A 144,179-nucleotide genomic window follows, 5' to 3' on the forward strand; every position below is an offset into this window, starting at 1 on the left:
GTTGGAGTAGGACGTGCTCCAAGCACCGTTTCGTCGTCGTGGTCCGTGTTAGACGCCTTGCAAGCAGGTGTGACGCGCCGTCAGCGTTGTGCTGTGTCGTACGTGGTTCCAACAGGCTGTAGTGTTGTGCAATCTTGGCATGCGAGCGAAGAAATCGGCGGCTGTCGCCACGTTGCGTGTCCGTCGCTGAGGTGCTTAGATTAATCAGCGATGACGTCCGTTTTGCCTGTTATACTTCGATGGTCAACATCGTCGATGTCTGTCAGCAATCAGCACAGCCGGGCAGCATACCTGTAGCCGGCAGGGATGTTGGGAGTGGCCCACCCATAGCGCGTACGCCTATAATTTATGTACGGCACGCCGGGGGCGTGAACAATGGTTTTGATTGACAGGTGAACTCGGAGCTAAACTCGTGAACGGTGAAGTGCCCCGAATTCATCTCGGGATTGTCATGGCGGCAGCAGCAGCAGCCTGGGCCATCGCTTCCTCTGACGGCAAATGTCAGGCCGGCTGGACCCGTTTACTGCCATGGCCGACGACGAATTCCAGCGACATTTTCGCCTCTCCAAAACATCGGTACGATGGTTGTGTAAAGAGTTAGGCGACGACCCACGCCTGCGGAGAGTGCGTACCGGGCCTCATTCGCTTTCGGTCGAAGAGCAAGTCCTCTGCGCCCTCCGGTTGTTCGCGACCGGGAGCTTCCAGGGAAGCGTCGGCGCAGACCGCTTTATTGGACGCCACCAAAGCACTGTGAGCCGCTGCGTGAGGGACGTCTCCGACGCGCTTATCGACGCGGCTGTGCAGAAGCGGTGGCTCGCTTTCCCCACGACTGCGGCCGAGCGTGCGTATGTTAAGGAGCGTTTCCTTCTGCGCGGCGGCATCACAGACGTCGTGGGATGCGTCGACGGGACCTACATTGGCGTAAAGGCTCCTTCGAAGTCCAGCCCTGACGGGCCGAAGGCCAGCTATTTCACGAGGAAGGCACATTATGTATTGAACACAATTGTTTTAAGAATGCCCTGTTTTTGCTTTCATGCATGTCACGGTTAATGGAATGTTCTCCCATTTATTAGTGATAGTGGTCCGTGTACTGTGCAGTGTCAGTGGATGTTAAGGAACCCCATATGGTTGAAGTTATTGGCAGCCCTTCACCATGGCATGCCTCATCGCTTGAGTTACTTTGGGGCATTAAACCTCAAAAACCGCTTCCGTTTATCAGTAACTGAGCAGTTTTACACACAGTGCAGATATTTTTTTGTTTTACCTCATGTTTGTGCACGTAATAGCTGCATGGATTTTTCCAGCTATTTCATGCATGCATTTTAATGGGTTTTTTTAAACGGTAGCATTTGTGTCACTTGGCAGATTGCATTCTTATGCAATATTCATAATCGCAAGTCGCAATAAATATTTCACTTTGGCTGAAGTGGCAGAGCTTCTGCCGGAAGCACTGGCGCCTGTAAGCCAGGAAAACTGGCAAAACTGTTGTGTTCATGTGGAGAAAGTTGAGGCTGAAGCATGGCAACGCGATATGATTGTTGACGCTGAAATTGAACCGGTTGTCTTCAGCATTTCTGACTCGTGCAACTCCTCCTCTGATGAGTCAAGCATCGATTCCAGTGATGAAGACTTGAGTGGCATCGAGGAACTTGTCTGATTTCGAATTGTTGTGTAATACACATGCTACCGAGGAAAGAGAGAGGACTCATCGGCTTGCTGTGATCACATTTGTGCGTGTGTGGGTGGAAATGTAAAATATGTCTGCATGTGGGTGTGTGTGTTGATCAATCTACCGAGGAAATTGGAAAATTTCCATGAAATCATTGCATCATTGTAATTCGTTGCATCAAATTGTATCGGGCAGTATCTTGTATTGTAGGTGGTCATGTTAATAGTGTCTGTATCAAAGTAGAATTTGTAAGGGAGTGCAAATAGTACTTTTTCCAATTAGAATATGTATACTGGTACATGTCGTCAATGTGTGCAGTTTTTAGAAGATTAATTGCAGAAAAATACGGTGGAGCTTAATGAAGCATTGTGTCAATTATTCGGAAAGTATCTGAAAATTTGAGAGCAAATTGGATTCATTTAAAATAATTTTGAACATATACTGTTTGATTCGAATTATGCTGTCCAAAATGATCAAACATTCACAAACCCCTAGGCATTGGCCTCATTTTGTGTGTGAGGGTTGGGAATGGTATGTATGGGTGTCTGATCTTCATGTCCTGAAAAGGGATTCCTGGTTTGGTGTGTTGTCTTGCATTACTGTCAATCTCTGGTCGTTTTGACATGTTATGCAGTGCCAGTGTTGAGGTAGCCAGTACCGTATGTTTTGTCCTTAATTTTTCGGAGGTGTGAATGATTTCAAGCTGCTCTTGCTCAGTTGAGTGTGAATTTGTTTCGAGTCACGTCTTTGTTTGTACATTGGTCAGGTTTTCGTTTTGTCAAATAGTGTTGTTGGATGGCTCCACATTTTTTTTTCAGTTTTGGAGCACTTTATTGATTGTGTGTTGGTGTACGTCCACTGCACGTGTCCTTTAATTTTTATGCACTGTGATCCATACCACTGGCTGTTTCCAGAATAAACCATTTCTCGCAAATACTGGGGGTCAGCATTCTTTATTGTCCTGTCTCATTTATTGTTTGCTCTTTCGAAATATTTTTTTCTAGCGTTGTACAACTTTTTCTGCATTCTTACTTGACGCTCCCACAGCTTGGAACTCTTTTTTCCTGGCTGCATGAAAATCCTGCCTGAGCAGCTTCTGCTCTTCTAGGAGAGCAAGGAAATCGAGCCAAGCTGACTCTTGAGGCAGTACTATTTTCTGTCACTGTGGGAATCAACACTATGTTCAAAATTTAATACTTAACACGGGAAAACAGGCCATACCGAGGTGGTGTATGAATGGTGCATGGTGTATGCGGTATGCATCAAATCAACAGATGCATGCTGTTCATTTCAAAACACGGCATAATATTCAAGCGATTCTGAACAAAACGAGTTTTCTCATTCAAGTCACGCGAAATTCAACTTGCGATGAAAAATAAATGTGCGAAAAAAAATTTACCATGCGGGATTTGAACCCACGCACTCCCATTGTCTGTTGACTTTCCGGAGCGACGCGTTAGACCACACGGCCACAAAACAGCGCGTAGTGATACACCTCTCTTTAATTTTTTTGACAGACTACTTCCGTAGCCTTCACAGTTGCACATGATGTAGCGTTGGTAGCGTTCCCTCGCGGTTCAAAGCAAAAATTAATAATGCATGAATCACTCTAAAGCGCTTTAAATCCAAATCTTGCACACTATAAAATGCTTATAAAGGTGTACTAAGTGCATTATAAAATTCAACAAACCTCGTTTGTCGAATTGCACAGGCAATGCACTTGGTGGAGCGACAGACAAATGAAAAGTGCACCGGCGGTTGGCTCACGTGACCCGGTCTTTGTAGACCGCCCAAGAAGCCCATGAGGTTGCGCCGATGTGATGATAAAGCACGGAATATATCCAGATAACCCAATGAAGCTGGAGGCGTGACGAGGGTGGGATTTTGTCTTGCTACCATTAGTTCACTCATCTGAGGGCGTCGCCAGAACTCGGGAAGACTCCGAGTTTCAGCAAACTCGGGCCTTCCAGCATAGCGCCCCTGCTCTGTAGTGCACACTGAATTGTATCACTGGTGAACGAACAGCGCTAATTCCTCTCACTGAACAGCGGCGGTCTCCTGACGGCACCGAGCAGTGTCGCAGCTAGCAGACGCAATGGCAGTGCGATCATTGTTGCCGAGCGCGTTTAAATCCGTGCACGTAACAAAGAGAGTTTGCACTTCATTCCTCTTTGAGATGAGAGTTAAGGGCGTTAACGTCAGCACGTGAGCACGACCAAAAACAAAAGATCGAACAGTTAGCGAAAGTACGCCTATTCTTCACCTTCGTGGTAAGCTGCGGCCTGCTGGTGCAGCTCGGTTTAAAAATAGAAACTATGGCGCCGTGGCCAAGTTGCGCACGGACAAGATGTCTTCCCGATCAGGAAAAAAACATGTGATTTCCTCCACACTTTTCTCCCAGGTCGCTGTATGGGCAGAGCCTCTCCTGAGTTTTCCTTCCTCCATGGGTATGCTCGTTGCTTTCAGCGAGAAGATAAAGATTTAAAATTGCGACGTAGGTAGCGTATTCAACGCGAAACATCGGTGCAAATAGTTTGAGTATCGCTGACCCATAAAAGCGAATGTGTGAGATGAGTACCCAGATATTAACAAGCAACTGATTAAATGATTTAAATGTGTTGGGTCACCATCTGCCGCCGAGAGAAGGACATAGATTTGCACTCTGCCAGGTTTGAATTAAGCGATGTCTGCTTTATGCTGACCATTAAGTCACCCCTGAGAAACGGAGCGAGCCGGTGCTGAAACGTGATGACTTTCCTTGCCTTTCCTGCGGCCCCTTAGTTCTCGGATAGAAAGAATGTTTACGAACACGATTGAATTCAGCAACGATGGCCAAAAGTTGGAAGGTCGTTACAAGAAACTAAAAAAGGTCTAAGAGAATCAATTGGTTGTTATTATGTGTATTACGTTTTGTTAAAGAACATTCATGTGAGTGTTACCACAAATGTTTTAAAAAGAGGTTACGCCACTGCACTGCCCACGGGACGTGATTTTACGAGGCGGCAGCATATCGCATGGTGCGCTGTATACCGTCGGCAGTAGCGGTGCATTTTCTATTAGCAAAATGGGGGCTCTCTCCATCGCAGCCAGAGTCAACTCGAGCCTGGTGCGATCACAGTATCACGCGGCGCTAGTGACGCTGGCAGCGACGCGTCATTTCGTGTGAAGCATCTGTTTTAGTGGAAAGAAAAGGCGCAGAAATGTTTCTGTCTAGGCGGAGGCTTGAACTTCGCCTTGAGAGAAGGAAGGAAAGAAGGATAGACCGAAGGCAGGAACAGGCGCTTTTTTGGGGGGGTGGGGCGGGGAGGCGCCGGAGTATTTTCAATCACCTGCAGGTTTTTAACTGACACTGATATCTCGCATCGTACGGGCGTCTTTTGCATTTTCCCTCCTTCGAAATGCTGCTACCGCCGGGGCTCGAGCCCTTGACTTCGTGCTCAACACTCGGACTCATGGCGGGTCGTCGTGTGATAGGACAAGAGTCGTGGGCGTACTGCAGGTGCTGCATAATAGGAAGCGTCCGATTTGAATTGGGCGGCCATTGTAATGTGTGCCTGTAGTGGCGGTTTCGGAACAAAGAGGGCGCCACACGCTCGGTGAAAGAGTGAAACCTTCCGGAGGCCGTTACTTTCAAAACATCAGCGACTGAGCTGAGTAAACTGATGCCGCTCGAATATATGAATCTTCTTGGACGGTATATGACGAATAATTCGACAGTGGTTAGTTGGCGTAATATTTTGTCTCACGTACTTCGACTATGACTTCTATCAAGACTGCACAGTGCTTGAGCGCTCAACAATACGTACAATACATACCTGTAGTAAACCTTTAAGCTTTGGTGTTCTCAAATGAAAAACGCACCGTTTAATAAAGCCTCATGTCCACGGAAGCCACCGAGATGAAAACGAAAACAGCTACAGGAAAGGCAGCTTTGTTCATATTGCCCCCAATTTTCACACTTCCATGCTATTGGTAGTGGTTGGAAACGACATGGCAGATGGTCCGCCAAACAAACCACACACGCCATGTTATGTGCCTGTCCAAATGTTTTTTTATTCGCCGACTGCTTTGTTGGACATGGTAAGTGCCATGTTTTCGGGAGGTATAGAAGGTACAAAGCGGCTAAATACTTAGTCCGCGACACCTCACTCGCGCGGATAGGTGTTTCAGTGAAATAGTGCTTAATTGTGATATGACTGCAGATGTCGCCGCCTCGTCACTGCCTTACGTGAATTACATCAGCGCTTAAATAGGTTAGTTGCTTCGCTCGCTGGATAGTTTATTTGATCATTAAGTCGGCCGCTCGCTCGCTTGCTCGCTGGTTGCCCTCCACACCGTAGTGATGGGCTCAGAGTTGATGTCGATTACCTGAGGTCTTTAAAGGAGCTCTGAATACAACTACACCCAATTCTGGCCCTCAGCAAAAATAATTCTCTGTGTCTCTTTCTTGGTCTGTTGACGTCTGTGCGGCTGCAAAAAGTTTTTGTTTTTGTTTGTGCGTCGCATTTATGGGAGAGAAATTTGGATTGCAAATCTTCCAGTCATTCGATTTAAACTCGTGACGTCTTGATCGAAAAGGACATGTTGCCCCGCTTTAAAGTGAATGAAAATGTAGCGCGTAGCCTTTGGGATTCACATACACACACAAAAAAAAAAAACGGCGTTGACACAAATATTTTACTTGCGAAATCATCGGATGATGGCAAAACCTGTATTTCGTTTCTTGGTCTTTTTTACCTTATAAATGCTCCGTTTTCGGTGTCAGTGGTCACTTGGTGATAAGAACGCGGTACCCTATCGATACAGGCCAAGTTCTATTAAGGCGGAAGCCTTTATGCCTCATCGTTGTAAGCAGGAGCTGTCGACAGAAATGTCACGCTTTTCAATTGGTCGAAACGGTCGTGACGTCACAGTGCGCGAATTTTAAACGGGGCCAATTGCACTTTGGCTACTGACCATGCAACCAATTAAAGGGATCGTATAGTGATGCTCCAAGTAAGTTTGACTGAGTTTAGTTAATTGCTTACTTAACGAATTAGTCTAATTAACCTTTCTACTCAGACCAGATAAATAAATAAAACCGAGTAGGAAATTGGCCGAGCTTGGGAATCGAACCCCGGCCTCCGGAGTGCGAGTCGAGCACGCTACCACTCCGCCATGCCAGCTCGATGGTTTGGAATGAACAAAGGTGGTTCTGGTGAATACGGTGTCTTCATTCACTCCCATCTTCCTCCCTTCCCGTTACGGCGAGGTTTAGGTGTCCAAGATATGAGAGACAGTTACATTTCCTTTCCTCAAAAAACAATTTACCGACGACAAAGGCGTATTTGTCCGCGTTTCAGATTGGTCCAAATTGTCGTGACATCACCGCGCGCGAATTTTGACGGGTGTCCACCGCAATATGTGAGGCAGTTACTGCTATTAGGAACGACGACAACAAGTCTCGCCGGGTGGCCGCCAGCACGCCTGTTTCTACTGTGTATGGCTGCTAGCGACTTGAGGGTGATTGCTTTCGGGCCTGCCGCCATGGACCGCACGCACCGAGAGGACCCAGGTGCCAGCTGACTTCAATTACGGAGTTTGCCCGGTTGGAGTGCAGGAACAAAACCAGACCCCCTTCACAAAGTGCCTGCACGTGTAGAACGCCGCCGCCGCCTCGGGGAGAAGAACGTTATCTTCCCCATTTGCCGTGACCGTGCCAGGGAACAAAGGGCCTCGTCTCCGGTTGCTCTTTGGCGTGCCCAAGCACCGCGACAAGCTGGCGGGCCTCATCTCCGACCCAAGCACGAGGAACCACTTTCGGCGTTTTCGTGACCTCGCGTCTGGCCTCGAGCGGCGGGTGGCATTTGATGATCAACAGATGTCGGTGACCCGCAGAAACCTTCGGCTGGCCGGAGGCCATCACCTACCGCCGTCAACGCTACCTCGACGACAACCTTCTTTCCCTCAGACTCCACATGTGAAGGGGGCGTGACCATGAGTGCAGTGTCGTGTGTGTGCGCACAGGTGAAAGCTCTAGGCCCCTCCCACTCCGGCAAGGGCGTCCTCAACCTAGGGACTTTAGGGAACAAGAAGGATATAAAACTCGACAACGGATGCGGCAGAATCGTCTCGCTTCTAACCACCAATGTAAAATGTAAATAAACCTATTCTCCTTTCGCCATCTACCTCTTCGCTCAGCGGCACTCCTGTCCTGAACCCTCAACTCCAACAACTGGCTGGCAGCGCTTGGGATGGACCGGGTGACATCGCTCTGCGTGTATGGGTGAGCGCTTTGTCTTTGCTCTAAGATTCACCAGGCTTTAAACTCTGGGTTAAAAGTTTGAACTGCTGGTAATCGGGTGTCTGTAGCACAGTGGTAGTTTGCACAGAACCATTAGTGAGCAGACAGGGCCACCATTTAGGGCAGCGATCATGGACCTCAGGAAGGTAGTCAAGGACGAGCTGCTGCTGTTGTGTGAAGAGTTGGGATTGGAAGTGGAGGAAGGAATGAAGAAAGTAGAAATCATAAAAACAATCAAAAATTGTGAGGCGGACGAAGAAGATATCCAAATTGCGTGGGAAATGGTCAAAAAAGAGGTAGAAAGGCAACAAGCAGAAAAAAAGAAATCAGAGGATCAAAAAAAAGAAAAGGAAGCCGCAGAAAAAAAGAAATCAGAGGATGAAAAAAAAGAAAAGGAAGCCGCAGAACAGAGACAGCTGAAAATGATGGAGCTCCAAATCGAAAGCCAGCGTCTGGCAGCTCAAAATGGGGGAGCAGGCATTGTTGATCGATTAAACAGGGTGGAACTTCACCGTACAGACAATTGGATGTATCCCTACAAAATGGGTGAAGACATCGGTCTGTACCTAGTTAACTATGAAAGGGCTTGCCAAAAGAGCAAAATCGCCGAGAACTTGTGGTCACAGCGCCTGCTAGGCCTTTTACCTTGCGAGGCGGCTAATGTGATCGCCAGGCTAAGCGAACAGGATGCGGACAGCTATGAAAAAGTGAAATCGGCTCTACTGAAGAAATACCGCCTTTCAGAGGAGGCGTTTCGGCAGCGCTTTAGGGAAGCAACAAAAAAAGCAGCGAGGATTATGCGGAGTTTGCGTACACATTGAAAAGCTATTTAGTGGAGTGGCTCAAGGGGGCAGGCGTGTACGAAAGTAAGGACAAGGTGGTCGAGTGCGTCTGCTTGGAACAGTTTTTCCGCAGCATCCCGCCATCCGTAAAATTCTGGGTGCAGGACAAGGAAAAGGTAGAGACTGTTGAGCGAGCAGCTCAACTCGCAGACGAATTCTCGATACGGAGAAAGGCGAGTGCGGAGGAAGGGCAGTCGGACAAAGGAAGTACCTCGAGAAAGTATTTTTCCTCAAGAAGGCCGGCTCTAAATGGAAACGCGGGGCAGGGTGCAACGCAGAGAAAGGTTGCCGAAAAGGCCCCAGAGAAGAGCGGTAGTCAAACGAAGGACGATGGGGTAGAAAAGGCGCGGAAAAGGGAGTTTGAGGCCAGGCAACCGTTGCGGTGCTACAACTGCCAAGAACCAGGGCATATCGCCGCGAGATGTAGAAACCCGCGAGTGGTGTTTTCCTACATAAACGGTAGCGATGAAAACCTTGAACTTCTTCGCCCCTACCTTCATGAGTTAGAGGTAAACGGCAAGCCGTGTAAAGTGCTCAGGGATAGCGCGGCTACGATGGATGTAGTGCACCCATCCTATGTTGCGCCTGAAGATTTCACGGGAGAAGTAACGTGGATTAAACAGGTGTTGGAGGAGCACAGTGTTTGCTTGCCTATGGCAAGGGTTGAGATTTCAGGTCCGTTTGGGAAACTGGTGACGGAGGCAGCCGTCTCAAGTACTCTTCCGCTGGAATATCCTTATCTGTTCTCAAATCGGTCTGACCGACTGTTGCGTGAGAGAGGACAGCTCTTTGGAGAAGGAAGGGTACAGGCACTAACGCGCTCGAAAACCCTCCAGCTCGCAGCTCAGTTAACACAGGACCTGGGACAGAGCGAGGGGGAAATCGGAGCACAACCTGAAATCGAGGAGCCAAGGTTAATGGCTGAACAAGTGGACGAGGTTGTCCCTAGATCGGGCAACATAAGCGCAGCTGCAGCGCGAAGGGAACCGCAGGAAACAGAGTCCGCCGGGGCGTCGGTATTGTCTCCTACTTCGCGCGGCTTTGAGCGGCTGTTGGAAGTTGACAGAGAGATGCTAAAGGCAGAGCAAAAGAGCGATCCTAGTTTGGGGCGCCTGCATGCTAACGCGGAAGAGGGCGTGGCTAGGCGTAACATCACGTTACTCGAGAAAGGTGGACTGCTTTACAGGCACTACCGAGATCGCAAAGGCAGGACTTTTGATCAGCTAGTAATTCCCGAAAAATACCGGGCTGACCTTCTGAGTTTGTGTCATGGGAACAGCTGGTCGGGACACTTGGGGATCAAAAAAACGAAAGAGCGACTTTTAATGGAGTGCTACTGGCCAGGGTGCTTCAAAGACGTTGAGAAGTACGTGAAGTCGTGTGACGCATGTCAACGAGTCGGGAAACCAGGGGACAAATGGAAAGCTCCACTGAAATTGGTTCCACTGATCACTGAACCATTTCGGCGGTTAGTAATCGACACGGTAGGGCCCCTACCCCAAACGAAATCAGGATACAAGTATATCCTTACTATGCTGTGTCCAGCAGCAAAATTTCCCGAAGCAGTCCCCCTCAAAGAACAAAGCTCTTCCGAAATAGTGGACGCTTTGCTCAGTACCTTTGCACGAATCGGTTTTCCCGCGGAAATTCAGGCTGACCAGGGAACCGTGTTCACCAGCGCCTTAACGACCACCTTTTTAAAGAGGTGCGGTATCAAGCTTATACACAGTTCGGTATACCATCCCCAGTCGAACAGTGTCGAAAAAATGCACTCCGTGCTCAAAAGGGTCCTGCGCGCGTTGTGCTATGAACGGAAAACAGACTGGGAGAGCTGTTTGCCGGCAACGCTGTTCGCGCTTAGAACAGTTCCCCATGAGGCGACCGGGTTCACACCCGCTGAACTTGTGTATGGGAGAGCCCTACGTTCTCCTCTCCGGATTTTGCGAGAATTCTGGGAGGGAACGAGCGAAAGCCAAACAGTCGTGAGTTACGTGTTGGAATTGCTCGACCGACTTTGTTCTACGCGTGCTCTCGTAGAAGAAAACCTGAAAACGGCGCAGCAGGGGGCAAAGCTATATTATGACCGAAATGCAAGGCAACGAACATTTCAGGCGGGCGATAAGGTCATGATTTTGCGACCATCCAGGAAAAACAAGATGGAAGTGCAGTGGGAGGGGCCGGTGGAAGTTCAGCACAGGCTGTCGGAAACCAACTACGCCCTGAAAAAGCCCGGAAAGAGAAATGAGGTCACCATCTATCACTGTAATTTGATGAAACCTTATGTAGGAAGGGAGGAGGTTGTAAATATGATGTTAAACATGCCCGACGAAGTACATGCTGATCTACCTGAGATAGGGAAAGACAGCGATGCGGAATGTGGCGTCGAGGAGATTCTTGCGCGTTCCGCGAGGACCGATGTGCTAAAAGAGGGGCAGCTAAATGACCTTAAGGGACTTTTAAGTGAATTCAAGGGAATGTTTAGCAGTCGACCAGGAAAAACGGACCTGATAACTCATGAGATCGAGCTTACCTCCACTGAACCAATCAGGTGAAAACCTTATCGAATATCACCACGTCAACGTCAGATCATGGAGGCAGAAATTAAGCGAATGCTTGAGATCGGGGTCATCGAACCAACTGAAAGTGATTACACTTCCCCCATGATCCTCGTTGAAGTACCAGGTAAAGAGCCTCGTCCATGCGTGGACTATAGAAAACTGAATGGAATCACCAGAGACCAGCTCTATCCGATTCCTAATATTGAGGAGAGAGTGGAGCGCGTAAGTGGGGCCCAGTTCATCTCTACGTTGGATCTTGTGAGGGAATATTGGCAGGTCCCTCTCTCAGATGCCTCGAGCCGCTACGCCGCCTTCATTTCGCCGATTGGGACTTTCAGACCTCTCGTTTTAAGTCTTGGCCTCAAGAACGCGCCGTATAGCTTCTCGAAATTGATGGATATTGTGCTTAAAGACATGGAAAGCTTTGCGGTCCCATACTTAGACGATGTAGCGATATTTTCCGACAGCTGGGAGGAGCATATCTCGCACCTGAGGAGCGTGTTGGCCAGGTTGCGGGACGCTGGCCTTACACTGAAGGCTGAGAAATGCAGTTTTTGTTGTTCCCAAGTGACCTACCTTGGACACATTGTAGGACGAGGAACGCGGCAGCCTTCAGAACTAAAAATTAAGCCCATAGCTGACTTTCCAACGCCTCGGACAAAGAAAGACATCCGCTCTTTTCTGGGGCTGGCTGGGTATTATCAGAGGTACATTCCTCGCTATTCTCAACGAGCAAGCGCACTTACAGATGCACTGCGGAAGGGAGAGCCCGAAAAGGTTTTTTGGGATGAGCCGAAAGAGAGCGCCTTTCAGGAGCTAAAAAAGTGCTCATTTCACGGCCCGTACTACGGACGCCTGACTACACTAAAGAGTTTGTAGTTCAGTGCGACGCTAGTGATAGGGGGATGGGTGTTGTATTGAGTCAGGTCGGGAAAGACAATGAAGAGCATCCCATCCTGTACGCAAGCCGGAAACTGACGCTGCGGGAGGAAGCTTACAGCGCCTCAGAAAAGGAATGCGCATGCTTAGTCTGGGCAGCACAAAAATTGTCATGCTACATATACGGGTCGAAATTCGTTTTTGAGACGGATCACTGCACACTCACGTGGCTGCGGCAGATGTCTCAAAAGAACGGACGCTTGCTGCGGTGGAGCCTCATCCTTCAGGAATACAACTTCTCTGTGAGGTATAAGAGAGGAAAAATGAATGGCAATGCCGATGGGTTAAGCAGGCTATTCTGAAGGGCCAAAGTAAAAGAAGGTCCTCCAGTTTTTATAAGTATCTGGGTATTACTAGCGGACCTATGTATGTTTTTTCTATGTATGTTTACTCTTTCCATTTCATGCACGGCTCTGACTTGGTTGTTGCCCAAGGGTCAATGATGCTATCACTTAATGGCGAAATCACTTGGAATCAAAAATTTGTTAGGTTGCCATGTTTGTTGTGATAAGCCTGGTGGGTCATGGGCAGAGTGAGTGCTTGCGCGTCGTGTGGGGCTTTGTTGCTGGGGCCGGAACGGCCGCTGTTTGCCATTGTGAGAGGTTTGGGGGGGATTTATTTGGTGTTCGCAGAAAAGAGCAGGACTTCCCATTCCCAAGTCAAGCCAATCTCGCCTCGGCAAGGGATTGCTACCACTGGCCGATCGAGATTTTCCTGGCCGCGGAGGAGTTATTAGGAACGACGACAACAAGTCTCGCCGGGTGGCCGCCAGCACGCCTGTTTCTACTGTGTATGGCTGCTAGCGACTTGAGGGTGATTGCTTTCGGGCCTGCCGCCATGGACCGCACGCACCGAGAGGACCCAGGTGCCAGCTGACTTCAATTACGGAGTTTGCCCGGTTGGAGTGCAGGAACAAAACCAGACCCCCTTCACAAAGTGCCTGCACGTGTAGAACGCCGCCGCCGCCTCGGGGAGACGAACGTTATCTTCCCCATTTGCCGTGACCGTGCCAGGGAACAAAGGGCCTCGTCTCCGGTTGCTCTTTGGCGTGCCCAAGCACCGCTACAAGCTGGCGGGCCTCATCTCCGACCCAAGCACGAGGAACCACTTTCGGCGTTTTCGTGACCTCGCGTCTGGCCTCGAGCGGCGGGTGGCATTTGATGATCAACAGATGTCGGTGACCCGCAGAAACCTTCGGCTGGCCGGAGGCCATCACCTACCGCCGTCAACGCTACCTCGACGACAACCTTCTTTCCCTCAGACTCCACATGTGAAGGGGGCGTGACCATGAGTGCAGTGTCGTGTGTGTGCGCACAGGTGAAAGCTCTAGGCCCCTCCCACTCCGGCAAGGGCGTCCTCAACCTAGGGACTTTAGGGAACAAGAAGGATATAAAACTCGACAACGGATGCGGCAGAATCGTCTCGCTTCTAACCACCAATGTAAAATGTAAATAAACCTATTCTCCTTTCGCCATCTACCTCTTCGCTCAGCGGCACTCCTGTCCTGAACCCTCAACTCCAACACTGCGCAACTTCCTTTCCTCAAATACAATTTTCATTTTCTTCATTACGGCCCTCTTTCTTCTTTCGCTCACACTTCCTCTCTTCCTGTACGGTGCGGCTCAGGTGTCCACCGAGATGACAGAGAATTACAGCCCCATTTCCTTTCCTCAAAAAACGTTGCGTTCAAAGGGCAACGCATCGCGCCGAACGGGTGGCGGCGTTCCGTGGACTCCCTGGCAGCGCTACAACACGCTGTCGCATTCCAATCCTAAAGGCAAAGATTAAGCGTCATTAATTGGAAGTTAATTAATGCACTAACAGAAAGTGAAGGTAACAATCGCGTAGCAGAACGCAGCACTCAGGCTTTCGCCTTTCACCACTTTAGCCGCTAAAGTTACTCGTAATTTTTTTTTACATTATTCCGCTTTAACGGTCACGGGCATCTCAAAGGACACGGCCGGTAGTTATGGCGTTTCGTCTTTTCTCAGTACGGCCGCCGGGATGTTGATGCGGAGTAAAATCTTTACAGGTGTGGCCATCGTCACCGTTCGCGGCACTCTTATGATTGCTTCTACGTTAAACTCCTTAAAGGTAAAAGCTTTTGGAAGAAGCAGATTTAGAAATTGTTATGCTCCATGCCGTGGCCTATACATAGTTCCCTAAGTCAAATGATATTAATATGATATTATTATTAAAATGATATGAAACACCGTAAAGTTGCTTTGTCGCTAAATTATACCTCTAAAATTTCTTGAAAATTCCGCGAATGGAACATATTGGAGGCTGAACTGATTACGCATGCTGCCAAGTAGCGTTTACGAGCACTTTCGAAAACGCTGAATGGTGGGGATTTAGCATTTCTGACTGGGGCGTTAGTTGAGCAAGCTTTTACAACCTTTTCTCTTCTTACCTTTTTCTTCATTATAGCGCCGGTGGCTGCACCCACACCAAAGCGGACGCAGCTGGCATGGAAACGCGCAGACTGCTGATAGTCTGCACGGAATGACCTTATGCTAGATGGTATTCAGTGGAGTCCAAACGTTTCGGCGATGAACACCGTCCAACTCGCCCAACAAGCCACCTTACTTGAGCGCCTCTGATGACTGTTGCTGAAATGTCACGCACGAAGCAGGACCTTCAGACCTGAAATCATTCCGGCAAATCAAAATAGGGAGCGAAAACGCCTTGTTCGCCCAGACAATCCTGCCTACGTGCCATGGACTCAGCGGCAAAGCGAAGTAAGCCAGAAGACTGATCGACTTGGCCCGCAGAAACAGAAGCAAATTGACCAAGACGCGAAGACCCCCAGTTCCAGCCGCGGCAATACAGGCGAATCAACATTGACGCCAGACCTCTGCAGTTGGAACCTGTGAGGCAGATTCCAGGGATCAGATACTGCAAGCCAAGGCAGAAATAAAGGCAGAGATTTAAACCAAACCGCTAACCAAACAGCTCCTGGACAACCCGTTCGGGTACAGACGCTCGGTATGCGGTCGGTTGTGGTTCAAAAACAATCTCTCTGCCATAGCTCTGACCAGCAGCCGATAGTCTCGTTGGCTCTTCCCGAGAGCGACCTGTCAATGCTCATGCTATGCTAACGCTAGACTATTGCTGTTAAAAATCGTAATCGTCCTGCGAGTTTTTTTACACCGAGGACTCGTTCCAAGGCAGTACGAGGATATCCTTGAGCTTTCTTTGCATCTGCATTCTGGATCTTGCAGAATGCCGACGGTGTGGCGACATGCCCTTCTTGTAACGATATTCAGAGCGACATATGACTTTGCTGCACCTGGAAGAAGTCATTTTTTTAGACAAGAAATCCGACTGCAGTGACGATCGCGTAGAAAAAATAGGGGGGGGGGGAACAAATGACCTCCCCCTTATGGCTATGGCGTGAGTACGTAATGGGTTGATTCCTATATATGCAGACGGTCAATCTTTACTTTACATTCATAGATCGTTGGGTGTCCTCATACCCCTCCTTGCGCTGTGGTGCAGCGGTTAAGCGATGCGCCACTGCCTTGCGATGGCAGACGCTGCCAGCAGTAGCGTTGTGCGGCCGAGGTTCTCTTCCCGAGCGACCAATAATTATTTCAACCGCCACGTGACACGGTGGGGAGTTTGCTTGCTATGCGGTGGGCAGGTTGTAATGAGGCCGCAAGGTCATGTGACCTAAGTGGTCCACCGGCTTCCTAGGTTCCTCTCCGGGGATCACCTGCCAGAGGCATGCTGGTGATTTTTCGCTCACAACATCCACGCCTACAACGCCGACGCCGGATTACCTGGAGAACGGGGCCTTTAATTCTCTCGCATTAAAATCACATTGATAAAGGCACTCTTGCACGTGGCGCTGCTGCAGGTGCAAGGGATTCGTCCTCATTGCCTTTCTTTTCTTTTAGCGACATTGTTCATTCTGGCTTGAAGTAGCAGTTTACAAATAAAGATACATGCTGGATCTCCGAAGGGAGTGCAGCAAGGTGCGGTTGTGCTCCCCGAGCATCCAGTAGTCTACATCCTGCGGTCGGCCTTGGGGCGGTCCGCACCGAAGCATGTGTTTCTGCCGGAAGGCGCGCAGGGAGGGGCAGGTCCAGGATTTTAAGCGCAAAGGGCACACTGAACGTGCCAGCCGCAAAGGAAAGACAGGTAGGGAGACAAAGCCTCGTAAACGAATGAAGAGGCTTGCGTTGGTGTAATTCAAATCCTCTGTCCCACTGCAAGTGTTAATGTAGTCCCATTTACGGTGCCCCTGAACGTCGAAAGCGTCCGTTGACGATAGAGCTAGGCACCGGCGCAGCAGTATCAGTCAACTCGTGGCGCGAAGCTAAGAATCTTTTCCCCGTGAGAAACTTCAGCCAGCTTGATTCGAAACTGCGCACATAAATTGGAGCTCTAGGGAAACGGAACTGTCTAGCGAAAGGCGTCGGGAACCACAACGACCACACCGCGGAGCTTCCCCTGTACGTTGTGGATGCTACATCACCAGCAATTCTGCGCAGAGAATGGTTTCAAAATATTCGGCTGGATTTAAAGAACACGTTTTTTTAAAAGCAGTTTGGATCTTTTCGAGGCATGCTAAATCACTAGGAACTAAAGTTGGAGCCGTGCTCGAAAGCCACTCCAAGCTCTTCAAGGATGGCTTAGGTACCATCGCCGAATAGCGGACCGTTCTTGTCCTTCATGAAGGGCTGCAGCGGAGGGTTGCAAAGCCAAGAAGCGTTCCATTCGCTCTACAAGGTGGAGAGGGAGCTGAACTTACAAGAATGGAGAAGCTCGGCATCGTAACGCCTATTTCTACAAGTGACTAGGCACGCCCTTGGTACCGGCGGTAAACGGGGATGGAAGTCATCGGCTGTGAGGACTTCACAAAACTACTTTCAATCCCTGTCCAAATAGGCCGCTACACGCTACCTCTGCTAGATGACCTTCTAGCAGCGCTTGCGGGAGACAAGGAATTTATCAAAAGTCGACCTCATTGGGGCCTACTAGCAGGTCGCTATGCAGACAGCTCCCAGTATCACTGACGTTAAACACGCACAAGAACTTGTACAGCATGAACCGTGGCTATCCTCATTTCTACCGCTTGAAGTATATTTCATATTCATGAACTACACGCTGAAATGGTTGGAAGGAGGAAGTTGCTGTCTTGATGAAACTCTGGTCACAGGCGTCACGTCATCGACGCCGATGGAGTTTTCGCATCCTTGGAAAAAGTATCGGCACTGATAAATGCACCTGCTTTCGAAAGGACAAGAAACAGCTGCTGTCTTTCCTTGCACACTGTTCGTATATCGCTCATCTGATACCCGTGCTGGCTTTAAAAGACCGCTTGAACGGGCTCGTCGCGCTGAGTAATGTAACCTGCATGCGACCTTAAAAGTAGGAGAAATACGTTCCTCGATGTGTCGTCTACGCCACCCAATTTCTGGATTCCAAACATGACGGTATGCATTTCATAGATATCCTTGCACGCACCTGCACCGAGGAACAAGTTTCTGTCCTGCAATTTAGACTCGCGATAAAGCAAGCGATTGTGCCTGCCATGATGGCCAGCCGACGGGGGAAAGTCGGTACCGCAAAACAGACCGAGGCAAAACTGGAGCTGCCGGCCACGATATCCGCTCGAGTGGACTCGTTCGGGTGGACCAAGCTTTCATCCAGACAAAGCTAGTGGAAAGCTCATAACAGGCCCAACGTAATGTTCGTAAATTCTTCTGCAGCATCAGTTGCCCCTTTCATTATTTTAGACCAGTTTAATAATCCTTTTGCACAACTTCACATTTCTGCCAAAGCGTCTGCATTTTGACGCAGTTTTGGCGCTCAGGTGAGAAGAATTCATGGTACTATACCCTTTTAATTTAACGCACAATTAGATGGTCAGGTGCTTTTAAAGAATTCAGTGTCGCGTCATTGATTTTTTGTTGGAGGTAAGGGCCTGTATCGATCTCATACATGAAATAAAGAGAGGAAAGAAAGACAAAAATTATGCAGTGAGCTAGAATGCGACTGCAAAAAGTCCACAACTGCTGAGGGCTGGTTATTGTGCACTAATCGAAGCCAGTGCAGGCCAACTCAAACAACATCGCTTGAAAGCACAAAGAAGGACTCCGCCAGCGTTGTTATTGCGGGTCAGATAGCAAGCCTGATAGATTCATTCTTGTCTAAAATGATCGCGATAATAACTAGCAGCTATGCCCCCGTCCCGTTTGCTTGTAGTCGCCGTCTAAACGGGAGGAAGCAGTTTTAAAGCACGAAGTGTGGTTTTGCTATAACCAGCGCTGCGAGTACTATCTATAGTGGGTATGATTCGTTTCATTAAGGTTTGCATCCTAGACACTCGTCGTAACATCTTCATTCTGAGGTAGACTGAGCTGCCCGCGGGAAGTGGCTTTATGGCAAGTAACCATTAAGGCTTCATAAAATCAGAAGTGCATAGATCTTGTCACGACGAGTAGTATGGCTGCTTTCTAGATATAATATTAGGCCAGTGATCTATTTCGCATCAAATGATAAGCAAGTAGAAACTTTGATGCCCAGTAATGGTCGAGAATGTACTTACGGCACAGTTAGACAGTGAAATAGCCAAGCCAGGTTTTGCTGTACATCACCAGCCACCGCCATTTGCCTGCCGCACGTAGCGAACACTGCCTTAGTCGGGATACTTTATTTGAGGCAAAACTACTAAGTGGGGTGAGATGCTGGGAGAATGTATTGATATTTACGGCTTACCCTTCCTACACTATGCAAAGTGCATTGTAGAATGCACCTTGCGCTCTCACCAACCAGTTATGATGGCCATAGAAAATCGGCGGTGCCTACCAAATAATTGAAATTCTCGCCGTAATCCTGGATTTTCATTGTCATGTGGCTCTTCGTGGGAGATGCTCTAACTAAAACCGGTTGTTGAGATTTTCTTGGAATGCTGTCTGCTGGTGCGAAGGCGAAATATAAAAAAGCATTGCGTACAATACCACGTCATAAGGATGTACATTTTATTTCGAGGATAACTAAAAATCATTGTTCGTGCAACCGAATACGCTTGTGCTGAAAGTTTATTTCACATCTTAAATACTTGAGCTACTGTTTGGAAACATGGTGTGTCTATTAACCTGACACATCTATTCTGAATAGCACACTAAATGAAGAATTCGTAGCTAGCCGCAGTGCTTTCAGCTTTTGGCTTATATCGCAACTTCCTCTAGTTACTGTGTCGGAAGCATCCGAAAAGTTGATTTAGGCTTCGCAATCTTTGTCCGTAGCGGACCCGTACTGGTGAATATAGTTCTGTCTCAGAGCACTGCGTAGGTCTTTGCCGTTTTGCGAGTGGGGGATTTCGTCCAGGAACTCCACGCCGCCGTGCAGGTGTTTGTGGTACGCCAAATGGGCTGAAAGGATAGAGACAGACATCGAGTCAAGCACACGGGAGGATGAAATGAGAGTGACGTAAAGCAAGCACGCATTTTCACCCATGATCACCGAGAGATCTAAAGGTGGAACCCATGCGAAGCGAGCTAAACAAAGCGAAACGCTTCAAACCATGAACTGTTGAGAAACCCGGACATGCTGTTTTTCTCTAGAATATTTCAGGCCATACATGCAAGAGTTCTTTATGTTATGAGATCTCGAGATATATGCTGTTCGGCAGCAGAACGTTAGTTGAGGAGTACTTGTATTTGGTAGTTTCTGGAAAGCCTACTTGAGAAATAACACCACCATCAGTCAGTGAACAGTACCTTTAATATAGTGCGAAGAAATAAATGGAAGAAAACATTACATGTATATGTATGCTTATTACGCTTTAATTCATTTTGTACAAGAAGTTCGGTATGAAATCCAGTTTTTAGGAGAAATAACTGGCGACATTAATAAAAGCAGAAGGGGTTTTTAATGTAATGCTGCTTTCGGGCACGTAAATGAAAGCAGAAATGAGTTGTTTGGCATAATTTCGTTTTTGGGGGTCTAACGTCCTAAAGCGACGCAGGCTATGACGGACACCGTAGTGGAGGGCTTCGGACAATTTCGACCAGCTGGGGTTCTGTAATGTGGACTGAGATCGCACATTACATGGGCCTTGAGCATTTCGCCTCTATCAAAATGCGACCGAACCCATGTCTTTCGAGTCAGTGGCCGAGCACCATAACCACTGAGGCTACGCGGAAGGTAAAAATGAGTTCTTATATGATAATGAGAACATGGGGCACTAAGATCTGTATGGATGATAAATATGCATAATGCGGATCCCTGAATTAAACGCTCTTCCTTAATGTTTTTCTGCCACAGCAGGCCTATAAGGACTTGCGCATGCATGTGCTATCAGGAGAACGATAGGCCATGACATTCTTTTTTTACAGCATAGACTTACGTAATGAAATACAGAAAAGAGTTCTTGTCAGCAAATGTCTTATTATATGACTAACACAGTGAAGAGAACTTATCATACACAGTGAACGCTCCCCCTGGCAACTTCAGCCTGCAGGGCAGGTAAGAGTATGCGCATATATTGTTTAGATTCAACAAAAGCTTGGTTAGGGCTAGTTGGTTCGAGCTTCTCGTAAACATGGCGCAAAAAAGACAATGAAAACACAAAAGATGGCACCTGTTTTTGCTCTTCCACGTTAGCAAATCTTCATTGCGCGTTTCATTCTATGCGGATGCTCAGTGACAGATTGCGGTTGCTCCATTTCTATACAGTTCTCATGTGACTTCTTCCGAAATAAAGTTGAAAGCTAGCGCCGGCCCTGTCTGTTTTGTCGTCAGTGTGTTTTCTGCTTTGTACAAGAAGTTGTTTAGGTTGCGTGATACCCCTTTGACTCTTGGGCACGCTGAAATGTGTGTTGATGGCGAAAGATGGTCATAACCGCAGATAACGTCGAGAGAAAATAGAACGTGCGAGTCCAGGTTGTGTGTTTAGGAGGGAAGAGGGTAGGACTCGGGGATAATGCGACAGTTAACCTAGATGGCTTTTTGGCGCACAAAAGCAGTGTAAATTGCGAAATATTTCTGCTATATAAATATTTAAACATATTTACGCCTACAAGAAATGGTCGGCTTCTAGGAAATAAAATGTTTGCTCGCAGTTTCCTTCGCTTCACTGTTGGAGGTTGTGAACGCTCTACGGAAAAAAAGGCGCAGTGGCCTACGGAGGAAGATTATTTGCGGCGATACGTCAAATAAGTATAGCGCAGGAAGCGAGGACATGTATCTGTGCCGTTTCTTTGAGAATGACATGCTGAGCTGGCTGTATTTTCTTGTGAGTCAGGCAAAGCATGCGACGTTTTGATATTTCAATACCAGATGTTCATGCTTCCAATGGCGTTCACGGTGAGCAATACTGATGTAAAGACCTCTCTGCAGAAGTTAGCAAAAAGAAGTGTTTGCATGGAATACAGTGCCAGTAAGGAAAAACAGCATAAAGGCATGGAAACTGATCTGAACAACGTTTATCACGACAGTGAGCGGAGCAGGATGTCAAAGAGCTTGTAAAAAAAAGAAATGTGCACCCTCACGTGGTGATTTCGTAAGTTTGTGTGAACCTCCACTGTGCATGTGAGAGTCATGGGCCAGTAAGGAAATTTTGGTGCTCAGACTTCGCAGGGGCAGACGAAACATTGGATACGCCAAGGTTCCGGACACGAGTTCAGTTTCTATAGCCCATAGTTTTGCGCAGAACTGAAATAGGGGTGAACAGCCTAGCGCAGACGCCACGGTCAGAACAAGACACGACACTGAAGAAGAGCACGGAAAACGTCATATTTCGTTTCAAGGTTTTTCAGCGAACCTGACCATTTGTATAGAATCTCTGAAACAAAACCTCATTTTCCGTTCACGTTTGAACTGTCCCCAAAGTACGTCTCACAGTGGGACCGACAGTGGGTAAGCGTCCTCACCGGCCACGAGTTCCTGCAGCCTGCGGGCCTCCTCCTGCTCTTCGAGGCTTCCCGGCTGGAGGCGTCGCCTGGGCACAACGTACGCCCGGGCGGCCTCCCCGAAGTGCGGGTGCGGTACCCCAACGACGACCGCGTGGCGCACCTCCGGGTCGGGGACCAGCAGCTCCTCCAGTTCGGCGGGCGCCACCTGCTCGTCCATGCACTTGATGAGCTCCTTCTGCCGGCCACACACGAAGATACGGCCGTCGGGAGAGTAGTAGCCGGTGTCGCCTGGGGTGGGAAAGAGTCGCGATAGGGTTGTTCAGAGGGCAAGAAGTGGGACACTTTTTGCCATGCTAGTACGTGGAATGAAGCGCCCATCTAATGGTCGTCCTCACCTTGAGTATTGTGCTGGGGTTAACATACTTTTTGTCGTTGGAACACAGCGCACTCCTTTCAGCTTGTCTTGGCTTTGATATACTGGATGCTTCTGGGACGACTTCAAGTAACTTTCAAAAATAGGCTTTCTGAGGTAAAAGATGGCTTTGGCGGCCTTGTATAAGCAATGCTTGAGGGCGCAGAAAAACTGAATTGTCTTACTAGTAGGCATGGTTCAGTACTTTCTAATAATTAACTTTTAAACGGTTAGAGTTGGTGTCTGACTGGTATTAGAGATTTAAAGACGGGCGTGAGCAATAGACAACAATTTATGGAATTTCGACAACGTGATTAGAGGCGGTGGTGTGTCTCACCAAAGTTGGCCATTTCTGGCGGAATTCTAAAATCGCGCACCTGCAGTGAACGCTGAGCGATGCCTCTCAAGTCGTAGCGCTTGAGCCCCGTCACTTTTCCTGCCCCGCCCACGTAACGGTACTCACCGCTCCTCTCTGCCCCTGTAGTGATGCAAAACTATAGGAAAATTGACCGATAGTATCGATAGTTTTTTTGAACCGATTAATAGTGTAAAAAAACTATCGATAGTGTTGCTATCGATAGTATTACTAGCGACAGTACCGATATCGACAGCAAGACTATCGATAGCGAAACTGCCGATGGTAAGACTGTTGATAGTAGCAATATTGATATTATGCATTTGTTGGAAGGCGATGTAATAAAAACATTTGCGATACCTGATAGGTTTCACGGTCTCATGAGGCTTAACGTCCCAAAGAAACTGAAGCTATGAGGGATGCCGTAGTGGAGGTCTCCGGGTAAATTTTGACCAGCCGTGGTTCTTTAACGTGCACTGGGACAGTTCGAAAAAATGCCTGTAACTGCACCCGATGAAAGAACAAACAGCACATGTTCTGCTCACTTTCACAACACTATCGTGCACTGCAGACGTCGTCTTGCTGATGTAACCGCTGCAGAAATGCTTTTCGCACACATGTTTCGCAAGTAGGACATTCGTACGCTAACATTTTATCCAGAAACTTACGTAGGAAGCGCCTGTAGAGGTCGTTGACGCGTAGGCCGCAAAAACGGGCGAGTCCTATTAGTTAATCATACCGTCACCTCCATACCACACATTCGGGAAACCAAGTTTAGGACGCAGTGGGTACGCGTGGTTGATTTCATACAATCGATAGTACTCTAATAGCAATTAGTGTCGATAAGGTTATGGACAGGACTATCATAGAGCTATCGAAAGTACTACCGATAGTACTATCGATACTACTATCGGAAATACTAGTTATCGAAAGTACTAAAATAGTAGTGCTACGAAAATAGTAGTTATCGCTAGTACTGTCTATAGTCTTTTTTACCATCGATAGTTCGTTAGTGACTGAACTATAGATAGTATCGATAGTATTATCGACAGTTTAGCATCACTATGCCCCAGCCGAGGAATGGCAGAGAATGTCACGTGGTACGTGTGCCACGGAGAGACTCGGCTCGATCGGCATCGCTGTGCGCTCACTGCAGGCGCGCGAATTACGAACTGCGCGAAATATGGCCAAAATATGACATTATCAGAGTCAATACGGCCAACAACACCTTCACGCTATGCACGCCCGATCGTCAACGGGCGACTGCATACGCCAAGATTGAAAAACTGAACCTCCAAGGTCAAACCTACAACGTTACGTCGTACGTGGCGGCGCCCGAAGACTCGGTAAAAGGGGTCATTTACAACGCCTACGCGGGAGACTCGCCCGAAACGGTTCGCCAAGGCTTCGGAAACAGAAACGAAGGAATAGAAGTTGTGGATGCCCGAAGGATCGGACAGTCCAGAACAATACAAATCACGTTTTTTGGAAAGAAGCTACCCAGCCAAGTTATCTATCAGTGCGGCGTCTTTCGGGTCCACCCCTTCAGGGAGCAACATGAAGTATGCTACAACTGCAGGAGGGTAGGACACCGGGCCGACGTCTGCTACAAACCTACAACGAACCTTTGCCGCCGCTGCGGAGAAAATCACTCGCCTCCACCTGAGGGAGAACAGCCAACCTGCCAACCCGTCTGCATCGTCTGCAACGGGGGCCACAACACAGGCAGCCGGAACTGCAAATTCCGGCTGATCAACAAGAACAAACAAGGAACGCCCCATGGCAACCAGGCACCCAAGCAAGGGGACAACGACTCATCACTACACGGACACCAATCCAGGCCCAGGAAGAAGGAACAGGGTGCTACCGGAAAAGGAGGCAGCCACAGCCGGAACAACTCCAGCTCCTTCCCGTCCCTGGGGAACCCTGCAGGGAACGACAAGCGAAGCTCGAGCCGCGGACGCAGCGATAGCCGCTCCAACAAAAAGGTGAGCTGGCCAGCAGAGGCCTCCCAATCTATTGACGCTCGAGAGAAGGAATTTCAGATCCAACTACAATCCCGAGACAGAGAAATTGCCAGCCTTAAAAAAGAGTTGGCTGACATTAAACGCCTGTTACAAGCGCATCAGGTACAGAATGCCACTGCGGCTAGAACGCCACCCACCGCGTCCCAGGCTTCGACCAATAATGCGATGGAAACAGACGCCATTTGCCACACTCCCTCCACCGCGTCCCAGTCTTCGGCCCATAACGCGGCGGACACAGACGCCAGAATAGCAACTAAAAGACCGCTTCCTACAAAAGAAGGCGAGGAATCCAAAAGAAAGGCCGAGGCTTCGGAAGCCGACACCCCGCAGCCGTCGAAAGCGCCTACCAAACTCAGGGCAGACATCAATACTCTGTCAGAGAGAACTAGCGCTATATCAACAGAACAAGCAACCTTCCAAGGCCTCGTTACTACCAAATTTGCAGAGATAGATATTCGCTTTGCAACACTAGAGGGACAGGTATCCCAAATAGCCACGTGCATGCAGCAAATAATGGACAGGCTTACAACTATCGAGGCCCGCCTACCCCCCATCTTGGATCTGTCCACGACGCCACAACCATCTATAACCCAACATGGCACCACGCCAAAAATTTGAAATTTGGCAATGGAACTGCAGAGGCTTCCGCCGCAAGCGGGCCCACTTGCAGCTCCACATCCAACAAGCACCGTCTGTTCCAACCCCAGACGTGATTGCATTGCAAGAAGCTAGCGGCAGGGCTACACTGCCAGGCTATAAAGCATATCTGCCACCTCATTATGATACTAGTAACGCAGCCGGCTCCTTCACAGCCACTCTGGTGCATAGAAATATCACCGCAATTCAACATTTTATAAATGATTCGGAAGAAGATTACACCCTACTTGAAATAGTACCAAGGCAAAAAGGAGACTCAAATCTCTTCATCCTTAATGTATACAACCCGCCCAGAAACAAAGGCAATGGACTCCCACACTTGTTGATAAACACAGTAAAGCTGGCTGCTGGGGCTCAACTAATAATTGTGGGAGACTTCAACGCTCAACACCCAGCATGGGGATATACCAAAGCAACTCCGAAAGGGAACCTGCTCTGGCAAATCATACAGTCACTAGGGCTCACAACGCTAAACAACCCGAGCGACCACACATGCATGGGTAACAGTGTATGTGTAGACACATCTCCAGACTTATCCCTCTCTAAAAACTTCAAGGACGCAAAGTGGGTCAACACCGGGCAAAACCTTGGTAGTGATCACTTCATCCTTAGCATCACCTTCCCCACGCAAAACTTAAAAACAAAGCAAAAGAAATACGAACCACGGATTGGGACAAGTTCAGGCAACTTCGCGACAAAACAGCTCCAAAGGAGATCTCTAACCTTAGCGACTGGGTTATCTCCCTGAATGAGGATGTCAGCTCCACTAGCGTTGTGGTGCCAGTTGAGAAGGAGGAGCAGATTGCAGACTCAAAACTGTTACACCTGTGGCAGGCACAGAAAGGCCTCCAAAAACGCTGGAAGAAGCAAAAACACAACAAGCGACTACGCAAAAAGATCGCTGAAATCGAGAGGCGAATCGAGGAACATACACTTGCTCTCCAAAAACAACAATGGAACCAAATATGTGAAAGCGTCAATGGGCAGCTCGGAAATAAGAAGACATGGCATCTTCTAAGACACTTGCTCGACCCAGAACAAACACGTTCCGTGCAACAAAGTCAACTGTACAGACTCATACATAAATATGAGGGTACAACTGAAGACCTAATCAAAGAGCTAGCAGAACGTTATCTAAACACGGATGATGGTACCACTCAACCAGACTACCGGGGGACTCCTAATCCAAATTTAGACGCAGACATCACAGACGCAGAGGTCTGGTACGCAATTGGAAAACTGCGGACAACATCTGCGGCAGGACCAGACAAAGTAACAAATAAGACTCTCAGGAACTCAGACGCAACGTCGATCGCGGCGGTTACAGACCTTATGAACAAATACTGGCATGCAGGCAACATACCACCAGAGTGGAAACACGCGAAAATCACTTTTATTCCTAAAGCGGGTAAGAAACTCAGCACTGAGAATCTACGCCCAATTTCATTAACATCATGCCTAGGCAAACTCATGGAGCATGTCATCCTCAATAGGCTCCAAAACTATACGGAGGACATGAACCTCCTACCTGAAACAATGTTAGGATTCAGGGCCCAACTATCTACCCAGGACATACTCTTGCAGCTTAACAAGGACATAATTGAAGCTGACGAGGGAACAGGAACGAAAGCAATATTGGGTTTAGACCTTGTTAAAGCTTTCGACAACGTCACCCACAAAGCCATTTTGACAAACTTGTCAGAAATCAACCCCGGAGAAAGGACGTACAACTACATCCGATCCTTCCTCACTAACAGAACAGCAGTGATAACGGTCGGAACAATAGAGTCTGCCCCAATCACACTAGGAAGTAAAGGAACGCCACAGGGCTCCGTCCTGTCCCCTTTCCTTTTTAACCTCTCCCTCATCAAAATTCCCCCCAAACTGGCACAAATACCACACCTACATCACACGTTCTATGCAGATGACATCACACTTTGGGTAACCAAAGGATGCGAAGGCTACATAGAAGACACACTCCAAGCAGCAGTGGACATCATTGAGGCATGCGCATGGGAATCCGGCCTCACTTGTTCTGAGCAAAAATCTGAACCCTTCGTGATCCGTCGTAAACAAAGAGGTAGGCGTACCACGACATCCCCCCCGCAAATAAACGTCTATGTTAATGGACGATCTGTCAAAGAGGTACAGACCATGAGAATACTGGGGTTGTATTTACAAACAAATGGAAAGAATACTGACACACTCACTAAGCTAAAACGCACGGTAGAAGCGACGGCGCGATTAATCCGCCGCATAGCTAATCGCAGACAAGGGGTGAGGGAAAGAGATTTATGCCGACTAGTGCAGGTCTTTGCGCTAAGCAGGATACTCTATGCCACCCCTTATCTCAAATTTTCGAAAGCAGAAAAGGACAAATTGGATAGTATGATACGGCAGGCCTATAAGGCTGCGTTAGGACTCCCACTAAATGCCTCAACTGAAAGGCTTATGAGGTTAGGAATACATAACACCTACAATGAACTGAAAGAAGCCCATTTAATGGCTCAAACAGCGCGATTAGCCAATTCCAGAACTGGCAGGAGTATTCTTACCAGGCTCGGAATTAACTTTCAACCTACGAATAATGATGCTAAAGTAGACTTACCCCGCGACTATAGGACGGCCCTACTAATCAAACCACTCCCCAAAAACATGCACCCCTTACACCATGAGGGCAGAAGACAAGCAAAAGCCAAAGCCTTACATAACAAATACAGACAGTGCGCTGGAACACTTTATGTAGATGCGGCAGAATACAAAAATACCAATGCCTTTGCAATTGTGGTTGTGAACGAGAATGGTGACCACATCGTCTCGGCGACAATCAAAACGAAATCCTCTGAAACGGCAGAAGAGGCGGCTATAGCCCTCGCCCTAGCGCATACCCAAGGGAGCATCATCTTCAGCGATTCCAAAATGGGTATCAATAATTTCGCTAAAGGACGAATTACAAACACCTCCCTTAGAATCCTTAACGCAACCAAATTCTCACCAAATTATTCCGAATTGATATGGGTCCCAGCCCATTCGGGGAATCCGGGGAACGAGGCAGCCCACAATAAAGCCCGAGGTTTCGTCGACCGGGCAGTGGATGAGTCTGGCTCCCTGAATTTCACGAAGGACTCCATGATCACATATCATGATCTCACCAATCATTTTAAACTAGAGAGGAGAATTTTCCCCCCTCCAGACAAAAGACTTACTAAAGAACAAGAGGTTACGTGGCGTCGTCTACAGACGAGATCGATACGCACCCCATCACTCCTCGCGCACATTTATCCAGATCTTTACAACCCAAACTGCAAACACTGTGGCCAACGCGCTACCTACGATCACATCCTGTGGGACTGCAAAATAGAGCCACCTCCGGGTGATCTAGTTACAGCTCCTTCTCTCGAGCGGTGGGAGACCGTGCTGGCTAGCTCTGACCCCAGAACGCAAGTTTTGGCGGTGGAGTGGGCTGACAAAGTCGTCGAGGGCTATGTACTCTCGACCACTTAACGCGACCTCTTGCCAAGCTCTTCCCGGCGAATAAAATGTTTTACAATCAATCAATATGTTGAGCCATGGTACCAACTGTAATCGCATTGTCGATGTTCTATAAACTGATATGGCTATTACTAAAAGCAGCTACAGATCTCCAATCGCAGCCAGGCGCCTAACGCCTTGAGCTAAGAAATTAATGATTGGAAACCAGGACTTATTAACCAGGACTTTAGTCATCTGAATTCCCCGGCTTCCTTGTGTCCACCAACACTTGTATTACTATGCCGTTATACCATTTTTAACGTCAAAAAGTTTATTTCCCAAACAAAAGCGTAATTTCCCAAACACGCGGGCTATTTTTCTATTACATACTGAAGATACGAAGGGTCGCCTGCCCACTCCCACCCTCGTTATCCAGAGTCGGTCGCTGATGAAGGAAATAATGGAGATTGTAGTGATTGGGGATGCGGCTCTCCGACTAAAAGAATGCTACGAAGTGAACGTTTGCAAGAGTCCAGTCTGTCACCAGCTCTCGTTGGTTCTCATCACACATCGTGTTAACTACGGCCAAGACGATAGATACTATGCTATCCTAGATTTGCTACGCTGTAAGTAGTGTGCGCTCCGGTGGCGGCATATCAATGCAGTGTGGTCTAAATCACTTTGGAACTTCCTAAGTGCTTACTACTTCCGGTTCAGAGTTCAGTTTAGGACACTTATTTTGTTTCCAACATAATCAAGTTATGGGGTACCGCTTTAAGGTGGCTGATTTATCCTTAGGTCGACATCACCTTTTTCACTGGTAGAATGGTAGGGGCAGCAGCATACAATTACGCAGTGATAATGCTGTACACGGTAGCGCTGTGCTCAGTTCTGCAGCTTATCCAGTTGTGTGGGCGCCATAGAAAGAATACCTTCGGGCTTCATTCTCGACCTCCTGTTGATAAGCGCACATACGAGCAAGATCAACGCCAAGACCTCGCTTGGACACCGCTGTTTGACACGGACCACACGCCTGCACAGACCACAACTTTCGGCATACAGGACAGTTTGCTTTTCAAAAAGAACTGAAGTGTACACAGATATATTGAACACAAAGGTTATTCCCTTCAAAATCTTGTGCAAAAGTATAGGAAGGTTTCAGAGTGTATGGAATTCCAATTTCGCCTACCGCTCGATATATCGAACGGTCTGACGCGCCCCTGCAAAGTGGCGTTTCTCCTAACGGCGCTCTTCTATCACTTTTCCCAAGCGGAGACAGGTCGGCTGCGAGGCCTTGCGCACCTGCTCAAAGCGCTAGCGCTGCTAAACCGCGTGACGAGGTGAACGTGCTGTGGGCTTGAGGGTTGACTTCGGTCTCTTGTAGTTGTTTTCCTCGCCACATTGCTGTCATGCAGTGAAGCTAATGTATCTAACTAAAACTTTACGGCGGCCTTCCTGTGGCCTGCTTCGCTCGCCTCGCTGCCAAAGGCGTTGCGGAAACCACTTGTACCTGAAGTTTACGCGACATCGAAAGGATGCCATTCTGGGAAAAGCCAGCGTCTGCGTTGCTCTTGTTGTAACAGAATACTCCCGACTGGTCGAAAAGATAGTTACGTCCCGCGTGGAGCGGCGGACTAAAAGTGATTACAGCATTAGGAAACTGGTGATTACAAAGTGGCAACATCACATAAACATTATCAGGACACGTAATTATGCAAAGTAAATGAATTGCGCTGAAATGAAAATTGAGGTAGTCGGGACTCGCGCCTCTGACCCCTGTGTTGCGGGTCAGACAACGCTACCGCAAGGCCATGTAGTCATGTTCCCCTGGCTTGGTGAAAGCGCGGCGTTACATGTATGCCTTGTGGTTTTTGCGCGATAGCGCTAAAGGCCCCGCTCACAATGAGATCAGGTGTCGGCGTAGTCGGCGCTGGCGTTGTGTGCGAAAACTCACATACGTGTCCTTGGCAGGTGGTACCCAGGGAGCAGCCTAGGAGGCAGGTTGGCCACCTAGGTCACGTGACATTGCGGCGTCATCCCAACTTTCCCACCGGATAGTGAGCAAACTGCCCGCCGTGGCAGGTGGCAGTTAAATTAATGATTAGTCGCTCGGGAAGAGCATCCTGGGTCGTACAAGGCCCACAGCTGGCAGCACCTGCCAGCGCAGGGCAGTGCCACTGCCCTATGCTTGCCTATCTGAAAGATAGGCAAGCATTTCATGGTGTATCTGGTCGTGCCCTGGAACAATTTTTTCCGGCAGAGAGTACTCGATTAATTTTTTGGACGGTATTGTGTTTTATTGCATTGTATCTATTATATTTTTCATTTGCACCTCCATTTCTCGGGACCCTTTGTTTTTGACCTATATTTTTGTATTTTAGAAAAGTCTGCGTGCAGTGTGAGAAACTAGGAACTGCAGGGAAGTGTTCCCCTAATATGTCTGCCTGTTCCTAAATCATTTTTGTGTACCGTGTACTGTCAAAAGAGGAATTGTGAGCGGTGAGAAAGTGCCATTTAATTTTAAAAGCTGCTCCCACATTTTTTTCGATGTGACCTGGCCGTTTATAGATGAGATGTAACTTTGCCATGATACTTTCTCGGCGCTACGACGGACATACCGAGCTCTAGCTCTGGCTTTTTTAAAGTTTATGGAATTTTCCTGTGTGGGATACCTTCGAAATATACCCAATGCATTGTTTTGTCGTTTTTTTTTTGCTTCTCTGCAGTCTCGTGTCCACCAAACTTCCTAGGTTTGTCGCACCACTCCGGAAGGCTGAGGAATAGCCAAGTGTGCAGCAGCTAGAATAACATTTGTGAACTTTTCATTTATCTCTTCGATGCTATGGTTATTTAAGATTATTTTTTCTAAAGTAACTTTTGCTGTAAAAAGTTGCCAGCATTCTAAATGAAGCTTCCAATTCTATGGTTTTTTAGGAATGGCTGTTGGCGAGGATGACAGACTTATAATGACCGGGAGATGATGGCTTCGAGGTAGGTTGCCTAGAACACTCCAGTTAAAATCACTAAAAACAGACGGTCAACTAGAAGACAAATCTAAAACACTCATTTCCCCCGAGGTTGTGGAGCACTATGTGGGTTTACCTGAGTTCAGCAAACAGACCTTACTGCATGGAATAAAATCTTTAAGCTGCCCTGTAGCGTCAGTTTTCTCGCTTCCCCAATTCGGGCCCTGAGGGTACAATAAATAAATAAATAAATAAATAAACAAATAAATAAATAAATAAATAAATAAATAAATAAATAAATAAATAAATAAATAAATAAATAAATAAATAAACATGAATGTGCATTAGTCTCCAACTACCAGGTATGGCTGTGGTAGCTGCTCTAAGAACCTCCAAATCATGAAGTGTTACCTTCAGCTGTGGCTCAATATATACAGAGCACACTGCAACGGTTTTATGTGCTATCAGAGGCATGTGCTCCTAAGATGTCTTTTATGTCACTGTAGTTGTTTAGAAGTCCTCTACTGTTCCAGTGTAATATAAAAGCCAGCCATCTTGATTTTAAGTTTATATGAAGCAAAAAATAAAGTTGTTTACGGCCCCGTGACTCGTGGCCTGTCCTTTTTTTTTGAGCGGTCCAATGAGCCGCGCAGTCTGTCTGACGTGGACGGCACGGGGCTGCCTTGGGTGGTATGCATCGCCTCTGCAGAGGCGCTAGACGACCGTGCAGCGGGCATGTTGACTTTCGAGTTAGACCTCGACCTGTGGGAAGAGGTCTTGAGGCCCGCTGACTAAGGGGTCTGCGGAACCTACTTTGGAGTTGGCGGAATAGAGTTAGCTACTCCACCCGGGGGCACGGATGGCCCTGCGACAGGCTCACTGCCTGTGGCCTGGACAAGTGCAGAAGCCTAGTGTGGTGCGCCGCGCCTACGCTACACATCGGCGATGTTTGTTTTTGGAGTGAAGGAGAATCTGTTTGTTTGAGCGGATTGGCTTCTTGTTTCTTTGAAAGAAATGTTCTCAGTAGTTTTCAGAGCAATTATATCTTTTTCTTCCAGGACGGACAAGCCTTGGAATATGCAGCATGGTCTCTTTCACTGTTTGCACAGCGCGGGGCAGCAAGACATTCATCGAACTGGTGCTCCTTCGAAGAGAATTTTGCACAAGTTTTATGGCCGCGACAACTCTGTGAGCCGTGACCGAACTTTTGACAATTGAAACATCTATGTGGGCTGGCTATATTGCCACGTATCGTTGTAGTGCCTGTTCGTTCGCGCAAGGCCGCAGGAAAGGGTTGTTATCATTTTTGTTCGTGACGCGAGAAGCGACCGGACTAATCTCGATTGATCCCAGCCATGAAGAGCTGTATCTACGTACTTCCAGATTACTCTAGATGATCTCGACCTGTTATCTCGAAGTTTCCTTGCCGGCTTTAAATTGAACGATGCCGCGAGCAGCAAGCATTCGTAGTTCGACGACTGACGAGCACGTTTGTTGCTTACGCCGCCGCCGAGTGATTTAGTTCTTTTGCGGGCGCAAGTCAGCCGAAATAAAGAGCTTCGTTTACAAGACTTTTTGGTGTCTTCCTGACCGCTGGACTGCCGTCACTACAACGTGACAACATAGGGCCTCACAATAATTTTAAGGCAGCCGACTTGAATGCTTTCAGGCAATGTGCTGGTGTTAAATGTGAGGATAAGGTGCTTCCTGTTCATTTCCTCGCTATCTTTCCGGATCTTTATGCGCTGAAAGTTTATGACATCTTGGTCAATAAGTCCTTCAAGCATTTCTTTCTCAGTAAGGTGGCCAAAATCTATTTCAGAAATGATGCCTCGGACAGCATTCAGAGATCGGTGTGAAGTGACAGAGACAGGAATCTAATCTCCCATATGGATACAATGTTTGCAGGTTTTGAGTACTGGATGCTGTCGAGCAGTTCGAGAAGTAAGTCGCCGCTGGTCATATTGGATACCTTGTATCCAAGGTCCGAGGTATTGTCAAACTTTTTGCTACCAGGAATGGGGAAATGAGTCTTGCTTGTGTTTCTGCTGCTTCACTGTGAACCACATGAAATTTGGGGAATGATACTTTCTTTTTGGAAAAACGTCTTCAGCTGCGTTCCGCCTCTTTTTGAGAGAGTGATCATCTTTATAAAGGAAGGGAGCCATAAAGCCATAAAATATTAAGTTTTTCAGTCATGGTGCCAGCCCCCCCCCCCCCCCCCCCCCCCCCCCCCCACGGAGCCCAGCTAGGGGACGGGACAGCTACTTGCAAGCAAGTCCTGCCCATGCATGCCAGCTGTACACCCCAACTACACCCAAATATGACGCAACTAAGGGTAGTTGGCCACACAAGGTTAACCCTCACCGCCAGCAATAAAGAAAAGACCAAGAAGTGAAGAGGAGGCAGGAGAGTTGCGAGAAAGAAGACAGGAAAGCGAATGATGAAGGGGAGGATAGGAAAAGACGACTGCCAATTTCTCCGGTCGGGACAGGCCGGAGGTGCCGTCTACACGAAGCTGGGGCCAAAGTGGTGTGTCGCCTCCGCCGTGGGTCCTTGAAGGTCCAAACGCTCGGGATCGGCTCAACCACCAAGATCCCCTTTTCCCCGGACACGGCGATGCCACGCACGGCTAAGTGCGGGTGCTCGGGTCCGTGGTGGCGCACTGCTCACCATCATCCCCCTGCGGGGATGTTCCTGCGGATGCTCAGGAACCCGTGGTGTCGCAACTCACCAATATCTGCACGCTGTAGATGCCCCTGCTGGGAGTTCATGAGAAGTCATGGCAGCGTAAATTGCTTGAAGTTGCATTGCAAGGGGTGGCCCTAATAGCGGTATATGTAGCGGATGAGGATGAAAGGAACTACAGACAATTGTAACAACCTTGCAGGCAGTTTTCTGCAAACAAACTGCCGTGTTGCACATTTCACGCGTGTTCACTTGCACGGTCATTGAAACAGCGGCCGGTCTTTCCTATGTAAATGAGCCCGCAGCTAAATGGGATCTGGTACACAACTCGTGATCTGCATTTAGTGAACTTGTTTTGGTATTTTATGGTGCAAAATGGTCGTTTTTTCTTATTTATTTATGTTTAAAAGTTTCGAAAGATGGGGTGACGCCGTAAGCACACCTTGAATCTGATATTTGCTTGCTACATTTTTGATGCCGTGAGACACTTAACTGATTTAAGGAAGGATCTGCAGTAAGTAGGAAGCTAACATCAAATTAAAGTTGTGTTTTCGTGGCCATCCAATCTTTCGATTTTTCAGCACAAATAAGTCAGAGAAACGACTGGTTTGCGAAATCAAAACAAGTTGACCCTAATGTAGATCACTCATCGTGTGCATATCCCTTCAAACTGCGGTGTCATTTACATAGGGCAAACTGGTCGTTGTTTTAAGGAGCATGCAAGTGAATACACATGCGAAATGTGGGCAACAAACAAGGGAGCTTGCTTGCAGACCAGAAACCTGCGAGGAATGTCGACCGGTATTAGAGAACCGTTTTTTTAAAGGGCGGAAAAGAGAAATAGAGCGAGAAATATTTTGTCTATTTTGTTAAAAAAGCTGCAAACATGTGCGTTATAAGCCCGTGCATAAGCCCGTTGTAAGCCCGTGCGTTATAAGCCCGTGCATAATGCTCAGTGACACGGAGGCTGCATTCTCGTAGGGTTGATACAGGTTTCAAACTTTTTGAATTTCATGTGTACTTTTGCTTGTCATTGACGGGGATTTACCGGCTATTGGCTCTTTTAGAAGCTTATGTTTCTTTTATTTCTTTGATGGTGATACGTTCTCTTTTGAATAATACGTTTTCATGGGGGCCTTTTTTTCATTGTCACATATTTATTAAATTAGCGTGGGTTGGATTGTTTAGCGTGTTGTGTTCCTTCGACAAGTGCGAATCTGTGATTTGTGGATGAAGGCGCGTTCCTGGTGCTGTTGATTTTTTTTCGTTGGTACGCTTGGAAAATTTTTGGAAAAAAATCTTTCTCGAATGGTGTGCTTTTTGTTCGGAATTGGTTTTTTTTCGGCTTGTTGGAAGTGACGCCAAGAAATTTCATGCTGATAGCCTTTGACGGCTATTATTATTTTTTTTTTGAGGAAGGCATCTGTGATATGGCTCGGTTGATCATAAAAATGGACGGGCTTGGGCGAATGAACCACCATTTTATACCCCTGTCACACGGACACTTTCGATCCTCATTGAGTCAATGCTCATCGAACTCAATGCAGATCGACGGTTGTCACACGGCCACTTTCAAGCGTAATCGAGCTCGATCATGCGTTACTCGATGCCGATTCCTCAAGAGTGCTTGAGGTTCCAAGCACAATCGAAAGCACTCTCACTCTCAAGAAGCTATAAAAATAAACACTAGTTAACAAAACAAACCCGCAATTGTTGTTGTAATTTATTAAAAAGCAAGACAGAACATTTTCAGCCACTATGCCTGCTTATATGCAAATATATTTATAAATAATCTCGACCCCACGCTCCAAGCTTCGCCGTCAGTGTAAACAAAGATGGCGTCCTCCTGCTCGTCGACGCGCAAACTGTGGAGCGAGAGCGAGACAGCCGCTCTTATAGACTGCTGGCATGACCGCCTCGATTTGCGGCGCCAGAAGAGGAACGCCACAGTCTACGCGGAAATCGCGGAGGCGTTGCGGACCCTTGGCTTTGATCGAACAGCAGCAGAGGTGCGGCACAAGATTAGAAACTTGACGCAAATGTACCGGTAAGTAAAGTGGCGTTTGCTACGAAGCGCTTATTAGCGGGCCTGTGCATGTTAACGACGCAGCATTTTTAGACGGCCTTCCAGTACGCAGGCCTTGGCTTTTTCACCTGCGCCTGTTCTGTTTCGTTGCTTTGAATTCACGCTTCACGAGATGTCATTGCAAGTCTCCATTCATTTTGGCTGGCGTCTGAATGTAAAATCTGGCAGGCTTGTTTCTGTTTAGGTTGAAGGTTGAAGGTTTATTTCCGCAACTGGGTGTTGCGAGGACAGCCAGGGAAAAAGCTGTATAGACAGCTTGAGAGGTCCTGGCTTCCTCTTACAGTGCAGCATTTACATATAGAAGAAAACATCTCCTTGGAAGAAACATTGCCAACGTATTTCGAAAGCCTGATTACTTCTCCGAAACTTCTTTGAAGCCTGAAACTTCTCTCCACTAGATGGCAAAAGAATATAAGTGTGCCAGAAACAAAATCTGTCTAATAATGTCACGGGTCGTCCAAACGAAGCAGGTCGTCGGGACACAGGGGGACCAGGACCACAGGAGAGCAGGCGCCAGAGACAGTCCAAGGGGTCGCGGCCGGGCTCACGAGCGATTCCCATCGAGCCTCTTCCTCTTTGCCGTCGATCGCCTCCCCGCTAGTCGAGGATGACGTTAAGTGGAAAATCACTAATAACACACATGACACTGCTCCCCTCCCGAAAGACGCATCGTCCCGATGAGATGAGAGGCAAAATCAAGGCTGAAAAGTATGCGTAAAGCGCGAAGAGTTAGGCCACGTGGTCCGTGCGGTCACATTACTCTTTGAGGCGAGCGACGTGAACAACTTCGGAGGCAGGCGGGTGGCGGGGCGCCCGCGTTGCGATCGGCAGCACTTCGTAATTTAACTCGCCTATACGGCGAATCACCTCATACGGGCCAAAGTATCTTTTCAGCAGCTTCTCGCTAAGGCCACGACGTCGAATTGGAGTCCACACCAGCACGCGATCACCAGGATTGAATTTAACATCACGATGGCCTTGGTTGTATTGGCGAGCATCGACTCGCTGGCCGGCTTGGATGCGAAGGCGGGCCAGCTGTCGGGCTCCTTCCGCATGTTGGGCGACGAGTTGAGCATCGGCGTGAGTGTAAACGTCTGGCTGGTGGGGCAGCATAGCGTCGAACGTGGTAGTGACTTCCCTGCCATGCACCAGGCGAAATGGTGAAAATCTGGTAGTTCCTTGAACCGCGGTGTTATACGCAAAAGTGACGTACGGTAACACTTCGTCCTAGGTTCGGTGCTCGATGTCGACATACATTGAGAGCATGTCAGCCAAGGTCTTGTTAAGGCGCTTGGTCAGCCCGTAGGTTTGCGGGTGGTATGCGGTAGTTTTGCGGTGGGCGGTGTGGCTTAAGCTCAATATCTGTGAGAGCAGTTGCGACATAAATGCGGCACCACGATCAGTGATAAGGACCTCTGGGGCACCGTGTCGAAGAACAACTGACTCGACGAAAAACTTTGCCACATCCGAAGCCGTTGATGACGGCAGAGCACGTGATTCGGCATACCGTGTGAGGTAGTCCGTCGCAACAGCGATCCAGCGGTTCCCCGATTGTGACTTAGGAAAAGGTCCTAGTAGGTCCATACCAATCTGCTGGAATGGACTGAGGGGTGGCGTGATGGGGTGAAGAAGTCCCGCAGGCTTCACGGGTGGTGTCTTGCGTCGTTGACACTCGCGGCAGGTTTTGGTGTCAGCATCAGTGTGTCGACGACGAGACTTTAGACGATCGTAACGTCGAATTCTTGCAGTCTTAGAGCCCACCGCGCAAGTCGGCCTGCAGGGTCTCTTAGATTGGTCAACCAACACAGAGAGTGATGGTCTGTGACCACCTGGAATGGGCGTCCGTACAGATAGGGTCGGAACTTTGTGAACGCCCAAATTACTGCGAGGCATTCCTTTTCGGTGATCGAGTAATTGGTTTCCGCCTTCGACAAAACACGACTGGCGTATGCGATGACACGTTCGGCGCCGTTCTGATGCTGGATCAAGACGGCCCCGAGGCCCGTGTTACTAGCGTCAGTGTGTACCTCAGTCGCGGCGTCCTGATCAAAGTGGCCTAGTACAGGGGAAGCCTGCAGGCGCCGTTTTAGGTGGTCAAATGCAATCTGCTCTTCATCAGACCACTGGAAGTGGACGGACTCTTTCGTGAGGCGAGTAAGCGGCGCGGCGATATCCGAAGAGTTTGGAAAAAGTGTTTGTAGTAAGCGCAGAGGCCCAGAAATCTCCGCACGGCGTTCTTGTCCGACGGCGTCGGGAAGGAAGCGACGGCCACTGTTTTATCGGGATCAGGACGGACGCCTTCGTGACTGAAGATGTGACCCAGAAACTTCAGTTCGTCATAGGCAAACTGGCACTTCGTTGGCTTGAGGGTGAGGCCGGCGTTTCTGATAGCCTGCAGGACTGCTTTTGGACGAACCAGATGTTCATGAAACGTGCTTGAAAAAATGACTACATCATGAAGGTAGACAAGGCATGTTTGCCACTTGAGGCCGGTGAGCACGGTGTCCATAACGCGCTGGAAGGTTGCTGGACCTGTATAGATCTAGTCCATACGGGGCGACGAAAGCAATCTTCTTTCTGTCGCGCTCATCCACTTCTATCTGCCAATACCCGCTTTTAAGGTCGATGGACGTAAAGTAACGGGCATGGCGCAGGCGAACAAGAGCGTCATTGATGCGTGGAAGTGAATGTACGTCCTTCCTCGTGACTCTGTTGAAGCACCGGTAGTCAACACAGAAGCGAAGGGTGCTGTCTTTTTTCCTCACCAGCATCACCGGAGCAGCCCACGGGCTTTGAGATGGTTGGATAATGTCATCAGCCAACATTTCGCGCACTTGTTGTTGTATGGTCTCGCGTTCTTTTAACGAAACCCGATAAGGTGACTGAAGAACAGGATGGACAGCGTCGTCGGTAATTATTCTGTGCTTTGCTATTGGCGTCGGGCGAACCCCTGGTGACATAGAAAAGCAGTCGTGGAACTCACCCAGCACAGCGATCAGCGATGAGCTCGTCTCTCTCCTGAGCAGAGAGTTGCGGTCCAATGCTGACACCTAAAGGCGGCGCCGAGTGCTTGGGAGGGGGCAGACAGGAAGGACCCGCAGATGGGGTCTCAGCGACGACAGGGGCATTGAGGCGCTCGATGAGGCCGATTACTGCGCCCTTGGTGAGGTGCTGCGGTGTGCTGCGAAAGTTGGTGACGAGGTCTTCGGCGCAGAAGCAGGAACACGCTCGAGTCAGGCAACAAAGTCACGTGGTCCGCTAAGATGCGCGCCTCGGAGAACGTTGGCTCGGAGCTCGGCGGGTCAAGGCAAGGTGGACGAAGGGTGAGCGACAGTTGGTGAGGTCGATAACAGCGGTGGACTGGGTAAGAAAACCCATACCGAGAATAATATCTCTCGAGGAGCGCTGCAAGACGACGAAGGTAACAGGACACGTGAGACCGTTAATCTCAACACGAGAAGTGCAGCGGCCTACCGGGTGACGAGGTGGCCTCCGGCGGTACGGATTTGTGCTCCATCCCACTGCGTGAGTACCTTGCGAAAGCGGCGGGACAGCTCCCCACTCACAGCGGAGTAGGCGGCGCCGGTGTCGACGAGGGCCGTCGTGGCGTGGCCGTCGATAAGTACACATGAGAATATCACTGCTTCAATTCACAGCTAGTCACTAGAGACATCCTTGTTTCACACACGCAGAAATGATTCCACAATTCTCACCTCTCTATGGACCAAAAACATTAACAGGCAAACATAATAAATTTTTGCTTCTCTGTTCTACATGATGCAGATCATTGTTGACATGGTGGTGGGCGCCAACAACAGTGGCACTGAGGATGCCAACCCAGACCTGGCAACGTCACAAGAGCACACATTGAACGCGGACGACTGCCAGGTCGTTGAACGTGTTGCAGCCGAGTCTGTGACCATTGAGGACGGAGGAGCTGAGGGGCAGGCAGGCATCCACGAGCAGCAAAACCCCAGAAAAAAGATGCGGACTGCTTCGTCTGACTTCAGGCAAGCTTTGCTCACGGAGCAGAGGGTGCTGCGCTAGAGCTTTGAAGCGTGCCGCGCCAGAGAAATGGAGATGAGGCAGCGGCACTTGACAGTGCAAGAAAAATTGGTTAATGCTGTTACGAAGTTTTGTGAATCGACATAAGAATTTTATTTTAAGTGCACAGGGTTGGTCATATGCATTCCGTGCGTATTGATGCATAATTAAGAACTATTTTATTGTCAACTATGCAACACAGCTCATTAGGTTTCATTTTAATCTATTTGCCATTCTCTCAGCGAATGCTTACGGTTTTCTGATTTTTTCAGAGTTGTATGTTTGTATTTTGGCGATTTTTACTTTGCCCACCAGTTTTGTTTTTGTGCTAGCTTTCAGACTCGTCGGTTTTCTTGGTGTTTTACCCCTGCTGTCATCTCAGCAAGTCGCGCCGTGCACTTTTTTATTCTGTGTGACGTTTTCTTCAAGGCTATGTGCAGTATGACATTATTTGATATGACTACAGTTTTATAGATTTTGTTCTTCTACCTTGCTGTTGTGAATTTGTTGCACTTGTTCAGTGCCTGTGCGATGTTGCGCAGCAATTTGTGATATCGAAGGCAGTGTTAACCAGATGCAATATGACATCACCTGATGTGACTCCAGATTTTGTCTTTTTTTTCGTGCGCATTTTTTGCATTTGTTCCAGCACCAGAGCAATGTTGTGCAATGATTTGTGATACTCAAGGCTGTGTTAACTATGTGTAATATTACATTATCTAATGTGACTCCTTCCGATTTTATCTCTTGCTTTGTTTTCTTTTTTGCGGTTGGCATTTGTTGCACTTGTTTCAGTCCCTGTGTGATGTTGCGCAGCAATTTGTGATATTGAAGGAATTGTTAACCACATGCAATATGACATCATCTGATGTGACTTAAGGGAAGGGAGGAAGGTGGGAGTGAAAGAAGAAAAAGAGAGGGGTGCCGTAAATAATTTCGACCACCTGGGGATCTTTAACCTGCACTGACATCGCACAGCACACGTGCGCCTTTTTGTTCCACCTCCATCGAAACGTGGCTGCCACAGTTGGGTTCGAAACCGGGTACTCCGGCTCGGTTGACGAGCGCCTTGACCACTGAGCCACCACGGCGGGTTGATACTCAAAGCTGTGTTACCTATGTGCGATATGACATTATCTAAAGTGACACCTTTCGATTTTATCTATTGTTTTGCATTTCTTGTGCTTTTTCCAGTACCTGAGTGATTTGCAATAATCAGGGCTATGTTAAGCACATGCGGTGCGACGTGTGAGGTTACTCCTTACGATTTTGTTTATTATTTTGTTTTTCGTTCTTGCTGTTTTATGCTTTTTGCGCCTGTTCCAGTACCTGAGCAATATTTCGCAGCAGTTCATGATATTTCTCCTGTGATATATTATATAACAACAAAGCATTGTGGGCATGTTGGTAATTCATAGACAACAGGACCAGCATACAAAGACGAAGGAGAAAATAGAGCTAGCCAGCGCCTTTTTGTCTTGTCCTGAATCTTTTTGCTTTGGTTGCATTGAATGTAATGTATGCATGGTTTTGGAAAGTGTTGGCTGCCAAGCTTATAAAGAGGTATAACCTTTGGAATTTTGTGTGCGTCTCCAGCGTGTTCTGTTATCTTTTCACACAGTTTCTTAGAGAGAATGCATAGCACCAACTAGCCAGCCTGAAAACCCGGTATCGTAAATGGATAGCACTGTTCACCTCAGTTCTGTGCTCGCTGCTTGTAGTGTTCTAGGATTGCAAATTGTACTGCAGTACCAGTTGTGGTTTGAGCATCTGTGACTCTCTGTGGCTGTTCATACAGGGCCTCGGTAACTTCTCCATCAGAGGGCCAGTCTTGCATGACGCGGTCGCCAAACGCTTCACAGATGTTGTTCAGCGTACAGCAGGCGCGAATCACCAGTGCAGCTGTATCTAGATTGCATTCCATCCTCTTCATGCAGAACCTAAATCGTGCCTTCATTCTGCCAAACACGTTCTCCATCACCCTTCTAGCCTTCGACAAGTGGTAATTTAATCTCTTCATGTCGGCATCCAAGTGGGCTTGATTAAGTGAAGGGCTTGATTAAGTGGGCTGTGAGGGGAAACACTTCATCGCAGATGATTAGTGGAGGCACAGCTGTTCCACTGATGACTACTACTGGAGACTGAAATGTTGGCCCATCTATGAACTCGGCCAGCCGGGAGCGTTGGTAGATGTAGGCATCGTGGTAGAATCCTGATGAGCCAACGTTCACGTACCGGAAGCAGTATCGGTGGTCTACCAAGGCGAACAGCACAATGCTGTGCCTGTGAAAAAAAAACAGCATTAAAAGAATTCTTCATTAATTATGGACAAGCACAATGAGTTTTGAACTGAAGACTTTTGCATTAGCAAATTCGTATTGTGCAATGCTGCCTTTATGGCTGCAACATGTAAGCTCTACATAAGCCAAGTATGAGATAACTCACCAGCCTTTGTAGTTGTAATAGTCCGATGCGCTTTCCTTCAGCGGCGACACGGCGAAATGGCACCCGTCGAGTGCCCCCATCGCTTGTGGGAAGTCGCAAACGGCACTAAACTCTCTTATGTGGTCGCCCATTGCGTCTGGAGAGGGCATGCTTCCCCACTTGTCCTCGAGTAGGCACACTACGGTGTCGCAAAACTCCCGGAAGATGCTGTTGACAGTAGGTCACCCCAGGCCGAAAAGAATGGCCACAGACCGATCCTCTGCCGAGGAGCGCAGCTTGTACATCGCCACTGCAACGCGCCTCTCGACAGAGACGGCCAGCCGCATATTTGTATCGACGCGCTGCAGCAGGGGCCGGCAAGCTTCGACTATGTGCCGGAACGTCGAAGGCGTCACACGAAAGCTTTGAAGAACCGCTCACCGAGGTGGGGGAGTGTGTCCTCGAACCAGCGTTCGTTGCGATTGTACATCCACCTTTCCCGGTGGACTGTACCATCGTACGCAACCGCATGCAGCCGCAATACACAACCTGTTCGCAAAAAGCAATTGCCTTTTTGCACTGTCTGTCTTTGCTTTAGCCGCCTCAATATCGACTTCGAGGTCAGCAGCCGCCACCATCATGAGAGCAATCTCGCGCTTGCTTTCTGAACTCATAATAATTCACAGAGCTGTCACAACAAAGCTTCTGGTTTTGGCCCCAACCGCTATCGCGACTGGCTGCGGATTTGGCTGCCGCTGGCCCCGACCCGACTGCACAGCGTTGCCGGACATCACCATCCATGTTAGGGCTTTTGGAGGAACATTTGGAGCCACCTAACGCACATGAGGGAAACTTCTCGATGAGCTTTGAAAATGTCCGTGTAGCACCAGATGCTTCGAGCGTGCTCGAAAATCTCAATGCAGATCGAGTTCAATGAGCATCGAAAGTGCCCATGTGACAGGGGTATTAGATAGTGTCTGCCCCGCCTTTTAAAAGTACCTTCCTTGTTTCTGCCTCAATTGCGCCGTTCTCACAATGAACTTTATGGTGAATCTAACGAGGCACTAATTGATCGCAGATTTACAAGGTTGAAAGGCGCAGCCTTGTTGGGCACTGGGCGGCGCTCGTAAGGACGAGAAAGAGTTAAAGACTAAGCTCCTCGCGTTCTTCCCAGTGCCCCACTCCCCCCCCCCCCAAAAAAAAAAAAAAAAGCTGTTCGTTGGAGGGTTGTGAAAAGGCTTTTTCCGCCTGTGGCCATAAATGTTAACCCCTTTTTCAATATAACATTATGTGATAGTAAAGAAAGCCGAACGTAACTCCATCTGCAGCGCCCTGGATCATTGCTCCTTCAGGAATGACACATTTGAGGAATGAGTAGGGAGCTCGATTGCTGTCTTTGTTTCAGCGATGCCGTAGATTTCGTTTAAAACTTTTCCCGAAAAAATAAACGCTTTTTGTGGTCAAAAGGCTCTTACTGCTGTTTATTCTAAAACGACCCACTGACGTGCAATTGCAACCAGGACTCATGGTTAGTGTCAGTTTGTAGGACGGTTCATGGATGGAATAGCATCGAAAATCGTGCAAGCAGGCTTCTAAATGAGTTCATTTTATAAGGTGCAAAAATCGACAACATGAAACCAGGCGAACTTAAAGAGCATCTGCTCAATTCTTGATACATGTGTGTGAAACCAATCACAGTTCAAGGTAAGATGTGCTTAATCTTTCTGGAAGTTAATTTTTTGTGTTTTTCTTTATTTAGCTTGTGAAAATTACGTGAAACTATTTCGGTGCTGGAGAAAGCTGATAATTTTTGTGTTGCGCTGTATGCCAACAATTTGTCAGGACGCGGGGACACTGTCAAGCTGTCCCCTGACACGCTTTTGGTCCCTGTGTCCTGGATTTCTTTCGATGGAATGCAGAATAAAATATTTTATTTGCTTCGAAGTACACCCCCCTGAGCAGGTGCGGAATCTTTCAGGCTACCTTCTGTGACACTTGGAATTTTAAGGCATGCATAATGGGAGTTTCAGAGGTTGCGGCCACACTTGAAATTGGTGATCAGTGTGCTTTCCGCGGTTAGTTGAAGACAGGCTTTCAATTCTTGTCCGGATTCCGCTATGGTGGTTTCCAATAGAGAGTATTGGCTGGGCGTGGTCATATTCGGGTCGGCCCGAATGAACGTCGTGAACAATTAGGATTTTATTTATTTTAGGCTTTGTACGATCAATTCTGACCTGCAAACGTTTTTAAAATAGCTAGTTTTTCTTGTTCATTCTAACCACAAAACAGCACTAATATGTTTGTTTTCAATGGAACCGTAGCGACCGCCCAAATACGTGCGGCCGCTGCACGAATTTTTTATTGGGAAGGGCAAGACTTTTCAGTGTTCGGCAAACACTGCGCGACTAAAATGAGAGAACAGTTTTTGCTCGGAAGCCAAGGGGGTGTAATGCATGAGGAAATGCGGCTGAGATAATGGAGCGAGCGGTGAAATTGCAAGCTCAGCGCTCTAGATCCCATATTTTCATCAACACTAGTTCAGATAACACCTGCGAGGCTTTGCGCCTTCCCTGGAAGAAATCAAATGAGAGCGACAGTGGTGCCTCGCCTCCTCTCTACTCCCATTTTTCTCCCGTCCCCCTCTCCGCCGTTTCACCTTTTCTCAGGCCCTGTTGGACCCCCAGCTCGTATGTGCCTTACAATCCAAGCCCACCTTAGCAACAATATCTTTTGGGCTGTCTACTCGCTAGCTTTTTTGCCCTTGACGGTGGAGATTACCAATCGGTTTTTGTGCTGTCAGTCAACTTGTATTATTACAAGCACAAAGATCCTTTTGAGCTATTGAAATTGGTTACCACTATATGTTTACTCTTGCTGCAAAGTCAAACAATCAGGCAAAAGAGTTAGACCCTTCGAGTTTGCTTTTCCTCAGCACTTTCACGCTGCTAAGTGCACATCAAAAAGGGAAGAAAGCAAGGCCGACGAACCCGTCCGTATGAAGCCGTCTTCGTAAATATCAGCAGTTGCCTCTGGACGCCTGAGGTATCCTAGGAAAGCAGTGGGGCTTCTGATACAAATCTCCCCTTGGCGGAAAGCTTCCAACGATTGCCTGGTGTGCGTATCGACCACCTGTTGGAAAGAAACAGTGGCTATGTACACTTTAGCGTTGCAAGCTGAACATGGACTACGAGAAACGGCGTGGTGGATGGTGCTGGATTGACTTCAACGACGTGAGCCTCCTTATGCTGTACGGACAAAGCACAAAACACGGGATTTTTTAACCTTGTCTACACAGAAATGCGTCCGCCACGGCGGGGATTACGTCTTGTGACCTTCGGATTATAAGCCTAACGCCATACCCATTAAGCCACTGCGGTAGGTTAAACAAAAGGAATATTCGGAATGCAGGTAGGTGTATGCAGTAGAATTTCCTGTACAACGTCGTCTCAAAATGGTATAAAATGGGTTCAAAACGATATACAATGTGTTTTGTGCCCAAACTGTGCGCATCCGCTAATATACTGATGGTCCAAGGTTGTACGAAATGGTGCTGGTCCAGTTGTTTTATCTGTTTTTATGGGTCTTCATGCCCTGTGGCGCCGTGTCCTCTTCAACGATGAACCAACCAGGCCAGAGAAAAATGCCATTTGTTTAGAATGCGAGTAAGACTTTCAAGTACCTCGCTACGTACTGTAAAATATCAGGCACATAGCCAGGAACTTTTTTCACGAGGGGCTGAAGGCAATTTCTTGAAGCGAGAGGGGGGGGGGGAGGCGGGCCTGGGACCCTTTCGCCCCCCCCCCCCCCCCCCCTCCCCCTACTTGATTGTGTGCTAGTAAACTATACTGTTCTTCTCCCGGACTGCTAGATATTAATTCATTTTCATTGGTATTGATATTTGCCGGCAATTTCTAAGCCGTTGGGGCTTTTTGGTTTCTTTCACAGTGCAAAGCTTTCGCCCCGCGCGTGCATTGAACATCTGCTGCTGTACACTCGCTCCTCAACTCGCTGTCGTTTTGGATGCCTACCACGCTGTTCTGTTCACTCTCGCTTCTCATCCTCCCGGATCACTGAGATGCGGGTTGCTATAGAGCAGAGACATGTTTGCCCCTTTTGGAAGAATACACTTTCCTGTGTGGGGAGTGTGTATGTATGCCGGGGAGTAAGTTGTGGAATGCGTGTAAGCAAAGCACTTTGCTCGGGAGGCAACTAAAATATGTTCCCTGTATCGCTTTGTTTCCAAAAAATACCCACCTTTACTTCAACGAAGGCTGCTGGCTGCCCAACACTCTTGAAGTCATCAGATCGTGGTGTGGAAAGTGTTACGCCTCCAGTCAGTTCTGTCATACCGTACACTGCAGGAGTAAACACAAGAGGAGAAACGGGTCGTGCTGAAAGAGGATTGCAGTAATGCGAACACGTTGCGGCGCACGCACGCACGCACGCACGCACTCACATACACTCACGAAAACACACAAATGTGTGCGTTTGTGTATATGGGTATGCGGGCGTGACATGCAATGTGAGACTAATTTTACATCAACGTGGTACAATTGCCGTTACTGCGCGCATCGAAGCCAACCACGCCATGTGCTGCTTGCTGATAATTCACCATCGGTGCACCGCCCGCAGAGATGGCGCTCCCGCAGGCATCGTCTACGAACTCCTTGGAGCTGGCCAGAGACGCCGAAAACGCTCCATTCACCGACCGTGTAGCAGAACCTCCACAGCGGTAGCGGTGTAATCCTCCAGCGGTAAGCTTGACGAGGGCTAACCTTGCACCGTCTCCGCAATCACGTGTTTGCTCGCGCCACTGTCGACGAACAACAAGCTACAGAAATGTGTGTTCGCGAGTGCGTGTGTGTGTGCGCGTATGTGCGTGCGTGTGTGTGCGCCTGCGCGTGTGTTTGTGTGAGCGAGTGAGTGCACCCGAGGTGGACACTAGAGAGCATGATTGGCTTGGCTTGTTCTTCATGGACAGCGGCGCGTGAGCATGCGTAGGCGATGTAAAATTGGGCCTCGTCATCGGCCCGCTGAAGGATTCTGCTCTATCGCTGTGGAGGTTTTCTTACAAGAGGCGTTCGTAGACGGTGCCTGTGGGAGAGGCATCTGTGCGGGTGGTGCAGCGCCGATGAATTCTCAGCAAGCGATGCATGGCATGGCTGGCTACGACGCACGCAGTCCTGTCAAATGTACCCTGTTGATGTACGCGTTCCTTTCTTGGCATAAGGTCTTTAGTGATTAACAAAACTTTTGGTTAAAGCGAGGTATTTATTTCAGTCTTTGCCCATTCGATCTGCATTTGTGTTGTAGGCTTGAGGGCTGTTCTGCTAGCACAGAATAAGCAGTTGGTTTGACTACTGCAGGTGGGTGTTTCGCTGACTGGACGAGAACACGGCACGGAAAGCCCAAGAAATGAATGGCGTGGCTTCGAGTGCATATGTGCCCACACAAACGCACATAGTGCTTGTTCGGGAACATATTTTGATTGTTTTGGGGGGCTAATACATAAGGCACGTTTTTTCCTTGGATTTGCAATGCATGGTGATGATAATTTTATTTATTGGTAACTTTTTTGATTGGTTATTTACACAATTTTCATAATAGGTTCTGGCTTATATTTTGCTCATGGACATAATTATCCTGCGAACCTGTCGTTAGTGTTTGAATATCTCAGTAACTATATAATTTCTAACCATAAGCCTGAAAGCCAGCCTCAGGTATGCCTGATTACGTACCCTGATTTGTGAGATGAGCTGAGGCCTTTCCTTCACACGCATTCGGCGTCTATAGACGGACTATCAGAATGACACTTGTTCCGTGTTTCCGAATGCTTTTCAAAGAAAAAGAAACGGGGTTTGTTCATATCACGACAGTGGTCTCAGTTGCACGCCACTCGGATGCCTAAATGACGCTTTGATATAGCACGGGCTGCTGACAACGTGTTGACATGGAACTTCATATCCGAGGTCTGCATCGTGCAAATGTGTGCAGCGAATTTGCAAGACCAGGATCTAAAGGTTTAAAAAGGTAATTAAAATCAGTTTGTTAATTAGCCACCTATGAGTGCAACCATGCTTCTTTCAAGGGGCTCTCAAGCCCTGCAAGGTAACTGCAAAATAAAAATGTGCTTTGCGCACGTCTTTTTCAGGAACTTTGGTGCAGCTAAAAAAAGAGACACACCCTGTATCTGTATATACATAGTTTAAATGGCTAATATGATAGGTACAATTTCTGATGAAAAGCACTCGTGGCAATAATACCACTTTTTACGAACCTTGTATGATCCCTGTGAGCCGGAGCTTTTCGGCCACGCTTTTCAGCACATGACCGCTTATTGTGCCGCCGGCGACCATGACTTTTGTTAGGCTGCTCGTGTCGAACTGTGAAAGAAGCTGGGTCTGGTTTAACTTGACCATGAATGTTGGGTACAGCAGTATGGTGGTCGCCTGTTTGAAGAACGAGATTGAAAAGCGGACGACTGTTTCTAAAGTCCTGCAGAAAACAGCTTCGTGTCTTTTATGAGCATCTGCCCAGGTAGCAGTTCACAGGCTGCATGTTTGCGTGATATTTAGACCCTATTACTTACCCACTATCTCTATTTCCTTGTAATCCATCTTTGCGACTTAGGTATAAGGATGTTGAGAACATGTGGATACGCCAAGCCGTCGGCATTTTTTGTTATCAGAAATACAGTGTAAAACTTAAGAGCAATAAAAATCGATGCTCAAAACTTTTGTTGAAGATAAAATGTTTTACTGCCAGAGCATCAGTATAGAGGAACGTCAGCCAAGGTTGCCTGGTTCCGCAACAGTGGCTTTACTAAAATTTCTCGCATTTATTTCAGGGCAAGGGTGAGGAGAAAACTTCGAGAAATGTTTTCGTCTGATTCCTCTGCTGTGCACAAAACATTATACTTCAGTTTTATCCTGTTTTGCACCCCTCCAGCTAACATGGAATTACTTTTCTGTCTTGGCGTCCCGGTTTTAACGTGTTTTGTAGCTTATTATTTTAAGCATCAAGTTCATTAAGCTCCCATTCTCTGCAGTTTCTAGCAAACACCGTTCACGAACCACGACGAACCACAAGCCGATCATCACAAAACTTTCCGTCCGAATAATCTCCCGTTAACGGTGGCAGTGGGGGCATGTTTACTGCGCACCCTTCCTCTGCACATCGCTAGGAAATCACTTCGTCAGATGGACGCTCACGCCTAATGAGAGGTTAGTTTTAGCGCTGTCGAGGTTGTGTTTGCAGTCAGCCCAACCCGGGGCTCAACGATGGATACACACGGCGCTTCTCTAAAGAAGTGCTCAGTGCCCATCAACAGTTGCTGCCGTAGACCTGCCGTTGTGTGTTTCTGAACAGATGCTACCGCACGGCTCTTGGGACAACACCACTGCCGCCCAAGACATCGCATATGTGTAGGAACACGCGCCACTCTGGAAGCCAATGTCTTAGAGAGTGCGCCGTCCGAGAATGTGAAACACCTTTCGTGCAATGCATTTTACGCTTCTACCAATGTGAACGGTTTCCACCCCTGCCGCGGTTGCTTCGACGATCAGCGCCAGACAGAGAAGCCGGTGTCCGTCCGGCACTTCCGTTGTCTTTATGTGTCCATGACTATTTTCTTGCTTTATGCACCCGTCTTTCGCTGCGGCTGACAGCGGGGGCGGAGGCGCTAGGCGTTCGTTTCAGTGCTTAGACTGCTGGACTACTGAAATGCCCCAATTTCAGTGCTTACATCGAGCTTATGCTTTTACCACTTCGGCTTTTCTGAATGCCAGCATGCGATAATTCTGGCTAGTGTACAATCCGCAAATAATTTGGGCGTCTGAGTCATTCTATAAATCATGAGCTGTAAAGGAGGAGCCTTCCACTACTCGGAGGTATCACCCCAACTGAACAATTATTGTCATAAATAAAATTTTCAGAGAACTGCAATGTGCTGCTCCGCACCCCATCTGTCTAAAAACAATTTTTGGGCTTATAGAGACCCGCCGCGGTGGCTCAGTGGTTAGGGCGCTCGGTTACTGATCCGCAGTACTCGGGTTCAAACCCGGCCGCGGCGGCAGCGTTTCGATGGAGGCGGAACGCAGAGGCGCCCGTGTGCTGTGCGAAGTCAGTGAACGTTAAAGATCCCCAGGTTGTCGGAAATATCCCGGAGACCTCCAATACGGCGCAACTTTCTTCCTTTCTTCTCACTCTCCCTCTTTTATCCCTCCCCTTGCGATGCGGTTCAGGTGTCCACCGATATGTGAGAAAGATACTGCGCCATTTCCTTTCCCCAAAAACCAATTTTCCACTTTTGTTCTACAGGTACAAACGTTTGAATATGTTGCATCGGAAAAGTTGAAAACGAGATGAAAAACCATAGGGTAATCAGCGCAAAAAGAGCCAAAATTCAGGGCGCTTTGTTGATTCGGCTTTAAAAATCGGCTCCTCTAGAGCTAAACAAGGCCGCAACTGGGGACCCATAGACGATAATATGTGGCCAGGCGTTCAGAATTACTCTAATACTAGTCCTTCATTGCACTAGTTTTGTGGTCATTCTTGCAATGTGTGCTATGTTTCTGAAATCATCATCCGCATGATATACAGGCTGCGGTTAAACGACCGGGTTAGCGAGCACGTCCAGCTGCGAAAGGACAGCTTTTTTTCTGCAGCGCTTTCATTACAGCCGGCCAAATCTTAAGCTGGCGTGTGTGACGGCTGATTTTTCTCCTCTCCTGCGCTTTACGACCAAGCAAACTTGCGGAAAGCTCAATATTAAGCACGGGCTTAGTGAGCCTGGTTTGATATTTTCTCAAGTTTGCTCCGTCGTAAGCTGCAGGAGCACAGTAAACGCGGCCGTCATGCACGCTAGCGTAAGATTTGGCCGGCTGTACCTGCGCTTGCATGGAAAATAACAATTTGATTGATTGATTGATTGATTGATTGATTGGGTGATTAGTTGATTGAATAATCATTAGGGCCGTTTGCCTAACTGACGCAGACAGTACAAGCACTGGCTTCTTTTTAAACAACTCGTTGCGCTTCACAGTTCTTTTCTTTTTTTTCAGCTGTATGTCTGGAAGCTTGATTGGAGTAGAACAGGTTGCACGTGCATAGCCTTCTAATGAGGAACATCGCTACGACATAATTGCCAATTGAAGCACCTCACATATCTGAGCATGATTCCCCGCATTGAAGACGCTGTGCAAAGGCCCTGTGACTAGGCGCCCTCCGATTATAAGCACTTCCCGTTCAGGATGACTAACACGAAATGTGCATGTCGCTCAGTTCGCGCGGACTCCAAAGTTGAAGCCATTCTCGAACGAAAATATTTACGTACCCTGTGCTTTTCGATGGCAGGAAAGATTACTCCAATGTCCGGAGTGTCCACATAAACGACCTTATTCCCATTGCCGAGAAAGCCGAAGTTTATCCAGAAACCACCAACATGAGAAACGGCAGCGGAACATAAGCATATGTCCCCTTTCTCAAAAATTGAGGCGCTCAGGTGCCTGCATTTGGAGACGGCAAGTAATTCTCATTGAGTGCTCGGGGGCAAAAAATGCGTTTGCTGTCCCATCAAAAACAGGATGCTCGATTTAGCAGCAAGAGAAAAATGAACTCAATTGAACCTTACAGATGTAGGTGTCTTCACACACTTCGATGTCACCTGTAGGAATTATTCATGACAAAAGAGCTAATAATCAAACACTCAGTTCGTTTATTAAACTGCTGTCGGTAGCTGCGCAGTAGAAGAGGTGGCATTTTGAATAGAAGAAAACGATACTTACTTTGCGCTGCCAAAACATTTGAATAAAGTAAGAAAATAATTTATATTTCTGCGATATTTGGAACACAGCAGGTAAGGGAAATTACAGAGCGCAGCAGGATTTTCTACCGCCTTATATTCGGACACAGCTCTGCTTGAAGTGGAAGTTCCGGGCCAGAACCTGTGCAACTCAGTCACTCCGCCAAGAGTTCGGCCGCAGGACGGTCGCCCCGCACACTGCTCGCTGCGCAGTTTTTTGCTCCGTCGATGAGGGAGCTGGTGCCATTTATGGAAGCGTCTTGCAACCGGACTAGCCCAAGGAACTAACTGCAAACAGATCTGCAAACTTGTAACGATGCAAGTGCACAATTATGTCAGAACCGTGCTTTTAATTTACGAGTATTGCCATTATTTTGTGTTGTAAGCAGAAATTAATAACTGCAATCTGGGACTGCATTCGCGGCGAAGGAACAGAAGGCATGTTACGCTTCCGAACCTTTGATTTCAATGCCAAAAAAAAAAACTAGTGAATACAGGTCCGGAATCAGAAGCTTAAAGCGGCAAAATTACCTACTGTAGCTGGGGCACCACAACGCTGAAGGACGGCACACAGTTTGGAGGCGCATACAAATTGCATTCAGCTTTCTGTGTTCATTTTGGAGCTCTGGCCCGTCTTTACATGTTGTTCATGCTATCCTTGGTGCTCGACTGGAGTGCTAGCGAGCAGCTCTCTTTTGCAATGCTGGCAAAAAAAGCTAGACAAACATGTTGACTTCACAGTGCCAAACAGATAAGGACGAAAGACACGAAACGACAGGCGCGGGCGCATACTACACACAGATTTTATTGAGCTTGCGGAGGTTAATTTTATGTCGTCTGTTTCGCGGTGTGATGTCAGCATGAACGGCCACCAACTTCCCAAATAAGAATTCTCATCCCAGACAAACATAGGTAGTTCTTTCATCAGGCCGAAGCTTCCGACTCGGCAACTGCGTTCAAAATTCGGGGTGGCTGGTGCTCTGAACGAATCAAATATTAAAGTCTCATAATGGCAATAAAAGCCAGGATATGAAAACAGCAAGTTTCCAGCTCTTGAACATTACGAGGATACATCCACCAGTGGGTTACTATGAAAGTGGCGTCGTGCAGAGATCAACACAATCGGCAGTTACTCCGGAGCCCAAGCTTGTTGAGCATCTGGCGCTGCCAGCTAGGCGCACATACATCCTCATCGGCCAGAACTGCGTCGGAGACAGTTTTCATTAGGGCTTGTCTTGCGGTTTATGGACAGTAGAGACTCAGTTCCGGCCGTCTATATTCCGCTGCCGCCTAAGTAACGAACGAAAATACTAATAATTTTTAATAGGATAGTTCTTCCGGGATCCCTGTTGCCATAGGTATCGCTCTTAATGCATTTCCATTGAGCTGCGCGGTCTAAGGAAGAAGCAGCAGCAGCATGGTAGGCATGCGGTAAACAAGCCGAGATATAGCGGATTTGTATGTTTATATCTCACTAACCATTCTTTCTTTCCCGCTCAGTATTTGAAATGCATTGTGGAACACGTGTTCAAGCTCTTATGCGCGTCGCATACGGTATTGAATGCGCAATGTCTGCGTTGCAACAAGTTTTTGATATTCGCGATATTGACACCACCAGGGCTCTGCGGTTGCGAGGAACGGCCATTGAGAGTAGAAAGCTAATCTACTTGGAGAAAGTTCTGCCAGTATTTTATCTGATGCACCTGTAGTGATGGGTTTGATGGACTGCTAACATGAATATTCATGGCGGCAAATAGACATATTATTGAAATTAGCTATCTGATTAACTTTAAAACGGAAATTTTCGCTATCGTAGAAACTGAATTTTGGGATCGTGCCTGGAAATGACAATGCAGATGTCGGCTAAGAGCAACCACAGCAAAGGAACAGTAAGAATAAATGGACGCGTGAACTTGCGGTTTTTTCCCTTTTTTTTCTATTCTTCTCCTCCTTCTATGAGCATTGCCAGTGAGCCGCAAGAAGCGACCTGGGTATTCACACTGCAACTCGGGCACCGCCGCTCGTGCAGCCCGTGTGGCGCACCCTCGACGCTGGGAGCAATGCAGTGTGTTTGTCTACTTTTTCTTGAGAACGCGTATTCGGTATGCTCATAAGCAGCATCCAGTTTCTCACTGGCCGGTAGATATCTGCGCCGCATAAGGGAATTTCTTGCCTGTTTGGTCAATATTTCAAATACGAGAGATTATCTTTCTGGTTATGATTTCCTTTATAGTAGACAGCTGCTTTGAAAACACGTGAAAGCCAGATGCATTGTGCCTCGTGCAAGCTCAGAACTTAAGTGTGCTGGTTTCTGTGCTGAGGATTACTGAAGCGCTTCATGAAGCTCGATAGAGGAGGGCGTTAAAGATTTGGGGAAAGCCTTCATCTTGTCAACATTTGCCTTCCAGGAATGCTGCGCACTTTTTGCACACACATGTTGTTCATGTGACATAATATCAGCGGGAACACACACATGTCAGCGAAAAGAACCATGAGAAATGATACAAAACGCATGGTGAACAGAAGAGAGCGGCGCCTTTTGTTCTAACTTTAAGATCCGGCTACTCCTTACAAAGAAAATAAAGGTCTTTAGAGTTTTCAACACTGCAAAATTAGAAAGTTTTTGGTCACTTTTTTGTTTTGAATTGCGGCAACGACAGCGGTTTCTTGCGCATTTTACACCCATTGAGCCCTGATGTCTGATTTTGACAACATAACTTTAAATCAATAAATACTTGCACTACCAATTTGGAGTGTTTACTTTGCGGTTATGGGCTCTTATACATGGTGAAAACCTAAAGCGAAAAAATCAGTGACCAAAACAAAATATTCAGGGCCGAAATAATTGAGTGATTATTCTGGCAGATGACGCGCGATATGCCAGCTTTCAGAGTATTCTGTACAGTGAAAGTAGGCGCCTTGCTGAAGGAAACCGAAACAATTCGGAAAGAAATAAAACACCTACGCGCCAGGCACTCGGGGCATGGACACTGAAGGCTACAATGCGTCGCAGCAGCCACAGGATGAACGAACGCGGCCACACGCCGGAGAAAATGAGTCACCTGAATAGACAGTGCTATGTTTCTGTTCTCTCCTTTCTTCATGTGGACTCACATACATCGGGTGGGTCCTTTTGAATCATCAAGCGACGGTGCCACCTGTTAATTCCAAGCCACGCTCAATGCTTTGCGTGTGTGCCCTCTTGTGTCTGAACGCGTTGTTTGCGCTGTTTATAAGATATGATATAAGATAAGATATAAGGTCGCAGATATAAGAGATAAGGTTTATAAGATATAAGGTCGCGCTTCTCCCTTTGTAAGCGTTGTCGCAGCTCTACTAAGAGGTTGCATCAGGACTAGAGAAATATGACAGGAACCTTGTCCTATTCTAACACGTTACCACCGTCGAAACACTATTCTCTAGTACCCATGTGTGCCACCCTTCAACAAATATAGAAACAGGCGGATCACTGTTCACGCAACAAGTCATCCCGTAGGCGATGAATCCTTCATTATCGCACGGTATTTTGCGTAGAAGTGGTTGTTCCTGACAGTGAGATTCACAACTAAGCGTGCATTATGGTATTTTTACAACGGCATCGGAGTTTCCCTGTAGAAAGCATGCAACACGACCACATAGCGTAAAAATGTGTTCCTATTAACGCAATGATTTGCACATAAAGTAAGAAAGTGAATACACATACAGAGCTAAGCCGCGCCCCACAAAGTCCGTTAGCTTCCGAGCTTGGTTTCTTCTTTGTATCGATGCTGGACATGTGGTGTGAAATACTCTTTGGCATTGTCCTATATAAATACAAGCTGATAGCCTTCTTAACGAAGAAAAAAATTGCATTCGGGCTGCGCAAGAATAAATGGCCTCTGGGGAGGGGGCGGCGCACTTGAAGGCTCACAAATTCCTGCTCGGACGTATGCTGTCACAGGTGATGACGAACACCGCGGTGTCTCTTGGCGGTCCAACAGAATCGACGTTCGATCGTGCATAGATCCCAACTGTTAGCTCGTGTGCTGAAGCTAATAAAAGAAGCGCTTTGAAAATTAATAGCATTAAGCACTGTAACAGGAACAAGCGGAAAAGTGCAGGCACCTATAGATTAGTACCACATGGATCACTATAATTGTCACGCATTCGCTGTTTGCACGAAGCTGTTGATGTGAATTAGCTAACTGACGGATGATATCGTATTCATGTGCCTGAAGTGGACAGCGGAAAGATGGTGAGAAGAACGAGCCGCATAGAACGCCAAAGGTGCAAGAGGGACATAGAAACGTCAGGACAGAAGGCACACAAACGATGGGAGAGGCGCTCTTGTTTTGTCGAGTGTGTGTCTACGTTGTAACTTAGTATTAAGTGTATAGTCTGTTATTATAACTCTGAGCTGGAGGCGGACAGGAGCTCACCCTTTAGTTGTTTGAGTGCCACAACCTGAATATTATATATGCATGAACTAGACACGTTATAAAATTTTGTGATAAAAGTCTATAGCAACTTTGCACCGCATAAACGCTGATGACGCCTGGAATTGCAGTCTTCGGAGCTCAATTTTTTATTGTGGCAGAGGTTCCATATTTTTGAAAGCTCCTATTCGTAATTCTATGCACATTTAGCCTTGAACCAGAGCGTCTTTTTTGTTGCTTGTCTTTAATAAGATCAGCTTCTATTTTTGTGATTTAGTAGCTCCAGTCGAGCCTATTTTATAAGCCACAACTTATGCAGTACTGCGTCAGAGCTTTTCATGACAACATTTGGCACTGCGTCTCCGATACAACAATGAACTATGGCCGCATCCCTCGGACAGAGCAAATCAGGAACCACCGTAAACTCTCCCCCGGAGTTCGAAAAACTTGTGTCTCCCTCAAGCAGGGAGAACGAAGAGAGAGACAGAGGATATATAAAGAGGAACTAGTGTTCGCGATCGGTGATCAGGCATTGGCAGTGATTTTAAAACTTTGAGTGCCAGTCACGTGGTATGCCTTGCTGACCCAGGTGGTCGCGTGGAATCCTTCGCTTGCGTAATTGGCCCTGCATTGTTTACTTGGGGAAGCTTTGGCTGTCTACTACAACCCATATAAATCATTTCAACAAAATGGTACGCCTAGTACTTTATCGTGCAAATAGGATGGTCAGCGGACGATCACTCGGCAGATATAGACATCCGAATTTGATTTAAGCGACCTCGTGTTTTTTATTTTTTTGTTTTTATGGCCTTTGCCGCAATCTCCATGTTAGTTCATAGTCTTGCTATCAGCAACAATTACTGCTTTGAAGCTGCCTCCATCAATGCCGCCAAGGTTGGGGCATCAAACGCAAATAAGGTATTATTGGCATTGGGAACAAAAAGTTGCTCAAAGAAGACGGCATGTATTAAATAACTTTCTGCATTTTATTTTATAAAGTGAGAAAAATATTCAGGTATTGTTTCAGCAAAAAACAAAGTTCAGCCGGAGAAACGTTTTTACTTCTTTCTTTTCATGTTTGATTTTTTTGTAGTTAATGTTACAGCTTGCAGGTGCGATAGACGCCTACAACGCGCAAAACACTACGTATGCTACGAAAGAGCACAAGTGCCGGAAGTTAGTGTGAACGTGCTGGCAAAAAACGAAGAAGCAGAAGGTATTTACCTAAATAATAATATTTGGGCGATCAAATTCCGGTGGGTGATCTGCACGCCTTTGGGAAGCCCCGTGGAGCCGCTTGAGTAGATTATAGCTATCACCGCATCTGGTTTTAGATCCAGAGGCGCTGGAACATTGCCAACAGCAGATTCCTTCAGTTCTGAGAGAGTGAGCATGTCTTGAAAGCTTCCTTTGGTCAGAATAACAGCCTGTAAAGATACAAAAAGCAATGTAAGCAAAAGCATTCTGAATGAATATTGACTTTATTTTTCTTATCTTTCCGCAATAGAACTGCATTTTCAGCACTTTGATTTTGCACCTCTCGCACCTCTTTAGGCCCAAAGATTTGAATTTCAGCTACGTAGTGGAGCATTCCACTCACCCTTTAAGTTGTAACCATCTATAAGGCTAGAAGTGACGATGTCCAAGCCTTTGACAGCGCTTTAGTTGTTAGGAGCGCTCCGAGTGCTTATAGGCGGTTCAGAAGCTTCCTATGTGACCAAGGGCTATTGAAAAAGGCTGTACCATTGAAAGCCGAACATATATTTTTGTGGACCGGAAGCATTAAAAAGCAACAGCGCCACCTTTTGTGTTTTGTAATCTGCCATTACAGTGAAATTAAACAAAAGGATATTTCAGGGAAGTTAACTGACTTTGCAGACTGTTATAGTGAGGACGCTGTCCTAAAAGCAGGAAATACCCCGAGACCAATCACAGCAACTTGCTTGGAACATGGCATTAAATATAATTTTTACAGGGACTATTCGCAAAAATAATCAGACTGTTATAACTGCTTTGCATATCGACAGCTGTGCATTCACATTTACTATATCACACGTGACGTTGATGTCCTCACAATGATATGACAAACTTCCTTCTGCTTCAGCCACTTCCTCTCACAGCCAGATTTGTTACATACGCCTGCTGAAACAATCCACGACCTTCGCGTATCTTTTTGGAGCGTGTCATTTATTTGGTTCATGCTCGTATCGTATTCACGACAGTTTTTACGTTCTGTATAAAGATAGTCATTATAAGTACATTTACATATCCGGGGAGAGGGTGGGGTAGATATTTTTCATCATTGTATTATATACGAGAACTCGGACATTGCCTACAATCTGATATCAAAGGAGGACGATCCTCCTGTGTTTAAATATAAGCCCGTTGTGCTCACGCGGTGCGGGCAGGGTATTATTATTTTTACTTCTTTTTCTGTTGCCCACTCCACTCAGTGTGTTCATTGTAGCTCGTTGTGCCTTAGGCAATGCGGGCTGGGCAATATTATTGTTAATTTTTTTATCTGCCCGCACTACTTTACGTGTTTAGATGTTGGTTCAAATTGATAAAAACTGCCACATAATTTTTAACGAATATAAATGCGTAGAAGGGATGACAGTATTGCATCAGGTAAATCCTGCTCATGTTGTTTAACCAACGTGCTGATGACATTGGAAGACATCAGCAAAGTCTTTAAAGGCAAAAATACTTCACACTTTCGACAAGTTTAACGGAAAAAATACTTCACACTGTCGACAAGGGGCGTCTTCTACTTTTGTGAAGGATAAAGAGCCGAAGGGGTTTGCATCTCAGCCATGTAGCGGCATTCACTAGGTTTCCAGGCAGTCCTAAGGTGTGGAAGGGCGAGTACGGAAGGTAATAAAAATTTGACGGAATTGGAATGAAGGGGACGCACAATGAGCAACACTGCACGGACAAAAGTAAAACCAGGAAGCTGAATTTTTTTTGACACAGACCGTGGAGCATAATGTTGTTTTGACATCACATTTAGAGGTCATTTTAGCACTGACGAACGGTTCTGCGCACAAAACGATTTATCCATTTTGGGTGTCATTACGCGGTTTTGAAAGAAGCAGGGAACACAATGTTTCATGAAAGCACGTCTTTTTACCTCAACCGATGCGACGCCTTTGCACGCCTCCTCAATTTTTGTGAAACTTTTTTGTTCGCAGAAGACAAACTTCGGGCGAACATCTGAAAACTGGTAATGAATCTCTCCTGAAAAAATAGGAACAAGAAAGACAGTCATGCACGCACATGTCAGTAGAATAGCATGACGAAGGCTTCGCAAACACCAGTAGTGACGTTGGATGCGACAGCGCGAACGCAGCTAGTGACCCTTTGCTTCCTAGCGTGCAGCTACTACCGAGCTCCTTCACATAGGTCTCCATAATTATTACTGACTTCAGTATTAGGGCCCAAAAGTAGCCCGACCATCGATGAGGGGCCTCTAGCTTCGGGATGATAGATATCATTCGGTTAAGCAGGATCAGTATCTCGGCATTATTGATGACCGTGCACTCTGGAACCCATCTACGAAAGCTGCGTCCTTTCTTAAAATTTTTATTGCTCACCCAGCTAGTGCCCATGGTTGTCATCAAGTCACCGCTATGACCATTTCCCAGTCTCCAGTGTTGTCACGGGTATGATCTGCATTGCTTTCAGCCTAGCTATAGTATGATCATTGAGTCATTGTTTATCCTTTCTTGACAATGACAACATCAACGCACTGTGCGAGTCTTCTTGTTCAAGTAAAACTACTACTTTTGCAGAAGGAAGCTTCCTGGAGAGTCTATATCGAGCCTTAGACATCAACGTTATGTGAGGCTACTGAATTGGCCAGGCAGATGAACGGTCAGCACGTCGGACAGTTTTCTTCGCGTTGATGACGATGATGTATTTTTACGGCGCAAGGTCAGCTTTGTGTGTATAGATTTGGGAAGAACACTTCAGCTAGCTAAAGTAGCCGAAAAGTTCTACACAAATCTATACAATACCCAATGTAATCAGAAGGTTAATGAGATGCATTAGCGCACTAACGCCAGTAACAAAAGAAGAAGCAAAGAAAGCCTTAGGAGCAATTGCAAAGGGGGAAAGCAGCTGGTGAGGATCGGGTAGCAGCAGACCTGTTGAAGGACAGAGGTGAGATTGCGCTAGAAAAACTAGCCACCGTGTACACGCTCTGGTACCTCGAGTCAACCAGAAAATGTGAGGAACGCTAACATTATTTTATTCATAAAAAATTATACGTCAAGGACTTGAAAAATTGAAACCAAACCGCTGCCTACAAGGTATCTACAAAGGTAATCGCAAATAGAATCAGGCTAACCTTAGACTTTAATCAACCATACGGTCAGGGAGGCATTCGTAAAGGATGCTCGAGAAAAGGCCACATTCCCATTATCAATCAGGCAATAAAGAAATGTGCAGAATACAACCACACCCCTACATATAGCCTCCTTTGATTACGAGAAAGCATTTAACTCAGCAGACATGCACGCGTTGCAGAATAAGGGCGTACAAGAGTGATGTGAAAAAGGGTTGAGAATTGGGCGAGTTGGTACGAATTCATACTGCTGTGGCCCCCAACACAAGGACAGGGACAGAGACAGAGTGACAACAACACAAGTGCTCTTGGTACGAATTCATACTGCTGTGGCACCACAAGGACAGGGACAGAGACAGAGTGACAACAACACAAGTGCCCTTGTGTTGTTGTCACTCTGACTCTGTCCTTGTCCTTGTGGTGCCACAGCAGTATGATGTGGAAATACTGGAAGATATCTATAACAACCGCCCAGCTACCATGAGACACGATCTCGCCAGTGCTATTCACGGCCTGTTTACAGGAGGTATTCAGAGGCCTAGATTAGGAACAGTTGGGGACATCTAACATCTACATCTAACATCTACACTATTAGATGTCTGCGTTACAAATGAGACATCCAGTGACATTGTGTCTGGTGTACTCTCTGCAGACATCAGTGGCCATTTACCTGTTTTCTCTTTCATCCCTAGCCGCCGCGGTGGCTCAGTGGTTATGGTGCTCGGCTGCTGACCCGAAAGACGCGGGTTCGATCCCGGCCGCGGCGGCTAGAATTTCTTTGGAGGAGAAATTTAGAGGCTCGTGTGCTGTGCGATGTCAGTGCACGTTAAGGAACCCCAGGTGGTCGAAATTTCCGGAGCCCTTCACTACGGCGTCTCTCATAGCCTTAGTCGCTTTGGGACGTTAAACCCCACAAAACCAAAACCAATCTTTCATCCCTACTGCGCGTAGGAAAAGCGTCCGTAATAAATTGCAATATGAATTCCGAGACATTAATGAAGAATCGCTCAATAGATTTAGGACTTTGAACCTACTAACTGGAATAAAATTTATGAGTTAAACGAAGCTAATGTGGCGTACACCACCTTCATCAGCAAGTTCTTGCAGTGCTACAATGAAGCTTTCCCCATTCGTGTTTGAACCCATATTTGAAAAAAGTAGAGAATTCTCTGGATGAATAAAACATTGCATAAAACATTCAAAAGAAAAATAACATGCATCACGACTTTGTACAAACACGTGACCCACTGCTTTTTGAAGAATCAAGAAGTTTAGAAATAGCCTAAATACCGAGCTTAGACGTGCAAAAACAGAATATTATACGAAGAGATTTTCCCAGATAAACAGTGATGGTACAAAAATTTGGCAAGAGATCAACTACACTATGGAAAGGAAAAATGTTGCGGAAGTCAAGGAAATCTCAACTGCCAATGGTAGACTTTCTGGCCTTGAAATAGCAAATGCCATGAATAGTTTTTTATTAATATTGGATATATATGCAACAATGCATCGGGGTCAAATGCTGTTCACTGTGATCTCGGTAGCCGCTTACCTCACACGAAGTTGACAGCTTGATTAAGAACATAAAGAACAACGTATCCGCAGGATATGACGATATAAAAGCTATTCCACTAAAATTGGTGTCGAGCGCAGTGGGTGAAATTTTGACGTATATCGTCAATATAATGTTAGAAAGTGGTGTATTCCCAAATGACCTGAAGATAGCGCGTGTACGGCCAATTAATAAAGGAGGAGATAGAAATGAAATTTCCAATTACCGCTCAATCTCTGTTCGGCCGGTAATATCTAAAGTATTTGAAAGTGTCATAAACTATAGGCTAAAAGCATTTTTTTTTTCAAAGTATAATGTCATAAGTCCCTCTCAGTATGGATTCATGAAAGGCAAATCAACACAACAAGCATTATTAACCGTCAAAGGCAGAGTCATTGAAAATATTGAACACTGTAGATACACATTGAGAATATTTTTAGACTTTCGCAAAGCATTTGACTGTGTTCAACCTGACATCCTTCTGCGAAAGCTATCTGCCTATGGTGTGAGAGGAATAGCTTCCAATCTGCTGATGAGTTATTTAAGTAATAGATTACGGTATGTGGCGGTGAATAGTACCTGTTCTGACAAATTAGTTCTCATGCAGGATGTTCCTCAGGGATCGATATTAGGACCTCTCTTGTTTATTATATACGTTAATGATATCTCTCTGATGCCAGAATCCCCTGACCTCGTAATGTATGCAGACGACATCAATTTATTCTTCACAGACCGTTCGCTGCACACTTTGGAACAATTGGTAAATTGTTATCTTAGAAAGCTGCATAATTGGCTACAGATTAACAAACTGACTTTAAATCTTTCTAAAACAAATTACATTATACATTCCGACGAATTAATACTCTTGAACGGTATGTTTTCAGTGTCAGGTATGAAAATACACAACTAAAACAGGTGGCTGACCAAAAATTTTTTGGTGTTTGGTTTAATGAAACTCTTTCTTGGAACACTCACATTGCCAGTCTAGTTAAAGATCTAAGTAAAGTAGCCGGATGCCTGTATAAAATCACTGGTTTAGTACCTGTCTCTGTGAAGCGTCTACTATATTATGCACTGTTTTACTCGCGACTCACATACTGCATTCTTATTTGGGGAACAATAACGCATAAAAATCTAAACCGGCTCATTGTAGTACAAAAAAGGACACTAAGAGCAATTGAAGGATACTACGGAAACCCACAATATCTGCATACTGCACCGTTATTCCAGAATCACAGTATGCTTAAAGCCAATCAGATTTATCACTTCCGTTTTTTACAGTATATCCATCAGCAGAAATTACATGCAGAAATTCCTGATAAAAACTCAGTACGATACGACCTTCGAATCCACAGAAATTTTATTCCTAAAGTTCAAACAAACAATGACAAACAAACAGTAATTTACCTATTTCCCTGTCTTCTCAATAGGTTTAAACTGGACACTGACTTTTCTGTCAGCAATGCTACATTTAAAAGAAACATTAAACAATACCTAAATGCCAACAATGTTCAATTTTGTTCAATCTAAAACTTCCTTTGGATGACTTCGTTCGTGAGTGACAGTAGGGATCCAATCCACCCACGTCTGCAGTTTATTATTGCGTGCATGCAATTGATCTTGCTTGTATATATTGCCACGTATCATTGTAGTGTTTGTTCGTTCACGCTCAAGGCTGCAGGAAAGGGTTGTTATCACTTTTGTTCGTGACGCGAGAAGCGACCACACAACTCGATTGATCGCAGCCATGAAAGGCTGCATCTAGGTTTTTCCAGATTTCTGCAGATGATCTTGTCTTGTTATCTGGAAGTTGCCTTGCCGGCTTTAAATTGAGCGATGCCGCGAGCGGCAGACACTAGTAGTTCGACGATTGACAAGCACGCTTGTTGCTTACGCCGCCACCGAGTGATTCAGTTATTTTGCGGGCGCAAGTCAGCCCAAATAAAGAGCTTCGTTTGCAAGTCTTTCTGGTGTCTTCCTGACCGCTGGACTACCGTCACTACAACGTGACAATATAACTGCGATTATGTTGGTCATTTGACTCTCGCTGTATAGTTTGTGTTCCGGCAGCTCTTGCGTGTGTACATTTCTACACAGGTATGTACTAATAGTGCTGTAATGTATGTTTAGCATTTATTATTTTCCCCGTCTTTTCTGCCAAACTGTTAGGGTGCCGAGGCGTCGTCAGGCTTTTCAGCCTTTTGTCTCGGCTGCCTCTTTCTGTAGAAAAAAACAATAAAGAAAAAAATGTTGATGGAGAATATCTAAGTAATCTGCGATTCGCTGATGACATTGCCTTGCTGAGTCACGCAGGACGTGAACTGCAAAACATGATGAATGAGGTAGACAGGCAGAGCGGAACGGTGGGGCTAAAAATTAATATTCAAAAAACGAAAGTAATGTTCAACAGTCTCGCAAGGGAACAGGAGTTCGCAATTGGTAGCGAGGTGCTTTAAGGAGTAATGGAATGTGTCTCCTTAGGGCAAGTAGTGACCGCTGATCCGGATCATGAGAGGGAAATAACTAGAAGCATAAGAATGGGGAGGAGCGCATATGACAGGTTCTTTTAGATCATGAATGGCAGTTTACCAATATCCTTCAAGAGAAAAGTAAAGAACAACTGTATCTTACGGGTGCCCACCTATGGTGCAGAAGTGCGGAGGCTAATGAAACGGGTTCTGCTTAAGGACAACGCAGCGAGCTATGGAAAGAAAAAAAAATGATCTGTATAAATTAAGAGACCACAAGCGGGCAGAGTGAATGAGGGAACAAACGCGGGTTAATGACATCATAATCGAAATCAAGAGGAATAAATAGGCTTGGGCAGGGCATGTAATGCGAAGGCAAGATAACGGATGGTCCTTAAGTGTCTTGTGCAACGGAGTGGATTCCAAGAGAAGGCAAGCGTACCAGGGAGCGGCAAAAAGTTAGGTGGGCGGATGGGATTAAGAAGTGTGCGGGGCTACGGTAGCTGCAGCTGGCAAAGGCGAGGGTTAATTGCAGGGACACGGGAAAGGGCTTTGCCCTACAGTGGTCGCAGTCGGACTGATGGTGATGATTATGAAGGGCAGCTTTGATCAAAGAGCACCGTGACACAATCTATTCCCGTCTACACAAGGTGGGGTCAAAGACTGATTTCCTCAGCATTTCCGAGCATCAGGCCAGGGGAAAACTTGTACCCAGTGTATCACCAGTGGGTACCTGGCGGTGTACTGTCATAGACGCATTCGCGCTGGTGACACCCAGAAGTAAGATAACTTGACATGACGTCACTTCCAGCGACAGTTCGTTATAAGCCTGGTGGCGATAATAGAAGGAATTGTCACAAAAACTGGCCCCCACAGGCGCGGCCGCGGTTTCTTCGCGCTGTGCAAATATGTAGAACTGACGATATATGCAAGGCGTGCACTTCAATGCTGGATACTCGACGCTGGAAACTGAAAGCGCGTCGATTTCAAGCACTTATGTAAGACGCGCTGTTTGATCGATCTGCGCCACTGGACGCTGAAAGTGCATCGCCGGTTACGCCTGTGCTCGCAGATCAGATGGCTCACCGCTCGGCTCATGCTGTGTAATTGCGAGCGTTTGCTCGATCAGGGCATTTCGATGCAGGCTTCAACAGCGCTCTTTCGACGGCGACGCACTTTCGATAAAAATGGTGTGCGCGTTTCACTTCAAGAGTGTTGCATTGCCAAGAAAATATCTAAAATCGTTGAATTGAAAAAACGTTATATCGGCTGAACCGCTCTTTTGTTCGGGCTCAAATTTTGCATAGATGCGGTGGCTCCGTGGTTAAGAGGCTGGTCTACTGTGTCGGTGTACCCGGGTTTGAACCCGACCGCGGCGGCGCAAGAAGGCGAAATTGAAAAAGGCACCCGTGTGCCGTGCGATGTCAGTGCTCGTTAAAGATCCCCGGTCGAAATTACCGGAGACCTCCACTACGGCACCTCTTTCTTCTTTTCGTCTTTCACTCCCTTGTTTATCCCTTTCTTTACGGCACTGTTCGTGTGTCCACCGAGATAAGCGAATCAGTTACTCTGTCACTTCCTTTCCTTACAAACCAATTTTCCGTTTCATTTCATATGGCGGTCAGTTTTTTTGGACTAAGTTCGAGTTAGGTGCTTTACTGATTCGGTCAGCGCGCTGTCTCAGTGGTTACGACACTCGGCTACTGACACGAAGACGCGAGTTTGACCCCGGCCGCTGCGGTCGAATTTCGATGGAGGCGAGATTCTAGAGGCCCCTGTACTGTGCGATGTCAGTGCATGTTAAGGAACCCCAGGTGGTCAAAATTTCCGGAGCCCTTCACTACGACGTTCCTCATAGCCTGAATCGGTTTGAGACGTTAAACACCCATAAACCATTCGGTCTGCATTAATCGCTCAATACTCATCGTGTGCGGCGACGAAGAAAAAAAAAGTTGCGCAGCATTGGTACCGGTAGCGTAGGCTGCGGGGTTAGAGCGTTCGTTTTTCCTACAGGCGCGAGATGGCGCTACCTATACTGTTCTGCGACTTCGCGTGTGCGTGCGCGTGCGTGCGTGCATGTGTGTGTGTGGGGGGGGGGGGTCGTTTTATTTTTTCTGACTGACCTATAGAAAGGGGGGAAGAACTCCTGGTGGAATCACGAACTGCATGAAAGGACCGCGCCAGACCTAATAGTCCGAACTTTGCTGTGCTAATGCAGGAGAGTAGCCAGTGAGGCAAGCCCTGTGAGTGCGCAGAAACACACTAGCTGGGTGTATACGTAACGCGGTCCTGGAAGGGGCGAGAAATGTGCCTAGTCCAACGTTGAGTAGACGTGCGTCCCTCCGAGTAGCTGCGTGTGCAATTGAGCGCCATGACCTCTTTTTGATCGATGGTGCAGAGATTTCCTCTGTCCCGCTGGTCACTGGCAGTTCGGCTCCGGTCCGAGGAGAGGTTCCCCTAGCTGCTGTTGCGGGCGTTGTCCAGCCTGACGTGCGCACCACCCAGGTAGACGCGGTAGGGGGGAACTGATGTCACCTCTGTCACCTCTATTGAATGTTGCACCAAGTCCTGCTGCCGGTTTGGATGTTTTCCGCGTTGCTCTGTCCAAACGGAGCTCCGTGTCATGCCTCCAGGCGAAGTCCATGCCGCCTAATGTTGGGACCTGCTCCCCTCTTGTTAGGTTGTCTCCGGCGGCGTCTAGATCCGGTTTGTTACACGGATCTGACTCCTCAGATTCAGTCAGCAGAGTTGGTGGTGCAAAGCACAAAACAGCAAAGATTTTCAGTTCCAACTCCAGTTTTGGATGATAGAAGGAAGACTATCCTCAGAGTTAGGCCGTATCCTGCTAGGCAGGTACCGTCTGGTTTGAATAGGCTCGGTGCTGACATGCTAGATGCCGATTTAGAAGTACCCATGGAACCCCTTACACACAATACGTGCCCTTATTGTGGGAGGGCATTTATACTGAAGCGAACATGACTCTTCATCGCAAACGTCCTAATTTAACATAGTATACCACAGAGGTAGTTATTGGCCAAACAAAACCGAGTTGATTTCCGGAATATAACTAGAGACGTGCCAAATACGAAGCATGAGTACTAAAAGAGGCGAGTGAAGCTAGAAAATGTGTCTACAACAAGAACGAGCGATTGCATGCCTTCTTTTGTCATCGAACATTTCACAGACTCAAATCGCACCGAGGCAAAGAGTTCTACAAAGCGTTAGTACAGGATTTACATAATGCGGATATGGAGTAGGAAATGAAAAGATCCTTTAGTGGAGGATGAGAGCTCGCGCTTCATGCAAGGCCCCACTGATGTAGAAAATTATCATGAGCTCAGCCGCATAGAGTTCCGTAAGCTCGTTACAAGGCCCTGCCCCATTACATTCGAGGAGAAGACATTATGGGGTTTGGTCAAACGTTACTTAGACACTCAGGACATCAAGATGGAGTTCAGTAATTGTCCAAGGAATGTTTCTTCGGGGACGAGCAGCCCAGGCTATCACAGCTGCAGTACTGGCATTCTCGATCGGGAGATGGAGGTAAATCAAATTGGGGGCAAATCCCTCAAAGAAAAACGTTGAGCAGACGCAAACGGCGACGGATGGATACGCGAAAACTCAAGAGAATTTCAAGTCTTTTTAAGGAAACCGTCAAAGGGAGGACCTGGACGGGTCAAAGGAAGTTGATAGGCCACCTGCGGCAGCGTTTTTGCAGGCGTGAGCCGCAATCTTGGAGGCCCCCATTACCGATAGCCTTGAAGATCTGGAAGATGAAGCCACTTCTCAAATATCGATGCTAGATCCAGTGAGTACTCAGGAGTTCAAGACGGCCATGCCTAAATTGAATTCAGCACCTGAACCTGATGATTTCACAGCAAGGGATCTGGATGCGTGCTGGTCCCAGTGTTAGAAATTGCATTGTAGCTGCTGCTGTTGCTTGGGCGCCTCCCAGTATGCCTGAAATGTGCAAAGGCAATATTCATACCCAAGAAAGAGGATGCCAATGACCGTGGGGATTTCAGACTGATCACAGTAGCGCCTATCCTCGTGCGAATGTTTCAGAACGTGCTGGCTACATGGTTTCAGGGTGCAGTCAGTTGGACTTCAAGGCACGGGCTTTCGGCACCGTCGACTGGTGTTCAGAAAATGCAAATCTGTTGCCGGGGTGATCCATAATGGAAATCATCGGTAACGCCATATGTATGTGGCGTCTTTGGACATCGCGAAGGCTTTGCTCTGGGTGGCGACAGCGGCGATCTTGCAAGCACTAAGGAGGAAAGGGTTCGACGAACATTTGTAAACTGTGTGCAAGATTTATTTGAGACTTCTGAAACGAGGCTGCCAATGCAAGGTTCTACACAGCTGGTTCATCTGACAATAGAGGGGGAAGGGTTGGCTAGGCAGGGTGATTCTCTGTCCACGACATTATTTAATCTTGTGTTGGAAGGTTGGTTACCCATGTTCCTCAGAGATTGAGTTAAGGATCAATCCACTAGTCGCGAATGCAATAATAGACGATACGATCGTACTGGCGTCAACTCCGGAGGGATTGCAGTAACAGCTCGACGATTTACATGCCTTCCTCGCACCAAATTGGTTCGAAATAAATCCGACAAAGAGACTCACAATATTCTCCCTTCATCACGAAGAGAATCGTGGGCAACCGTTTACTATACACGGCCGACCCATCCCAGCGGCTGAACCAGAGGCTTCCCGTAGGTACCTAGGACAGACGTTCACGCTTCTGGCTCTGATTCCCGCTCATGTAGGGGTAGAATTGAAAACTCTGTTGCAGTGGATGCCCTACCATCTTCTTCCAAGACTCTTGCACCGACTTGTGCTCGGACCAACGTCATCAAAGATGCTGCTGAAGTTAGACGGCGGTACGATTACGGGTATGTTTTCCGCGCGATATAGCTACTCCGATATTTCGTGCCTCCATTAGTGATGGCGGATTGGGGCAATACACGTCTACGGACCACAGAGCCCTGTTTGAAACTGAAGCGCCTGCAGTCGCCAGGAACCTCAAGCAATGAGCCCTAAAAAGAGCTCGCTAAGATGGCTTATGCAAAAGACGAGGTTCGGAAAGCTTGAGAACGTTGGCATAGCAAAGTGAACAATCGTACAAGAAATGAAAATGCGGCATTCTGGAGGAAGCAGCTGTATGCAAGGGATGATAGAAAATCTGTACGAGAAGCAAGCATTGCGCTTGGCTCCAGTAATTGGCTACGGCAACCTGATCACCGGGCGTGAATTTATAAACACTGCTAAATGTCGTTTCAGTGCAATGCCCGTGCGGGCCTATACAAAGAGAGGCCAAGTAGTAGCCAGGATTTCTAGGGGTGGTTGCCGAATTCAAGAAACTTTGGGCCATGTGACTCAGAAATGTCATCGCACATATCAGTCGCGTTTTATACGTCATAACAACATTAATGGTACGTTACGTAATGAAAGAGCTCGGGAACTAGGTCTCGACGTTACAACAGAGCCTCAATACATGACCGAACAGGACAATAGGATCCCCGATCTGCTCCTCAGAAGGGAGGCGCAGACGATACTGCTCGATGCGCAGGTGGTAGGAGGTGTTGGTGTCTCAGTCTCAAAGGCTCATCACATCAATGTCTTAAAATGTGCCATACCAGAACTACTAAACAGCTTCCGGGCTATAAAAAAACGGTTGTTCTCGACGGCCACATTTCCATATCGTGGTGTTTAGGCAAAGCTTACGTTTCAACCGTAACAGACCTGGGCTTTAATTACCCAAGCTGACTTCAAAATCCTAACTCTCCGCTGCTTACAGAGGGAAGGGGGGTCCAAGCCTTTGGCCATCTTGAGACAATGACAGCCTTCAAAGGACCCAAGGTTATGGACCTCCCCATTGCGTCTCTAGACCCTTGCTAACATCATTGGTACCACTAACGCACGCAGTTAGAATACGTTAAATCAATCACAACAGCCGAAGCAGCAGCAACAGCATCATCATCATCAGCGAATGCTAGTTGTTCTGGTTCGTCGACGCTACAGACGATGGGCCTTTAACAAATGATTGCGACCGAATATGGCAAGTAACCCTCCCAAGCGTAATATAAAACACAACTGACCGTTAAATGCCCTCCTCTGTGCTAAATTTGAGCATGAAGAAGTGAGCGACTAAACCGAGAACTTGTTTCCATTCTCTACGAGCGATGCGAACTCAATAGAGCTCTCAGACCATCTGCTCGAACTTGTGTTAAAGTTGCTTGGAGGAGGCTGGCCCAGTGGAAGTGAAGTTGTAGCCAGTTTTCTGAAGTCACTGCAATGCAGATTATAGCAAGAAAGCATACTCTCGTTTTGCAAACGCTACCGTTGTTGATGGCAATTGCGCTTGAAGTTCACAACGGGTTCGCGTGTTCACTATGGCAGAGACCTAGCTGCGCGAAACTTTTAATTCAGAAAGTAGAGCGGTAATGTGTGAATGCAGTAATGAGCATGCACCACGGCCGTTTGGGAATACTGTACCGAGTTGGCACTCACCCCATTCAGCTGGTGATGTCAGCCCGACCCTAGGCACGCCCTTGAAGCTGGGATGGTGGTACATATGGTAAGTTATTTTTGTGCATTTCGTAAATTAATATGCATGCCATTGAGGCGTAGGTCACATGCCATTATAAATAAGATGGAACAAGGGTGTGTAGTCTGAAGTAAGATCATTTTTATTATGCTTACATGGGATAGTGCGTTGATGATTGAACAAAAAAGTGGTTGTTTAACACTACTTCATTGGTTGTTTAACACTACTTCAAACAACCTCTTCCCCACTGTCCGGCGGGGCTTGCCTCGAAGGCGCACGTCGACTGGTTGGCTCTTGTCGGCACGGCGGAAGAACCCAAATTGGGCAGCGATTTGACTTTTAATAAAGTCTCTCTATCTTTCTCTCTCTCTAAGCGGTATCTTTTTCATTACATTGCCGCCAGCGCTGAAGAGGACAACGAAGATTTTCCGAGGAACAAGTGCACGGCTCATGTTTTTTTTCTCTTTCGTTCATGCTGAACGCTGTAGTGCCTAGACCTTCAGACTTCGCCCTTAACTCACCCGCAAGACTATTTACGTACGTGACATCTGTTGGGGGGCGCTGGGTACGCCTTCCATGTATCGGACGCACCCTACAAGCCGGGAATCAAGCCCAGGAGGCACCCCAACGATAGAGACACCAGTTCATCAGGCAAGTCACCGACTGAAAGGACTGCCTTCAGAGTACGGACCTCTGCCTGACCACAGTGAATGAATCCTTTCTCATACTACCTTGCATTTCGGTGCCGTCCTTAATAAATCAGTTTTGTTGGCTAAGAAGTCGGAGTTGCTGCCCCAACCGGCAACGTGTCACCGGGCGAGTGGTCGAAGATCCGAATCACTTCATACTGCTAACCACCATGTATACGACTACCGGCCAACGTGCCATCGTCATTCGTCGCTTACGACAAGCACCCGACAAGCCGAAACCGGCCATCCGTTTTTCAAAAATTTAACTGCGCCTAAGGGATATACTTTTGCAATACGCTACCAGGCGGCAGTGGGCATCGAGCAGCGGCTCCTGCATGCGAGGCGGATAATCAAACCTATCGGCGATCGTTGTTGTCAGGTTTTGTGGAGATTTTTTCCTGCGTGTATAGACGCTTTTCCGAAATGAGCAGACATGTGCCTTGTACTTCGAGTCCATTAGGAAATTTGAGACATGCATAACCTTCGCGATGAGATTATCAGATCACACAGGTGTTTGGGCCACATAAGAAGGGGCAGATGATAGGAGCGCGAGTGCCAGTACTAGAGAAGAGAACATCAGAGTGTTCGGTATAGGCTGGCAAAGGCACATCAACATGTCTTTGCTGGAAATGAGAAGGTACGCGGGATTTTACTCGACAGAAAAGCAGCCTAGGTGAAAGCTCTGAAAGCGCCGCATAAACTGTGTGGATTATAAGTTCATTGCTGCTACATTTAAACGCAGATTTTCTTGCGCAAAAAACGAGTGCAACGTCCGAAATTTTGAATTTTTCTGTAAATGAGGTAATCAACATGCTTTGTTCATTGCTCTTAAGATAAGAAGGTCCCGACCACTCTGAATATAAGCTCTATAGTTCTGACTCCAGCAAACGTCGTTGAGTGCTTAAAGGAAATTAGCACAGGCCTTGAGCTTCGCTTTGCAGCTTATCTCCCTACTCCTATAATGGTTAGCAGAGTGGATGGCTTTGAAGATACCTGCCTCTCATAGCTATCGCAGATTTTGTTCTGATCACCTCTTGAGGCCCAGGGCACTGATTGTTACTTCAAATCCTCTCCTGCTTGGCAGAGCTGCTGCCTGCAGTACTTGCTGCAGTACGAGCAGTAATATGGACAGCCGCAATCTTTTCAAACACGGTGCTGCTCAGCAGCCCAGCGTTTGTGGGCGCTGCTTATTCTGCTTTTTCTCCAAAGTCGGCGCTGGTCGCTGTGGCATCAAACATCAATTGTCTTCCTTACGATTAATGAATAAATTGTAAAGAGGAAGGTGAGCAGCGGCGGCAGCCGCTCCGCTAGCACGCGGCGCGAGATCGCTGGCTTGATGACCGAAGCTCGGACAGGTATTTTAGCTAGCTGTCCTCAAGTTATTTCCCCGGAAATCCTGCTACAATTTGGTGGAACTGTGCTGGGTACAGCCTTTGGCCTACGTCCTGGAGCTTCGCAGCAGAACCATCGCTTCAGCTATGTTCACCGACGCAAGCCAGTCATCTTCCATTTCGCCTACGCCCGTCGTTTGCCCTGGCGCTCTCCGCCAGCGGGACTCAACCATTTTTAGCGGGTCCGATGATCACGACGTGGAGGATTGGCTTGCCTCCTACGAGCGGGTAAGCGGCCACAACCGGTGGGACGACGCCAAGAATCTGAACAACGTGGTGTTTTACCTCTCGGACGTGGCCAGCCTGTGGCACAGGAACCATGAAGTAGACTTTACCACCTGGACTGCCTTCAAACGAGCCTTTTCAGATATCTTTGGGCGCCGTGCAGTACGCAAGCTGCGCGCCGAACAGCGCCTGCGAGTGAGAGCCCAACTGCAGGGAGAATCGTTCACAAGTTACATCGAGGATGTCATCAACCTCTGTACAAGGGTAGACTCGTCTATGTCCGAGGCGGACCGGATTAAGCTTGTCCTGAAAGGTATCGAAACTGAAGCATTTCAAATGCTTATCGCCCGGAACCCTGCCACCGTTGCCGACGTATTCACCCTGTGTCAGAGCTACGACGAGCTCCACAAGCAGCGCATTCTGGTGCCATCACCTTCCGTGCAGCCTGACTCGCTTTCCAGCCTCGCTGTAACAACCTCTCACAGCTCGCTGCTTGACCAGATCAAAGACTTTGTACGTGAGGAGGTGGCTCGACAGCTGTCACTTCTCCACGGCTTTCAGGGACCTCCCTCCAACCTGGATCCGACCCTCCAAACTGTGATTCGCGAGCAAGTGACCGAAGCGCTACCACCTGTTCGTCCGCCGATTCCTGCTGCAGCGCCGCTTACATACGCCGACGTCGTCCGAAGACCACGGGCCGAGCCGTTTGTCCCGTTCTATCCTCCGACGCCGCCGCTTGCCTTTCCAACCCGACCACCTCCTGCTCGTGTCAACCCTTGGCGCACCCGTGACAACCTTCCCATTTGCTATGCATGTGGTGTCCCTGGTCCCGTTGCGCGCCTCTGCCGACGCCGTGTGCTACCTCTCGTGGATGACCCCAGAACCTACGTCTACGCGGCACCACAACCCCCGCCACGTCCGTCGGCTGCCGAACAGCTTGATGCGTCCGATCGCCGACCGTATTCTCGCCGCCGTTCGCCGTCCCCGCGCCGCCGTTCTGTCTAGCCACTGCGTCCTCATTCCCCTATGCGCCAGGAAAACTAGTTGCTGCAGTTCCCGAGGCAAGAACTGCGTATTCGGCGACAAGTTCAAAGCCTCGTTTGTCCCTAGCGAATGTGCTCGACGTTTCTGTGGAGGACCACACTGCCTTTGCGCTGTCGATACTGGCGCTGCTGTTTCTGTGATGAATGAGAAACTGTGCCGCAAACTTCGTAAAGTGACGTCGCCGTTATCCGAATTTTCGCTTCATACAGCTAATGCGCAGCGCATCTCGCCTTTAGCCGCCTGCACAGCCAGGGTGATCATTCAGGGTTCTTTATATACTGTTGAATTCGTTGTTCTCTCATCGTGCTCGCATGACATTATTTTAGGTTGGGACTTTCTTTGCCAACATGAGGCGCTCATCGACTGCGCTCGCGCCGAGCACGAACACCTTCCATGCAGTGCTACCTCGTCTGATACGTCATCTTCGTGGGGCAAACTGTCTGTGGCTGACGACATCGAGATTCCTCCAGGCTCATCTGTTCCTGTCCCTGTCTCCTTCCTCACCGCATCTGACGGCGCCGTCGTCTTTACACCATCCGACGTCTTCATCTCTCGACACGGTTTGTCTCTGCCATTCGCTGTGCTCACTGTTCAAGACGGCTGTAGCGTCATCCCGATCTCGAACCCTTTTTTGAGCCCCTGCATATTTCTGCGTGGCGAATGCCTTGGCCACATTCAGCCCGTCGACTCTTTGCTCGATCCCGAACGATGCGCCGAATCATGCTCTCTTGCTGCTAATTCTCTCACTTTGCCCGCACCTCCCGCTTTGGCCACAAACGATGCCTTTGCTTATTCCGTCGACGCCAGTCTTGCCACACCTCAACGCGCCCGACTTCTTCACCTACTTAACCAGTTTCGCTCTTCTTTCGACGTGGCTCAAAACCGACTCGGCCGCACGTCTACCGTGACCCATGAGATCGACACCGGAGCCCACTTGCCGCTTTGTCAACGCCTGTACCGAGTTTCGGCAGCCGAACGCAAGATTATCAACACTCAGGTGGACGACATGCTTCAGCGAGGAGTCATTCAACCATCCAGTAGTCCATGGGCCTCTCCTGTGGTTCTAGTGAAGAAAAAAGATGGCACAATACGGTTTTGCGTCGATTATCGGCGGCTTAACAAGGTCACTCGCAAAGACGTTTACCCGCTGCTGCGAATCGATGACGCCCTTGACTGCCTCCAAGGCGCGGAGTTCTTTTCTTCTTTAGACCTGCGTTCGGGGTATTGACAGGTCCCTGTGGCGGAGGCTGACCGTGCCAAGACGGCTTTTGTTATACCAGATGGCCTGTACGAATTTACCGTCATGCCTTTCGGCCTCTGTAATGCCCCAGCGACTTTCGAGCGAATGATGGACTCCATTTTACGCGGCCTGAAGTGGACCACATGCCTGTGCTACTTAGAGGACATTGTCGTCTTCGCGCCTGATTTTGAGACGCACCTTCACCGCTTGGAGCAGGTGTTGACATGTTTAACTGCCGCGGGGCTCCAACTTAATCTCAAAAAGTGTCGCTTTGGCGCCCGCCAACTGACAATTTTAGGTCATGTCGTCTCTATGGACGGCGTGCTTCCTGACCCAGCCAAACTTCGTGCCGTCGCTGAGTTCCCCAAGCCGTCGACTCTGAAGGAACTTCGCAGCTTTCTCGGCCTGTGTTCTTATTTCCGACGTTTCGTCCGAAATTTTGCCTCTATCATCGCGCCACTTACGACCCTTCTTCGGGGCGCCAACGGCCAGTCCGATTGGTCACCTGACTGCGACGGCGCCTTCATCACCTTACGCCGGCTGCTCAGAGCGCCTCTCATTTTACGGCACTTCGACCCCACTGCTCCCACTGAAATTCACACCGATGCCAGTGGCGTTGGCCTTGGTGTTGTCCTTACGCAACGTAAACCCGGATTTCCCAAGTATGTCGTTGCCTACGTGAGCCGTGAACTGACAAAAGCGGAATCGAACTACTCCGTAACCGAGAAGGAATGCTTGGCGATTGTTTGGGCGATCGGAAAGTTTCGCCCTTACCTTTATGGCCGCCCTTTCGATATCGTCACGGACCATCATTCCCTGTGCTGGCTGGCCTCCTTTAAAGATCGTACAGGTCGCCTCGCTCGCTGGGCCTTACGCCTACAAGTTCAGTTCAGTTCAGTTCAGTTTATTTCTTTAAAGACCGCTATTCAGGGGTATTACATAAGGGGTGGGGCTACAGATATAACATGAGGTTTGGTTTAATCTAACATCAGCTGCGTTAACTCTTGGTGGAATCTTGATGGACAGGTAATGGATGCGACTTGGTGGAAAAGGCCGTTCCAGTCGGATGCTGCTCGGGCAAAAAACGAGGCCGAGAATGCAGAGTATGATATGATATCCGTATGATATCCGTGCCATCTATCGCTCCGGCCGAAAACATAACGACGCCGACGCATTGTCCCGCTCTCCACTGCCGCCAGACGTTGCCTGCCACTCGCCAGCCGGTTGCGCTTCGCTGTCGTTTCCAACAGATACCATGGGCAGCGAGCAACAAAAAGACCCCTGGATATCTTCGCTTGTACGTTTTCTCTCAAATTCCTCGGCGGCACCCGTGCCTCGTGCCCTACGCCGGCATACTGCTCACTTCGCCATTCGTGATGGTCTCCTGTAGCGCCGCAACTACGTCCCTACCGGCAGGAAGTGGTTGCTTTTCGTCCCTGCCCATCTGCGGTCGACATTGTGCGCCCTGTTTCACAACGACCCGCAGTCTGCTCATGCCAGCGCATTTAAGACATACACGCGACTTCGTCTCCGCTATTATTGGCGCGGAATGTTCACCTACGTCCGCAAATACGTCCGCTCGTGCCCTGAGTGCCAACGTCGCAAGCCGGCTCCTCACCACTCAGTCGGCCAGATGCAGCCTCTCCCTTGCCCTTCCCGTCCTTTTGACAGAGTTGGGATTGACCTCTACGGCCCCCTTCCTTACACTGCTGCTGGCAACCGCTGGGTTATTGTAGCCGTCGACCACCTCACGCGTTACGCCGAAACCGCGGCTCTTCCTGCTGCTACGGCACCACACGTTGCCTCTTTCATCTTGCATCACTTCATTCTTCGCCACGGAGCGCCCCGGGAACTGCTGAGCGACCGTGGGCGCGTGTTTCTGTCCGAGGTCGTGGAATCTCTTCTCAAGCAGTGTAAGATCACTCACCATACCGCCACGGCCTACCATCCTCAGACTAACGGTTTGACGGAACGGTTTAACCGCACCTTGGGCGATATGCTGTCGATGTAGTACGTGTCGTCCGACCACTCCGACTGGGACCGGATCCTGCCGTTCATCACCTACGCCTACAACACCGCCACGCAGACCACCACCGGCTTATCGCCGTTTTTTCTCCTCTACGGGCGAGAACCTTCCTCACCACTCGACACAGTACTTCCTTACCGGCCCGTCGTGTCTGAGTGCACCACTATTTCGGAGGCTTCCAAGCATGCCGAGGAGTGCCGTCAGCTCGCTCGGTCGTTAACATCCGGCGAGCAGGGGCGTCAAAAATTCCGTTTCGACACAAGCCACACTGCTGACAGTTTTCTACCCGGCTCTCTCGTCTGGCTTCACGTGCCGTCTACCACACCTGGCCTTTCCTCCAAACTTCTCCCCAAGTACCACGGACCTTACCGCATCGTAGAGCGCACTTCCCCGGTCAACTACATTGTCGACCCCGTAACACCCTCCACAGATCAACGCCGACGTAGCCGCGAGACTGTTCATGTGTCACGCCTGAAGCCGTACTATGACCCGTGTGTGTTGTGCTCTCCCTGACTTGCCAGGATGGCTTCGCCTTCAGCCCAGGGGTGATTGTAGAGATGAAGATGAGCAGCGGCGGCAGCCGCTCCACTAGCGCGCGGCGCGAGATCGCTGGCTTGATGACCGAAGCTCGGACCGGCATTTTGGCTAGCTGTCCTTAAGTTATTTCCCCGGGAATGCTGCCACAAAATAAATACATAATTCAAAATTTAACTCCAGGATCTCCCAATGACTTGCTAGAGGAAGGGAATTATTCCATGAACGATCCTTGGGTCCCAGTCAAATGGGGCCTGGCCAAGGTATTCCCATTGCTTAAAAATCATGGTAAAGGTTTCGTTTTAGATAATATAGGGTAACCCTCTTTCACAGCGAATCTAGTGTAATTAGTTTAAAGTTTGTTGGCCGAATCATGTCTTTTATTTCAGAAATTTGGTTGTTGAATCCGCACCCAACATATTTTAGGCCGGGCTGTTTTACCTAGTGTGCTCATGGTGACCTCGAAGCAGCATTCAATTAGCTCGTCGATAAAAAAATACACTGCGTTTGTCCCTCTGGATGTTTGCAGTAACGACGGCGGCACCGAGCCCTGGACTCGGCTGCAAGGGTTATACATTCTCTCTTTTCTAATTTGCCTTGTGACTTGGATGTCTGCATTTCTGGCTGCCAGAGAATATTATTGTTACGAAATGAAGCTTCTTCTGGCAGATTTCGACAGTGGAATGGCGTTTCTCAAGGGATTATTGTCTTGCTTGTTCTTTTCAGCATTTTACTCAGCTTTATTACACGCACTGATGTTGTGAAATCCTAACTGTATGCTGACCACATGACATTTTTGCTTCTACGATTGAAATCACCTCCGTTGCGCATTCTTTGCAGCCGCAACTAAATGTCAGTCTCTTTCTCAATGTCACACGCAATGTTATTTTCTCGCTATCAAATAAAGTAAAAATATCTGTTGCCTTTCTGTCTCTTAAGTATTCCGGGGTTATAAATGGCCTTCTGTTACTTGGTGGGCGCATATAGAGCAGAAAACTACGAAAGGAGTTTGATCAGTCGGCATGCTGCGCAGGTTGAGCAACATCCGTTCCGGCACGAGAAGACACTAGCTTATGTTTTTTGGAATGTACAGCCGTCCCATCTTAAAGCTGGCTGCGTTTTGGTCTATAGAGCACGTGACTGCAATCTTTTGCCACTTATTTACATGGTGCGAGAAGCATTACGCGTTTGCCTGGGCTTTACAATATTAAGGCGGAAGCCTTTAATGCCTCATCGTTGTAAGCAGGAGTTGTCGACAGAAATGTCACGCTTTTCAGTTGGTCGAAACGGTCGTCACGTCACAGTGCGCGAATTTCAATCGAGGCCAATTGTACTTTGGCTACTAACCATGCAACCAATTAAAGGGGTCGTATAGTGATGCTCCAAGTAAGTTTGAGTTTAGTTAATTGCTTACTTAACCGATTAGTCTAATTAACCTTTCTAGTCCGACCAGATAAATAAATAAAACCAAGTAAGAAATTTGCCGAGCTTGGGAATCGAACCCCGGTCTCCGGAGTGCGAGTCGAGCACGCTTCCACTCCGCCATGCCAGCACGATGGTTTGGAATGAACAAAGGTGCGTCTAGTGAATACGGTGTCTTCGTTGACTCCCATCTTCCTCCCTTCCCGTTACGGTGAAGTTTAGGTGTCCACTGAGATATGAGAGACAGATACATTTCCTTTCCTCAGAAACCAATTTACCGACGAGCAAGGCGTAATTGTCCGCGTTTCAGATTGGTCCAAATTGTCGTGACGTCACCGCACGAATTTTGACGGGTGTCCACCGAAATATGTGAGACAGTTACTGCGCAAATTCCTTTCCTCAAATACAATTTTCGAATAGTGTCTACTGAGATATGTGAGACAGTTAATGCGTAATTTCCTTTCCTCAAATACAATTTTAATTTTCTTCATTACGGCCCCTCTTTCTTCTTTCACTCACACTTCCTCCCTTCCTGTACGGTGCGGCTCAGGTGTCCATCGAGATGACAGAGAATTACAGCCCCATTTCCTTTCATCAAAAAGCGTTGCGTTCAAAGGGCAACGCATCGCGCCGAACGGGTGGTGGCGTTCCTTGGACTCCGTGGCAGCGCTACAACACGCTGTCGCGTTCCACTCCTAAAGGCGAAGCTTAAGCGTCATTAATTGGCAGTTAATTAATGCACCAACAAAATGTGCAGTGAATAATCACGTAGCAGAATGCAGCACTCAGGCTTTCGCCTTTCAGCACTTTAGCCGCTAAAGTTCCTCGTAATTTTTTTCTTGCTAATTCTTGTTTTTACCAAGAGGAACGGGTTCCATCCTTGTCTTCAAGTTCGCGCCTTTTATGAGTCTAGTCGCTTTCTAAAAAAGTGCAGGTCGTCATTACATCCGTTTGGTTTAGTATTGCTTTGGCAGCTTGGGGCATAATTGAGTGACACTTAGTTTCGCATGCATATTCCTTCAATCTGTGTAGTGAAAATTGTCCTTGACCCCTTAAACTTGCGATCTACGGTAATGCTTTCGGCCTTTTCAAATTTTCTCAGGTCCTTTCATTCCAAAGTTAACAAACGTTCTTTTCGTTTTCTTGTTTAACTGCGACGGATGCGCCACAGTACGAACAAAAAACATTGATGGGTATTGTCTCCAGGCACTAGAACTCAACTTTCTGGGATCAAGACACTGTGTTCAGTACGGTTAGCTTCGTCTTGTCTTGGACACAGAGAAATCTGAGTTACCACATGTGCTTTCAAAATATTTTTGTATTCAAGACTATCAATAATGTTGTTAACAGGAGAAACGGCAGCATTGTCATATCTACGCCCATTCACTGCGCTGCCAAACGCGTACTTTATAAGAAGCGCTGTTACGGCTGTCCTCATTGTGAACATGGGACCCGTAAGGGGGCTGAAAAGTGATGTTTTAGCACGTTCTTTTTTTTTTGGCAAGAGTACTTTTTGTTGAATATGCTTCTGCCTCGCCAGAAAAGATTCTGCCAAACCCTCGACTACGGTTCTTTCGGGTGCCTGAGCAAAGAGCGTTACACTGAAGTGAAGTGCAAGATACATTGGCGAAGGCATCTCTTCGCGTCCAGTCGTTCCTCTTGTACCGAACTGCGTATGTATTGCGGCGGCTAGGTTACGCACGTATATATTAATGAAAGAGTTGGCTGCATCAGCGCTTAGTGCTTCTGCAGGCAACCAGCACCACCTCTTTCACTGAAGAAGTAAAGATTGGCCATTCCGCAAGCTTGAGGTTTCTTTTATGCCGCTACATTGTCGCATACCTCAGCTAAACTTCCGCTTCAGGAAATTTGGTCTTTTTGCCCGCTCTGTGCTAAACTCGAAGCGATCCATCACTTTCTGGTGTCCTGCCGCCGCTTCTGCTGTTTGCTTGAAGAGGCGCGTGCTAGGAAACACGTTTCGCACGCTCTGTCTCTCTACTGGGGTTCCCCTTTCCCTCGGAGCTTGTATGCATCGACAGAGCATCAAGAATGCGCACTCCACCATAAAAGGCTTTCTTTTAAAATCGAAATGGCTCCTATCCCGCAATGCGACTTTTTCCTGCTTCTTTCATCTGATGTACAAGATTCAGTTTTATTTCTCAGATTTTCTGCACACAAAGCTCTCTTCCCATATTCAGACCTGTATCTCGCAGGAACTACTTTGTTACTTATTTAATCCATCCAGCCTTAATTCAAATGATTTTCTGACAAAATGTCAGCGTCCGCAAGTCGCCGCCTTTGTATCCGTCTCCTCCACTGTGTTATTAGCAATTTTACTGAAAAAATACATGAATGCGCGAAAAATGTAAATATATACAAATTGCAAATTTTTTCAATGCCACCCTTTAATAATAAACATTGCTTCGATGATCGAATAATTTGAGGAAAGTTTCATCTCATCACAGTACGCTAGACTACACCATTTCTACAGATTATTTTATTATGACAGATCTTAAAGTGTCGTCCCACATTAAAAGGATACGACAGCTCAATTTTAAGCACCAATTTTTTTTTACTTAATGGAAAGCTTGCTGTCTAAGGTGCTTTTTTTCTTAGAAACACTGCAGAGGATTTTTACGCAGGATTTTTTGATCAGGGCATGTCCCTGTTTTCATATATCCTGGTGCTGGAGACCATGATCAGCGAAGGCGTTGGCGATTGCACGTCGACAAAAGTGATGCGCCGAAAACTAATATAAATCCCTCAGACAGTAATGAGAGATTCTTAGTATACAATAGCGTTCATTTCAGCTTCCACACCCAAATCCGTTGCAGCACGTACGCCTTGTCGACGAACGCTGTAGTGGGCCGCTGGTACGTTTCATGCCGGAAATCCAAAAACAGTAAACGCGCCATCTGACGCGACGGGGAAGGTATGACGGTGTATAGCTCGTCACAAACCTTTGGTGAGGTTAGTCTTGATAAGGGCTGCAGTGCCGCCCGCGAAGAATGTCCCGCAGAGGGAAGCCACCAGCTCACAGCTGTTGCCACTGTGGAACGCGACCACGTCTCCTGTGTTCAGGCCCAGCCGCCGCAGCCCGTCGGCCACACGGCGCGTGGCGTCGAGCAGCTCGGCGAAGGTGTACCGCGCGTTCGAGATGGCGTCGACCTGAGAAACGACAGAGTATTTCACAAACAGCCATCCGCTCAAAAACAAGTAGCCTCAGATAGGATAGGCATATCCCCATCTGACAAAACCAATTCTAGCAAAATAGCTTTTCTAAAGAAGAAAACGTAGCTGCCGTTCAACGGCTTTAAACAGCACATTTCTACTTCGTTTAGGTGACATAATATTGCCACGCAGTGATGACTGCAGTCCCGGAGCACTAAGACGGCGAGAATGGCTTCCAAACGAAACTCTTTATTTGGGGCAACTTGCGCCCGCAAACAACTGAATTACTTGGCAGCGGCGTGGCAACAGGCGTGCTCGGCCCTCGTCGAACAGAATGCCTGCCGCTCTTAGCAGCATTGAATTTAAAGCTTATAGCAAACTTTTGAAATACGCGTGCAAAGTTACTACAGCATTCTGGTACAATGCAGAATCGACACCGGCTTGATGCGATCAAATGAGATAAATCTGGTCGCGTCTTCCACCACAAACAAAGCGATAAAGTGGCGTGCAGGCAGCTTTGAAGAATAAACAAACACTACACAGATTCAGTGCAATACCTTCTTATCAGCTGGTATAACGAGCCATTTTTGTCGTAACATAATATAGGTGAGTCTTTCAGGGAGCGCAGTTGTCTTGGTGCGGAGCACTGTCGGGCACTTATGTGAAAATAGAAAAACTGTGCATTACGCTATGCTTGGCAAAGTGTTGTTTTCATGCACCCCCTCTTTCAAAGGAGCGATTTCAGGCTCACCCTTTATGACATCGTTTTAACTTGACGTGATTAAAATGATCTATTTTGATGCAGGAAAGTGAAGTCAATTCTAAAACCTGAATGTTTTTATCATATTGTGTAATTTGCCAACCCTACACACCAGTCGGAAACAGTCGTTTTCAGAAAACATTTGCTTTTGTCGATTTGTTTTACGCCTTCTCTTTATTGCTTTAAATTAATGGTTTAGTTCCAGCATATTGCTGCTGATATGCCCTCTCGTATTCGGACAGATTGGTAGCAGAACAACTTTGATTCCGTGTTCTATATGCTACTGCTTTCAGTCTAATGCCAGCTTGACAACTGGTCTGTTATAAACTTCCTTCCTTCCTTCCTTCCTTCCTTCCTTCCTTCCTTCCTTCCTTCCTTCCTTCCTTCCTTCCTTCCTTCCTTCCTTCCTTCCTTCCTTCGTTCCTTCCTTCTTTACTTCTTTCCTTCCTTCCTTCCTTCCTTCCTTCTTTACTTCTTTCCTTCTTTCCTTCCTTCCTTCCTTCCTTTTCTCTCCTTTTTCTCTCTTTCTTCCTACCTTTCTTCCTTCCTTTCTTTCTTCCTTTCTTTCTATCTTTCTTTCCTTCCTTCTTTCTTTATTTATTTCTTTCCTTCCTTCCTTCCTCCCTTCCTTCCTTTTCTCTCCTTCTTTTCCTCTTTCTTCCTACCTTTCTTTCTTACTTTCTTTCTTTCTTTCTTTCTTTCTTTCTTTCTTTCTTTCCTTCCTTCCTTCCTTCCTTCCTTCCTTTTCTCTCTTCCATCTTTCTCTCTTCCTTTCTTCCATCCTTTTTTCCTCTCTTTCTCTCCTCCTTTCTTTCTTTCCTTCTTTATATCTTTCTGATTTATTTATTTTTATACACTGCGATGAAGTAGAAGATCATAGCAGTGTAGGTAGACATTAAAATACAAGCATACAAACGCGGAATTTATAACATTTTCAGGAATTTTTCAAACATCATTAAATAATTCTGGGTAACAATCTGGTTATTTAGGTGATTCCGGCCTGCAATTGCCGTCGTCAAAGAAGAATATTTAAAAGTTATTCCGCCTGTTCAAAGGGGTTATTAATTGGCAAGTGCTAACTTTAAAACGACCACTCTCCAACTGAACTAAGAGCACTTGCTGCTGGGCTAGTTGGTTTTCGTTCATAATTAAATAGTTTTTAGGCGCAAAAAAGCACACAAGACAGATAGGTAGGTGACAGGACGAAGCGCCTGTCACCTACCTATGTGTCTTGTCGGTTTTTTTGCGCCTAAAAACAATTTAATTATGATCCAACTGAAAATAAAACTTTAATCGGCAGACACGACTGCGCACAGTCACTGGGGATAATCAACTGCGTTTCAAGAGTTCGCTGAGAGATGTACGGTCGTATGGAATGTAAAAAAACATAACCACCTTATGCTGTATTCTTTCTTGTTTGTTGACGTTGGTTAAGATGAAAGAGTCCCAGATAATTACGGGATATTCCAACAATGGACGAATACGAGAATTGTATACGTTAAATGACGAACACTAGGCGTAGATGATTTTAGTGAGCGCTTTAAGATAAACAGTTTAAGGAAGAGAAAGAAAGTTCGTTTATTGGTTGGTTTATTGGGGTTTAACGTCCCAAAGCGACTCAGGCTACGAGGGACGCCGTTGTGAAGGGCTCCGGAAATTTCGACAACCTGGGGTTCTTTAACGTGCACTGACATCGCACTATACAAGGGCCTCTAGAATTTCGCCTCCATCGAGGATGAAGGGAAAGGCAGGGAGGGTGACTCGGCTGCGCCCAGTGTGCTACCCTACAGGTGTCAAGGGGAACGGTGGGAGGCACAGAAAGGGGAGAGAGGAAAGGAAGGTCACTTTTTCACGTGTCCGTAGGCCATTACACACAGGGTACACAGGGCGCACAATGAAAGTTTATAACCTTGAACTCAGTCCTGAGTCCTTCAGGAAGTTGAAAAGCGCTTCCCAGCTGTCCTCTGCGATGCAGGTTTAGTTCAAGGACCCAGAACCTTTGCTTCTGTAAGGTGACGGGGATCGAAGCAGCGAAGAGTTTCTGCCAGGAGGACACGCTCACGCTCAAACCGAGGGCAATTACAAAGTAGGTGCCGATTTGTCTCTTCGCACCCGCAGTTATCACACGCAGGAGAGCCTGCCATAGCAACTAAGTGGCAGTAGCCATTTGTAAACGCCACTCCCCGCCACAGGCGACAGAACAACGTAGCATCGTAGCGAGAGAAGCCTGACGGAGGATTCAGTTCAAGTAAAAGGTCGAGACGATGCAAACGGCACGGCGAGTTTCCTGGTGATGACCAGACACCAAAGTCGCATTTCGGAATTTGCTACACAGAATCCACTGTTTTGTTCACAAAAGATTAGTTATCGACAGACGGAAGTATTTGCACTCTGTTACTTCCAACAGTGGTATGTTGCTAGTGTCATATACAACTAAAGACGTCTTTTCTTGTGTGTAATTTTCATGAAAACTTTTTTTTTCAAAATTAATGGGCATTTGCCGTTAATGACACCAAATAATGACTTTACGAGTTCATTAGTCAGTCGCCCCTGAACGTCAACTGAAGAGACCTCTTCATACAAAACACAGTCATCTACGTAAAGCTTCACGCAGACGGAAACCCCTGCCACAGTGTCATTATTAAGTATTAAACATAAAAGTAATCCCAAACGAACCAATGGGGGACGCAGGCAACCTGGGCGCGGGTAGAAGTGTTGTTTAAGGTAACGAATTGACTTCTGTTCTAAAGGTAGGGTGTGATTCATGCGTCTGGTAGTTTTTGTGAAATGTGTGAATTTATGTATTAATTTCTTATGTGACACTCTATCGAATGCTTTGCGAAAATTCATTACCGTATTTTCCGGTGTACAAGACGCACCCTTGTATAAGACGCACCCGCCATATATGCATGCTGTCATTTAAAAAATTGGTATATAATACGCATCCGTGTATAAGACGCACCCCAATTTACCCAGTTAGGCTATTGAGGCTTAATTAAGCATGCTTATGCGACCATCGCAAAATGCACCGTACGTGGAAGAAGTTCTTAAGCAACGCTAAGTGATCGAAAAAGGCAACACTCACGCCATATCCGCCCACGTTTTAGCACAAAAGAAAAAAAGTGAAAGAACTCTCTTTATGTCCACAACAATTTATTTTTACATAAAACCTTCAAAGTCTTCATCTTCGGATGCGCTATCGAAAAGGCAACGCGGCTGAAGCATTCTCTTTGCACTACGTACTTCCAAAGGGTGACTAAAAAAAAACATCGGCTTCTCTTGGCTTGTCTTGACAATGGCGAGAAGCGCGACTGTCGCCATCTTTTGGCATTTCACATTACTATAGTGCCTAGAATATACTGGCTAGTGTGCGCAGCGCGCCCGTTTCGTACGTGAAGGCGAGGCCCCCGCCGCGATGCCTGCGCGGAGAGGACGCAAGGGGCGCTGCCGGTCGGGTGGGTGCGCGAAAGCCGCCGAACTCCCGTCGTCTGCTGTCGCGCCGATACCGCAGCCTCGCGCGATTGCTCGTGTGAAATCGGTGTTTGACAGGCATCATCTCTTGGATTGTGGAGCTGGAACACGCTAAACGTGAGCAAAAACATCCTGAAATGTTAAAGGCTAAGCGGCAGAGGACGTGTTTTGTTCCGTTGTGTCAAAGCGGTTATCGGTCTGACGAAGAAAAGGTATCTTTGTTCACTGCACAGGCGGACCCAGCACGGTTTGCTGAATGGGTAAATGAGATCAAGAGGGCAGACAGAAGGCTGACACCGAAGGCTGTGTTATGCGAAAAGCATTTCGAGAACGAATGCATCGAAAGATCTTTTCAGATTACGGTGAACGGCGTCGTGAATGAACTTGCCCGAATGAAGCCACGCCTGACGCCCGATGCTGTCCCTACAGTATTCGAAAATTATCCACCTCATCTTGTACCTAAAAAGACGGTGAAAAGGAAGGTGCGGAACATTTGCGACTAAGGACCGGCACCTAAACAACGGAAGGGAAATGTCGAGCTGGTGGATCCCGAGTTGTGCTCTGCAGTCGACGGTGATATGATACGCGGTTTGACTCTCATTGCGTCGCTCGTGGAGGCGCATCAGAGAAACTACAGAAGCGTTCCGATTCCGAGCAGACAGACATTGCTACAGGACCGGTGTGTGATAGCGAAGCGATACTGCAGCGTCCGTGCGTAAGTGATGTTCGGTACCCATTCGATAGAAATCTGATTCCGATGACATAGATGAAGTTGCCTGCTGCGTCAAATGGCGCTTTAACTTATGCCTATTGCGAGACCGGAGCTGGTGACTTCTCAAAACTATTCATCGAAAGAATGGTGACTTTTGGAAAGCCTTTGCGTGAGCATGTTTCTGTAATTGCCACAATTTACTTCCGAGGAAGAGAAAAGGAAAAGCGCGTGCTTACAGCTCGCCATGAGGCAGAGACATTAATCAAAGAAATGGCTCTGCGTGGCCTCTGTAATGGATGTGGCATGATTCCTGTTGCAGGCAAGCACACTTCATACAGAAGTATGTACTTTGCAGAGAAATGCTTGCTGACCACCGATGGAAAAGGAGAGCCATGCTTGCACTGCAAATATTTACGGAAGCTCTCGCAGAACTTGTACAGAAGAAAAAAGACGAAAGATCCTTGCAGTGACAAAAAAATAAAGAATTTTTCTCGTGCTTTGAGAAAGACAAAGAAAAGCGTGGCCAATTCTCAGCAGCATGTGACTCAAATGAAGGAGCAAAACAATGCACTGAGTGAAGAAGCACTCGAGACAAAAATACAGTCACTCCCGAAGAAGCAGTATAGTTAGTTGTGAGAGCTTAATTGTTTCCTGGCCGCAAGAACGAAAGTCTCTGAGAGGCATGCCTTATGAAGATACCAGGATTGTGGAATGTTTGCTAATGAGGATGCGGAGCCCAAAGCTCTACGAGCACCTTCGGAAGCAGAGCATTGTGATTTTGCCAGGGCGAAAACGCTTGCAAAAATATCTGCAATGATTTAAGGGTGGCTTTGGTCTGAACACGAAGGTTTTTTAGGCTTTAAGCGAAAAGACCAAAAGCATGGACATGTTCAGCCGTAATCGTAACAAGTTCTATTCACTTGGAACTTTTAAAATTTATATAAATTGTAGGCTGCAATGGATTAATAATAGCGTAGTGTTTTATCTGTTTCCGTACTAATATAATCAAAAGCTGTAAGTTTGATATCCTGCCGCTGTGGCAAATATAAAATCTGCTACTCTATCACACTCAGAGTTAATTTGTGCAGGTGAAGCCTACACAGTGTCTATCTGTTGCTGGCTATCTGTGACAGTGTCTATCTGTTGTCACTACAATTGAATACGCGCTTTTTCGTACTTTTTGTTGGCCAAAAAGCATTACCCCCACTCGCACTTCCCCTTTGATTAAACATGCTGCATTAATTCTATTAAACCGAAATGTGTGTTTTGTGAAACGCGTTTTTTTTAGTTTGAATTCTATCAACCGCTTACGCTCGCGTGTGCTTACATTTGGTTAGCGTTTGGTTTGGTTATCCCTGTCCAACCCTCAGCGGCGCGACGCGTGCGAGAAACCGGCTCGCCCCGACGCGCGCGCTCACCCTACACGATGGTTGGATGGATGGATAGGAGCGCCCCCTTTGAAACGGGGTGGTGGCAATTGCCACCATGCTCAGCTTTTCTTTCTTTATTATTTTTTTTTGTTTACTGTGTTGGCAATTCTCATTAAGATTCGCCATCACCTTTACCTACGGTTTCCTACAATTCTAACCTTATGCCACATCTCTGCATTTCAGCCACCAATCCTCCAATCGCTTTTTGCTGACTTCCACTGCAGATTTATTTACATGACCTTTGTTATCTTTAAACCCTAGGGCCTCAGAAAGAGTGACTGTGCCTGCATCGACATCCGGATGGATACCATCATATTTGATTATGAGGTGTTCAATTGTTTCCACAGATCTACCACACACTGCAGTCATCTGCAGTCATCTGCTTAAAGCTTCACGCAGACGGAAACCCCTACCACATTGTCATTATTAAATATTAAACATAAATGTAATCCCAAAAGAACCCCTGGGGGAAGCAGACAACCTGGGCGCGGGTAGAAGTGCTGTTTAAGGTAACGAATTGACTTCTGTTTTAAAAGTAGGCTGTCATTCATGCGTCTGGTGGTTATATATGGTGGTTATGCGTCTGGTGGTTTATATATTAATTTTTTATGACACCCTATAGAATGCTTTGTGAAAATCTATTGCATTAAATCCATTAGATCCATTACATACTTGCTTATACTTTTGTGAATTATTTGCTACTTACAGCAAGTCCCATGCGAACATAATGCCTAATATGATGTAATCAACACTATGGACGGAATGCGATGAAAAGTGTGCGAATCAATGATAAGTTAAAGCCACCTGCCAGTGTTATTATAACGTCCATTCGTACATGACGCTTCAAATATTCTCTCAAATTTTCAAGGACCGCTGCAGAGGAGCGCGGAGGCCTATAAAAAACTCCAAGAGCAAAGCGGACCTCATTGCTATGCGTTTCGCAAAAAATGGCTTCAGTGCCTAGCGCATCAGGCAGTCTAAAATGTTGTACTGATGATTTGAATAAAACGGCAACTCTTCCACCTCTTCTGTTGCGGTCGCCCCGAAAATCCTTCTAGTCCTTAGGAACAAATTCGCTGTAAATTTTTCACTGCTCCACCAGATCTCCGTAAACATGGCAACGTCCGCGTCGTGCGAGAACCGCATACCGTAAAGTTCAACAATTTATTGAAAACGCTACGACAATTTAGGTTTAGAATTTTGAATGCTACCTTTCCTTCTTCTGCCCCGCCGCGGTGGCTCAGTGGTTATGGTGCTCGGCTGCTGACCCGAAAGACGCGGGTTCGATCCCGGCTGCGGCGACTGAATTTCGATGAAGGCGAAATTCTAGAGGCCCGTGTGCTGTGCGATGTCAGTGCACGTTAAAGAACCCCAGGTAGTCGAAATTTCCGGAGCCCTTCAATACGGCGTCCCTCATAGCCTAAGTTGCTTCGGGACGTTAAACCCCAATAAACCAAACCAAGCCTTTCCTTTTTCTGGTGTCATTTTTGGTTCTAGGGGATCTTATACCGATTGCTTTTGGCGCTATCCCATCCAAACATCTTACGGTCAATACTTATTTTGTCAAACACCAGTTTCACTTTAGCACCGTTACTCTTTCCTGACATGAGCATTCCCATGATTTTTTTTCTGACATCACGAATTCTTTTGAAAAAGTCCTCACTGACTGAAAGCTCTGTAGCTTTTAATTTCGGGCATTGCTTCATTATTGAAATTCTTCCCTCGATAGTCAAGCAGTTTTACGATGACAATGCGATTCTTCTTTGATTTCATACCTATTTGGTCGCGCCTTTCTATGCTATTGATTGCAACTTTCAGCTTCTCACCAATACCCTTTGGTAATTTGTCCGTTAGCTGTGATTCTCTTTCCTCCTCCTCTTCTTTTATGCCGTAACTGAGTAGGTTGTACATACGACTACTGTTTTCCAGGTCGTCGGATTTATCTAACAGGTATGATACATTGCCTTCAAGCTTAGCAGTGGTGGTTGATTTCAAAACCCTTACTTCCGTTTTCAAAGTAGTCATTTTTGCAGCCTCGTTTTCCGAACTTCTAATTCTCATTGTCAAGAAATCGATCTTTTCTTTAAAAGTACCCTGTTTCGCAAGAATGTCACTGACAGGCCACGTCAGAGTGCTTTGAACAAGAGAGGCTGCTTTCCAGAGATGTCTGGGCCTGGGTTTGATTCTATGTGACCAGACTTTCACATATCCTATTGGAAAGAGAAAACGTGCGCTAGCACATTCCTTATACGAAGTGGGCAGGGCAGCGGCAACAAAAAAAATTGCCGACGATTACATTACTTCCTAATGCAAAATCTGAGTGCAGCACATCAGCTGTTTCAGCGTTTCGAAAGATTGAGTCAAAGAATTGGAGCAAGACATGTGCGCATAATTATAGACAACTTGTTATTTTTCACACATATTCCTTCTTCAAGAAACTCTCCACCAACAGCTCCTGATGGTCATGAAGGAAGCTTTGTGGTCGGAGAAATAGATGGATATATGCTCGACTTGCTGTCCCAATGCCTCGTTCTCAAAGACGAGGTCTGTGCAACTATTTCGCGAGGTTTTCACAACCGTGGGAGGCGTTACGAGCGAGAGGAACGGGATGTTCTCCTGCATAAGTAGTAAGGGATTCCCCCTTGTCTTTATATCTACATTAAAGTCCCCACCCACCCTGCCACCCTGGCAGGTGGCAGCGTTTATGGCACAACGTTGTCAATGCCACAGCATGCAGCGCACATCTGTCACTGCCGCCACTTAGCTTAAAGCACGATTGAGGTGTCCACTGTTCCAAGAGGGCCATTATATGCTTTCCCTCTGGTTTAAGTGTCCACCGAGATGTGCGAGACAGATACTGCGTATTTCCTTTCCTCAAAAACCAATTTACAAGTTTTTTACCCTCCGCTTTCCAAGCCCCTGCTCTATTGGTTTCGCAGCTGTGGGAGACAGATACTGCGCATTACCTTTCCCCAAAATTTGTTCACTGAAGCTAAACGGCTTCTCAGGCGGTCAACGCCTTTCTTATGTAGGCTCGCTCCACGTCTTTCTGTTCTTCGTGCCAAGGCAGGCGCACTCATATGCACAGTGTCGGCTGTGCAGTCTCCTTCTCGCGCTGGGTGCGCGTCCTCACTGGGCTCAGGCCGGGAGTGGCTTCGAGGAGCATCTGGAATTTTCTGTTGTGGCGCCGCCGCCGTCGCGGGAGTGAAGAGGTGGAGGGCATCTCTTAGCGCACGCAAGGCTACGCCCTCACCGTCAACATCGCGTAGAAACGATTAGTACAGTCTAGAACAATCGATGGCAGTCCCCCCGCGCGCCGCGTCGGTGAGCGGTGGGAGAGGGGCAGCCACACACAGAAGACTAGTCGCTCTCCAGGGCTGTCTTATCTCCCGCTTTACGACGCGTGGAGGCGAGAGCCGTCCGCGCGGCGCTGTTTTTTTTTGTTTCTTGTTAAGGAGGGGAGGAGGTTGCGCTTTTACCCACTCCTGGTTACAACGGGCGACGGCGACGCCGCAAAATGCAGAAACGGGCGCCTAAGAGCTGCGCTCTAAAAGCGTTTGTCGCTACGATAACAATGGATAGATCAGTAGTCATTAACCTGCGCAGTGAAGCAAATGTGTTCATAAGTATACTGCCTCAGGTGCTGCTGCCTAGCACGTCACTCTCTTGGTATGAAGGCGATCTGAAGGAGCCATCCCCGAGATACGACGATTGTGCTGCCAGAAAAGGTGGTTAAAGCCTGCGCCTGAAGCAAAAGGGCTTGCTAAGCTTCGTGCTTGAGGTGCTGTTGCCGAGCCCACTTCCTTCCTTCCTTCCTTCCTTCCTTCCTTCCTTCCTTCCTTCCTTCCTTCCTTCCTTCCTTCCTTCCTTCCTTCCTTCCTTCCTTCCTTCCTTCCTTCCTTCCTTCCTTCCTTCCTTCCTTCCTTCCTTCCTTCCTTCCTTCCTTCCTTCCTTCCTTCCTTCCTTCCTTCCTTCCTTCCTTCCTTCCTTCCTTTATCGCTTTCTCTCATTCTTTTTCTCTTTCTTCGTACATTTCTTTCTTCCTTTCTTTCTTTCTCTCTTTCTTTCCTTCTTTCTTTCTTTCTTCCTTTCTTTCTTTATTTCTTTCTTTCTTTTTTTCCTTCCTTCCTTCCTTCCTTCCTTCCTTCTTTCGGTCTGTACGTGGGCCTATCCGTCCATCCATTCGTTAGTTCGTTTGCTCACCCGCTCGTTCGTCCGCTGGTTCTTCCGTTCGTTCATTCGTACGCTATTTTGTTTGTTGGTCCGTCCGTCCGTCCGTCCGTCCATTCGTTCTTTCGTTCTTTCGTTTGTTCGTTCATCGGTCGGTCGATCTGTTTGTCGATCGGTCGGTCGGTTTGTCGGTCGGTCGGTCAGTCGGTCGGTCGGTGGCTGGCTCGCTCGGTCGCTCGCTCGCACATTCGTTTGTTCGTTCGTTCTTTCGTACACTCGATCCTTCCTCTTCTCTCTCCCTCCTTGCCTCCCTCAATCGTTCGCTCCTTCTTGCCTCGGTCTGTTCATCCGTCCGTTCGCTCCCTCCCTCGCTCGCTCGTTCGTTCGTTCAGAAAAAGACTGCATGAGGCACGTCAGTGCCTTTTCGAAAATGAATTGCCATGCTTGGCGTCTCGATGACGCCACGGCTTGGGCTGTGCTTGTATTATTCAAATGTATATTGCAGTTTCCATCTTGGGTCATAAGCTGAAATATGTCATTCAGTCTGTTCAAGAGCACATTTCGAACAGATTTTTGCAGAATTGAAGATCGAAAAATGAGCCTTTACTTAAAGTGCAGGATAAACAGCTACTACCGGTATCTTATTATGCTTGTCTGCCGTTTATCCACAAAAACTGATGAGAGGAGCTTAGAGTCAAAAACTAGTGACATGCTGAATGTCTTGAGATGGAACTGCAAGACAGCACCGGTCGTCATCAAAAAACTGTATGTATGATGTGGGCTTCAAAATATAATTGCGGAGGCCTGGATTCCGCAATTAGGATTAAGACTGCCGGACTACAACCTACGCCGAAACAAAAACAACACATACAATCTGCTTCGTGTGGGGCAGCTGTTACTTTATTGACACGACATTTAACGTTAGCGCAGTTTTAGGAACGGCACTGCGGAACAGACGGTGAATCTGTGTTTTCCACTATAGTACATTCTATTGAAGGCGGCTTGTTTTCAGATAAAACTGAATTTTTGCCGATATATATGCCTCGGTATTTATTATAGACAACCACAGGGAGACCTAATTTTACTATGTGGTGGCAATGCGACAGCGTCAGCTTCGGTTGATGCCTTTGCCGAAAGTGACGTCACATCCTGTCTTGTGACATCACTTTCCCACAGCGAATAGGAATGCTCCCGCCTGGGGACGTCACTTTCCTCCAGCCAATGCGAAAATTTTATGATCGACGACTCATTTTGAACCAATGTGCCCATAGGTTCTATCTGCACATGGGTTCATGCGCACATAGCTTCAAGGCTTCATGTGCACATGAAGCCATGGCTTCTATTGCCTGGCTCCGAAAAGGGCTCTCAAAAAGGTGCGGCATGCCTGGGATGTAAAGGACTGCGCTTCAAAAATATCGACCAGCAAGAATTTTTTTAATGTGTTTTTAAGAAGGCGAGTTATTCGTAGTCAAAGTTTTAATTTTGGCGTCTTCGAGCCATTTTTCTCCTCTCAACGTTGAAGGTCGGCGCTCTCCGCCGGCCCCACCGCCGACGCATGCGGGAATTCTGCGGAGGACGGAGCTTCCTGACCCGCCGGAGAGGCGCGGCTGACTGACCGTGGCCATGGCAGCTGCGTGACGTCTGAACGAATCTAATCACCACATATATGAGCATACACGCGGGGGCGTGAAATGTAGGATGGCATGAGTATGAAAAAGTCGCCTGAAACGGCTCGCGAGCTTTTCAGTCCGATAGTGGGTTCTCTTCCGCGTGTAGAGGTGACTTATTTGGCTGAGGTGTTCATGACAACATAGCGTAGTGGGTGAGGGATTTTCCTTAACCTTCGTAAAAGGTGTTTCAAAGCGCCTGTAAAACCGCTTTGAATCAGGGTCCTCTCCGTGAAGCTGCTTTGACGAAATATAGTTTCTGAATGGCGATGGCGTCGAATGGAAGCTGGCTGTACATGGCTCTTATAGTCGTCTTGCAAGCTTTACCAGTCAATGCTCGGGTTCCCTTCGAGATGATTTTGTGAAGTAATTGCTTGAAGAGAGCCGCCAGAACACAGGTACGGGCTCGATGCCACAATGATACCAAGTTTGCGAATGCGCGGGACCGAATTGCTTCAGTGTAGGTTTTGACTGAGTTGGTCACCACTCTAATGCTCATCACTGTTATGCATGAGGCCGTATCCAGGCTTCGAATTATCGCAACGATTATTGCTTTCTAGAAGTACAATGAATTGTTCCCCAGGATATTCTGTAGCGTCAGGCCTCGGACTGCACACCCACAGTGCGCCACGGTAGGAGACAGCATTGTACTAGAAAATCCCCAAAACTTTTCTTTAGAACTCCGCGAAAAAGCCAGATAACAACGTGACGAAACAACTTAGCAGCAGGTACAATGTATTGATGTGTGCTTGCTCTGGCTGCGGTTAAGAGAACTCAGTTTTTAGAACTAGAGTAACTAGGAAGCAATAAAAATAATTTTGTACTTTATGTTTTTGTCTTGAGTAGGTATAAGTATGAACTACAATGTAATCCCGGTTATAACATAATGAATGAAGCTCGAAGGCAACTGGAGTTTTTCCACCCAAAGATGGAGCAGGAGAGACAATCAGAACACAGCGCGAGGGGCTGCGACGGTGGCTGAGTTGTCTAAGGCATTGATAAACGAAGCTGCACTGTTTGCGCGGGCAGCGCTTCGAAACTTACTCAGGCCTGAAGTTTTTAACGCGATAGCGTCAAGGCTAACAGAAAACCCGGCGTGGTCGTCGCAAGCGTTGTGAGCGAGAAATCCCCGAAGACGAAATGTAGGTCAGTCACCAACGTCACGTGACCTTCTGGCGTCATCACAACTTGCCCACCGGATTGTGAACAAACTAGCCACCGTAGCAGGTGGCAGTGAAATTGATGATTGGTCGCGAGAGCTTGCTCGGGAAGAGCAACCTCGGTCTGACAAGCCCCACCGATGGTAGCACCGGCCATTGCAGGGCAGTGGCGCATCGCAGAACAGTTGCACCACTGCGTCAGGAGTGGTAGGATGACTCCCAGCGATCTGTGAATATGAAGTCTAGAACGATGAATTCCCATCAACCAGGGTTGATTTCCGCTATCGCGTGATGCCCTTGAGGCGGGGCTTAGTGTCCCCTCCTTTTTTTTCTGCGTAATACTACTCGAAGGAACAAGTTCGGATGTTTTCGAATACGCTATGCTCCAGGATAAGCTTTACGTTCGGCTTCAGGTTTTATTGTGAAAGCAATACTACTCCCAAGAACGGCCTTTCGCGTAGTGGCGGCCTCTTGGCACGTTTTACCTTTAGAATGACCCCTGACGTCATACCATGCCTAGTGACGTAACAACGTGACATCATTCCGGGAGCGGGAGACGAGCTACCAAGTCGGCTCGTCGGGTAACGGCGGCCGCTTGGCACGGCTCGCCGCGCTCCTCCCGATCTGAAGATCCAACTCCACGCAACCTGATTTGGGCCCCCGGTCACCAGGGACTCCAGGGAAACGAACAGGCCGATCAGGCCGCCCGCGCACTCTCTCCCCGGGCTATCTCCCTGTCCTTGGAAGGGTACTCCCAATCAGACAATCTGGCCATTACATTCAAACAAATCACCGATTACTACAAGGAGGAGCACCGGCGCTACCCGGCCCCTTGTAAGGGTCTGGATCGCGCTGACGAGCGCCTCCTCATCAAAATTCTTACTAACACTGTACTGTGCCCGGCGGTGCTTAAACATTTCAATACATCCTTTGATGGCGCGTGCCAGTTCTGTGGGGAGGTGGCTGACACCTTCCACATGGTTTGGGCGTGTCAGTCAAACCCATCTATCCCCCCCAACCCCAACCCCACCAGAGAGGACTGGGAGGCGGCCCTGCTCGGCTGTCAGGACCTAAAGACCCAAAAGGCCTTGGTTCACCGGACGCGGGCGGCGTTGCTTGCCAATGGGGCCCCGGAATAGGGGCTCCACCTAGTATTGTTAGGGGAAAGGGCCAATAGGGCCTACCCCAATCACCTCTCTGTAAATATTTATTGTATTATAAATGTTTTTCACCACCACCACCCGCTAGAGGCGCCAGTGACATTATGGCGTGACGTCATACAAGGAGCGAGAGACGGGATACCAACTCGGCTCGTCGGGTTAGGCCACATTCTCACAGCAGGTTTTTCCCTTGCTCCGTCGCCTCCGTCGCACCGGCAGCCGATGGAGAGGGCTGCTTTTGGACCGTTCCCCCGCCCCCCCCCCCCAAATCGGGCGGCCGGTGCCGCCGGGTCCTGCTCTACGTTTCCGTCGAGCGGCGGCGACGGAGCCCGCCCCACGGAGAGCGAGCCAGTCACAGCAAGAGCTCGCTTCACGTGACCCACCGCTTGCTTGCTGCGACCAAGAGATGGCGCTGGCGAGCGTCGCCGCTTCGGCGGCGGTGCGCGGGTGCTTGGGGCGCTGGCGCGAAGAAAGTGCTGCTCGCTGCTCAGCGAGGGAGCAAAAGCAGTGAGCAGCGAGCGCCCATCTAAACTAGTTTGCCAGTTTCCGGCACCTCTTTCGATTAGAACATAAATCCGTTCCGTTGCGGCTGCGGTTCCCGCCTCCGTCGCCGCCGCGCCGTAGAGGAGACCGGCTGTGAGAATCAGGCCTAACGGCGGCCGCTTGGCATTGCGCGCCGAGCTCCTCCCGCTAGAGGCGCCAGTGAACTTATGGCGTGAAGTCATACCAGGAGCGAGACGGGCTACCAACTCGGCTCGTCGCGTAACGCCGGCCGCTTGGCACGTCGCGCCGCGCTTCTCCCGCTAGAGGCGCCAGTGAAGTTATGGCGTGAAGTCATACCAGGGGCGAGAGACGGAATACCAACTCGGCTCGTCGCGTAACGGCGGCCGCTTGGCACGGCGCGCCGCGCTCCTCCCGCTAGAGGCGCCAGTGAAGTTATGGCGTGAAGTCATACCAGGGGCGAGAGACGGAATACCAACTCGGCTCGTCGCGTAACGGCGGCCGCTTGGCACGGCGCGCCGCGCTCCTCCCGCTAGAGGCGCCAGTGACGTTATGGCGTGACGTCATATCAGGAGCGAGAGACGGGCTACCAACTCGGCTCGTCGCGGAACGGCGGCCGCTTGGCACGGCGCGCCGCGCTCCTCCCGCTAGAGGCGCCAGTGAAGTTATGGCGTGAAGTCATACCAGGAGCGAGAGACGGAATACCAACTCGGCTCGTCGCGTAACGGCGGCCGCTTGGCACAGCGCGCCGCGCTCCTCCCGCTAGAGGCGCCAGTGAAGTTATGGCGTGAAGTCATACCAGGGGCGAGAGACGGAATACCAACTCGGCTCGTCGCGTAACGGCGGCCGCTTGGCACGGCGCGCCGCGCTCCTCCCGCTAGAGGCGCCAGTGAAGTTTTGGCGTGAATTCATACCAGGAGCGAGAGACAGGCTACCAACTCGGCTCGTCGCGTAACGGCGGCCGCTTGGCACGGCGCGCCGCGCTCCTCCCGCTAGAGGCGCCAGTGAAGTTATGGCGTGAAGTCATACCAGGAGCGAGAGACAGGCTACCAACTCGGCTCGTCGCGTAACGGCGGCCGCTTGGCACGGCGCGCCGCGCTCCTCCCGCTAGAGGCGCCAGTGAAGTTATGGCGTGACGTCATACCAGGAGCGAGAGACAGGCTACCAACTCGGCTCGTCGCGTAACGGCGGCCGCTTGGCACGGCGCGCCGCGCTCCTCCCGCTAGAGGCGCCAGTGAAGTTATGGTGTGAAGTCATACCCGGAGCGAGAGACAGGCTACCAACTCGGCTCGTCGCGTAACGGCGGCCGCTTGGCACGGCGCGCCGCGCTCCTCCCGCTAGAGGCGCCAGTGAAGTTATGGCGTGAAGTCATACCAGGAGCGAGAGACAGGCTACCAACTCGGCTCGTCGCGTAACGGCGGCCGCTTGGCACGGCGCGCCGCGCTTCTCCCGCTAGAGGCGCCAGTGAAGTTATGGCGTGAAGTCATACCAGGGGCGAGAGACGGAATACCAACTCGGCTCGTCGCGTAACGGCGGCCGCTTGGCACGGCGCGCCGCGCTCCTCCCGCTAGAGGCGCCAGTGAAGTTATGGCGTGAAGTCATACCAGGGGCGAGAGACGGAATACCAACTCGGCTCGTCGCGTAACGGCGGCCGCTTGGCACGGCGCGCCGCGCTCCTCCCGCTAGAGGCGCCAGTGAAGTTATGGCGTGAAGTCATACCAGGGGCGAGAGACGGGCTACCAACTCGGCTCGTCGCGGAACGGCGGCCGCTTGGCACGGCGCGCCGCGCTCCTCCCGCTAGAGGCGCCAGTGAAGTTATGGCGTGAAGTCATACCAGGAGCGAGAGACGGAATACCAACTCGGCTCGTCGCGTAACGGCGGCCGCTTGGCACGGCGCGCCGCGCTCCTCCCGCTAGAGGCGCCAGTGAAGTTATGGCGTGAAGTCATACCAGGGGCGAGAGACGGAATACCAACTCGGCTCGTCGCGTAACGGCGGCCGCTTGGCACGGCGCGCCGCGCTCCTCCCGCTAGAGGCGCCAGTGAAGTTATGGCGTGAAGTCATACCAGGGGCGAGAGACGGAATACCAACTCGGCTCGTCGCGTAACGGCGGCCGCTTGGCACGGCGCGCCGCGCTCCTCCCGCTAGAGGCGCCAGTGAAGTTATGGCGTGAAGTCATACCAGGGGCGAGAGACGGAATACCAACTCGGCTCGTCGCGTAACGGCGGCCGCTTGGCACGGCGCGCCGCGCTCCTCCCGCTAGAGGCGCCAGTGAAGTTATGGCGTGAAGTCATACCAGGGGCGAGAGACGGAATACCAACTCGGCTCGTCGCGTAACGGCGGCCGCTTGGCATGGCGCGCCGCGCTCCTCCCGCTAGAGGCGCCAGTGAAGTTATGGCGTGAAGTCATACCAGGGGCGAGAGACGGAATACCAACTCGGCTCGTCGCGTAACGGCGGCCGCTTGGCACGGCGCGCCGCGCTCCTCCCGCTAGAGGCGCCAGTGAAGTTATGGCGTGAAGTCATACCAGGGGCGAGAGACGGGCTACCAACTCGGCTCGTCGCGGAACGGCGGCCGCTTGGCACGGCGCGCCGCGCTCCTCCCGCTAGAGGCGCCAGTGAAGTTATGGCGTGAAGTCATACCAGGGGCGAGAGACGGAATACCAACTCGGCTCGTCGCGTAACGGCGGCCGCTTGGCACGGCGCGCCGCGCTCCTCCCGCTAGAGGCGCCAGTGAAGTTATGGCGTGAAGTCATACCAGGAGCGAGAGACGGAATACCAACTCGGCTCGTCGCGTAACGGCGGCCGCTTGGCACGGCGCGCCGCGCTCCTCCCGCTAGAGGCGCCAGTGAAGTTATGGCGTGAAGTCATACCAGGGGCGAGAGACGGAATACCAACTCGGCTCGTCGCGTAACGGCGGCCGCTTGGCACGGCGCGCCGCGCTCCTCCCGCTAGAGGCGCCAGTGAAGTTTTGGCGTGAATTCATACCAGGAGCGAGAGACAGGCTACCAACTCGGCTCGTCGCGTAACGGCGGCCGCTTGGCACGGCGCGCCGCGCTCCTCCCGCTAGAGGCGCCAGTGAAGTTATGGCGTGAAGTCATACCAGGAGCGAGAGACGGAATACCAACTCGGCTCGTCGCGTAACGGCGGCCGCTTGGCACGGCGCGCCGCGCTCCTCCCGCTAGAGGCGCCAGTGAAGTTATGGCGTGAAGTCATACCAGGGGCGAGAGACGGAATACCAACTCGGCTCGTCGCGTAACGGCGGCCGCTTGGCACGGCGCGCCGCGCTCCTCCCGCTAGAGGCGCCAGTGAAGTTATGGCGTGAAGTCATACCAGGAGCGAGAGACGGAATACCAACTCGGCTCGTCGCGTAACGGCGGCCGCTTGGCACGGCGCGCCGCGCTCCTCCCGCTAGAGGCGCCAGTGAAGTTATGGCGTGAAGTCATACCAGGGGCGAGAGACGGAATACCAACTCGGCTCGTCGCGTAACGGCGGCCGCTTGGCACGGCGCGCCGCGCTCCTCCCGCTAGAGGCGCCAGTGAAGTTATGGCGTGAAGTCATACCAGGGGCGAGAGACGGAATACCAACTCGGCTCGTCGCGTAACGGCGGCCGCTTGGCACGGCGCGCCGCGCTCCTCCCGCTAGAGGCGCCAGTGAAGTTATGGCGTGAAGTCATACCAGGGGCGAGAGACGGAATACCAACTCGGCTCGTCGCGTAACGGCGGCCGCTTGGCACGGCGCGCCGCGCTCCTCCCGCTAGAGGCGCCAGTGAAGTTATGGCGTGAAGTCATACCAGGGGCGAGAGACGGGCTACCAACTCGGCTCGTCGCGTAACGGCGGCCGCTTGGCACGGCGCGCCGCGCTCCTCCCGCTAGAGGCGCCAGTGAAGTTATGGCGTGAAGTCATACCAGGGGCGAGAGACGGAATACCAACTCGGCTCGTCGCGTAACGGCGGCCGCTTGGCACGGCGCGCCGCGCTCCTCCCGCTAGAGGCGCCAGTGAAGTTATGGCGTGAAGTCATACCAGGGGCGAGAGACGGAATACCAACTCGGCTCGTCGCGTAACGGCGGCCGCTTGGCACGGCGCGCTCCTCCCGCTAGAGGCGCCAGTGAAGTTATGGCGTGAAGTCATACCAGGGGCGAGAGACGGGCTACCAACTCGGCTCGTCGCGGAACGGCGGCCGCTTGGCACGGCGCGCCGCGCTCCTCCCGCTAGAGGCGCCAGTGAAGTTATGGCGTGAAGTCATACCAGGGGCGAGAGACGGAATACCAACTCGGCTCGTCGCGTAACGGCGGCCGCTTGGCACGGCGCGCCGCGCTCCTCCCGCTAGAGGCGCCAGTGAAGTTATGGCGTGAAGTCATACCAGGAGCGAGAGACGGAATACCAACTCGGCTCGTCGCGTAACGGCGGCCGCTTGGCACGGCGCGCCGCGCTCCTCCCGCTAGAGGCGCCAGTGAAGTTATGGCGTGAAGTCATACCAGGGGCGAGAGACGGAATACCAACTCGGCTCGTCGCGTAACGGCGGCCGCTTGGCACGGCGCGCCGCGCTCCTCCCGCTAGAGGCGCCAGTGAAGTTTTGGCGTGAATTCATACCAGGAGCGAGAGACAGGCTACCAACTCGGCTCGTCGCGTAACGGCGGCCGCTTGGCACGGCGCGCCGCGCTCCTCCCGCTAGAGGCGCCAGTGAAGTTATGGCGTGAAGTCATACCAGGAGCGAGAGACAGGCTACCAACTCGGCTCGTCGCGTAACGGCGGCCGCTTGGCACGGCGCGCCGCGCTCCTCCCGCTAGAGGCGCCAGTGAAGTTATGGCGTGACGTCATACCAGGAGCGAGAGACAGGCTACCAACTCGGCTCGTCGCGTAACGGCGGCCGCTTGGCACGGCGCGCCGCGCTCCTCCCGCTAGAGGCGCCAGTGAAGTTATGGCGTGAAGTCATACCAGGAGCGAGAGAAAGGCTACCAACTCGGCTCGTCGCGTAACGGCGGCCGCTTGGCACGGCGCGCCGCGCTCCTCCCGCTAGAGGCGCCAGTGAAGTTATGGCGTGAAGTCATACCAGGAGCGAGAGACAGGCTACCAACTCGGCTCGTCGCGTAACGGCGGCCGCTTGGCACGGCGCGCCGCGCTCCTCCCGCTAGAGGCGCCAGTGAAGTTATGGCGTGAAGTCATACCAGGAACGAGAGACAGGCTACCAACTCGGCTCGTCGCGTAACGGCGGCCGCTTGGCACGGCGCGCCGCGCTCCTCCCGCTAGAGGCGCCAGTGAAGTTATGGCGTGACGTCATACCAGGAGCGAGAGACAGGCTACCAACTCGGCTCGTCGCGTAACGGCGGCCGCTTGGCACGGCGCGCCGCGCTCCTCCCGCTAGAGGCGCCAGTGAAGTTATGGCGTGAAGTCATACCAGCAGCGAGAGACGGGCTACCAACTCGGCTCGTCGCGTAACGGCGGCCGCTTGGCACGGCGCGCCGCGCTCCTCCCGCTAGAGGCTCCAGTGAAGTTATGGCGTGAAGTCATACCAGCAGCGAGAGACGGGCTACCAACTCGGCTCGTCGCGTAACGGCGGCCACTTGGCACGGCGCGCCGCGGTCTTCCCATTAGAGGCGCTGCATATGCAGTATGGAAGACCTGTTTTCGCAACCTACCAGGCTTAACCAAAGCTAAGCCCCCGCCAATTGTTTTACAGTTTCCCAACGATATGTGCCTGTATTGGACGAGAGTGAGGGCTAAAAGCGATTCATGCGCGAAAAAAAAGCGAATGTATGGGACGTGTGGAAGCTACGCGGTAAGAGAGCGGAGCCCCAACGAACTCTAGTTAAGGTGACCGGCACACCGTACCGCATATCGTTTGCTCAGCGTTGCCAGGAGGAACGACCCACCAGAGAGATCCAGCGGAGGACTTTATACGGTGCAAAATAACGGTGCAGCAATTTCTTAAAGAATTATTTTTCGCCGACGGAAGTACACACGCATACGCAGTCGCCTTGGTTATAGGCCACTTCCCTGGGGCGGAGGTTGTAATGTGGGGAGTCCGTGCTCTGCTTCCTCTTGATGTGTAAGCCAGCCAGCTGACAGGCTTGATCAAGGCCTCACAGAAGATTTGATGACACCGCAGAGTTTGGCCACCGCAGCGCACCGCAGTCGCGGCGAGTCGATGTCAGAGGCCAGTACGAGACGTAGGTACGGTGTGTGTGCGAATGTGTTGTGCGTAGAGAATTTTCTTCCATGTTAATGCAACGAACCAGAAGAAGGGCAGTCTTTGATGTAGAGAGGGCCTCTCAGAAGCCTGAGTTTAATTGCAAAAAACTAGTGGCCTCGCTTGAGCGCATCTCAATCGACTGAGTCCGCCTCGTCGTCCACGCGGAGCTCGTACAGGTCAAGCGGGTGACTTTATCGCCCCGTGAAAGAAAAAGTATCGTCCCGATTCGAAACAAGGCATGTATAAAAGAAAAATAAAAGATGGTTTAATGTGGACAACATGCACAATTTCAGTTCGTGATCGCCGACGGCCGACTGCCACAGTTCCATCAGGAACGAATTCATTACTGACGTTGCCGAAGCAGCGGAGGAGTTTATACGGTGCGAAATAACGGTGCAGCAATTTTTTGGACAATAATTTTTCGCCGACGGAAGTACACACGCATACGCAGTCGCCTTGGTTATAGGCCACTTCCCTGGGGCGGAGGTTGTAATGTGGGGAGTCCGTGCTCTGCTTCCTCTTGATGTGTAAGCCAGCCAGCTGACAGGCTTGATCAGCTTGTTCGACCAAGGAGCACGTGCCTTAAGTGACGTGATACCCGCACAGAAGCATCACGTCCAACATCATTTGCACTGCTGTCCCGTACACAAGACGGAGCGGGGTAAATCAGGTAGGTACCTGAGTCGCGGTGTTATATGCCAAGGTTCCTTATGTGAGTATCTGTACATCGAAATCGTATCCGCCAGTGCACTGTTCAGCCATTCTGTGTGTCCATTTGTCTGGGGATGGTATGCTGTCGTCTTCTGATGCGCTATGTGACTGAGCTTGAAGGTGTTGTGTACAAGACGCGCTCTAAATGACTTCACTCGGTCTGTAAGGATGGTGGACGGGGTGCCCTGCCGCAGCACAATGGCGCGCATAGTCAAGTCCGCGACTTCGGAGGCCGTGGCTTTCGGAAGACCCTGCGTTTCCCCGTAATGGGCCAAACACCCCTTAGTGACTGCCAACCACTTGGTTTCCGCCGACGATAAAGGAACAGGTCCGCAAGGTGTATGCCTACTTGCTCTAATAGGGCTAGGGGAGAGGGATGGATGGATAAAGCTGAACCCTTTAAAAAGGGCCGCGGCTCAAGCCACCTAGCGATAACTTCCGAAATTGCATTCTAGTCTTGATTTTAGCCACCAATCAGATAACCTTCGCTTGGCTACTTCTACCCACTTAATATATATTTTTCCTTCATTGTCCTTAAACCCCAATACTTTGAATAAAGCAGCCCCTCTACTTTCAACTGTATGATGAAGCCGTTTACAGAAAAGTATCAAGTGTTCAGCCATTCAGGCATCAATTGTTCAACGTCACACTCACTCATAGCGCTCCTGGTTCCCCGCGAGAAGTGGAAAGCTTGCGTAAGGTTTTTCAGCACGAGCGACACGACTTACGGAGCCTCGGGAGGCCAGGGTTAGCCGCGGCAGACTATCGCGACGCCGGCTTTCCCGTCTCACGCGCTCGTTGGCGCTTTCGCGTTAGAATCAAGATGCTCAACAATTGTAAGCTGCAGGGATCTGACTGGCCCGTCAGCGAAGATTTTTTTTACGGTTCCTAACATCAGGCAGCAGCTCTGTGCCATCTGCAAGCCCAACAGAGATAATGACGACAAGATTTTGTATGTTTCCGATAAGTTTTCGATTTGCATATAGTTTTCGTGGCATTTTCTACCCACTTGTTGGCACGTACCGTCTTTGTCAAAAGTAACCAGGTTGCATGGTTTGCTTTTGGCTTGTATAGTGGAGCCCTTGTGGCTTTCCTAAAGATAGAAAGGTGTTGGAAGGTGAGAAGACCCCCAGTCCTTACCTTTAACGACCATTTCAGCTTCAGGGAAGGTGTAAGGGCTCCACTGTACTAGCTAGAAGCAAACCATGCAGCCTGGTTAATTTTGCAAAGACTGCACTTTTGATTTCTCATGGCTAATCAAAACTACTTTCTTCCGCGTTAGGTAAACACAGCAGTTGCAGCAAATTACAACAAAAAATCACTCGTCTTTGCGCTTGAGCGTTCACTCATTGTGTGACAAAGAAGCAGAGATTCCAGTTTCTATCTCTAGTTTTTCTTCCCTATCTGATGCTATCCTGTTGATGGAAACTTCATGTAAAGAAGGACAGACTGACTACTTGTTTTATTCGTAGCAATCGTTTTCTTTGAACAGATCTACTCGCCGTGGTGGGGGTGTTACGTTACTGATTAAGCCTGGTGTCAGTTGCGAACTAGTTTCTTCATTTTGTGTTAGTTGTGATGGTTATGAAATACTAACAGCTGGAGCAAACAAACAGTATCTTCTGTATGTTATCGACCTGCAGGCGGAAACGCAGAAACTTTTTTTCTTTTAAGATAAATTCTTATGAAATAGCCATTGCTAAGAATTATATTTCCTGCCGGCGACTTTAACATAAATGTGGTGCAAAACACAAACCTACAGAAAGTGATGAACCTGCTTCTCTACTCAAATGGGTGCGACAATGCAATTACATTACCAGCAAAAGTGCCACTAGAGAGTGAAATATTCCTAGAGCTTTTTATAACAAACTTTGACAATAGAAAAATTTGGTCCACAGTCGTAACGTGTGATCTTAGCGGTCGTATCCCGATATTTCTCATTTTTAACACAGCTTCGAAACCCAGAAAATGCCCAGTCCGTTGTATATACCAGCAAATCACTAAGGCAAGCCCAAACAGCTTTAGAAATGAATTGCTGGAAACGGTATCTCGAAGCCGCCGCGGTGGTTCAGTGGCTATGGCTCTTGGCTACTGACCCGAAAGACTCGGGTTCGATCCCAGCCGCGGCGGCCGAATTTCGGTGGAGGCGGAATTCTAGAGGCCCGTGTACTGTGCGATGTCAGTGCACGTTAAAGAACCCCCGGTGGTCAAAATTTCCGGAGCCCTTCACTATGGCGTCTCTCATCGACCGAGTCGCTTTGGGACGTTAAGCCCCACAAACCATAAACCATAAACCGTAAACAGATTTCAGTGGTTGGTGAAAATCGAAAATGCTGAGGACGCATATGAAATCTTTAACAATAAATTTCTAATGGTGTACAGTAAACCTTTTCTGCTGAGAACTTTGACCCTGGGTAAAAAAAAGTCCGCCAACATTGAATAACGCTTGAGCTTAATAGGAAATTAAACTATAAGAACATGCTCTATCATCATTTTGTGAAAACAAGGGATCCAAATTTTCTTAAGGAAGACAAAATATATCGGAATAAGCTGAATACCGAGATTACGAAAAACAGGTCTTCTTTTCTCTGAGTTTAAGAGTTGTCTATACAGAACTGATCGTCTCTATATTGTGTCCTTATATAACTTTAACTATTAACCGCTGTTTATCGAGCGCCACATTTCCGAAACGAATACAGATTGCCAAAGTGACTTTCCTGCTCAAAAAGGGTGATGCTAATAATATGTATAACTATGGATCTATCTCCATACTCTCTATATTTTATAAATGGTTAGAAAAACTCCCCCATACTCGAAAATTTACTTTCTTCAACAAACAAAACATAATCTTGCCTGCGCAGTTTGGTTTCAGAAAAAAAAACAAATCTAGAGAATCGGCCTTGCTTCGGCAAAACGAATTATTAGCCGAATATTCGAGATCTAACCTTTGGTAATAATATGGTAATGAGGCTCTCTTTTGGGAAACTGTCAAAGGCTTGTCTGATCATAACGCAACCAAATGTACTACTTAGACATTTCAGCTGAAACCTGTTAAAAGGGTCAGGAAGTGGGTGAATGATTGGGATCACTCAGACGACTTCACAGTTTCGGGAACACTTGGAACAAAACAAATTTAGTGACCGGATGGTTTCAGCCGAGAAGCTATGGTAAGTTTGCGAGAATAACTTTGAACACTGGTTGTCAAAACACATGACAGTAAAAATCAAATCTGCGAGTTAACCACTCTATAAGCCTTGAAATTGTACAGTTCAAGCGCAAGATTTCCACGCTAAGGAAAATCAGAATCAAATCACCTGTATACAGATAGAATAATTCATACAGTTCAAGCGCAGGACTACCAGGCTAAGGAAACTCAGAGTCAAGTCACCTTTATGAAGATAGATTAATGAAATTCGTGAAAATTGCGGCGCACTGAAGATAGCCATTATAAGCTAGAGAAAAAAAACCTAATTGCCGCCCTACGTAATTTTAGCAAATCTCAGTAATTCTAGCCTTACATTAATTAAGGCAATACCTTAAGACCGCGGAAGAAATGTGGTCTGCCGCCGAGTGATGCTTTACACAAGGCGAAAGATTTTAACGACTGCTCAAATCCGTCTGTACCTCTGCCAACCCCTGACATTCGGCACACGCTCTTTTGATTGTGACAGCAGCAGTAAACTCAATGAAGGAACATTAACGGAATGCTCCATCCTGTCCTTATTGCTAGCCATTGAGACAACGAAAATCAGTAGCCCTGACAATATACCTGACCCTTTCTTGAGACATGCCGTCCGAGCCGCCGCGGTGGCTCAGTGGTTATGGCACTCGGCGGCTGACCCGAAAAAAGCGGCTTTGATCATGGCCGTGGCGGTCAATTCAGACGGAGGCAGAATTCTAGAGGCCCGTGTGCTGTGCAATGTCAGTACACAATAAGCAACCGCAGGCGATCGAAATTTCTGGAGCCCTCCATTACGGCGTGCCTCGTAGACTTAGTCGGTTTGGGACCTTCAACCCCCATATACCAAAACTAGCAAAACCAAGATATACCGCCTGCGTAAGCAACTATTTAAGTCTCATCTATGAGAAATCAGGTCACGGCACTAACCTTTTAAATTATCGCCTCACTTCAATCACTACAGCTTTCGAAATTTCAGGAGCGCCTTATTTTCGAACTTTTAACTTTCCGAGAAGAGAATCTCATTACCAGCGGTCAACATCGACTCCGAAAAGGCTTGTTAAGTATCATACAATTAATTAAAAGCATACATGACCTCCCCGTAACCATTAACAACCATGGGCAATTACAAATCTTATTTCTTTATTAGGCCAAAGCCTTTTTCCTTGTATCACACTCTAAATGATTTCAGAAACGGGGATATTTATTATCTCTAGGAATACGACACATTCCTCACAAGCTTCTCTGTCAAGTCGAAAGAACTTTTTAGGGAGAAAATAGCAACGTTCGGGCTGTTTTAGCTCCTATCCTTAACCATATATCAACAGTTACATTGCGGAACACGTAAATTGGACGGTCCGTATGTCCACAGACGGCAGCATTAAACATAAAGGTATCACATCTGATGAATATCGGGTACCTCAGCACCTCATTCTTGCAAGTTTTTAAATGATGCGAGGAACTGAGAAGTGACGCCATACTGAGATACGTCTGCCTGTATGATAATTACTAGAAACCACTAATTTAGCTCACTGAATTGAACTTAAGACACTGAAAACATTAGATGAACACTAAGGCCAAGAAATTGTAGTCCCACTTGACATAAAACGGAAGAGACAGATTTTCTTTATACAAACTAAAGTACTCTCGCGTTGTATACAATAAAAAAATTGGCAGTGGCTTACTTCGGCTTTGCCAGGACAGACGTAGCGAAAGCTAAGGCATAGCTTGGTCAGCCTTGGTTAATCTTGATAGCAAGTCCAGGTTAGTCTGGTTGTTTAGTAATCTTATTGTTGCCGCCTTTTAGGCCGCGTCACTCTTGCGCCTGTTCTCTAGGCAAATGGCACGTTATTCTTCGGTTTCTTGAGCCCGCTGAAGTTCCTTGGTCGCATTCCATCATTCACCGCGGGCCGTCTTCACTGAAGGATGACTCAGGTCTCTCCTCCTGCTGCTGCTAGCGGTCGAGACGTCGGACATTAAACGTGCCCGTCTCGCGGCGGCATATTCACGGCGTTTAGTCAGTCGTTCGGCGAGCTGTTCCTCTGTTTCCTGGGCGATTCGTTTCCTCTTCATCTCGCTTCGATGTACATTCCAGGCGTCCTTCTGCTTAGCAGACTTGTCGCCCTCCATACTGCCGCTTCAGCTGTGGTTGCGACGCCCGCGAGCTCTCCTTTTCAAGCCTCCGACATGTTATTAGGCCTGCGACACAGCTGGTGAGGCGAGCGGAGGCGAGCGCAACGACGAGGCAAGCGGTGTGACGTCATACCAAACGGGGGCGGTGGCTCCGCGGCGAGACGCGCGGTGTGACGTCGTGCCAGATGGGGCGCCAAGCGCGCCGCGTCCGCCAGCTGCGGCGGTTGCTATGCAACAGCTCAAGACCGCTGTCTGTGCCTCCTCGGAGCACTGCCACGGCAAAATCGCAAGTTCGTGGCCCATGCAGCCTTCACTGCAAAACGTGCCCCAAAACCCGCTTTAGCTGACAGAAAGTTATTACTTTACCGTGCACTCGTTCGCTCTGTGTTTCAATATAACATCACTTGTTGGTTTCCATCTACTAACCATTATATCGCCCAACTGGACAGCGCGCAGCGGAAAGCGACGCGATTCTTAAGCTGGAACCGCATGGAGCGTTTTTCGCGAGCGAAAAACGCGACGCGCGGCAAACGCCCGCGTTGCCGCCGACGCGCGAGCACCCGCACGAGAAATATGAACCTTTTTCGGGTTGCCAGCCCACACAACTGCCAACGACGTGAATTATCTGTTACCGCATATATAATATGCCATTTAAATTACAGGACACTACAATAAAAACAATCTTCATGTAATTATACCTCGTTAAAGGTTGTCTTGTGCATGTTGGCCGAACACTACGCGCGAACGAACACGATGCGTGAATGCACGTGGCTCTCTGGACGTGCAAGCCAGCTCCTCCGAGGAAAGAGCAAAAGGGTTGAAATGCGGGCCAGTTGGTACATTGTAAATGGAAAAAAAACCAGTCACACAAGACGACGGACAAGAAGAGTGTACACACCACAACGACTGGTGGAAAAAAACCAGTCACACAAGACGACGGACAAGAAGAGTGTACACACCACAAAGAGCAAAGTTCCCCCAAAAAGGTGCCGCCGAGATGCGCGGAGAGCAGAGCCATCTGTTGGCAAACTGAAAAACCAAAATGGCACGTGCCTGCACGCTGATTGGTGGACGCCGACCGTGACGTCAGTGGACGCGCAGCGCGAGGCGTTTTTTTCTACAAGCGTAGAACCACGCGGCGGCGCGATTTCGTGTTGGAATATGCTGGGCACGCGTCAGAATGACGCGCGCGTCCCACCATCCGCGCGGCAATCGCGCCCAAAAACGCGCCATGCGGTTCCAGCTTTACGCAGCCAGTACTGTAGCAGCTATTTCCAAATCGGCCATTTGTGAAAAGCTAGGTTTCCATCGATCCAAAATGGTGCCAAATTCTTGCGTTTTAAATTTCTCTCTTTTATTTTAAATGATTAATTCAGGATAGACAAACATAAGCAGGTGACAGTTTTGAAAGCCGTGAATACAAGATCAAAACACAGCAAGCTCTTCTTTGAATACAGACTTCATACTGACACTATAAGTTTTTATTCTTTCCTCAAACCATCAACGATTGGCATCTGTTGCCGAATGATGCCACCTGCATATGTTTAGATGTTTTTTGGACTGCTTGTCAAACCTAGGTTGGCAGTAAGTACCGTGAATTTAACTTGTTTGCTTTGATATCATATGCTATTTGTATGACTATCGCGCGACATTGACTTTTCTTTCTCACTAGGCTTTTTGCAACCAACATATTTACTTGTTTCACTTCGTCCGTAGAACCTAGGCTGTACGTATGCGTGCAGTCCCTTTCCTGCGTGTGGCTAGCAGCATATTTACAAAAATAAAAGAATGAGGAAATAGGAGTTCACCCTTTGCGACCAGTGGGTGGAGTGCTGAAGCCCCACAATCGTTTTAAGTTTTGGGTTGAATGTATTGCTATTTCTGAAGGCGCAAATGCGAAAGCACTTCCGGCGGCTGCAAGCGGCCAGGAGGAGGAGAACGACACGTCGCGACGTGTCCATCTTCATAGCTTATTGGAATCACCTGTACAGCCTAAGTGTGGCAGACGGAAAGCTACGCTAACGACTTCGAGCCCGCTGTCTCTTTAATTTACAGAAAACGGGCCGAGGTCAAAACATGCTTTTCGCTCCCGTGTGTAACTGCGCTCCGTATTCCTCCAACTTTCTCCAGGAGTGGGCGGTCGTGAGGGCCATTCGTTCAGAAAACTGGAAACTTACGCTGCACGCAAAAAAATCACCAATATGCTTACCGAAAGCACGAAGAATGAGCAAACATGACATTGCGCCATTGAACAGCCGACAAGTGGAAAAGACAGAAGCTAAAGCGAGTCATATTTAGGACGCGTTTGATGAAGTGCTTATGCGTACCAACTCCCAGGCTGCGACCATGACTACCAGCAAAGCATTATCACACCAACCGCACGACGCATTCTTGCATCAGGGCAGACGCTGGCGCAAGCGATAACCCTCACGCGGATTCCTGGGCATTCCTCGATCCACGGTAATCAGCGCGTCCTGGCGCTAGCTCGAGAACTATCCATCCGGCCCCCGGAAGATCGGGCACCCAGACATACCACCAAATCGCCGCTCATTACAAATACAGCCGCTTCACTCTCCCGCCATCTCCCAGTACACTAGATTCAAAATACTTGCAGCCTAGCGGAAATTTCAGACAAACTGCTACATCTCACCTTACCTCCTCCATCGCTACTACCCTACCTCGACCCTCCCACTATGCTTAACATGTGGGACGGCCAAGGCCTAATCTATGGAAATTCCCCCCATACCGAACCCATTCCCCTACTCATGCGAAGCCGTTCTGAGAGCCGCTCAACCACCTGGCCGAACATGGCTAGTGGACAGAGCTCTCCGTGAGGCGCAGGGCCGTGAACTCGTGGAGAAGTAGTAGCCCACTCTTGAGGACCTTATGCCGATTCTTTGAAATAAAGGTGTTCCTCCTCCTCCTCAAAGCAAATTTTTGCTAAACTGTTAGATTTGTAGTAAACCAAAACTTTTGAAGTAAATTTTCAAATACAAATCTAATATAAATAGTTTGAAACATCGAATCATTTACCGAATAATTAGGCGCAGATTCATTTATTCAGGACGCGAGTTTTATATGGACATGCTGGAACGTGTGAATTTGTTGCAGTGACGTCTTCACGCTAAACGCAAGGTTAGGATCAATGGCATCGATGGATTAAACAAAATTGTTTAAGACAATACCATGCTTTTGTTTTCATAATAGCAAAAGGTACAGATGGTATGCAGACAATATAATAAACACAGGAGCCCCAGTTTTGCAATTCCTGTGGCAGGAATCGTGATATTTTAAAGAAAGAGGGCATATAACATCACACTTTATGTAAAAATGTTGTGTTGTTTTAGAAATTTATCGCATAAACATGTCCTGCCTATAAGAAGGTGCTTCCTAGATGTGGTTGTGTTGCAGTTGAAGTTCGGAACTTTGCCCCCTAAGAAGAACCCAAATACCTGCGAATGGAATTCCGGATATCCGATACGGCTCGAATATTTGTTATTCTCGTATATTACATTAAAAATATTCAATCCATAATATTCGATTCATGTTGAACATTTTTGAATATTACAATAACCTTATTAGTCATTGTTGAGCTAAAGGGACTTAATTAGGTTGCAGCACCGTCCTTCCATGAAAATGATAAGCAAATGACATGCGATGTTCGCATTTTGATAACAAGGAAAAATATAATAACAGAGCGATAAGGAAAGAAAGAAGTGCAGTAGTTTCTAGTCTTCATAATATACACTTAAATATTTATGCAGTGTATAATACGTCAATTACTTGGCTAGAGAGCTCTGTGAAGGGATGAGAACCTTGTGCGGTAAGATTCATGCATATTTATAAAACAATTATTTCCCAGCATGTCTCTTGATTCGCATACAAGTGGTCTCAGAGAATTGCCATCCTGTGCTAGTAAATAACCGAACATATATGCGAATCACGTGCTGGTGATGAGATAATTTACGTAAAATAACAGCGCATATTTTACGGTTATTAAATGACTTGTCGAAATAAATGCGCTTTGGGCACTGTGCTGTACCAAACTATCAATGGAGGCGCTCAGTCAGTCCAGTATGATTCTCAGCAACTCGAGTATAGTATATGCAGGCGCGAATAGTTCATAGATTTCAGCAAGGATTAGTCTGTATGGATTTCTTTATGCTTATTGTCTCTAAAATGTTCCTAAAACGCAATTTTTCGCTCTATTCATTCGCTTTGCTCACTTTCCTCATTGTCTGAAAGAGTCTTTTTTTATGTCAGTGAGGGCTTTTCCTTCTTTTGCAAAAGTTAACTATCGCTCAAAAAACGGAAGTCACCGTTACAATCCCACCAGTTTTCGTTTTTCATGAGATTCAATAAATGCGGCCTTTTAGTCTACAAGGCAGCAAAAGTTCCCAAATGAAAAGAATGCTTTGCTTACCAGCGCAGTTTGATCTTCATATTTTTGACACACATCTGCGAAGAACGTCGCAAAACTGACGTCGGGAATGATGGAGCTTTGTACACAAGACTTGACAACGTTATTTTCAATAATCACAGACATGGTGGCCACCAACTCCGGTTTTCGTTTTCAGTGCAGCGCTGCCTCGAAGTCTTCTGCAAGATATGTTGATAGAAATTGCGAGTTTCGCTTAAGAAAGGTCTCTTACGGCAAAATATAGTTGTGAATAAAATTAACGGCCTCGACATGCTGTGTGCTGTTCGCGGTAGTATCTGTTTGCATTTCCTGCGAGCAGGTTGATTTATTTTTACACATAGCCGCAAAAATACTGCAGATGTATTCCCTCTATCATTCAGACCAGCAAGGCTATTAATCCTTGAATGTAGAATGTTAAAAAATATGCGCAAACTTGTTGATGAAATAATTGTTCATTACAAATGCGTTCCGATTATTCATTTTCATTGCAAAATAAAGTCTACAAAGGCCGAGATAAGCACTGTTATGTCATGTACAATTCCCTGAACACACTTCAGGTGAAATGTGCATGGATCCAAGCCTGAATTTCCCTTTGCTCCAAAGCTACGTACATTTAGTTTAAATTTGTTTCGGCAGCAACACTACGCTAGGTGTGAGCGATTTCGCGGAGTCCCGGAGAGCCCCAACTGCGCAATGCGCGAGGAGCGAGTGTGAGGCAGTTACTGCGTAATGTCCTTTCCTCAAATACAATTTTTATTTTCTTCATTACGGCCCCTCTTTCTGCTTTCACTCCAACTTCCTTGCTTCCTCTACAAACGGATGACGGGTGTGCACCGAGATATGGGAGACAGTTACTGCGTGATTTCTTTTCCTCAAATACAATTTTCATTTTCTTCATTACGGCCCCTCTTTCTCTTCATTCTTTCACTCCGACTTCCTCCCCTCCTGTACGGTGCGGTTCAGGTGTCCACCGAGGTGACAGAGAACTACTCCGCCATTTCCTTTCCTCAAAAAGCGTTGCGTTCAAAGGGCAAGGCATGGCGCCGAACGGATGGTGGCGTTCGGTGGACTCCCTGGCAGCGCTACAACTCGCTGTCGCTCCCACTCCTAAAGGCGAAGCTTAAGTGTCATTTATTATGCGAGGAATATTAACGTAGGTTTCGCGCCTTCGCGCGACGCCCGGCGTTGGCCACCATTGACCTTGAAGTGAGATCACAAGATGTGACGTCACGTGATGACGTCACACCGGCTGCAGATGGGGCCTCATATCGCGCCGTCGGACGTCGGCCGGCGGAGGCCTCCACTACAGAGGCTAGAAGGTTTTCTAGGTCCTGTACCTCCACGCTTCGGTTCGCGCCGTCGCGCGCGACGCGGCGGCGGCGCCACCATCGCTGCATCACGTGATATGTGACGTCACGCCAGGGATGAAGCGGCGCGCGCCCGCCGTCGCGTCAGTCTCTGTGCCCGCAACCGCGCCAGCGTCTTTGCGCCGGGCGTGTATGTGGTCAAGATGCCTCCAAACGCTAAGGACGTTAATAATAAGAATGCAAAACGAAGGCCGCTTCGCATCCACTGGGCTTAACCTTGATAAGCCTCCAACTTTTTAGAAGTTAATTAGTATTTAGGCATTAATAAGTAATGAGTATTTAATTAGTAATCTGTCATTAATTAGTAATTAGAACTTGATGATGTGTGACGTCATCGAGTGGTGACGTCACCAATGCCACAGAGGCAGTCAAAGTGGTGCAGAAAGTGGTGCGCTCGTGAACTGTTGTATGTGTTTCTTTCTGTGTCCTGTCTAAGTTATTGCGCATTTCACTTATATACTATGCAGAAAGAGTTTTCGCCTCTACGCACTTTAGACAGTCAAAGTGCCCCCTGAGATGCCTCCACCGCTGCGATTGCCACGCCGTTGCTTCCGAAGTTCTGCTCGGTATGGCGATTGGTCAAACCACAGCCAATTTTTTATTCTCCATATCAGACAGGAAAGTTTTCAGGGCTAAAAGCAGCTCTGGACAGCTTGACATGGCCACTGACAACCTCTACTTGGCTTTACAAAGCTGACAAAACAGTGGAAATGGAATAATAGATCACAAAGATATAATAAAAACACAAATTGTAACTCCACACTGAATCATATTTGAGATGGTCAGCTTAAATACATACTGGAAAAACTACAAGGCAGATGTAATACAAAGGAAAACATAACGAAAAGGAGCAAACAAATTTTCTATCACAGTCTGTAATGACAAACAAATTTTTAACATTCCAACACCCATTTTGGACGAAACGTAATAAATTAATTCTAAATCGATGCTTGTTAAGAATGGCAGGAGGAGGGTAGTGCAACGTTTGTAGCTTGTAGTTAGTGTGAAAATTAGGCACAAGCTACAGGTCTATGCTTTTTGAACGTGCATCATTGACCCCAGCTGTAAGGCAACTGATCGAGATTAAAATTATTTCAGCTATGTGGAAATCGCTTGAAAAGAAGATAGAAAGCGATATGTGTGTTCATGTTCAATCTTTATCAATCCGTATTTTAGAAGTGAGGCTTGTATCGATGCGAAATATGGTATGTCTGCCATTATGCGAACAACTTTCTTTTGCAAAAGATGTAGTCTGTGAATACTTTGTTTAGTTGTTCTGAATCGACTAGGGTACAATAATTAAGTTGTGAAAAAAAAAGCGCCCAATTTTAAATTTGCAGTTTGATTTGAACGGGCAGAAAGGACCTGCATCGTGGCAATGCACCAGTGATTGTTGAAAGTTTCTTACAGATCTGCGTTATGTGCAGGTCGCAAGTAAAGTGTAAGGAATAACTTACGCCTAGTATTTTACGATCTTCAACAATGTCAATAACTTTTCCTTGAAACGTAATAGTATTTTGCAGATTAAGAGCCCTATTTCGCGATCTGTAAATTATCTTTGTTTTTTGCATTAATGATAATATGATTGGCTTGCGACCAGAAAGACAGTTTTGACGCCATGATATTGCATTTTGTTGCTAAGGAGCTGATATCAGGTCCGGAGAACAGTATAGTACTATCATCAGCATAAATGATAAATGTAGCTGTTTGGTAGATACTGACGATATTATTGGTGCAAACGCCGAATACCAGAGGACCAAAAATACCTTTTGGCCATTCCTTGAGCAGCAATATCTCGGTTATTAGTGTTATCTTCTCAGGTGCCAAATGCATTCAGTTCATGCCCTAGCACATGGTTTATCCACACTCCTGCGGCGTCCGGTTGCATGCTTTTTATATCAGCAAACATGTTGTGATAAAAAGCTGTTATCGCTCACCGAAGTTCACTGTTTAGTTTATTATTGGGTGTTTTAAATTCCTGCAATGCCAACGGAGATCGATTGGGAAGAAATAAATGTATTGCGATGTTTTTCTTTTTATCATTTCTAAGTGAAAAAGAGCTATTCACGGCTTGTTAATTTTTTTGATGGTCTAAGCATTTTCACTGGGAAGCGCCTAGCACAAGTGCGTGAGAATGACTCAAGGAATTTAGCATAGGCGTCATTGCATTTTGTATTCGTAATACCTAATACGAAAAATCAGTCATGCTGTGAGATTTTTTGTTTAGATTGCAGGGCTGTTTCCGATACACATTGAAACAGAAAGGGGTCAGGGCGGATCTTTTTGTGTGTCTGATTTCTAGCATATATCATAAGAGCGTGACAGTCGTCGCATATATGCGACGCTGTGGTACCGGAATGACAAACGGGTGTGTCAATATTTGTAATTAGCAAATCAAGAAATGATGCAGTAGATTTGTTCTGCGGGTTGGCGTTTTGACCAAGTTTAGTAAACCAGAAGAGTTTAGCATGATGTTAAGATAAAGAACACTACTGGTGTTTGCTAACACGTTTATATGAAAATCACCACCACATATCAAGCAAAAGTTCTTAGTAGAGATATAGTACAGAAGGCTCTCAAAGAATGGTAAGAATAACTAGATATTTCCATGAAGCGATGGTTTCCAGTTGTTGCCGAAGGGTTAAAATCTCATAATCATCAGTACCCTGACAGAAACTCGGTACCAAGGAATAGTTTTGAGTTGCTGCACTGTATGCGGCCACGCCACCTCCTCACTGATTAATGCGATTAGGAAAAAATTGTTTATCCGTCAAGTGAGAGCATTTAACAACCGTTATTTTAGCATCTGTCAGTAGTCATTATAGCATCGTATTTGAATAAAAACAGTCCTAAAAATCATGTATGTCATCTATTTTGTTAACAACCAAGTGCGCATTTAGGTGCAGTACAGATGCTTGCTTAATATTAGCAGGCTTGATGTATTCAGGGACACTAAGCTCGTGGGAAGCCATTCCAACAAAAAAAATGTAGTGGCACAGGAGCATTATGCTGATCATTAACATATCTTTTCAAGATCGATTACATCAGCGATGCGCACAATTGACGAGGTTTTAGTTTTCTTTGCGTATATCCCACCATTCAATGTGCATACGGCTTCCTACTGGAATTCAAGCTTGTTTTTAATGGCCGTCCCAAAAAGACGTTTCAGAATTGGGCAGAGATGCCCGTTTATATATATGGGGTTCTTGTTGTCTGTACCGGCGTCTTCGTTAGTTAGTCTAAGTTTTCTTGTCGTCAACAGAACTTGGTCACACTTCACTCTGGACTTAACATTGACAATCATATTTGTTGTAGTGGAATTCCGCACAGGCACACGACGGCAGGTTTCAATCTCGATTTCTTTGATTCGTTCCTTAACAGCAGTGCCAATATGAGAGACGATGTCAGGGACGCTTTATTCCTCACGTTTTTCAACACCTTTAATCTCCTCGAGATGTACCAGCTGTTTTTCAAGCTCCATGTTCTTTTTTTTTTTAGTGTTTCACATTTGACTCGGAGTGCACCGTTTTCACCTTTCAGCTTGGCATTATTTGCAGCTTCGGCGTCTAGCTTTTTTATTCAGGTCATCAGTGTCGGCCTGCGAGTTTTCAAGACTCTCGATTATGCGTTTTTGTTCGTTGCGCAGTTCACGAACTACGGTTCGCATATCTCTTTCGAATAGTTAAGCGGATGCTTTCATTTCTTATCGACATTCCTCTTTAAATTTGGAAAATTCAGGCGAATTCCTCACCTATCTTTCGTACATGTCACAATAGGCCCAAAATTGGCAGCAGCGACTACTTAAGTGCACGTAAGCAGCTACGAATTGTAATGTTTGCAACTAACCTGCAGCGAAGAAAACGGTGGGACTTAGGCGCAGTCCGCTGCTGGTCGTCGCTGCTGCCAAGTGAGGATGGGATCAGGGCACAGCGTTTTTATATAGTTTGCCTTCGTGACGTAGCAGCCGATCGTTGATGCAGATAGCAAAGTCCACCGACGAGCAGGTTTCTGAGATAGCCGGGCTTGACTGGTCACGTGGTAGTCACGAGGAAGCGGCTCGGGCTTCAATGAACTCGCAGATGCGTGTGCTGAAATGTGCAGCAAAGAAAACGCATGGGCTTAGGAGCAGTCAGCTGATGTTCGCCGCTGCTGCCAAGAATCGGTTTGGTTTGGTTTGGTTTATTAGGGTTTAACGTCCCAAAGCGACTAAGGCTATGAGAGGCGCGGTAGTGGAGGGCTCCGGAAATTTCGACCACCTGGTGTTCTTTAACGTGCACTGACATCGCACAGTACACGGGCGTCTAGAATTTCGCCTCCATCGAAATTCAGCCGCCGCGGCCGGGATCGAACCCGCGTCTTTCTGACCAGCTGCCAAGAATCGGCAAGAATAATTTCCTCTGCTAATATTCTGTTCTACTATAATCCAAAACTTGAAAAATGTAAAAAAAAAATGTTACGTACAATAGTGCCGGCAATATAGTAACGACGGCATTGTGTTTTACATTTTCCTCCCGTCAGAGTTTTTTACATCCTTTGCTCCTTTATGAAATTGCCCGTGTCCTTTCAATTCCAAATTACCTACGTTGAGGCTAGCCGAGGCAATTGCCCTTGAGTTTACTGCGTATTAGAAGATTGGTTGTTTTCAAGCAATTAAATTTCAATAACCTTACTTTGCATTTGCCCCCAATATCTTCTAAAAAAATGGGGTAGAAGAATAACAAAGTCGCAAGAAGAACCTGACGGCATTAGCTTCGAGTATTAAGGCAAGGTTGGAATAAAATCTATAATAAAAAAATAAAAACTAAGCAATACCGAGAATAGTACTGGAACGAGCGACCATACCATAGTTAAGCTGTCACTATTCGCAGTGCATCACTGCGCCATATATTTTCTCTTCTGATATTTTTCATGGGCCTTTATGCACAATAATGGGCAATGTACGAAGAATACTTACAAATAGCCATTTAGTGGCTGCGCTGCGCAAGCTTATTAGAAAACAGAACTAACCCAACTAACACAATTCAAAGGGTGGCAAGGAGAGCGAGCACGTCAACAGCAGAAACAAACCCATTGGAAAGCTACTTTCGACATAGAATGCCTTCAGTTGGAATATAATTTGACTACAATGTGTGTTATGTTAAATGGCTCGTTCCGCTTTGGAGTCCAACGTCCGCGTTTTGTCACATTCTCTTAAGTGCAAGTAGAAAAATCATTTATTAGGATTTGTGATTATGTTCAGTTTACAGAGGGTATCACACCATTTGGAAATTTCAAACAGTCTTCTTTGGGTGCCCTTCGTAGAACGTCAGAAAACAAAACTGAATCGGAGCAGTTGATAAAGATAGTAAATGAAGATGTGTTCTATGGTTTCCAGTACATCGCACAGACGGCAGTTAACGCACACTTTTTGCCACCACGGCACCAGTTCAAAATATTTACATTCCGGGCATGACAACTGCGAAGCTAGGTTTCTGCTGTTATGCTGTTTCTACCAAGCTGATATTTTCCAGCGGTAGCTTAATGTTAGCCGCTAAACATGTGCCGCAAGTCCTTCGAGGTTTCTAGGGAATGCCACCTAGTATTTGGCATCTTTACGCCAGGTGTAACAGCCGTTTAAACGGTGTGTTTTGTTTTAAATTTCACGGCGCCGAGTGCTTGTCCGGCTTTGTTACCACAAGTAAATTTTGCTGCACACCACATTATATCTCCAACTTTCGGTGAATAATTCACCAAACATCTTTACAATCAGCCAAAGGGGTGCAAAATAGCCCAATAATTCCTCACTGAATATTCTAGATGCGTAAGCACTTAGTACGATCGACGTCTCGGCTAGTTGCTACATTAAGCAGGAAACAACGCAAAAGAAAAAAAACTCCGCTAACACTGCCTCAGTGTTCGACTGAAGAGCGTAAGCAGATTGCAGTGTTTACATCGGTGTGCGCAGCAAACGAGAAGGCCAAATCCATACATCCACTGATGTTTCCTTTACGGGGACATCCTTTCTAAGAAGCGTGCCTCGATGGCGAATGGGCATCAAGGCACCCTACTCCCAAGACACAGGCAGCGCCATGTAGCACCTCATGGATTTTGCACTAGTATTGAGATTTACAGCTACCTTCCCTATATCCGGTATATTTCCTTGTTATATCACCTAATAATTTTCATAAACGGGTACGTCACAACACGAAAAAACGTTTTACACCATCCGGAAGTCCCTGCGACGAACGGCTCATGGCCGTCTGAAGGTCCTCGGAATGCACGGTTTGGGGGTGGGAAGGTCGTCGGTGCGAATCCCACACATATTTTGGGTTACATCTCAATTAATAATTTATTCTTCAGGAACATGCCGAACCATTTGACACTAAGTCGAACATTCTGCGTCAAACGTGTGGCCCCCACATTTTCATACTTCGTCATACTTCGATGGCCATTGTACTGGCACATATATAACGGATCGAACGAAAGTACGTACATCAATTGCTGTGCTACGCGCCCACTGTTGCTATGTGACATAGTGTGGTCAAGTGGGAACTGTTTCGATCAATTTGACCTTCAATGCAGATAGACGCGTCCTTCAAAAACTTAGTAGTAAGGGCTAACGCTCTTAAAAAAGTGAGCAAATTGCGCGCAACGGGAGTTTTACTCTTTTCATTTTTCTCACAGGGCTTCATCGCCTGTTAGTCATTTCTTTCTTTGTGGGCTTCGTTCCTTTCACTATGTTTACGCTTAAAAGGTGTGCAACAGCCGCAAGATTGAACTTTTTTTTTGCCCTAAGCACGTTGTCAACCGAGCGTATTTCTTTGTTCACTTCGGCTCATTATTTTCGGACGTATAGTTCCGGTTAACGAAAATGAACTGCTGCACTGTTTTCGCTTTTGGGTAGTAAAATATTCATCACACAGGCACCTATCCGCTTCCTCCAGCAACAAGCAAGGATGCTGATGTGTGTTTGTTCTTTTTGGACATGCTAAAAACAATCTACTGTAACTGAACTCCATCCATTCAGAGAAAAACAAAAAGAGCAACTAAGTCTGTGTAAACAAAGGGAGTTGAAAGGGAATATACAAACAGGAAAAAAAATAATATGTTTAACTTGCTTTCGATTTACTCAGAGACAAAGGGAGGGAGGTCCGTGTATTTTTTTCTCATTTTTCAAAGACCTCTGCACAAAGCACATTCGAAAGGAGCTTACTTTGCTGAGAAAAAAAGAAAAAAATATTAGAAAGTCAGTTCATTAAGCACCGAAGAGACACGGAGGAAGTATTAACTGCGGAGTCTATTTTCGTAAGGGTTATTCGCTCAAGCATAAGGATAGTGGGAGCGCACCGTCATTTCAGCCAATGACCAAAAGAAAGAACTACAAAAATAGAACAGACTCGTTGTTTTATACTAGCTCTGCTCTGGAAGTAGATAAAACTAAAATGATTACTGAACTTTTGTAACGGCACTTATGTGCACTCGGCTCCCGTAAAGTTCTTTAAAAGTAAAATCCACTTGTGAAACCACCTCTTGTGACTGTGAGCGAACTCAGCACCGGACGACATACGGTGCTAAGCGTGTTCACGCGTAAGCAAGTATGTGCGGTGAGCACTAATGGTAAATGGGATAGTTTTTAAGGCGAAATCCTTTATTAGAAAGTTTTAGTTTCACGTACATAGAAGCTTCACGTACGTAGAGCGCTTACGAGTCACCAGTGCGCATGCGCATAACGGGAATCGTCAGCGTGGGTCTCACGGACGTACGTGAGATTCGGATCTTTGCGTTGCGGTCTTCACGTTGCTTGCGTACGTGGCATTGGGAAGATGGCGGCGCCCTGCCCGCCCGCTTCAGAGTGAATACCGCTTCGTCGCTAAACCCTCGACTTGGTACCGTGCTGTAAACTGTTGCCTTTTCCTTTAGTTGGCCCATGCTTGCTCTCGCATGAAGTTTTAGGTGAGAACTAGCTTTCGTTTTCTGGATAAAAATCTGTTTCAGCAGCTCCTAAGCCTGACGGAGAAGCGTTTGTGGTCGTCATAGCAACGGAGACCAAGTGTGCCGTAGGTCTCGCGAGACCACGCGAGGCTCGAAACCTGGCGGGATATGGCAAGATCCTCGGCACAGTCAGCGGGAAAAGCAAAACGGTGCAGGGTTTGGACAGTGCGGTGGACTGAAATCCCTCAACGTTTGTCAGAAGAAAGAGGGAAAGTATTCACCCCCCGCACTAAACAAAATTATTTTGTTTATCTGTTCTAGATGGCGCGGCATGACATGCTGGCACATTTTTTTAGCTTCTATGGCAGATCTACACAGTTTGCGTTCCGTACGTGTAGCTAAAACTGTACGAAGAGACACGAGCTTACGCTATGTAGACTCCCCACGTTTACGTACGTGAAGGTTTCACGTACGTAAAAATAAAACTGTCTATTGCCTCATCGTTGTCGACAGAAGGCTGTCAACAGAAGCTCGTCTGCAGAGGTGTCACGCTTTTGAAGGGTGTACACCGAGATATGTGAGACAGTTACTGCGTAATTTCCTTTCCTCAAATACAATTTTCATTTTCTTCATAGCGGCCCCTCTTTCTCCTTCCTCTTCCACCCCCACTTCCTCCCTTCCTCTACAAACGGATGACGGGTGTCCACCGATATATGAGACAGTTACTGCGCAATATCATTTCATCAAATACAATTTTCATTTTCTTCATTACGGCCCCTCTTTCTTCTTTCACTCCGACTTCCTCCCTTGCTGTACGGTGCGGTTGAGGTGTCCACCGAGATGAGTGAGTATTACTGTGCCAATTCCTTTCCTCAAAAAGCGTTGCGTTCAAAGGGCAAGGCATCGCACCAAACGGGTGGTCGTATTCCATGGACTCCCTGGCAGCGCTACAACACGCTGTCGAAGCTTAAGCGTCATTAATTATCAGTTAATTAGTATCTAGTCATTAATCAGTAATTCGACATTAATAAGTAATTGGTCATTACTCAGTATAATTAGTACTTAATTATGTGTGACGTCATCCAGTGGTGACGTCACCAGTGCCACGCAGGCAGTCAAAGTGGTGCGGAAAACTCTTTCACGTCTACGCTTTTTAGACGGTCAAAGTGGCCCCTGAATATTTCGAAACCCTTTTCCCGAAATTTCGCCGCTGGCCCCAATCAGGTTTATCGGCCTTCCGAAATATTCCGCTTTTGTTTTCGCCCCATGTTGCTAAGATCTGCAAGCCAGCCGTCAACGCAGAATCACAGCCCTTCGACGCTTAACCAGCACGGAATTCTCCCAAAGTTTGGTTTAGAGAGAAATGTGGCCGCTAGGGTCGGCACCACCCATAAAAAAAGTTTTGAGGGGCAGCTTGCGCAGGGCGCGTATCGTGTGCTTCCACTGGTAACGCTTCTCTGCACAGCTGTGGGTTTAATTTTTGCAGTGCTAGCTGTTTAGGCAAAGTTTCCCGTGCAGCGCGTGTTCGCCGTGGTCGTCGCGGTCACAAAATGGCCACGGCGCAAACTGTACAGGACACGCAGCAAAGAAAAAAAGATACCATGCATGCGGTGAACGGGCGAGAGCTAGCGCGGTGTGGGGAGTGAGCTGAGCGCAGAGGTAGGAAAGGGCAAGTGTATGTAAGAAAGAGTGAGCTCGAGAGGATACATCGCAAAATGACTGTCGGAAAGTACTGAAATTACGTTAGTAATTACTTCCAAGAAAATTACGAAAAGTAATTAAATCGCATTAGAGTTACTTTCACAAAGGAAGAGTAATTACTTTTGAATTACTTTCTAAATTTTAACTCATGCAGAAAAGTGCACTGGACGCAGCTCAGCTCCTTCAACCAATACAGGTTTCTCTATTTACTGTAGCGCAGAAGCTGCTGAGGTTCAATTAAAGGCATGCGTCGAAATTTTTTCTCTCCTTTGAAGATAGGATGTCCTTCGCCATGCTGAATAGACCTTCTACTGGTGCATTTCAAGGCAGTCTTGTTTCGTCCCTGATGAAAAACTTTTGCAGCCTTCAGTGAAATTTAAAATCGTAAAATCGCGTATAGCTATTTCGCATGAAGCACCAGTATCTTTGTAGCTTTCCTTTCCGAGTTCCAAGGTGGCGGCTGAGCCCGCGCCGCATATCGGCACTCGCGTGAAATCTTCATCTTCGCTGTCTTGGTGGTCGAGGCTTTTCGCGCGTTGCTCCTTGTTTTTTTGAGGCGCCCGACCTGGTAAACGTGAGGTCAAGTATTTGCCGACACATAAAGCAGTGCCGCGTTCTTAATTAAAGTGATTTCGACACCAGTTACTACAAAGACCAATTGAAGAAGAAGAAGAAGAAGTTGAAGTTTATTTCCTTTGTTATGAAGGAGGATTGGTTTATGGGGTTTAACGTCCCAACGGCCACATTTTCAGAGTGTCTTCGACCGTTGGCGGTGACTCATGAGCGGCCAGCCAACGGCCACATTAGGTTCTTAGATTTAGGACTGTACTTTGGCTCTGAACACGTTTGCTGGGCCTGTGAGCCGAGGGGTAACAAACCAGTCCTCCCGTATGCCTCAGCTCACTCAAAGCTTGTGAAGAGGGCCATTGTGAAGCCGTGCTTTGTGAGCGCTCTTGAGAAGACATGTGGGCACCGTAAAGAAGAAGCCTTTCGAAGCCAAGTGCGTCGTCTTGAGCAAGCCGGATATCCAGCGCATCTCCTAATTGCTGTTGCAGAGGGCATACTGAAACAATCGCGAAATGGGCCCACCACAAATGATCGTCGAACAAAGGCAGCTGTGATACCATACCTACATGCGGTATCACACAAACTGAAAAGGATAGGAAACAGAGCGGGGGTTGATATTTTCTTCTCGGCCCCGAAGAAGCTGCATCAGTTGTGCAAAGGAGTAAATTCTGTCACCGAACGGGAGCCCGACTGCGTGACGAGGCACCGTCCGCGTCTTGTCGATTGCGAAAAAGATGTGATATATTCAATTACCCTGTCGTGCGGCAACATCTATATAGGCCAAACAGGCAGATGCCTGAACACAAGGCTACAAGAGCACAAAAGGAACCTAAGGGACCCAAACTCAGGGGAACTCGTCTTACACTGTAGCCTGTGCGAGGGCTGCACCCCTGCCCTTGTAAGAACGGTTATTATTCGCAAGTGTCGGGACACCACCACAAGGTTGATAGCAGAAGCTCTGGCGATATCAAAATGCGCAGATAAGTGTGTTAGCAACCCCTCTGTGCGCCTTAGTGAAAAAGAAATGTCATTTCTGAACGCCAATGATAGGACGAAAGATTGGAGGAACGGGAGACAATTCCGATAATCGTGCCACGAATGCGTGAGGTGATGTGTTGGTTTCTGTTTTGTTGTTTTGTACCTAGTTCTTATATAGGCTGGCTCAGAGCAATAAAACACAGTTGTTAGTCAGCGCTTGTGTTTGCGTCCTTCTCGTCTCGTCCTTGTTACTGCTGCGCTGCAATTTTCCAGAAAATAATGGTACATTGGCAATACATCGCACTACTTTTTTCTGAAGCAGATGTATCTTTCGAAGATTAGTTAAGCCTGTTGTGCCCCAATCTATGTTACAATATTGAAGATGAGAAAGTACTAACGCATTGTAAAGCATGATTTTTACCTTTGTTGGAAAGATGTGTCTAAAACGCGCAAGTATACCCAGGGCTGAGGCAACTTTAGAACGAATGTATTCTATGTGTGCATTCCAAGATAAATTGCTTGAAAAGGCTACTCCCAGTGTTTTTACAGACTCAACGAGTTCAATAGGCTGATTATCGAATACGGCTTTGATAAGATGTGATATTTTCTTTCCCTTAGGACGGAATAACATAATTTTTGTCTTTATCGGGTTTATTCGCAGATAATTTGCTTCTGCCCATAAGCCGAGTTGAGTAAGTGCACTGTTTGTTTGTTTTTCAATGTCTGTTTCGGAAGTACCTGTGATAAAAAAGATGTGTCATCAGCATACGATACTATATCAGCGCTACTTGTGCTGTGGAAAATATCATTTATGTAAATTAAAAACAGTAATGGCCCAAGTATGCTGTCTTGGGGCACTCCGCATGTTATAGCGAGGGTAGAAGAAGTTGGTCTGTTTACATCTACGTACTGAGCTCTGTATGATAAGTAGGATTCTAATAAATTTAGTGCTACGCCACGTACACCATACCTATTTAATTTAAAAAGAAGAATATTATGATTAATGAGGTCAAATTCCTTAGAAACATCGATATAAATACCAATGGCGAGTTTATTTTTTGTGAAAGACTTTATTATTATTTCTTGCTGTTTTAGAAGCGCCGTTTCAGTAGACCTGTGCTTCCTAAAGCCATGCTGGAAGTCAAGTAATAAGCGATTGTCATCAAAATATGAGGTAATTCTGGTGTGGATTATTTTCTCAATACCTTTAGAAAGCACAGGTAGTATGGAAATCGGTCGATAGTTATTGAGTAATTTTTTATCTCCATGCTTGAATACTGGTACCACTCGGGCAATCTGCATTTCTTTAGGGAAAACGCCAGTGGATAAAATTAGGTTATATATGTAGGTGAGAACAGGGCAAATGACGTCAAGAACATGCTTGACAGGCAATATTTGCATACCATTCGAGTCCTGTGATTTGCTATTTTTGATATTATTTATGCAAGCGAAAACTTCAGTTGAATCAGTTGGGGCAAAAAAAAAAGAGATTGCGTACTGTCGTTACCTTTCATGTACTCAGCGTAATTGCGGTAGATACTCACGTCCTGGTTAAAGTGTTCAGTTTGTTCAATAAAGAAGCGGTTAAAACCATCTGCCAACAAAGTGCCGGTGAGTAGCTTTCCCTCATGTGTAAGGGAGTCAAGCGTAGATGCATTGATGCCGGGATGTAATAATAGGTTCAAATTGCGTGAAATAGCATCTGGACGTTGTGCGCATTCACCCCGGAACATGTTTATTAAGAAAGAATCTTTAGCCTGCTTCAGTTTAGATGTAACTTTATTTCGATAGGTCCTAAATTGTGCAAGTATTGTTAAATCTTTTTTTAAAAAAAATTTGGCAAACAACGCATGTTTATGCTTAATCATATTCAGTAATTCTCGCGTTAACCAAGGTTTTCGCGCTTTCTTCGGTTTCTTTACTTGCACTAACGGAAAATTTAGGTGGTAAATATCTTTAAATATGCTTATAAATTTTGAATATGCAGTATTACTATCACTTTGTGTGTAGACGGACTCCGATGTTTGGTGTTCGATTGCGCAGCGGAATGACTCAAGGCGAGAAGGATTAATTACTTGGCGATAAGTAGTTTGCTCTGTATTCCATTTGATCGGCAAGGGCTTATTCACTAATAGAAATATTCCCAGATGGTCGCTCATGCTAGTATAAATAGTTCCAGCGAATATTGTGACAGTGTCAACATTAGTAATAAACACATCTAATAAAGTTGAGCTTTGCTCTGTGATCCGTGTTGGATGAGTGATAACATTCGATAGCCCATATGCAGAAATAGTAAGGCTCAATTCATTCTGGTTTGGTGTAGGTATGAGCATGTTGACGTTCAGGTCTCCACCCAAAAATATATTCACTTTCTGTTCCACAGCATACTCAAAAACTTCGTCTAAAAAGGTCAAAAAGTTGCTAAATGCACCCGATGGTGGTCTGTACACCACGCAAAACAGATTATCAAGATGGCGCAAGGTGAGCACTTCAAAGTCAGGTGTGACAGCACAGAATCGTTCTTCGGTATAACAGATAATATTCGCTTTTACAAGAATAGAAACACCACCCCCTTTCTTGTCCTGACGATTGCGAAAGAAACACTGATAACCTGGTAAGTGAAATACAGCCGGTTCTTCTTCATATCATGTTTCTGTAAGCATTAGCACCGTGAATGACACTCCGAAAAGATCTAACAAGGCATTCATTTCACTTTCTTTGTTTTTTAAGAGCGAACGTTTTGGTGAAAAAAAGATAGGGCTGGTTTTTTGGTCAGAACCAATTTCTGAATTTCCTGTGGTAGGAAGCCCATATTGGCTGGACAACAAGTTATATAGGTTCAAGAAATTTACACCATCTTGGTCATGTCATCCACGCAGGTGATAGGGATGACAGGTGTGGTATCTGAGTTGCGAACATAAATTTTTCCGTTCTTGACCCACGCGTACTTCCAGCCCTGCGCTTTTTACGCTGCATTTGCAGCACCGAAGAGGCGCTTCATGGCTGGGCACAGGTGTTCGTTTACAAAGATTTGGTTGTTTGGTTCTAGCCCGAGGTCATTTGCCGTAAGTATGCACTTTTTAGCTTTTTCCAGGAAAGAGTTTCGCCGAGCTCTGCGTGTAAACTGCAAAATTATGTTAGGGGAGGCAGTATTTCCAACAGTTTGAACACGATGACAAGCCTCAATGTCACAGTCCTCCAGAGGCATGTCAATTTCTTGAGCCAGTTTTTTGGACAGTTCTTGTAAATTTTCGTTGTCTATCTTTGGCACTCCTTTGATTTCGATGTTGAAGCACCGTGAGTGCTGCTCGTTCTGCATGAGTCTAGACTCTTGTTCCTTTACTTGTGCACACAGAGTTTGACGTTCCTCCTGCAGCGTTCTGATTGTTTCTTTCAGATCCTTGTTCTCTGTTTCAACTCTTTTCACAGAATCTTTTACTTCTTCATAGCTTTGGTTAATAAAGCCCATGCTAGTCTTAATTTCTCTTATATCTTTCCTGAGGTCTCGCTCGATACTTTCTCTCATGTCGCGAAACTCTTGATTTATTTCACGCTTCAAGTCTTCAAACATTTTCTGAAGTTATTTCGTCATTTCTCAGACGTTTTACAACCCAAAAAGGCATACTAGTTCTAAAACAAGACGCGCATCAAAGTGCTTGGCAGCAATATGGCAGCGGATTCACACTGAATAGTTTTACATGCAGTAAATGAAAATGTTTGGTAGCCAACCTGCAAAATATGGGCGGAAGATATAGCACGGCCGTCGTCTCCGCTACTGTAGCTGCCAAGTGGTGCTTGATGAAGCTCTCGCAGATTATGTAGCCTCAGTCGATGTGACGTCACGCCGGGACATCCAATGGCTGATGGCTTCCTTTCCGGAATGACAGTGATGGTGCAGTCACGTGGAGCTGCACTCGGCAACAAAGTCTGGCCGCGGGAGCTGCAGAAACGTCCGGTAGGAAGCGATGCTGCAAAATATGGGCGGAAGATATAGCACGGCCGTCGTCTCCGCTACCGTAGCTGCCAAGTTACATTACATTCATTACATTACCTATATACTAGATTAGAAAACTGACCATTACATTGCAAATTACTGAGAAAACGAATTCAAATACTCTAGCTGCACGCAGTAATCACCGCCATGCCAGCTCGGGAGGCAGAAATCAGTGAGCGGCAGTGGAAGGAGAGGCGCTGTGCCTCACAAGATACGCGGGAAGCGCGGTTGCGTCGGCAGCCAGCCAATCTCATCGCGGCGTTCGTGGAGAACACCTCACGTCTGCTGCATGAACAATACCGGTAGCAGCTCGGGCGAAGTGTGCTGCGTGTAAGCGAGCTGCCCGAGAACGCAAGCATGTGGTGGGCGCAGCAGCATCGCGGCAACATGCATAATCATTAACCACGATGGCATCTAGGCAGAACCATTTCATAGCAGCTTCATTTCCCTGCAGTGGCATCTTTCTGCGCGTAGTGAATATGCTTTATCAGCTAGCGCTGATTTTCTCCACTAGAAATTGTTTAATTGCCCGTCAATATTTCACCAGCGTTGACTTGTTAGTACCGCCTTGTAGCAGAACGGCAGATTGGGCGAGTTGGTGTTCCATGGTGACAAGTACATATAAACAGCGCTAAACAACAGCACCAGAAAGAGGAGTAGACAAACACGGCACCGTGTTTGTCTACTCCTTTTTCTGGTCCTGTTGTTTAGCGCTGTTTATATGTACTTGTCACAATACCGCCTTCCCAGCCTAGAACTTGCCTGACTTGGCCTAAAGCGCACAGACCTCTACTAGCAGGTCTGAAGGAGCGTCAGATGTGAAGGTGAAAGTGAAGTGGCGTGGAGGAGTGCCAGAGGGAATGAGAACGAGCGGCATGTGTCAATCAAAGGGCTTGTACTTGGACAGTGAACCCGTTCCTTCTAGAATCCGCAGATGAGTGCGATGGGTGAAGAAGGAGGAATAACGAAACTAGGAGGAGTGTGAGAAGGAAAGGTGAAGGGCTCGACATAGATTGTACCGACCACACAAAGATCACGTCAGGAGCAGCAGGGGACACTCAGGTAGAGGGATAATGAACAAGGCTTACAGGATGGCGCGGATGAGGGGGGAGAGCAATGAAAATCGCGAGCCGTGGTGCCAGTTGTGGTAGAGGTGTGAACAGCACATGAACTGATAACTGAGCACTTAGAGTGTTAAAAAGAACGTGTAGAATGTCCCCAAAGAGCTTAATGGCTGACAAGCACGGAGACCAGCGAAGACGAAGGCACAGCCTATAAAGGAAAACGCGAGACAAAATTATTCCTCAGGGTACACAGATGGCTGCACAGTTGGAGAAACAACGGTAGGGTGAGTTAGGAAGCGAGGCGCAGCGACGAGGCTGTCCAGTTGCAAGAAGACCGGCAGAAAAAAAACTGCAGGCGTCTTGGCGCACTTGTCCAAATGTGAATTATGAGCGCTAGCACGTCGCGGCTAATTTGGTTTTCGGTTCGAGGATAGGGTTCCAAGTTTAGGCTCCAGGCAGAGATGGGCGAAATCGGGGATTGGCGGCCTTAGTGGTAGCACCTTATGAATTTCTGGGACCGCGTAACGTACCTTAAATGTGCACCGCGATAACGGTGCGTTTTGAATCCATTGCGCATGGATGGAGGGTGATGAAGACGACATACAATGCTCGGCGCGAAAGAGTGGCAGTTATACACGAAGAATGATCGGTTGCGGCGGTAGCATAGGAACCTTAGACCCTTCCATTGTAGGCAAAAATAATACACTCTTGGGCGTAATCTCAATGTCCTTGTTCACAGTGCGTTAAAGAATGGCCCCAAAAACACGGCATCACGACTTTAGTGCTCATAGGACTGTTGAGCGTGCGGAAGAGCCGCATAAGAGATCGCCACCCAAAGCCGCCCCGTTCACTGAAGTCTCTGTTCAGAGAGGAGTGTGCTGTGGTGCGGGGGGTGTACGCTGCGCAGGATCGACCGCCTGCTTGGCTCCCTTTCTTATGCGTGTGTCTCCCGGGATTTTGATGTGCTAACAAAGTGAGAGCTGGAAGCTGGTGTGATTGTGTATGACGGGTTGCGGGATGGGACCTGGTTAAGTCTGACTTGATGCCTGTCAGGGTCGGTGTATTTTGCATGCAATAAAGAAAAAAAATACTGCGGCGGTTGCATAGTGCTAGCTAATCTGTTTGCGCTGCCATGGGTTCGAAGACCAAACGCGGCGCAGTCGGTGCCATATATACTTATTGATTTTATTTTTGCAGGTCTAGCTGGCTTGAGACAGACAGACAGCGCGTTTTTTTTTTTGGATTGGAAGCCTTAGTGGTAGCGCACTAAAAAAGGACAGGCAGCACGAGAAGTGCAGAGCGAACTGTGGATTGCGAAGGCAGCTACCGCCGGACGATTCCTGACACGAAGGTTAAGGAGGCAGCTAGTTTATTTTTTTTTGTGATCATGCAAAATACAAGTTGCAGTGACGTATTCGTTAAAATTTTCTTTTCGAAGCCCTAGCTTGCTAGATGTATAGGCCGAGGTTGAGCGGCACCATTCCTGGTCGCTTACCTGTGGACGTCTCAATGCTGCGTATAGAGAGCTACGTACTTTACGCGATATATAAACGTGGCTTAAACATAGTGTGCTCGTTTACCAGCCGCAGAGGCACGACCGTAAAAAACTACGCCACCACACAAAGGGTGTATCAGCAGAGGGCAGTCAGACTGCTGGTGATATAATAGTGTTGCAATCAGGCCTCTGCTGGATGAGTTGGCCGGTGTGTTAAAGTACTTCGGTTTTTTATGTCCCGAAAACAATTGTTCGAAGTGAGTTTTTTACTGCGCCGTAACTTCATAGCTAAGCGTCAGGGACAGAGTCTAACAACATCTCTCTATGAGTCATCGCGCTACAAGGGCGTTCATCTTTCGGGAGTTTATTTTTCAGGCGTGCACCTTACGTTCTCGTTGCCCAAGCGGCAAAGTTTTCATTCATATTTATTTCGGCTTTCGAACGGTGCACTTTTGTAGGGGTAACTCGGATATACCGAGTGTTTCCTTTTAATGTTTAGATATTTTTCTTTTAAATACCCTGAAAGATACGGCATTGCTGTGTGCTTATGCAGATTGAACTGCACGGCGGCTAAATCTGAGATCATTAACTAATTTCTTTTATTTTTGGTTTTTCGTCACAGCATTACACGGCGGAATCAGGGGATCTTAAGATCATAGGTGAAAACAATTTTTAAACTGTCTAAATCGCACTGTGGTTCGACATATTGAACGTGGAATTGTGCACTCAGAGTGACCCGAGAGCGAAAGAGACGCCCGATATGCATCGGATGAGGCATAGCCTCACTGCCAGCCGGGGATAGGAAGCCGTACTTCACTGCGGGGATACGTGTTTAAGGACCAATAAGCGAGGAAACATTACTAGGGCGACGGTTTGACCGGTGCCTTTCTATTCTCCTTCTCTGGGGAAAAATCATCCAGATAAAGAGGCCGACGACGCTCCGAATGCATGGCCGCGATGTAACAGGTACTCTTGTGGGTTTCGGCATAAATTAAGAGACTGACGCTGTGTTAACCGTCGCAGCCTATCGGGCGAGATTGCATCCACGCTGCTGACTAGGTAAAGCGACAAGCGAGACTGACAGCTGTTACTGCCGTCTACGATTTAATATTATCAGGAACACATAGAAAGCCCATGTAACATATGTCCGCATGACTACTCCATGTCAGGTGGCCGAGTCGTGAGAACCTAACCAAGAGCACTTAATAGTCAAGTGTGCGTTTGTCACAATTTACAATGTGGGTGCGCGTTTATTTCGTGACCGAGAACAGAGCGTCTTGTAGTGGGCCATACCACAACCGGCGCCTGTATCTATTTCAGTACCAGCTCATTTTGCTGGGTTAGTCCCATATTCGATATTTCGAACCACAGTGCATATTCAGAAATTAAAAAAAAAACTGTATTCGCGTATGATTTTGAAGGCGTCCAATTTCGCAATATAATATTGTGCACCAAATCTAAACGGTAAAAAAAAAATCACGGCCCATTTCTTTGTAAAGATTGGATCTAAGCATGAAATGCATTGCAGGAAAAGCGTAGGGCATCTTAGGTGGCTCAGAGCAGTTAGACAGTTACTGCGCCTTTTCTTTTCTCGAAGATAATTTTTGCCTTAGCGGACTTCGCAAACATTCGCGGCGGTGGTGGTGGCGAAAAGCGTTTATTCTATTTATATACATAAAGCTTGGGAGGGGGGGGGGGGGGGGGCTTCCGGCCCTGGGAAGCCGGGACCCCATTGGTAGAAGGTGCCGTCCGAGCCCTTTGCACCAAGGCCGGCGGGGCCTAGAGGTTCGAGCAGCCGAGCAGGGCCGCCTCCGAGTCTTCTCGGGTAGGGTGGCGGTTCGGGGAAAGGGCTGTGTTCTGCTGGCAGGCCCACACCATGTGGTATATGTCAGCCTCCTCCCCACAGTGCGAGCACCGGGCAGTGTCCATAGGGTCGAAATGTTTCATTATATCCGGGCATAGAAGCGTATTCGTAAAAAGTCGGAGGAGCACGCGCTTTGCTTTCCCAAGCCCTTTCACCGGGGTGGCCAGCGTTGATGTTCACGTATATCGTATTCGGTACAGTCGGTATGAGGTACCCAGGAGATGAGAGCCCGGGCAGCCGCGTGTGCGGCCTCATTCCCTCGAAGACCCTGATGACCTGGAGTCCAGATGATGTGTTTAGGGGTGGGTTTCGTTATTGCGAATGCACCAACGCAAGAAATATGCTGCCGCGGTTGCTATGCGACGGGCTTCGTAGCTTCGACACGCTCCACTGGAATCGGTGATCATGTGTTGAAAAGCAGGATGGGAGACGGCATTGCAATAGCCACCACCTCTGCTGGAGTGGGGTCAACTGCTTTAAAGCTCAAACCATGCTCTTGCCTGTCTTGGTGTGTAATTCCGCCTTGCCGTAATTGTGTGCCAAGTGCGGCCCCATGCATACGTGGCGCTGAACTAACGCATAAAAAATCGGGAAGGCAGCGATATCTAGAGCGAAGCGCGAAACAGCACCAGTACTCTAAGCTGTGAAGCGCTGCTGAATCGGATGCGGACTTGGCGCTTCCACGAACACCGCACCACACTGAAAGCATTCCTAAATGCTTGGAGGTGTCTAACGACTGCGTGTCCCACCGAGCGACTTTAATTCCTATACAGATGCGCACAGCGTTTGACAGCACCGCACGTACGTCCTACCCTAAGACAACCAAGGAAGCCCATTGCGCGACGCACGACCGGCGTGCTTCGGGGTGGCGCCCATGGCCTTTCGGGGGCGTTGCAGTTGCGACTCTGACTGTGAACAAGCTGCTACGGTTTCAAGTAGTCTCTCTTTGGTCATCGCGGGTGGATATAGCAGATAAAATGTATATGTCTTATGGTGCCTTTTCTCTACGTCCTCATTATCATCATCATTTATTCACCCTTAAAGGCCCTTAATCTGGGGCATTACATAAGAGATGGGGGGTGAGGGAGATCCGTAATATTTGCAATGGTGAGCAGCATGAGTCGACTGGCGTAGTAACCAAGCACATCAACAAAAAAAGGAGTAGATGATATTAGAAAACAAGAACTCAAAACAAAATGTAGCATAATGCGCACTAGGTGTTTAAAGCGATGACAAAAAAGGCAGGAGAAATGAAACGGCGCAGTAACTAAGATGGAAACTTAATCGAGTTGGTGTTGATACCTAATGGTTGGAGAAGCTCGGCCGGATGAAAGACAGGCAGGAGAAACCAACTCAGACGAGCGCTGTTTATAGATGCGTATTTGGTGGAACAGCGCGAGCGAACGACAGCCATCCGTACAATGCTCGTCTGTGCTGTTTACTTCTGTCTGTATTTCACCCGGCCGCGCTGTTCCACCCAGTACGCATTAAGCCAATCGCCGCCTTCGCACGTGTGCACCTGAGATTTTCAACAAAGCGAACAATTCACATGCCTCCAACAGTACCGGGTGTTTTATCTCTGATGTTCTGCAATTTTCAAAAGTAGGCTTTTCAGTTAGAAGATAGAAGAGCGCTTTCTTCCGTTCAACATTATCAGCGGTGTAGCTCGTGAGAATGCAGCTAGTACGTGCTAACTAAAAGCCTGGTTAACTAATATTAACTAGTGAACTTTTTAACTATTATTGTTAGTCATTTTATTTATTGAGAGGCGCTTAGCCCACCGTAATATTCGCATCTGCTTATAGAATTTAAAAAACGCATTAACCCTCGGTGCTGTGCCCCAACAAATTTTGCCTATTGTGACATGTTATGCTCACTGGAGGGGGTGGTGGTGGTGAAAATATTTTAATGAAATTGTTTAGGAGGTCGTAACGGCGGTTGGAGCTCTCAGTCTGGAACCCCGTTGGCGTAGGCTTCTGTCCGGGCTCTTTCAAAGAGTTGCGTTTGACTCGTTTCGTCCTAGCTGATCAGAGCTGCCTCCCATCCCTCCTGCGTTGACTGGTTATTAACCGTGACCGCCTGATTTCGTTGGCAGGCCCATACAATATGGTACAGGTCAGCCTTCTCCACGCAGAATTTGCAGTGTAGGTGTTGCTTTGCTTGCAAGCATCTCGAAAGCGCATGTATTTTTAGCACCATGCAGGCAAAATTTGTTGGGTCATAGCGCCGAAAGTAGCTGCGTTTTCAAATATCTAGAAACTGATATGGATATCACCTACGATAGGCCGCACACCTTTCAAAAAATGAGAAGACTAACGGTAACAGTTAAAAAGCTAACAGCGCAGTATTAGTTAACCAGCCTACTAGTCAGCACGTCTTAGTTGAATTCTAATACCCTACACGGCTGCTACTTCAAGGCAAAAAAAAAATGTGCTTCTAACACAAAAAGCCTATCTTTAAAAATTACAGAACATCTTAGGTAAAACACCCGGTATATTGACTCGAAAAAACGTAGCCCCAATACAAGCGCCAGTTGAAGCAAAGGTTATTGGCTGGACTTTTTGCCTTTGCTTGCTATGCCTTTATGGCTTCATTTTTTTTAGAAAGAAAAGCAGCCGGCATTTGACATTAGAATGTATCACTTCCGCCGCGGTTTCGCATAAAGTGCGAAGGATATCAAAAAGCCACAACTGTTTCACTACCAAGCAAAACATCCTTCGCAGCAACACTATAAACACAACCGCATGCCGTTTTGTGCATTGTGCAGGCTTCAGTTTGAGTAAAATATGGCGGCATAATTTCACAATGAGATAAAGAACCTCCGCGAGGTTTTCCATGCAAAGCAAAAAGTATAAGCACGCTCGCAGAAGTTCTTCTATAAAGCAAACCTCTTTCCTCAGCGTCAGTCTTGACACTGCCACATGCCTTACACTGCATTGTACACGCGTCGACATGATTTTGAACAATTTACAGACGGCTGAGCGGTCGACTGGATGGTAGTTGCGCGTAGTTTTTGTTCTAATTCAGTGAGGTCACTTCGCTTTCATCACGAACAGTGCATCGTCTCCCGGCAGCCAATGCAGCTTAAGAGTAGGAACCTTTTAGCAACATAGGCCCAACGCAGGAAAACAGTCCTTGACAGCCATTGGACGCCTGTCAGGGCTATCATCGTTCATGATGATGATGATGATATATGGCGCAAAGGTTGCTGTAGGCAAAGAGCATCATGCACAGGCGGCTTTTGTGTACTACAGGTGGGGTCAACGACACATTTTCAAAGAATTCCATCAAAGAGATACTGAGCATCAGGGCAGGGCAAAAGCTTGTACGCACTGGCAAATGGTGGGTACCAGGGAGCACTAGGGATCGAAACCCGCAACCTTCCGCACACGATGCGGCCGCCCAAACCCCTAGTCTACCGCTGTGGTCTGCTATCGCCACTCGTCTATTTAGAAAGCTCATAAAAGGCTTCTGGAAAGACCCGTCGAGGGCGACTGTTGTTAATTATTCAAGAACACTCTGAATTAAGCCATGAATGCAAAAGAACTTGGGCAACGCCTCTCCGAAGAACTCTAAAATGAAACATCCCCTGCCATTTTATAAAACACTCAGAATAGGTAAATTAAACTCTAATCTGCGCTAGTTGGTCATAGCTTGAAAGGGGTACTACTTGTGCAAAAGACGGGACGAGAACGAGGAAACACAAACGACACGTACAATGCTCTACTTCCAACTGGTTTATTTCAGAGAGAGCTGCACATTTATACCCTAGAGGTCAAACACAGAGATAAAAACCGACGCATGCGAATTTCACGTCAGCATACCGCCAACACAGGTGCAGCCTGATTACATCAAAAGTTCCAATAACCCCCCGCACTGCTATCAAGAAGGAAAGAAGAATCGTGAGGTGAAAAATGAGGAACGGTGAGTTTAAAAGGAAACGTACCAAAACAGTGTCAAAACCAAAACCAAAAACCAATGGCATGTCAAAGCGTAAAAACAAGTCATCGTAACAAAATCAGTGTCAAAAAGGCAAAACACAACACTAAAAACAGCAGGTCAACAGGGTAAAAACGGATTGCAACGGAGCATTCAAACCAGAATCGAAAGCTAGGCTACTCAGCAACAGTACGACCCAAAATGAGATGCAAACCTGAGCAGCAGCAAAAATTACACGTGTCTGTCTAGAAAAGTCACTTCTTGTTACTGAGTTTCGCGCTTGATGGCCTGAGTTGCCTATACGTCATTAAACCAAACACAACCAACACAACCAACTTCTTTGTTAAGAAGTAAGATAGATGCAGTGCTAATGCATTTTTCTCCTGAGTTAGTAATGTGAAATGCCTCAATAATTTTCCTCTGAGGTTTTGTCTTTGTATGTGCCAATATTGTGATGCCTCTGAGCAATAGCTTGCATTTGTGACTCATAACGTGCTCGGTAAGGCGTCCCTTTTCGTTGTTTTTACAGTGTTCTTGTGTTCACGCAGTCTCTAGTTGACGCACTTTGCAGTTTGTCCTATGTATGCGCTACCACAAGACAAAGGAATCCTGTATACAACACTGGTAGCGCATTCAACGTATTGTTTTACATGCTTCTTATCACATAATTCACGCTTACTAGATAGGATGGAGCAAATGCTATAAATGTGTAGCTCTCTATAAAATAAACGAGTTGGAAGTTGCGCATTGTACATATCGTTTGTGTTTCCTCGCTTTCGTCCCATCTTTGGCTCAAGTACGTACCCCTTTCAAGAATAGGTAAAGCGCAACAATCATCGTCCACGAACAAATACAGTCTTGCCTCGTTAATAAGACCCCCGTTAATATGGAGAACTCGAACTATGGACGATATTGCTGAGAACCAATCTTTTTCAATGTACTTTCGCCTCGTTAATATGGATACTCGCCGTCTGGACAACAGATCGGGTGAAAATGCCCAGACACCGTTGGGACTCACGCACTTTTTCTGTGTTAATGTGGACAGCGCTGAGAAGAAAAAATTTACTGCCTCAACCAAATCTTTACTTGTATCGTAAGCGCAGTACACCAGAGAAAGTCTGTACGCAAGTATAAATGCCAGAGTGATTGCCTCCTTTTGTGCGGTTTCATGTTTTACATTTCCAAGATATACGGTCGATGCGCCTTTACATTTGCCGTATTACCGTATTTTACGGTGTATAAGACGCGGCTTTTTTTCGAAAATCTTGCTGGCGCGTCCTATACAAGGGTGCGTCTTATATGCGAATTTTTAATCTTTTTTTGCGAGTTCATCGATTACTCCGGCTCATGCTCAAGCTTTTTTCATCTAAAAAATATCACTACCAATAACGCGGTTGTAACACGGTTATTACTTCAATACCGGGACCGGCATGCGCGACATTCTAGGTGATCTTTATCATGAAACGGCGGGTATGACGACTTCCGGGATCACAAACGCGCGGCTGTTTCGGAGTCCCCAAGCAAAAGTAATGAGAAGCGCCAAAAGATGGTGACAATCGCGCTTCTCGCCATTGTCAAGACAAGCCGGCGTTCTTTTTTAGTCACCCTTTGCAACTTTTTTTGCTCCGTGTACGTAGTGCATGTTTCAGCCGAGTTGCTTCCAGAAATGGGTGAACCTTTTGATAGCGCATCTGAAGATGAAGACTTCGAAGGTTTCAAGTAGAAATAAAATGTTATGGACATATGGGGAGCTGTATCGTTTTTTCTTTTTTTGCTAAAACGTGGACGGGTATGGCGTGAGTGTTGCCTTTTTCGATCACTTAGCGTTGCTTAAGAATTGCTCACAGATACGGTGCATTTCGCGATAGTCGCACAAGCGTGTTTAATTAAGGCTCACTAGCCTAACTGGGTAAACTGGGGTGCGTCTTATACACGGGTGCGTCTTATATACGAACTTTTTCAGTGACAGCTTGCATATATGGCAGGTGCGTCTTATACAAGGGTGCGTCTTATACCCCGGAAAATACGGTATGTTAATGGCTGTGAAGAAGACTCCCTCTGATGCTCGTGCTATGTTCACAGCCGCTTTCAGAAGCTCTCAGCCGGCTGAGTGCAGATATATTTAATAGCGGTTCGTGGGAAATGAACAGTAGTAATAGAAGATTTGTCATCGCGACATGAGAGCTCACCACATGCCTGATGGGCGACTAGGTGCTTCAAACTGGACACATAATTTGAAGGTAATGGCAACCACTTGGAGCTGCCAGGAGTTGTATAATTTTTCCTTCACTGCCCACCACTATCCACAGAGAAGATTTTGATCACAAAGGTCCTTTATCAACTTTTGTCTTCGTGATTCATCATTACTGACTACTCGCTTTACAGACAGTTTTTCTCGGGAACCATCATCATCATCAGCCTGAATACGCCCACTGCACGGCAAAGGCCTCTCCTATGTCTCACCAATCAACCCGGCCCTTTGCCAGTTGTGGCCACCGTATCCCCGCAAACTTCTTAATCTCATCCGCCCACCTAACATTCTGCTGCCCCCTGCTCCGTTTGCCTTCTCGTCGAATCCACTCTGTTACCCTCAAGGACCAGCGGTTATCTTGCCTTCGCATTACATGCCCTGCCCAAGCCCATTTCTTCCTTTTGATTTCAACTAGGATGTCATTAACCCGCGTTTGTTCCCTCATCCACTCCGCCCGCTTCCGATCTCTTTACGTTACACCTTTCATTTTTCTTTCCATAGCTCGCTGCGTTGTCCTTAACTTAAGCTGAATCCTCTTTGTTAGCCTCCACGCTTGTTCCCCATAGGTGAGTACCGATAAGATACAGCTGCTGTATACTTTTCTCTTGAGGGATTTACTTATTTATTTATTTGAATTTCCTGCGGCGCCGTTAGAGCATAATTGCAGGGGGGGGGGGGATACATACGTGGATACATGTCAAACAAACAAGATGGGCTACCCGTTCTATGATAAATTGCAGTAATGAAAAAATAGAAAGAAAGTAGTGGCATCAATCTGTACACATGTCAGGTTTACTGGTGGTACCAATGCAAAACAGAGAAAAGGCGATAAAGTGTAAGTGAGCATTCACGCACGCCGCAGGCTGGACAACAGTGCTCGAAAAGCATTCTCAGACCGGTATTCAACAACAGCATGAGGCAGCTTATTCCATTTATTGGTAGTACCCGGAAAGAATGAGTGCTTGAAAGCATCAGTACGACATTGCGTCTCGCGTGTTTTCTATTCATAATCGCATCGTTTCGATGTAAAATAGGGTGGCAGCAAATATGTTGTAGGGTTTATGGCAGCTCTATTAAAATAAATGCGGTAGAGAAATTCTAGCTTAATCGGTAATCGGCGCTCCATAAGGGAGTTCCACTCCAAATCCTGCTTAATGTTGCTACTACGAACACCCAAACTATAGCTCTTAGTAACAAACCGCGCTCCACGATTATGAAC

At 47.6% G+C, this 144,179-nt stretch overlaps 1 protein-coding gene and 3 pseudogenes across 1 annotated transcript; 2 read left to right on the forward strand and 2 right to left on the reverse strand.

The window, feature by feature from the left end:
• The first annotated feature begins 7,646 nt into the window (after nt 1-7,646).
• Nucleotides 7,647-14,800, forward strand: LOC149357327 (uncharacterized; annotated as a pseudogene).
• A 4,555-nt stretch (nt 14,801-19,355) lies between these two features.
• LOC149357328 (luciferin 4-monooxygenase-like) lies at nt 19,356-115,955 on the reverse strand. Its single transcript, XM_089577909.1, has 10 exons — nt 115,833-115,955; nt 83,957-84,164; nt 60,638-60,744; nt 58,732-58,934; nt 52,625-52,796; nt 49,568-49,739; nt 47,545-47,645; nt 46,278-46,419; nt 22,179-22,448; nt 19,356-19,676 (listed from the first exon to the last, which is right to left on the reverse strand). Exons 1-10 carry the CDS (start codon nt 115,953-115,955, stop codon nt 19,525-19,527), a joined length of 1,650 nt encoding a protein of 549 aa, XP_089434035.1. The 3' UTR covers nt 19,356-19,524.
• Nucleotides 36,572-40,974, forward strand: LOC149357329 (uncharacterized; annotated as a pseudogene).
• LOC149357330 (uncharacterized) lies at nt 43,308-43,964 on the reverse strand (annotated as a pseudogene).
• Nucleotides 115,956-144,179: the final 28,224 nt, after the last annotated feature.

This window comes from Amblyomma mixtum, chromosome 3 (genome assembly GCF_055824585.1).
Source record: "Amblyomma mixtum isolate Tamu chromosome 3, ASM5582458v1, whole genome shotgun sequence".
NCBI classification, from domain to species: domain Eukaryota; kingdom Metazoa; phylum Arthropoda; class Arachnida; order Ixodida; family Ixodidae; genus Amblyomma; species Amblyomma mixtum.

What these genes read in the sequence shown, in the direction of transcription:
- LOC149357328 (XM_089577909.1), bottom strand. Translation starts at nt 115,955, where the DNA reads ATGTCTGTGATTATTGAAAATAACGTTGTCAAGTCTTGTGTACAAAGC. An exon ending in ATGAAGATCAAACTGCGCTG is followed by an intron (nt 84,165 to 115,832) that starts GTAAGCAAAGCA and finishes GTCGTTTCTCAG; the next exon opens with GTCGACGCCATCTCGAACGC. An exon ending in CTGCCATCGAAAAGCACAGG is followed by an intron (nt 49,740 to 52,624) that starts GTACGTAAATAT and finishes TTCTTCAAACAG; the next exon opens with GCGACCACCATACTGCTGTA.